The 144179-nt window shown below is 43.0% G+C and overlaps 1 protein-coding gene across 8 annotated transcripts; it reads left to right on the top strand.

The window, feature by feature from the left end:
* Window positions 1–32509: 32509 nt before the first annotated feature.
* Window positions 32510–126147, top strand: KTN1 (kinectin 1). 8 transcript variants are annotated; one of them, XM_073638782.1, is made up of 47 exons: window positions 32510–32666; window positions 56598–57152; window positions 58749–58892; window positions 59727–59900; window positions 60165–60295; window positions 61593–61706; window positions 62171–62311; window positions 64891–64997; window positions 65096–65228; window positions 68963–69050; window positions 69160–69311; window positions 71712–71780; window positions 72432–72469; window positions 73151–73241; window positions 74166–74234; window positions 74855–74892; window positions 75416–75506; window positions 76159–76227; window positions 77038–77075; window positions 78720–78810; window positions 80157–80225; window positions 80598–80632; window positions 81007–81097; window positions 82743–82811; window positions 83928–83965; window positions 84545–84635; window positions 85693–85761; window positions 86057–86097; window positions 86523–86613; window positions 91408–91473; window positions 93753–93793; window positions 93976–94066; window positions 100476–100553; window positions 101751–101788; window positions 103720–103810; window positions 108638–108724; window positions 116597–116680; window positions 117165–117245; window positions 118296–118385; window positions 118463–118555; window positions 121704–121775; window positions 121955–122038; window positions 122274–122357; window positions 123711–123794; window positions 123946–124038; window positions 124121–124244; window positions 125648–126147. In XM_073638782.1, the coding sequence occupies exons 2-47, from the start codon at window positions 56630–56632 to the stop codon at window positions 125650–125652; spliced, it is 4281 nt and encodes a 1426-aa protein (XP_073494883.1). In that variant the 5' UTR covers window positions 32510–32666; window positions 56598–56629; the 3' UTR covers window positions 125653–126147. The 8 variants fall into 8 exon arrangements, with proteins under 8 accessions (XP_073494883.1, XP_073494882.1, XP_073494889.1 ...); XM_073638781.1 differs by having other exon boundaries at window positions 59727–59912; XM_073638788.1 differs by lacking the exon at window positions 85693–85761.
* Window positions 126148–144179: the final 18032 nt, after the last annotated feature.

Here is a 144179-nt window from a genome sequence, read left to right as displayed (position 1 = left end):
TAGGTTCTTCAAAGTAGCCACCTTTTGCTTTGATGACTGCTTTGCACACTCTTGGCTTTCTCTTGATGAGCTTCAAGAGGTAGTCACCGGAAATGGTTTTCACTTCACAGGTGTGCCCTGTCAGGTTTAACAAGTGGGATTTCTTGCCTTATAAATGGGGTTGGGACCATCAGCTGTATTGTGCAGAAGTCAGGTGGATACACAGGTGATAGTCCCACTGAATAGACTGTTAGAATTTGTATTATGGCAAGAAAAAAGCAGCTAAGTAAAGAAAAATGAGTGGCCATCATTACTTTAAGAAATGAAGGTCAGTCAGCCCGAAAATTTGGGCAAACATTGAAAGTGTCCCCAAGAGCAGTTGCAAAAACCATCAAGCGCTACAAAGAAACTGGCTCACATGAGGAAAGGAAGACCAAGAGTCACCTCTGCTTCTGAGGATAAGTTTATCCGAGTCACCAGCCTCAGAAATCGCAGGTTAACAGCAGCTCAGATTAGAGACCAGGTCAATGCTACACAGAGTTCTAGCAGCAGACACATCTCTACAACAACTGTGAAGAGGAGACTTTGTGCAGCAGGCCTTCATGGTAAAATAGCTGCTAGAAAACCACTGCTAAGGACCGAAAACAAGCAGAAGAGACTTGTTTGGGCTAAAGAACACAAGGAATGGACATTAGACCAGTGGAAATCTGTTCTTTGGTCTGATGAGCCCAAATTTGAGATCTTTGGTTCCAACCACTGTGTCTTTGTGCGACGCAAAAAAGGTGAACGGATGGACTCTACATGCCTGGTTCCCACCGTGAAGCATGGAGGAGGAGGTGTGATGGTATGGGGGTGCTTTTCTGGTGACACTGTTGGGGATTTATTCAAAATTGAAGGCATACTGAACCAGCATGGCTACCACAGCATCTTGCAGCGGCATGCTATTCCATCCGGTTTGCGTTTAGTTGGACCATTATTTATTTTTCAACAGGACAATGACCCCAAACACACCTCCAGGCTGTGTAAGGGCTATTTGACCAAGAAGGAGAGTGATGGGGTGCTACGCCAGATGACCTGGCCTCCACAGTCACCAGACCTGAACCCAATCGAGATGGTTTGGGGTGAGCTGGACCTCAGAGTGAAGGCAAAAGGGCCAACAAGTGCTAAGCATCTCTAGGAACTCCTTCAAGATTGTTGGAAGACCATTTCCGGTTACTACCTCTTTAAACTCATCAAGAGAATGCCAAGAGTGTGCAAAGCAGTCATCAAAGCAAAAGGTGGCTACTTTGAAGAACTTAGAATATAAGACATATTTTCAGTTGTTTCACACTTTTTTGTTAAGTATATAATTCCACATGTGTTAATTCATAGTTTTGATGTCTTCAGTGTGAATGTACAATTTTCATAGTCATGAAAATACAGAAAAATCTTTAAATGAGAAGGTGTGTCCAAACTTTTGGTCTGTACTGCATATATGTCGGGTGTGTATAGTATATGTATATATGTCGGGTGTGTATAGGATATGTATATAGGTTGGGTGTGTATAGTATATGTATGTATGTCGGATGTGTATAGTATATGTATATATATATGGGGTGTGTATAGGATATGTATATATGTCGGGTGTGTATAGGATATATATATATGTAGGGTGTGTATAGGATATGTATATATGTCGGGTATGTATAGTATATGTATATATGTCGGGTGTGTATAGTATATGTGTATATATATGGGGTGCGTATAGTATATGTATATATGTCGGGTGTGTATAGGATATGTATATATGTAGGGTGTGTAAAGTATATGTATATATGTCGGGTGTGTATAGGATATGTATATATATTGGGTGTGTATAGGATATGTATATATATGGGGTGTGTATAGTATATGTATGTATATATGGGGTGTGTATAGTATATGTATATATATGGGGTGTGTATAGTATATATATATATATATATATATATATATATATATATATATAAAAATATATGTCGAGTGTGTATATTATATGTACAGTACAGACCAAAAGTTTGGACACACCTTCTCATTTAAAGATTTTTCTGTATTTTCATGACTATGAAAATTGTACATTCACACTGAAGGCATCAAAACTATGAATTAACACATGTGGAATTATATACTTAACAAAAAAGTGTGAAACTACTGAAAATATGTCTTATATTCTAGGTTCTTCAAAGTAGCCACCTTTTGCTTTGTTGACTGCTTTGCACACTCTTGGCATTCTCTTGATGAGCTTCAAGAGGTAGTCCCAGGTGAGCGGGTAAGAGTCTCTCGGCTGGCTGGCAGGTGGTCACGGCAAGTGACGGCAGAGCCTCCAGGTAGGCTAGCAGGCGGATAGCAGGTGAGCACTCCCAGGTGAGCGGGTAAGAGTCTCTCGGCTGGCTGGCAGGTGTTCACGGCAAGTGACGGCAGGTATCAGGCAGGTATCAGGTAGGTATCAGGCAGGTATCAGGCAGGTGCCTCCTGATCCACAGGCGGACTGGTCCATAGACAGACTGGCGGATGCTGGTAGACAGACTGTCGGACCGCAGGGAATGCAAGCAGGTAGACAGAGCTGGAAAACAGACTGGCAACGGGACCTGAGGGCTGAAGCAGAGGTGAAAGGCTTGCAACAACTTTGCTCGGGCACCTCCATTTTGGAGGAGGTGCCTTAAATGTGGGAAGTCCTCTGGCCATTGGCCGGGGACTCTTTAGGAAGACGCGCGCTGTCCCTTTAAGAGGGGGGGGGAGTTCACGCGCGCCCTAAGCACTCTGCTGGAGGAGGAACGCGCGCCGGCCACAGCAGGGAACGGAGCGCAGGGAGAAGCCGCGCCAGGACCCGGGGGGCGAGAGAGACGGTGTCCCTGTCTGACATGGGGCAGGGACGCCGCTGCGCCGACAGAGACAGGAGCGCTGGAGGGGCCCACGTGAGGAGCGCGAAGGTGAGAGGGACGGCGTCCCTGCCTAGCAGAGGGCATGGATGCCGATGCTACAGTACCCCCCCCTTACGCCCCCTCCTCTTTAGGCCAGAGAGAAATTTATCAAGGATGAGCGGGGCATGGATATTCTCCCCGGGCTCCCACGTTCTCTCCTCAGGACCAAACCCCTTCCAATCCACTAGAAAAAAGGTCTTTCCTCTTACCCTTTTGGTGGCCAGAATGCTCTCTACCTCAAACTCGTCCTCAGCGGAAACTGGAGCAGGAGGCGTACCTGTAGACTTGGAAAAAGAGTTAAGTACCACAGGCTTGAGGAGAGACACATGGAAGGAGTTGGGGATCCGCAAGTTGGCCGGGAGTTTCAATTTATAGGCCACCGGGTTGATTTGTTTGATAACTTCCAGTGGGCCGATGAACCGAGGCCCTAACTTGTAGGAAGGAATCTTGAGCCGGACATATTTGGACGAGAGCCAGACTTTATCTCCAGGACGGAATTGGGGCGGATCCAGACGTCTTTTGTCAGCCTGGTACTCTCCCAAATGGAGGAGAATTCGCTAACAAGAGATTCCGCGGACGGATTATCCACCGAGGCGGAGACGGGAAACGGGATCCGAGGATGTTGACAGTAGACAATAAAAAACGGGGATTTGGAGGAAGAATCGCTCTCGTGATTATTATAGGAAAATTCGGCCCACGGTAAAAGATCCACCCAGTCGGAATGGTGGGCATTAACAAAGTGCCAGAGGTATCTGGTTAAGATTTGGTTAATCCGCTCTACTTGAGCATTGGACTGTGGGTGATAAGCAGAGGAGAAGTCCAAGGTGACCCCCAGCAGTTTACACATGGCTCTCCAGAAGCGAGAGGTGAACTGAACTCCTCGGTCGGATACGATGTGGAGAGGGAGACCATGGAGACGGAAAATATGATGGATAAAGTCTTTAGCCAACTCAAATGCAGACGGAAGACCCGGCAGGGGAATGAAGTGAGCCATCTTAGAGAAGCGGTCAGCGACCACCCAAATGACCGTGCAACCAGCAGAAACAGGGAGATCCGTTATAAAGTCCATGGCTATATGCTGCCACGGGGCAGCAGGTATGGGAAGAGGCAAAAGGCGGCCGGCTGTCAGATGTCTAGGAACCTTGTTGCGAGCACAGGACGTACAGGCTGAGACAACGTTTATTACGTCCTTGTGCAGGGTAGGCCACAAGTAATGCCGGGTAATAATAAGCAGGGTCTTTTTCTGGCCACCATGGCCAGCTAGCTTAGACGAATGTCTCCAGTGTAGAACCTTCTCACGATCAGGTACTGCTACGAACGTCTTACCGGGTGGGAGACGATTTAGATCCACGGGAGCCACCTGCATCACCTTGGCGGGGTCGATGATGTGCTTTGGCTCCTCCTCTAGATCGGAGAACAAAAAGGATCGGGACAAGGCATCAGCTTTGATATTTTTGTCTGCCGGGCGAAAATGAAGAATGAAATCAAAGCGGGCGAAGAACAAGGACCACCGGGCTTGGCGCGGGTTAAGTCTTTGGGCACTCTGGAGATAAGCCAAGTTTTTGTGATCCGTGTAGATTATTACCGGGTGAAGAGACCCCTCGAGCAGGTAACGCCACTCCTCCAGTGCCAACTTAATGGCTAACAATTCTCGGTCTCCTATAGAATAATTGCGCTCAGATGAGGAGAAGAGTTTGGAGAAGAAGCCGCAGGTTACCATTCTTCCGGAAGACGACTTTTGGGTGATCACCGCTCCGGCTCCGGAGGAGGAAGCGTCTACTTCTAAGAAGTATTGTTTATTGCTGTCCGGACGGTGCAGCACAGGAGCGGAAGAGAAAGCTTGTTTCAAAGACAGGAAGGCCTCCTCTGCCTCGGGCGGCCATTCTTTGGGTTTAGCGCCCTTACAGGTGAGAGCAGAGATAGGGGCAGTCCGGGAAGAGAAGTGCGGAATGAAGAGGCGGTAGTAGTTGGCGAAGCCCAGGAACCGCTGGATAGCCTTTAACCCCTCTGGTCGGGGCCACTTCTGGATGGCAGAAAGTTTCTCAGGATCCATTCGTAGACCGGTCTGAGAGATGATGTAGCCCAGAAATGGAAGCGAGGTCTGTTCAAAGAGGCACTTCTCAAATTTTGCGTAGAGGTGGTTCTGCCTGAGCCTGAGCAGGACCTGAAGAACGTCCCTCCGGTGTGTCTGGAGGTCCGGAGAGAAGACCAAGATGTCGTCCAGGTATACCACCACGCAGGAGTAGAGAAGGTCACGGAAGATATCATTGACCAACTCTTGAAAGACGGTGGGAGCATTACAGAGACCGAAGGGCATTACGAGGTATTCATAGTGGCCGTCCCGGGTGTTGAATGCCGTCTTCCATTCATCCCCCTGACGGATACAAACCAGGTTATAGGCCCCACGGAGATCCAGCTTGGTGAAGATTCTAGCACCCCTCAAACGATCAAATAATTCAGGAATGAGCGGAAGGGGGTATTTATTCTTCACCGTGACCTGGTTAAGGCCTCTATAGTCTATGCAGGGACGGAGTGAGCCATCCTTCTTTTTAACGAAGAAGAAGCCTGCTCCCGCCGGGGAGGTAGACTTCCGGATAAATCCCCGGGCCAGGTTCTCCTCGATATATTCAGACATGGACCGGGTCTCAGCAGCGGACAAAGGGTAGATACGCCCACGGGGCGGAGTAGAGCCAGGTACCAAGTCGATAGGGCAATCGTATGGTCTATGAGGAGGTAATGTCTCTGCTTCCTTTTTATTAAAGACATCAACATAAGACCAATAGGGTACCGGCAGGCCGAGTAGATTGGCTGGGGGAGGAGAAGGACGGGCAGGACGAACGGGAACTAAACAAGTCTTATGGCAGCCCTGTCCCCAGCGAAGGACTTCTCCAGTCTGCCAATCAAGCACGGGTGCATGTCTCTGGAGTCAAGGTAGGCCAAGCAAAAGGGCATGAGAAAGTCCAGGTAGAACATGGAAGAAGATGCTCTCAGAGTGCAGCATTCCCACCTGCAGAGTTATGGGTTCGGTGATAAGTTGGATGGGATGCGGTAAGAGACCCCCATCCACGGAGGTGACAGATAAGGGTTCAGCCAGAGGTTTGGTGGGAATGCGGTATTTCTCTACCAGGGACTGAGAAATGAGATTTCCGGCAGCTCCAGAATCAAGTTGAGCTAGTTCGAAGTAACGGTTCTCCCTGCAGATGATAGAGACCGACAGCATCAGAGATGGAGAGAGTTTATTCTTGTCTAGGACGACCTCTCTGAGCGATCCTAGACACAGGCGTTTCCCGACCTCTCCGGGCAGGAACGGATCCGGTGCTCCTTACTGCCACAGTAGAAGCAGCTCCCCTCGGCACGGCGTGATTCTTGACGGGTTTTGACCATCTTGGTCTGGTCGACCTGCATAGGCTCGGGTGAGTGCGCCTGGGGAGTAACAGAGGAAGCGACGGGATTCTGGAAGGTAGGAGCAAGGCGAGGAAACCTCCTCTCACGGGTGACCTCTTTGGTACGCTCCTGGAACCGGATGTCAATCCGGGTGGCAAGTGTTATTAAGTCGTCGACAGTGGTAGGAATGTCCCGACTGGCAAGTTCATCTTTAATTCGACCGGATAGACCCTCCCAGAAGACGGACACCAGGGCGTCGTTATCCCAGGCAAGCTCAGAAGCAAGGGTACGGAACCGTATGGCATATTGGCCCACGGTGAGACTCCCTTGACGGAGGCGTAGCAGAGAAGAGGCGGATGAGGTCTTTCGTCCTGGGTCGTCGAAGACTTTCCGGAAGGCCGTGAGAAAGACTGGCAGGTTGGACACCAGGGGGTCTCCTCTCTCCCATAGAGGATTTAGCCAAGCCAGCGCCTCCCCAGTGAGATGGGACATGATGAAGGCCACTTTGGCTCGGTCGGTGGAAAACTGGCGTGCCAAAAGTTCGAAGTGCAGGGTGCACTGGTTAATGAAGCGCCGTGCCTGACCGGGATCTCCACTAAAACGAGGCGGGGCGGAAAGGCGGGGACCGGGAAGGGATGCCACGGTATTGATGGGCAGCGACGCTGCCGGGGTAGGAGTCGTGCGACTGGAAGCAGGTCCCGAAGAGGTAGTCAGTGTGTCCAGGCGGGAGTTAACACTACGCAGGTGGCTCAGGATGGACTCCTGTTGGGACCTCTGACGGGATAGTTCATGGCATAGGTCCGAGAGCGAGGGAGTTTGGGTGCCACCGGGTTCCATGGCCCGAGAAAACTGTAACGGGTCTGGGAGGTGGAACCTCTGAGCTACTATACAAAGGGACAGTCCTTGTAAGGAAGCGGGTGGCTCCCAGGGAAGGCGGGCAGGTAGACACCGCAAGTGACAGGAACAGTCTCTGGGTAGAAGGGCAGGTGGTCACGGCAAGTGACGGGGAAAGTCTCTAGACAGACAGGTGGTCACGGCAAGTGACGGCAAAGCCTCCAGGTAGGCTAGCAGGCGGGTAGCAGGTGAGCGCTGCCAGGTGAGCGGGTAAGAGTCTCTCGGCTGGCTGGTAGGTCGTCACGGCAAGTGACGGCAGAGCCTCCAGGTAGGCTAGCAAGCGGATAGCAGGTGAGCGCTCCCAGGTGAGAGGGTAAGAGTCTCTCGGCTGGCTGGCAGGTGGTCACGGCAAGTGACGGCAGAGCCTCCGGGTAGGCTAGCATGCAGATAGCAGGTGAGCGCTCCCAGGTGAGCGGGTAAGAGTCTCTCGGCTGGCTGGCAGGTGGTCACGGCAAGTGACGGCAGAGCCTCCAGGTAGGCTAGCAGGCGGATAGCAGGTGAGCGCTCCCAGGTGAGCGGGTAAGAGTCTCTCGGCTGGCTGGCAGGTGGTCACGGCAAGTGACGGCAGGTATCAGGCAGGTATCAGGTAGGTATCAGGCAGGTATCAGGCAGGTGCCTCCTGATCCACAGGCGGACTGGTCCATAGACAGACTGGCGGATGCTGGTAGACAGACTGTCGGACCGCAGGAAATGCAAGCAGGTAGACAGAGCTGGAAAACAGACTGGCAACGGGACCTGAGGGCTGAAGCAGAGGTGAAAGGCTTGCAACAACTTTGCTCGGGCACCTCCATTTTGGAGGAGGTGCCTTATATATGGGAGCTCCACCCGCAATTGGCCAGGGACTCCTTAGGATGGCGCGCGCGGCCCCTTTAAGAGAGAGGGAGCGCGCGCGCGCCCTAAGCACAGTGCCCGGGAAGCAGCGAGCGCTGCCAGCAGCGCGGGAGGAGGACGCCAAGGACGGAGCAGGGAGGTGAGGGGAACGGCGTCTCTGCCTAGCAGGAGGCAGGGACGCCGATGCTACAATATGTATATATGTCGGGTGTGTATAGGATATGTATATATGTAGGGTGTGTATAGGATATGTATATATGTCGGGTGTGTATATTATATGTATATATGTCGGGTGTGTATAGTATATGTATATATATATATGGGGTGTGTATAGTATATGTATATATGGGGTGTGTATAGTATATGTATATATATGGGGTGCGTATAGTATATATATACAGTGCCTACAAGTAGTATTCAACCCCCTGCAGATTTAGCTGGTTGACACATGCGGAATTAACTTGGCATTGTGACATTTGTACTGTAGATCAGCCTGGAAGTGGGAAATGCACTGCAGCAAATATTGTTTGCTTTTTTTTTTTAAAACGTTAAAAGTTAATTCAGAGTGTCATTTATTATTCAACCCCTCAAACCACAAGAATTCTGTTTGGTCCCCCTAAAGTTTTAAGTAGTAGTTCAGGCACCAAGAATAATGAGCTTCACATGTGTGGATTAAAGATCTCTTTTGCCAACCTTTTCTGACTATTTAAGACCCTCCCCAAACTTGTGAACAGCACTCAGACATGGTCAACATGGGAAAGACAAAGGAGCATTCCAAGGCCATCAGAGACAAGATCGTGGAGGGTCACAAGGCTGGCAATTGGTACAAAACCCTTTCCAAGGAGTTGGGCCTACCTGTCTCCACTGTTGGGAGCATCATCTGTAAGTGGAAGGCTTATGGAACTACTGTTAGCCTTCCACGGCCTGGACAGCCTTTGAAAGTGTCCTCCCGTGCCGAGGCCAGGCTTGTCCGAAGAGTCAAGGCTAACCCAAGGACAACAAGGAAGGAGCTCCGGGAAGATCTCATGGCAGTGGGGACATAGGTTTCAGACAATACCTTAAGTAACGTACTCCACCGCAATGGTCTCCGTTCCAGACAAGCCCGTAAGGTACCTTTACTTTCAAAGCGTCATGTCAAGGCTCGTCTACAGTTTTCTCATGATCACTTGGAGGACTCTGAGACAGACTGGTTCAAGGTTCTATGGTCTGATGAGACCAAGATCGAGATCTTTGGTGCCAACCACACACGTGACGTTTGGAGACTGGATGGCACTGCATACGACCCCAAGAATACCATCCCTACAGTCAAGCATGGTGGTGGCAGCATCATGCTGTGGGGCTGTTTCTCAGCCAAGGGGCCTGGCCATCTGGTCCGCATCCATGGGAAGATGGATAGCACGGCCTACCTGGAGATTTTGGCCAAGAACATCCGCTCCTCCATCAAGGATCTTAAGATGGGTCGTAATTTCATCTTCCAACAAGACAACGACCCAAAGCACACAGCCAAGAAAACCAAGGCCTGGTTCAAGAGGGAAAAAGTCAAGGTGTTTGAGTGGCCTAGTCAGTCTCCTGACCTTAACCCAATTGAAAACTTGTGGAAGGAGCTCAAGAATAAAGTCCACATGAGACACCCAAAGAACCTAGATAACTTGGAGAAGATCTGCATGGAGGAGTGGGCCAAGATAACTCCACAGACCTGTGCCGGCCTGATCAGGTCTTATAAAAGACGATTATTAGCTGTAATTGCAAACAAGGGTTATTCCACAAAATATTAAACATAGGGGTTGTATAATAATTGACCCACACTTTTATGTTTAAAATTTAATAAAATTCAACTGAACAACATAACTTTTTAGTTTGTAAGATTTATGCTTCTGTTCATAAATCCTACTCTTGTTTGCAGTTTGAAGGCTCTAACTTATTTGCATCTTATCAAACCAGCTAAATCTGCAGGGGGTTGAATACTACTTGTAGGCACTGTATATGTCGGGTGTGTATAGTATATATATATATATATATATATATATATATATGGGGTGTGTATAGGATATGCATATATATGGAGTGTGTATAGTATATATATATATATATATATTTATATATATATACACAGTACAGACCAAAAGTTTGGACACACCTTCTCATTTAAAGATTTCTCTGTATTTTCATGACTATGAAAATTGTACATTCACACTGAAGGCATCAAAACTATGAATTAACACATGTGGAATTATATACTTAACAAAAAAGTGTGAAGCAACTGAAAATATGTCTTATATTCTAGGTTCTTCAAAGTAGCCACCTTTTGCTTTGATGACTGCTTTGCACACTCTTGGCATTCTCTTGATGAGCTTCAAGAGGTAGTCACCGGAAATGGTTTTCACTTCACAGGTGTGCCCTGTCAGGTTTAATAAATGGGATTTCTTGCCTTATAAATGGGGTTGGGACCATCAGTTGTGTTGTGCAGAAGTCTGGTGGATACACAGCTGATAGTCCTACTGAATAGACTGTTAGAATTTGTATTATGGCAAGAAAAAAGCAGCTAAGTAAAGAAAAACGAGTGGCTATCATTACTTTAAGAAATGAAGGTCAGTCAGTGTGAAAAATTGGGAAAACTTTGAAAGTGTCCCCAAGTGCAGTTGCAAAAACCATCAAGCGCTACAAACAAACTGGCTCACATGAGGACCGCCCCAGGAAAGGAAGACCAAGAGTCACCTCTGCTTCTGAGGATAAGTTTATCCGAGTCACCAGCCTCAGAAATTGCAGGTTAACAGCAGCTCAGATTAGAGACCAGGTCAATGCTACACAGAGTTCTAGCAGCAGACACATCTCTACAACAACTGTGAAGAGGAGACTTTGTGCAGCAGGCGTTCATGGTAAAATAGCTGCTAGAAAACCACTGCTAAGGACCGAAAACAAGCAGAAGAGACTTGTTTGGGCTAAAGAACACAAGGAATGGACATTAGACCAGTGGAAATCGGTGCTTTGGTCTGATGAGTCCAAATTTGAGATCTTTGGTTCCAACCACCGTGTCTTTGTGCGACGCAGAAAAGGTGAACAGATGGACTCTACATGCCTGGTTCCCACCATGAAGCATGGAGGAGGAGGTGTGATGGTATGGGGGTGCTTTTCTGGTGACACTGTTGGGGATTTATTCAAAATTGGAGGCATACTGAACCAGCATGGCTACCACAGCATCTTGCAGCGGCATGCTATTCCATCCGGTTTGCGTTTAGTTCGACCATCATTTATTTTTCAACAGGACAATGACCCCAAACACACCTCCAGGCTGTGTAAGGGCTATTTGACCAAGAAGGAGAGTGATGGGGTGCTACGCCAGATGACCTGGCCTCCACAGTCACCAGACCTGAACCCAATCGAGATGGTTTGGGGTGAGCTGGACCTCAGAGTGAAGGCAAAATGGCCAACAAGTGCTAAGCATCTCTGGGAACTCCTTGAAGAATGTTGGAAGACCATTTCCGGTGACTACCTCTTGAAGCTCATCAAAAGAATGCCAAGAGTGTGCAAAGCAGTCATCAAAGCAAAAGGTGGCTACTTCGAAGAACCTAGAATATAAGACATATTTTCAGTAGTTTCACACTTTTTTTTGTTAAGTATATAATTTCACATGTGTTAATTCATAGTTTTGATGCCTTCAGTGTGAATGTACAATTTTCATGGTCATGAAAATACAGAAAAATCTTAAAATGAGAAGGTGTGTCCAAACTTTTGGTCTGTACTGTATATATATATATATATATATATGTCGGGTGTGTATAGTATATGTATATATGTCGGGTGTGTATTGTATATATACATATATATATGCCGGGTGTGTATAGTATATATACATATATATATGTCGGGTGTGTATAGGATATGTATATATGTATGGTGTGTATAGTATATGTATATATGTCGGGTGTGTATAGGATATGTATATATGTCTGGTGTGTATAGTATATATGTCGGATGCGTATAGTATATATATATATATATGTCGGGTGTGTATAGGATATGTATATATGTCTGGTGTGTATAGTATATGTAGATATGTCGGGTGTGTATAGTATATGTATATATGTCCGGTGTGTATAGTATATGTATATATGTCTGGTGTGTATAGTATATGTATATATGTCGGGTGTGTATAGGATATGTATATATGTCGGGTGTGTATAGTATATGTATATATGGGGTGTGTATAGTACATGTATATATGTGGGGTGTGTATAGTTTATATATATGTCGGGTGTATATAGTATATGTATATATGGGGTGTGTATAGTATATGTATATATGTGGGGTGTGTATACTTTATATATATGTCGGGTGTGTATAGGATATGTATATATGTCGGGTGTGTATAGTATATATATGTCGGGTGTGTATAGTATATGTATACATGTCGGGTGTGTATAGGATATGTATATATATATGGGGTGTGTATAGTATATGTATTATATGTATATATGGGGTGTGTATAGTATATGTATATATGGGGTGTGTATAGTATATGTATGGGGTGTGTATAGTTTATATATATGTCGGGTGTGTATAGTTTATATATATGTCGGGTGTGTATAGTATATGTATATATATATGGGGTGTGTATAGTATATGTATATATATGGGGTGTGTATAGTATATGTATATATATGGGGTGTGTATAGTATATGTATATATGGGGTGTGTATAGTATATGTATGGGGTGTGTATAGTTTATATATATGTCGGGTGTGTATAGTATATGTATATATATGGGGTGTGTATAGTATGTATATATATGGGGTGTGTAGAGGATATGTATATATATGGGGTGTGTAGAGGATATGTATATACGGGGTGTGTATAGTATGTGTATATATGGGGTGTGTATAGTATATGTATATATGTGGGGTGTGTATAGTTTATATATATGTCGGGTGTATATAGTATATGTATATATGTCGGGTGTGTATAGTATATATATGTCGGGTGTGTATAGTATATGTATATATGTCGGGTGTGTATAGGATATGTATATATATGGGGTGTGTACAGTAAATGTATGGGGTGTGTATAGTTTATATACAAGGAGGTATATAAGGTGGGCACCATCTTAGGAGTTCAGTTCAGTCCAGCCAGTTCAGTCAGGAGGAGAAGAGAGAAGGAGTTCAGCCAGAGAGGGCTGACAGGGAGCTGTGGCTCAGTCTGGGCCCAGCTCCAGAGGCAGGCCTGGAGTGGAGGCCAGAACCAGCAGAAAGAGAGAGGAGAAGGAGCGGAAAGGAAAGTAAGAAAGGAACTGGAACAGAGGAGAAAGGAAGCAAGGAACACAGAGAAAGGCCCAGAGACACGAGGACCGAAGGAACCCCATATGCCCAGAGGAGATACAGGGTGAAGGGTTGGCAGAACAGGGTACCGGAACCCAAATTGGTGGAGGCAACAGATTCCTCAGCCAAGGACCGGAGGTTGTTACCACATCTTGGTGCGACCCCTCACTACATCCACCAGAAAGGCATACCGTATAGGGTCAGGGAAACCGGGAGAGGTTTCGCCAACAGAAGGCCCGAGGAAGCTGGATAAAGGTGGGTCACTGGTGGGGACGGCCAGAGAAAGGTAGAGAAGGGAGCTCTGAACCACACTCTGGAATTACCTGGGAGTTGACCGAGTCCCTTGCCTGGTGGACGCAGCGCGGCTCGGGCAGTCATCGCCTGCAGCATTGACATGAACAACAACTGTGAGTAAAGCATTGAAAACTGCAACCGCACGTCTCTGTGGTTCCTCGCCGCACCAGCACCATTAGCACTGGGACGCTCACACCATCACTCCCATCATCTCTCACATTAGCTGCCCTGAGGCAATACTTCTCTCGTGGGGAGTTATTCCATACTCAGCTGCGCAAACAACATCAGCCTCAGCGGTCGGCAGCGCAGCGGCGGTCCCCACTGACCGCAATCCACGGGTGGCATAGTCTGACATTTGCTATACATTAAGACTGCCACTGGTTTGACCACCCTGGGCACGGACCGGGTCACCGCCACACGGAGACTACAACCCCCAGCATTCTGGGTTGTGTATACTATACGTATATATGTCGGGTGTGTAAAGGATATGTATATATATGGGGTGTGTATAGGATATGTATATAAGTCGGGTGTGTATAGTATATGTATATATGTCGGGTGTGTATAGGATATGTATATATGTCGGGTGTGTATAGTATATGTATATACGTCGGGTGTGTATAGGATATGTATATATATGGGGTGTGTGTAGGATATGTATATATGTCGGGTGTGTATAGTATATGTATATATGTCGGGTGTGTATAGGATATGTATATATATGGGGTGTGTGTAGGATAAGTATATATGTTGGGTGTGTATAGTATGTGTATATATATATGGGGTGTGTATAGGATATGTATATATGTCGGGTGTGTATAGTATATGTATATATATATGGGGTGCGTATAGTATATGTATATATATGGGGTGTGTATGTAGGATATGTATATATGTCGGGTGTGTATAGTATATGTATATATATGTCGGGTGTGTGTAGGATATGTATATATGTCGGGTGTGTATAATATATGTATATATGTCGGGTGTGTATAGTATATGTGTATATATGTTGGGTGTGTATAGGATATCTATATATGTCGGGTGTGTATAGTATATGTATATACATGGGGTGTGTATAGGATATGTATATATATGTCGGGTGTGTATAGGATATGTATATATATGGGGTGTGTATAGTATATGTATATATATGGGGTGTGTATAGTATATATATATGGGGTGTGTATAGTATATGTATATATATATGGGGTGTGTATAGAATATGTATATATATGGGGTGTGTATAGTATATATATATATGGGGTGTGTATAAGATATGTATATATATATGGGGTGTGTATAGTATATGTATATATATATGGGGTGTGTATAGTATATGTATATATATGGGGTTTGTATAGGATATGTATGTATGTCGGGTGTGTATAGGATATGTATATATATGGGGTGTGTATAGGATATGTATATATATGGGGTGTGTATAGTATATGTATATATATGGGGTTTGTATAGGATATGTATGTATGTCGGGTGTGTATAGTATATGTATATATATGGGGTGTGTATAGTATATGTATATATATGGGGTGTGTATAGTATATGTATATATATGGGGTTTGTATAGGATATGTATGTATGTCGGGTGTGTATAGTATATGTATGTATGTTGGGTGTGTATAGTATATGTATATATATATGGGGTGTGTATAGTATATGTATATATGGGGTGTGTATAGTATATGTATATATATGTCGGGTGTGTATAGTATATGTATATATGTCGGGTGTGTATAGTATATGTATATATATATGGGGTGCGTATAGTATATGTATATATATGGGGTGTGTATAGGATATGTATATATATGGGGTGTGTATAGTATATATATATATATATGGGGTGTGTATAGGATATGTATATATATATGGGGTGTGTATAGTATATGTATATATATGGGGTGTGTATAGTATATGTATATATGGGGTGTGTATAGTATATGTATATATATATGGGGTTTGTATAGGATATGTATGTATGTCGGGTGTGTATAGTATATGTATGTATGTTGGGTGTGTATAGTATATGTATATATATGGGGTGTGTATAGGATATGTATATATGTCGGGTGTGTATAGGATATGTATATATGTCGGGTGTGTATAGTATATGTATATATATATGGGGTGTGTATAGGATATGTATATATATGGGGTGTGTATAGGATATGTATATATATGGGGTGTGTATAGTATATGTATATATATGGGGTGTGTATAGTATATGTATATATGTCGGGTGTGTATAGTATATGTATATATATGGGGTGTGTATAGTATATGTATATATATATGGGGTGTGTATAGTATATGTATATATGTCGGGTGTGTATAGTATATGTATATATGTCGGGTGTGTATAGTATATGTATATATGTCGGGTGTGTATAGTATATGTATATATATTAGGTGTGTATAGTATATGTATATATGTCGGGTGTGTATAGTATATGTATATATATGGGGTGTGTATAGGATATGTATATATGTCGGGTGTGTATAGGATATGTATATATATGGGGTGTGTATAGTATATGTATATATGGGGTGTGTGTAGGATATGTATATATGTCGGGTGTGTATAGGATATGTATAGATATGGGGGGGTGTAGGATATGTATATATGTCGGGTGTGTATAGGATATGTATAGATATGGGGTGTGTGTAGGATATGTATATATGTCGGGTGTGTATAGGATATGTATATATATGGGGTGTGTGTAGGATATGTATATATGTCGGGTGTGTATAGGATATGTATATATATGGGGTGTGTGTAGGATATGTATATATGTCGGGTGTGTATAGGATATGTATATATATGGGGTGTGTATAGGATATGTATATATGTCGGGTATGTATAGGATATGTATATATATGGGGTGTGTATAGTATATGTATATACAGTACAGACCAAAAGTTTGGACACACCTTCTCACTTAAAGATTTTTCTGTATTTTCATGACTTTGAAAATTGTACATTCATACTGAAGGCATCAAAACTATGAATTAACACATGTGGAATTATATACTTAACAAAAAAGTGTGAAACAACTGAAAATATGTCTTATATTCTAGGTTCTTCAAAGTAGCCACCTTTTGCTTTGATGACTGCTTTACACACTCTTGGCATTCTCTTGATGAGCTTCAAGAGGTAGTCACTGGAAATGGTTTTCACTTCACAGGTGTGCCCTGTCAGGTTTAATAAGTGGGATTTCTTACCTTATAAATGGGGTTGGGACCATCAGTCTTGTGCAGAAGTCTGGTGGATACAAAGCTGATAGTCCTACTGAATAGACTGTTAGAATTTGTATTATGGCAAGAAAAAAGCAGCTAAGTAAAGAAAAAAGAGTGGCCATCATTACTTTAACAAATGAAGGTCAGTCAGTCCGAAAAATTGGGAAAACTTTGAAAGTGTCCCCAAGTGCAGTTGCAAAAACCATCAAGCTCTACAAAGAAACTGGCTCACATGAGGACCGCCCCAGGAAAGGAAGACCAAGAGTCACCTCTGCTTCTGAGGATAAGTTTATCCGAGTCACCAGCCTCAGAAATCGCAGGTTAACAGCAGCTCAGATTAGAGACCAGGTCAATACCACACAGAGTTCTAGCAGCAGACACATCTCTTCAACAACTGTTAAGAGGAGACTTTGTGCAGCAGGCCTTCATGGTAAAATAGCTGCTAGGAAACCACTGCTAAGGACAGGCAACAAGCAGAAGAGACTTGTTTGGGCTAAAGAACCCAAGGAATGGACATTAAACCAGTGGAAATCTGTGCTTTGGTTTGATGAGGCCAAATTTGAGATCTTTGGTTCCAACCACCGTGTCTTTGTTCGACGCAGAAAAGGTGAACGGATGGACTCTACATGCCTGGTTCCCACCGTGAAGCATGGAGGAGGAGGTGTGATGGTGTGGGGGTGCTTTTATGGTGACACTGTTGGGGATTTATTCAAAATTGAAGGCATACTGAACCAGCATGGCTACCACAGCATCTTACAGCGGCATGCTATTCAATGCGGTTTGCGTTTAGTTGGACCATCATTTATTTTTCAACAGGACAATGACCCCAAACACACCTCCAGGCTGTGTAAGGGCTATTTGACCAAGAGGGAGAGTGATGGGGTGCTACGACAGATGAACTGGCCTCCACAGTCACCAGACCTGAACCCAATCGAGATGGTTTGGGGTGAGCTGGACCGCTGAGTGAAGGCAAAAGGGCCAACAAGGGCCAACTCCTTCAAGATTGTTGGAAGACCATTTCCGGAGACTACCTCTTAAAGCTCATCAAGAGAATGCCAAGAGTGTGCAAAGCAGTCATCAAAGCAAAAGGTGGCTACTTTGAAGAACCTAGAATATAAGACATATTTTCAGTTGTTTCACACTTTTTTGTTAAGTATATAGTTCCACATGTGGTAATTCATAGTTTTGATGCCTTCAGTGTGAATGTACAATTTTCATAGTATTGATAATACAGAAAAGTCTTTAAATGAGAAGGTGTGTCCAAACTTTTGGTCTGTACTGTATGTCGGGTGTGTATAGTATATATATGTCGGGTGCGTATAGGATATGCATATATGTCGGGTGTGTATAGGATATGTATATATGTCGGGTGTGTGTAGGATATGTATATATATGTCGGGTGTGTATAGTATATGTATATATATGTCGGGTGTGTATAGGATATGTATATATATGTCGGGTGTGTATAGGATATGTATATATATGTCGGGTGCGTATAGGATATGTATATATGTCGGGTGTGTATAGTATATATATGTCGGGTGTGTATAGGATATGTATATATGTCGGGTGTGTATAGGATATGTATATATGTCGGGTGTGTATAGGATATGTATATATCTATATCTATGGGGTGTGTATAGGATATGTATATATGTCGGGTGTGTATAGTATATATATGTCGGGTGTGTATAGGATATGTATATATGTCGCGTGTGTATAGTATATATATGTCGGGTGTGTATAGGATATGTATATATGTCGGGTGTGTATTGTATATGTATATATGTCGGGTGTGTATAGGATATGTATATATGTCGGGTGTGTATAGTATATATATGTCGGGTGTGTATAGTATATATATATATATGGGGTGTGTGTAGGATATGTATATATGTCGGGTGTGTATAGGATATGTATATATGTCGGGTGTGTATAGTATATGTATATATGTCGGGTGTGTATTGTATATGTATATATATGGGGTGTGTATAGTATATGTATATATGTAGGGTGTGTATAGTATATATATATATATATGGGGTGTGTGTAGGATATGTATATATGTCGGGTGTGTATAGGATATGTATATATATGGGGTGTGTGTAGGATATGTATATATGTCGGGTGTGTATAGGATATGTATATATATGGGGTGTGTGTAGGATATGTATATATGTCGGGTGTGTATAGGATATGTATATATGTCGGGTGTGTATAGGATATGTATATATATGGGGTGTGTGTAGGATATGTATATATGTCGGGTGTGTATAGGATATGTATATATATGGGGTGTGTATAGGATATGTATATATGTCGGGTGTGTATAGGATATGTATATATATGGGGTGTGTATAGTATATGTATATATGTCGGGTGTGTATAGTATATATATGTCGGGTGTGTATAGGATATGTATATATGTCGGGTGTGTGTAGGATATGTATATATATGTCGGGTGTGTATAGGATATGTATATATATGTCGGGTGCATATAGGATATGTATATATGTCGGGTGTGTATAGTATATATATGTCGGGTGTGTATAGGATATGTATATATGTCGGGTGTGTATATTATATATATGTCGGGTGTGTATAGGATATGTATATATGTCGGGTGTGTATAGGATATGTATATATATATGGGGGGTGTGTAGGATATGTATATATGTCGGGTGTGTATAGGATATGTATATATATGGGGTGTGTGTAGGATATGTATATATGTCGGGTGTGTATAGGATATGTATATATATGGGGTGTGTATAGGATATGTATATATGTCGGGTGTGTATAGGATATGTATATATATGGGGTGTGTATAGGATATGTATATATATGGGGTGTGTATAGTATATGTATATATGCCGGGTGTGTATAGTATATATATGTCGGGTGTGTATAGGATATGTATATATATGTCGGGTGTGTATAGTATATGTAGATATATGTCGGGTGTGTATAGGATATGTATATATATGTCGGGTGTGTATAGGATATGTATATATATGTCGGGTGCGTATAGGATATGTATATATGTCGGGTGTGTATAGTATATATATGTCGGGTGTGTATAGGATATGTATATATGTCGGGTGTGTATAGGATATGTATATATGTCGGGTGTGTATAGGATATGTATATATCTATATCTATGGGGTGTGTATAGGATATGTATATATGTCGGGTGTGTATAGTATATATATGTCGGGTGTGTATAGGATATGTATATATGTCGCGTGTGTATAGTATATATATGTCGGGTGTGTATAGGATATGTATATATGTCGGGTGTGTATTGTATATGTATATATGTCGGGTGTGTATAGGATATGTATATATGTCGGGTGTGTATAGTATATATATGTCGGGTGTGTATAGTATATATATATATATGGGGTGTGTGTAGGATATGTATATATGTCGGGTGTGTATAGGATATGTATATATGTCGGGTGTGTATAGTATATGTATATATGTCGGGTGTGTATTGTATATGTATATATATGGGGTGTGTATAGTATATGTATATATGTAGGGTGTGTATAGTATATATATATATATATGGGGTGTGTGTAGGATATGTATATATGTCGGGTGTGTATAGGATATGTATATATATGGGGTGTGTGTAGGATATGTATATATGTCGGGTGTGTATAGGATATGTATATATATGGGGTGTGTGTAGGATATGTATATATGTCGGGTGTGTATAGGATATGTATATATGTCGGGTGTGTATAGGATATGTATATATATGGGGTGTGTGTAGGATATGTATATATGTCGGGTGTGTATAGGATATGTATATATATGGGGTGTGTATAGGATATGTATATATGTCGGGTGTGTATAGGATATGTATATATATGGGGTGTGTATAGTATATGTATATATGTCGGGTGTGTATAGTATATATATGTCGGGTGTGTATAGGATATGTATATATGTCGGGTGTGTGTAGGATATGTATATATATGTCGGGTGTGTATAGGATATGTATATATATGTCGGGTGCATATAGGATATGTATATATGTCGGGTGTGTATAGTATATATATGTCGGGTGTGTATAGGATATGTATATATGTCGGGTGTGTATATTATATATATGTCGGGTGTGTATAGGATATGTATATATGTCGGGTGTGTATAGGATATGTATATATATATGGGGGGTGTGTAGGATATGTATATATGTCGGGTGTGTATAGGATATGTATATATATGGGGTGTGTGTAGGATATGTATATATGTCGGGTGTGTATAGGATATGTATATATATGGGGTGTGTATAGGATATGTATATATGTCGGGTGTGTATAGGATATGTATATATATGGGGTGTGTATAGGATATGTATATATATGGGGTGTGTATAGTATATGTATATATGCCGGGTGTGTATAGTATATATATGTCGGGTGTGTATAGGATATGTATATATATGTCGGGTGTGTATAGTATATGTATATATATGTCGGGTGTGTAAAGTATATGTATATATATGTCGGGTGTGTATAGTATATGTATATATATGGGGTGTGTATAGTATATGTATATATATGGGGTGTGTATAGGATATGTATATATGTCGGGTGTGTGTAGGATATGTATATATATGTCGGGTGTGTATAGTATATGTATATATATGTCGGGTATGTATAGGATATGTATATATATGTCGGGTGCGTATAGGATATGCATATATGTCGGGTGTGTATAGGATATGTATATATGTCGGGTGTGTGTAGGATATGTATATATATGTCGGGTGTGTATAGTATATGTATATATATGTCGGGTGTGTATAGGATATGTATATATATGTCGGGTGTGTATAGGATATGTATATATATGTCGGGTGCGTATAGGATATGTATATATGTCGGGTGTGTATAGTATATATATGTCGGGTGTGTATAGGATATGTATATATGTCGGGTGTGTATAGGATATGTATATATGTCGGGTGTGTATAGGATATGTATATATCTATATCTATGGGGTGTGTATAGGATATGTATATATGTCGGGTTTGTATAGTATATATATGTCGGGTGTGTATAGGATATGTATATATGTCGCGTGTGTATAGTATATATATGTCGGGTGTGTATTGTATATGTATATATGTCGGGTGTGTATTGTATATGTATATATGTCGGGTGTGTATAGGATATGTATATATGTCGGGTGTGTATAGTATATATATGTCGGGTGTGTATAGTATATATATATATATATATGGGGTGTGTGTAGGATATGTATATATGTCGGGTGTGTATAGGATATGTATATATGTCGGGTGTGTATAGTATATATATATATATGGGGTGTGTGTAGGATATGTATATATGTCGGGTGTGTATAGGATATGTATATATGTCGGGTGTGTATAGGATATGTATATATGTCGGGTGTGTATAGTATATGTATATATATGGGGTGTGTATAGTATATGTATATATGTCTGGTGTGTATAGGATATGTATATATGTCTGGTGTGTATAGGATATGTATATATGTCGGGTGTGTATAGGATATGTATATATGTCGGGTGTGTATAGTATATGTATATATATGGGGTGTGTATAGTATATGTATATATGTCGGGTGTGTATAGGATATGTATATATGTCGGGTGTGTATAGGATATGTATATATATGGGGTGTGTATAGTATATGTATATATATGGGGTGTGTATAGTATATATATATATATGTCGGGTGTGTATAGGATATGTATATATGTCGGGTGTGTATAGTATATATATGTCGGGTGTGTATAGGATATGTATATATGTCGGGTGTGTATAGTATATGTATATATATGGGGTGTGTATAGTATATGTATATATATGGGGTGTGTGTAGGATATGTATATATATGTCGGGTGTGTATAGTATATATATATATGGGGTGTGTGTAGGATATGTATATATGTCGGGTGTGTATAGTATATATATGTCGGGTGTGTATAGGATATGTATATATGTCGGGTGTGTATAGTATATGTATATATATGGGGTGTGTATAGTATATGTATATATATGGGGTGTGTATAGTATATGTATATATGTCGGGTGTGTATAGTATATATATATATATATGGGGTGTGTGTAGGATATGTATATATGTCGGGTGTGTATAGTATATGTATATATATGGGGTGTGTATAGTATATGTATATATGTCGGGTGTGTATAGTATATATATGTCGGGTGTGTATAGGATATGTATATATATATGTCGGGTGTGTATAGTATATGTATATATATGGGGTGTGTATAGTATATGTATATATGTCGGGTGTGTATAGGATATGTATATATGTCGGGTGTGTATAGGATATGTATATATGTCGGGTGTGTATAGGATATGTATATATCTATATCTATGGGGTGTGTATAGGATATGTATATATGTCGGGTGTGTATAGTATATATATGTCGGGTGTGTATAGGATATGTATATATATGTCGGGTGTGTATAGGATATGTATATATGTCGCGTGTGTATAGTATATATATGTCGGGTGTGTATAGGATATGTATATATGTCGGGTGTGTATTGTATATGTATATATGTCGGGTGTGTATAGGATATGTATATATGTCGGGTGTGTATAGTATATATATGTCGGGTGTGTATAGTATATATATATATATATGGGGTGTGTGTAGGATATGTATATATGTCGGGTGTGTATAGGATATGTATATATGTCGGGTGTGTATAGGATATGTATATATGTCGGGTGTGTATTGTATATGTATATATATGGGGTGTGTATAGTATATGTATATATGTCGGGTGTGTATAGTATATATATATATATGGGGTGTGTGTAGGATATGTATATATGTCGGGTGTGTATAGGATATGTATATATGTCGGGTGTGTATAGGATATGTATATATGTCGGGTGTGTATAGTATATGTATATATATGGGGTGTGTATAGTATATGTATATATGTCTGGTGTGTATAGGATATGTATATATGTCTGGTGTGTATAGGATATGTATATATGTCGGGTGTGTATAGGATATGTATATATGTCGGGTGTGTATAGTATATGTATATATATGGGGTGTGTATAGTATATGTATATATGTCGGGTGTGTATAGGATATGTATATATATGGGGTGTGTATAGTATATGTATATATATGGGGTGTGTATAGTATATATATATATATGTCGGGTGTGTATAGGATATGTATATATGTCGGGTGTGTATAGTATATATATGTCGGGTGTGTATAGGATATGTATATATGTCGGGTGTGTATAGTATGTATATATGGGGTGTGTATAGGATATGTATATATGTCGGGTGTGTATAGTATATGTATATATATGGGGTGTGTGTAGGATATGTATATATATGTCGGGTGTGTATAGTATATATATATATGGGGTGTGTGTAGGATATGTATATATGTCGGGTGTGTATAGTATATATATGTCGGGTGTGTATAGGATATGTATATATGTCGGGTGTGTATAGTATATGTATATATATGGGGTGTGTATAGTATATGTATATATATGGGGTGTGTATAGTATATGTATATATGTCGGGTGTGTATAGTATATATATATATATATGGGGTGTGTGTAGGATATGTATATATGTGGGGTGTGTATAGTATATGTATATATATGGGGTGTGTATAGTATATGTATATATGTCGGGTGTGTATAGTATATATATGTCGGGTGTGTATAGGATATGTATATATATATGTCGGGTGTGTATAGTATATGTATATATATGGGGTGTGTATAGTATATGTATATATGTCGGGTGTGTATAGTATATATATGTCGGGTGCGTATAGGATATGTATATATGTCGGGTGTGTATAGTATATGTATATATATGGGGTGTGTGTAGGATATGTATATATGTCGGGTGTGTATAGGATATGTATATATATGGGGTGTGTATAGGATATGTATATATGTCGGGTGTGTATAGGATATGTATATATATGGGGTGTGTATAGTATATGTATATATATGTCGGGTGTGTATAGTATATGTATATATATGTCGGGTGTGTATAGTATATGTATATATATGGGGTGTGTGTAGGATATGTATATATGTCGGGTGTGTATAGGATATGTATATATATGGGGTGTGTGTAGGATATGTATATATGTCGGGTGTGTATAGGATATGTATATATATGGGGTGTGTGTAGGATATGTATATATATGGGGTGTGTATAGGATATGTATATATGTCGGGTGCGTATAGGATATGTATATATGTCGGGTGTGTATAGTATATGTATATATATGGGGTGTGTATAGTATATGTATATATGTCGGGTGTGTATAGTATATGTATATATATGGGGTGTGTATAGTATATGTATATATATGGGGTGTGTATAGTATATATATATATGTCGGGTGTGTATAGGATATGTATATATGTCGGGTGTGTATAGTATATGTATATATGTCGGGTGTGTATAGGATATGTATATATGTCGGGTGTGTATAGTATATGTATATATATGGGGTGTGTATAGTATATGTATATATATGGGGTGTGTATAGTATATATATATATATGTCAGCTGTGTATAGGATATGTATATATGTCGGGTGTGTATAGTGTATATATATGTCGGGTGTGTATAGTATATATATGTCGGGTGTGTATAGTATGTATATATGGGGTGTGTATAGGATATGTATATATGTCGGGTGTGTATAGTATATGTATATATATGGGGTGTGTGTAGGATATGTATATATATGTCGGGTGTGTATAGTATATATATATATATGGGGTGTGTGTAGGATATGTATATATGTCGGGTGTGTATAGTATATATATGTCGGGTGTGTATAGGATATGTATATATGTCGGGTGTGTATAGTATATGTATATATATGGGGTGTGTATAGTATATGTATATATATGGGGTGTGTATAGTATATGTATATATGTCGGGTGTGTATAGTATATATATATATATATATATATATATATATGGGGTGTGTATAGGATATGTATATATGTCGGGTGTGTATAGTATATGTATATATATGGGGTGTGTATAGTATATGTATATATGTCGGGTGTGTATAGTATATATATGTCGGGTGTGTATAGGATATGTATATATATTTCGGGTGCGTATAGGATATGTATATATGTCGGGTGTGTATAGTATATGTATATATATGGGGTGTGTGTAGGATATGTATATATGTCGGGTGTGTATAGGATATGTATATATATGGGGTGTGTATAGGATATGTATATATGTCGGGTGTGTATAGGATATGTATATATATGGGGTGTGTATAGGATATGTATATATATGGGGTGTGTGTAGGATATGTATATATGTCGGATGTGTATAGGATATGTATATATATGGGGTGTGTGTAGGATATGTATATATGTCGGGTGTGTATAGTATATGTATATATATGGGGTGTGTGTAGGATATGTATATATGTCAGATGTGTATAGGATATGTATATATATGGGGTGTGTGTAGGATATGTATATATATGGGGTGTGTATAGGATATGTATATATGTCGGGTGCGTATAGGATATGTATATATGTCGGGTGTGTATAGGATATGTATATATATGGGTTGTGTGTAGGATATGTATATATGTCGGGTGTGTATAGGATATGTATATATGTCGGGTGTGTATAGTATATATATATATATATATATGGGGTGTGTGTAGGATATGTATATATTTCGGGTGTGTATAGTATATGTATATATATGGGGTGTGTATAGTATATATATATATATATATATGGGGTGTGTGTAGGATACGTATATATGTCGGGTGTGTATAGTATATATATATATATATATATATGGGGTGTGTGTAGGATATGTATATATGTCGGGTGTGTATAGTATATGTATATATATGGGGTGTGTATAGTATATATATATATATATATATATATATATGGGGTGTGTGTAGGATATGTATATATGTCGGGTGTGTATAGTATATGTGTATATATATATATATATATGGGGTGTGTGTAGGATATATATATATGTAGGGTGTGTATAGGATATGTATATATGTCTGGTGTGTATAGGATATGTATATATATGTCGGGTGTGTATAGTATATGTATATATATGTCGGGTGTGTATAGTATATATATATATATATATATATGGGGTGTGTGTAGGATATGTATATATGTCGGGTGTGTATAGTATATGTATATATATGGGGTGTGTGTAGGATATGTCGGGTGTGTATAAGATATGTATATATATGGGGTGTGTGTAGGATATGTATATATGTCGGGTGTGTATAGGATATGTATATATATGGGGTGTGTATAGTATATGTATATATATGTCGGGTGCGTATAGGATATGTATATATGTCGGGTGTGTATAGTATGTATATATGGGGTGTGTGTAGGATATGTATATATGTCGGGTGTGTATAGTATATGTATATATATGGGGTGTGTGTAGGATATGTATATATATGTCGGGTGTGTATAGGATATGTAGATATGTCGGGTGTGTATAGGATATGTATATATATGGGGTGTGTATAGGATATGTATATATATGGGGTGTGTATAGTATATATATATATGTCGGGTTTGTATAGTATATGTATATATATTGGGTGTGTATAGTATATGTATATATGTCGGGTGTGTATAGGATATGTATATATATGGGGTGTGTATAGGATATGTATATATATGGGGTGTGTGTAGGATATGTATATATGTCGGGTGTGTATAGTATATGTATATATGTCGGGTGTGTATAGTATATGTATATATGTTGGGTGTGTATAGTATATGTATATATATTGGGTGTGTATAGTATATGTATATATGTCGGGTGTGTATAGTATATGTATATATATGGGGTGTGTATAGGATATGTATATATGTCGGGTGTGTATAGGATATGTATATATATGGGGTGTGTATAGTATATGTATATATGGGGTGTGTGTAGGATATGTATATATGTCGGGTGTGTATAGGATATGTATAGATATGGGGTGTGTGTAGGATATGTATATATGTCGGGTTTGTATAGGATATGTATAGATATGGGGTGTGTGTAGGATATGTATATATGTCGGGTGTGTATAGGATATGTATATATATGGTGTGTGTGTAGGATATATATATATGTCGGGTGTGTATAGGATATGTATATACATGGGGTGTGTGTAGGATATGTATATATGTCGGGTGTGTATAGGATATGTATATATATGGGGTGTGTATAGGATATGTATATATGTCGGGTGTGTATAGGATATGTATATATATGGGGTGTGTATAGTATATGTATATATGTCGGGTGTGTATAGTATATGTATATATATATGGGGTGTGTGTAGGATATGTATATATGTCGGGTGTGTATAGGATATGTATATATATATGGGGTGTGTGTAGGATATGTATATATGTCGGGTGTGTATAGGATATGTATATATGTCGGGTGTGTATAGGATATGTATATATATGGGGTGTGTATAGTATATGTATATATGTCGGGTGTGTATAGGATATGTATATATATATGGGGTGTGTGTAGGATATGTATATATGTCGGGTGTGTATAGGATATGTATATATATGGGGTGTGTGTAGGATATGTATATATGTCGGGTGTGTATAGGATATGTATATATATGGGGTGTGTGTAGGATATGTATATATGTCGGGTGTGTATAGGATATGTATATATGTCGGGTGTGTATAGGATATGTATATATATGGGGTGTGTGTAGGATATGTCGGGTGTGTATAGGATATGTATATATATGGGGTGTGTATAGGATATGTATATATGTCGGGTGTGTATAGGATATGTATATATATGGGGTGTGTATAGTATATGTATATATGTCGGGTGTGTATAGTATATATATGTCGGGTGTGTGTAGGATATGTATATATATGTCGGGTGTGTATAGGATATGTATATATATGTCGGGTGCGTATAGGATATGTATATATGTCGGGTGTGTATAGTATATATATGTCGGGTGTGTATAGGATATGTATATATGTCGGGTGTGTATAGTATATATATGTCGGGTGTGTATAGGATATGTATATATGTCGGGTGTGTATAGGATATGTATATATATGGGGTGTGTGTAGGATATGTATATATGTCGGGTGTGTATAGGATATGTATATATATGGGGTGTGTGTAGGATATGTATATATGTCGGGTGTGTATAGGATATGTATATATATGGGGTGTGTATAGGATATGTATATATGTCGGGTGTGTATAGGATATGTATATATATGGGGTGTGTATAGGATATGTATATATGTCGGGTGTGTATAGGATATGTATATATGTCGGGTGTGTATAGTATATATATGTCGGGTGTGTATAGGATATGTATATATATGTCGGGTGTGTATAGTATATGTATATATATGTCGGGTGTGTAAAGTATATGTATATATATGTCGGGTGTGTATAGTATATGTATATATATGGGGTGTGTATAGGATATGTATATATGTCGGGTGTGTGTAGGATATGTATATATATGTCGGGTGTGTATAGTATATGTATATATATGTCGGGTGTGTATAGGATATGTATATATATGTCGGGTGTGTATAGTATATGTATATATATGTCGGGTGCGTATAGGATATGTATATATATGTCGGGTGCGTATAGGATATGTATATATGTCGGGTGTGTATAGGATATGTATATATGTCGGGTGTGTGTAGGATATGTATATATATGTCGGGTGTGTATAGTATATGTATATATATGTCCGGTGTGTATAGGATATGTATATATATGTCGGGTGTGTATAGGATATGTATATATATGTCGGGTGCGTATAGGATATGTATATATGTCGGGTGTGTATAGTATATATATGTCGGGTGTGTATAGGACATGTATATATGTCGGGTGTGTATAGTATATATATATATATATATATATATGGGGTGTGTGTAGGATATGTATATATGTCGGGTGTGTATAGGATATGTATATATGTCGGGTGTGTATAGGATATGTATATATGTCGGGTGTGTATAGGATATGTATATATATATGGGGTGTGTGTAGGATATGTATATATATGGGGTGTGTATAGAATATGTATATCTATGGGGTGTGTATAGGATATGTATATATGTTGGGTGTGTATAGGATATGTATATATATGGGGTGTGTGTAGGATATGTATATATGTCGGGTGTGTATAGTATATATATGTCGGGTGTGTATACTATATATATGTCGGGTGTGTATAGGATATGTATATATATGGGGTGTGTATAGGATATGTATATATATGGGGTGTGTATAGGATATGTATATATATGGGGTGTGTGTAGGATATGTATAAATGTCGGGTGTGTATAGTATATATATGTCGGGTGTGTATAGTATATATATGTCGGGTGTGTATAGGATATGTATATATGTCGGGTGTGTATAGGATATGTATATATATGGGGTGTGTGTAGGATATGTATATATGTCGGGTGTGTATAGTATATATATGTCGGGTGTGTATAGGATATGTATATATGTCGGGTGTGTATAGTATATATATGTCGGGTGTGTATAGGATATGTATATATATGTCGGGTGTGTATAGTATATGTATATATATGTCGGGTGTGTAAAGTATATGTATATATATGTCGGGTGTGTATAGTATATGTATATATATGGGGTGTGTATAGTATATGTATATATATGGGGTGTGTATAGGATATGTATATATGTCGGGTGTGTGTAGGATATGTATATATATGTCGGGTGTGTATAGTATATGTATATATATGTCGGGTGTGTATAGGATATGTATATATATGGGGTGTGTGTAGGATATGTATATATGTCGGGTGTGTATAGTATATATATGTCGGGTGTGTATAGGATATGTATATATATGGGGTGTGTATAGTATATGTATATATGTCGGGTGTGTATAGTATATATATGTCGGGTGTGTATAGGACATGTATATATGTCGGGTGTGTATAGGATATATATATATATGGGGTGTGTATAGGATATGTATATATATGGGGTGTGTATAGGATATGTATATATATGGGGTGTGTATAGGATATGTATATATATGGGGTGTGTATAGGATATGTATATATATGGGGTGTGTATAGGATATGTATATATGTCGGGTGTGTATAGGATATGTATATATATATGGGGTGTGTGTAGGATATGTATATATGTCGGGTGTGTATAGTATATATATGTCGGGTGTGTATAGTATATATATGTCGGGTGTGTATAGGATATGTATATATGTCGGGTGTGTATAGGATATATATGTCGGGTGTGTATAGGACATGTATATATGTCGGGTGTGTATAGGATATGTATATATATGGGGTGTGTGTAGGATATGTATATATGTCGGGTGTGTATAGGATATGTATATATGTCGGGTGTGTATAGGATATGTATATATATGTCGGGTGTGTATAGGATATGTATATATATGTCGGGTGTGTATAGGATATGTATATATGTCGGGTGTGTATAGGATATGTATATATGTCGGGTGTGTATAGTATATGTATATATATGTCGGGTGTGTAAAGTATATGTATATATATGTCGGGTGTGTATAGGATATGTATATATATGTCGGGTGTGTAAAGTATATGTATATATATATGGGGTGTGTATAGGATATGTATATATATGGGGTTTGTATAGGATATGTATATATGTCGGGTGTGTATAGGATATGTATATATATGGGGTGTGTGTAGGATATGTATATATGTCGGGTGTGTATAGGATATGTATATATATGGGGTGTGTGTAGGATATGTATATATGTCGGGTGTGTATAGTATATATATGTCGGGTGTGTATAGTATATATATGTCGGGTGTGTATAGTATATATATGTCGGGTGTGTATAGTATATATATGTCGGGTGTGTATAGTATATATATGTCGGGTGTGTGTAGGATATGTATATATGTCGGGTGTGTATAGTATATATATGTCGGGTGTGTATAGGACATGTATATATGTCGGGTGTGTATAGTATATGTATATATGTCGGGTGTGTGTAGGATATGTATATATGTCGGGTGTGTATAGTATATGTATATATATGGGGTGTGTATAGTATATGTATATATGTCGGGTGTGTATAGTATATGTATATATGTCGGGTGTGTATAGTATATATATGTCGGGTGTGTATAGTATATGTATATATGTCGGGTGTGTATAGTATATATATGTCGGGTGTGTGTAGGATATGTATATATGTCGGGTGTGTATAGTATATATATGTCGGGTGTGTATAGGACATGTATATATGTCGGGTGTGTATAGTATATGTATATATGTCGGGTGTGTGTAGGATATGTATATATGTCGGGTGTGTATAGTATATGTATATATATGGGGTGTGTATAGTATATGTATATATGTCGGGTGTGTGTAGGATATGTATATATGTCGGGTGTGTATAGTATATATATGTCGGGTGTGTATAGGACATGTATATATGTCGGGTGTATCCCGCAGTAGCGGGCGGCGGTAGGACCGTGCGGCGGACGTGCTGCGCTCTCGGCTCCTCCCTCCGCCTCTCCCCGTCCTCCGCCTCCTCCCGTGTAGGACCTGGATGTGTTGGGGACCGGCCGCACACCCAGCTCTCAGCAGGCCGGAGGGAGTGTGAGCAGCGGCGGCCCGGGACAGGTGAGCTGGGGCCGTGCTGGGCCTCGGCTGTGAGGCGGCTCCTCTCCCCGGGGCAGTGTCCGGGTGGTTGCGGGCGGAGGCTGCTCCTCCTTCTCCGGGGGGAGGATGGCGGCTGCCGGGCTGAGATTTCACCATGTGCCGGGCCCGGGAGCCTCCCCGAGCACCAGCGGCCGCCCGGCTCTGCGGACACGTCTGCTGGGGGGCAGGGAGAGCCCCGGGGGGCTGGGAGGGACCGGGGACTGGCGCCAGGGCAGCTGCTGTTTCTGGCTGGTTTTAGCTCCTCCAGGACTGGGCATTAGTCAGGACCATGGTGATGTCTCCTAGTAGTCGGGTCGGCCTCCATTGCTTGGGAGGGCTGTGGACCCCCTAATGTCACCCGGTAATTTCCACGGGTCCCTTTTTTTTCTGTCACCGAATATAGCGCACACCTATATATTTTGTTGATGCTGGGGCTCTCGCTCCTTAATGGAGGGGTCTTCAATGGCTGCCCCTGGATAAATGCATGGACCTTGCACATCCCAACATTGTGCACTGTGTATTGTCCCTTTAAATGAGGTCATCAACATAATGAGGTTCCATGGCAACCAGCCACCTTAATTGATGCTTCCTATCTTTTACAGGGGTGGTCCTCTTCTTGTCTCTTCCTGGGCGTCTCTCCCTCCAGAGGACCCGTCCTCTCGCTCATTGATTAGAATGCTGTGTAATACTTTACTTCTCCTGTGGAGGCGCTGCAGGGATATTACACAGCCATTCCCAAGTGTTCTCATAGATCACTGCTGATCGGAAGGGTCTCAGAAGGAAAACGTTGTGAATGTGGACCCTTCTATGTAAAAGCGGGGGAGGAGGCTGGTTTATCTGTCTGTATGGGCTGCGCTTATAAGACTGTTGGTCTTTTTCCTGTATGGCCGAGGCGGGCATTGCCCTTCTGGCCCAGTCCAGCCACCAGATGATATTCTTGCAGCTGTAGTGATGCTCAGAGCAAACACAAAATATACAAGCCTATAAAGCAATGGTTAATAGACTGGAACAGATCGCTGCCCTTAGTTCCCCCTGTGTCCCCCAGGAACATCCTGATATTGGGGACTGTTCTGCAGTTCACGTATCCAGGAATGGCGCCATTGATACATTGTGGCATCATGTAACCAGCTCCTTGCATTTTGGGCAATTTGGTGGTGACCCCAGAGGATCACATAACCCTGATGCTGTGTATTATACAGACTGGTAGATCCGTTGTTGTATTAGTAGAAGTAATCGATGGAAGAAGTGAAATTCTTCACGAGTTTATAAAAATGTTGGTCAGTGTGACACAGCTGACGTCGTTCGAGACACATCTCGCTTCAGCGCTCTAATGTTTGTGAGTCAGGATAAAGTCGGCATGAGCAGTACAAGTTGTGCAGCTGCAACAGCTCCTCTTTGTAGCTTATCTGGATTACAAAATTGCTACAAAAGTCCTTATTGTTTTGGAAAATCATCTCCAGGTGACTTTAGTATAAGGAGGCCTCCCAACTCAACTCCTTTCTCCACTGCAAAGGTAGATGCTGGAAATAATGATTGGACATGTTGAATTTTAACATGTCCATCCTTTGTTATCCAGTAGATAAGCAGCTGCTTACTCCCCTTAGAAGACATATGCACATGTAGCCGGGTTCAAGAGAAATATCTGTTGGCTGAGCGGCTGTCTAGGGTCACGGCCCCACTATCAGTATTCGATCAGTATTTTTTCTCAGGAGTGGGAGCCAAAACCAGGAGTGGGTGATAAATGCAGAATTGGTGACTTGTTTCTATTATACCTTTTCTCTGATTGTTCCTCACTTGGTTTTGGCTCCCACTCCTGAGAAAAAATACTGACAGAATACTGATAGTGGGGCCTTAGCCTAAGATTTATGGCCGGCTTAAAGGGTTATTCCAGAGATAGGAGTATATCACCTGTCCATAATTTACTGACCGCTGTGGTCTGACCTCTGGTCCCTTAGAGTTTCAAAGAACAGGGCTCTATTCCCAAAGTACAGAAATAGAGCTGCGGCGCACATAATTGATCTGTGCTCCATTCATGCTCTGGATCGCTGGGTGTCCTGTTGGTCGGAGTCCCAGAGATCAGTAAGTTACCCCCTTTACCCTATGGGCAGGGTAGAGCCTACTATCTTGGGGAAAAACTGTTGAAATAACTTCCGTAAGTTTCCTCCAACTTTGCATTATGCAATGCAGAAGTGAAGAAGAACTTCGCTGCGGCTCCGCAGAGGGATCCTCAGATCTCCAAAATATTGGTTTGGACCATATGACGTTTTTTGTTTTATTACTCTATTGTTCTCTACAGCCAAGTGGCTAAACGAAGTATTACTGAAATATATCAGATCGCGCCCACCCCCTTTCCTCTTGCATATCTCCATCTCTCGGATCCTCAATGTACATTTCCATGCATCGGTGTGAATGACATCTGCAGGTCGTTCACCTTTTAGAAACTTCTGTACTTTAGATTAGTCGACGCTCCTTTAAATGGTGCTTCACCTTTGGACTGCATTCCTTTCTCAGAGCGTTCTTATCCCTCCGGTGGGGAAATGGTTAACATCGCGGCCTCTTTCCACACGGCGGCGTATTGTGACACAGTTACCTGTTCAGTCATGGAGACGTAATAAAGTAGAGCGGTTTTGGTACAGGCAGATATTATTTCGGGGCTATTTGTCACTGTTGGGCTCTTCATTTATTAATCGCGTCCTTCTGTGACTCAACGCTGGTTCTGAAAGAATTCGGACATTTTTTTTTCTTTTTTGCATTCTCCGTGCCTGTGACGGGTGAAGTCTTATCTGGTGATGTCCTTTAATGTCATATTATTTGCACAGAGGCCATGGAAATACTTTGTACGGTTGGCACCTAGACGCTTCGGTGGCCTAAATCTGGGGACTGGTTTCTAAGATAGGATTGCCTGAGTCAGGGGAGGGTATGGCTGCCAGCGTGTGAGGTCGATTGGGATGCAGAGGTATGATGTCCACCTAAAATCATAAATAAATAAAATCCTTTGCACCCTCCAAACATGTAGATCTGGAGTGCCATCATCAGAAGACAGAAATGATTCCCTTTGCATTAATGGGTTGTCCAGCTTGTGTACCCGCTTATTTAATAGGTTGGCACCCAATGGTTGCTGCAGGGGTGTAGCTGTAAGGGGGGTACAGAGGTAGCACTCGAACCCGAAGACCCCCGTGCCACAGTATAAATGGCACAGTAGGTGGGGGGCCCTGTTAAAACTTTGCTTTAGGGTCAGGTTGCTTCAATTTGCCCCCAAAGGGTGCAGATAAGCAAAGTGTTAATTTTCCCTTGCAGCAGATTTGGTATAATGCATGGGTGCCAGCTGTGTACCAGGGCAAAAAAGGCTTATGTAAGGGGCAGAAGGCTCCTTTCCTATCTAGTTTCTGTCTTATAAAATTATAATCTTTGCAAGAAGAAACCAAAATCTGTAAATGCCATTAGTTGGCTGTGATTTATATGCCATTGTGAAGCCATGATCTAATAGGGGGTGTTGGAGGCCTCGGGCATCTCCTTCCTTGGTGCTCACTCAGCCATCTGGAGCTTTGAAGGTTACTGAACCCAGATTTATGTGCTCGCACTGTAATCTGTGCCGGCGTCATGATTGCATCACAGGCCTCCCTTCCTCTAAGGTTTCTTCTATGGCCGCTTCCTGCGTGAGGTTAGGTTACTCTCTATAATACTTTGGAATCGAAACTGAAATCTTTGAATACAAAAGGGAAAGTAGGAAAACCACCAATCCGAGGTCGGGGGTCTTACTTTAGATTGTGGTTTAAGTACCCAGGCAAAGTGAACCATTCTGATTTTTTTTTTTTAAAGAAATTTTCCACTTTTACAAGTATCATGTAGTAGTATTGGTCTGTCAGTTTCATCTCCGATGAGATAATGTAGTATGTATGGATGCATCCTTTATGCTAATGCCCCATTGTCAATTTGTTCATACATTTCCAGGACGAATGATGGCAGGACATGGCAGAGTTTTTAATGATTTTCTAGCATTGTAAATTCACAAGAGCACAAGTTTTTACTGAAATAGCCTTTTTTTTGGACAGCTGACCGGTGTTTTTCGTGTTACCTCCCCCGCTCACTCCCCAAAATATAGTTTGGGTTCTCTGACTAGCCTTGGGGTTTGTGCACACAACAGATTATCTCTTATGAGTACGATCTGTGCTTTTCACGTATAGCCCTAATACCTATGATATTCTTTGGGGCAGTGCACATGTCCCATAATTTTTTTTTTTTCTTTTTTCCTTGGACCAAGGAGTCCGCGGGAAAAATTGGAGGCATGTCCGATTTGATCCATAAGAGCTGATCAAAATCAGTAATGTAAGTCTATGGGTCGGACTTCATTCAGATGTTAGTTATTTTCACTGACTGACGGAATGGAGAATATGGAGGATTTCATTTTTTTTGGTCTTTCCACGTACAAGAAAAATTAATCCTCTGATCGGAATAGCCAGTCCGTTTTTCTTCTATGTGGAGAAATCTGTTGTGTGAACCTACCCTTACAGACACCGCTTTATAGACCTCTACCCATTGCATTCGCACAGAGTCGGGGGACTTATCGCTCCATTACTGAGCAGATCTGTATTTGGTGGGAAAGCTGGGTGACTCCCTATGAAGGCTGTAATGATGACCCTAATGGCGGCACCCAGCATCGTTTTACCTGATCTGTTTCCCTTGGGGCGCTGGCATGTTCCCACAGCTTGATGTTTGTATCTTTTTATTTTCTCTTGTGTATTTGTAGGTAACAGATACAAACAGTAAATATTTATCTTTTTCATTGTCATCTTTATTATATTGTATCGTTCTTAGTAGAAGGGAATACAAGCTTCATTTTGAGGCTGCAGCACATGAACATACAGTGAGTACGGAAAGTATTCAGACCCCTTTTAAATTTTTCACTCTTTGTTCCATTGCAGCCATTTGGTAAATTCTAAAAAGTTAATTTTTTTTTCTCATTAAAGTACACTCTGCACCCCATCTTGACTGGAAAAAAACCGAAATGTAGAATTTTTTGCAAATTTATTAAAAAAGAAAAACTGAAATGTCACATGGTCATAAGTATTCAGACCCTTTGCTCAGTATTGAGTAGAAGCCCCCTTTTGAGCTAGTACAGCCATGAGTCTTCTTGTGAATGATGCAACAAGTTTTTCACACCAGGATTTGGGGATCCTCTGCCATTCTTCCTTGCAGATCCTCTCCAGTTCCATCAGGTTGGATGGTGAACGTTGGTGGACAGCCATTTTCAGGTCTCTCCAGAGATGCTCAATTGGGTTTAGGTCAGGGCTCTGGCTGGGTCAGTCAAGAATGGTCACAGAGTTGTTCTGAAGCCACTCCTTTGTTATTTTAGCTGTGTGCTTAGGGTCGTTGTCTTGTTGGAAGGTGAACCTTCGGCCAAGTCTGAGGTCCAGATCACTCTGGAAGAGTTTTTCATCCAGGATATCTCTGTACTTAGCCGCATTCATGTTTCCTTCAATTGCAACCAGTCGTCCTGTCCCTGCAGCTGAAAAACACCCCCATAGCATGATGCTGCCACCACCATGTTTCACTGTTGGGATTGTATTGGGCAGGTGATGAGCAGTGCCTGGTTTTCTCCACACATAGCGCTTAGAATTATCACCAAAAAGTTCTATCTTCGTCTCATCAGACCAGAGAATCTTATTTCTCATAGTCTGGGAGTCCATGTGTTTTTGAGCAAACTCTATGCGGACTTTCATGTGTCTTTCACTGAGGAGAGGCTTGCGTCGGGCCACTCTGCCATAAAGGCCCGACTGGTGGAGGGCTGCAGTGATAGTTGACTTTGTGGAACTTTCTCCCATCTCCCTACTGCATCTCTGGAGCTCAGCCACAGTGATCTTGGGGTTCTTCTTTACCTATCTCACCAAGGCTCTTCTCCCACGATTGCTCGGTTTGGCTGGACAGCCAAATCTAGGAAGACTGGTGGTCCCAAATTTCTTCCATTTAAGGATTATGGAGGCCACTGTGCTCTTAGGAACCTTGAGTAATGCAGAAATTCTTTTATAACCTTGGCCAGATCTGTGCCTTGCTACAATTCTGTCTCTGAGCTCCTTGGGCAGTTCATTTGAGCTCATGCTTCTCATTTGGTCTGACATGCACTATGAGCTGTGAGGTCTTATATAGACAGGTGTGTGTCTTTCCAAATCAAGTCCTATCAGTTTAATTAAACACAGCTGGACTCCAATGAAGGAGTAGAACCATCTCAAGGAGGATCACAAGGAAATGGACAGCATGTGACTTAAATATGAGTGACTGAGGAAAGGGTCTGAATACTTATGACCATGTGATATTTCAGTTTTTCTTTTTAATAAATTTGCAAAAATGTCTTTTTTTTTTTTTGTCAAGATGGGGTGCAGAGTGCACTTTAATGAGACAAAAATGAGGTTTTTAGAATTTACCAAATGGCTGCAATGAAACAAAGAGTGAAAAATGTAAATAGGTCTGAATACTTTCCGTACTCACTGTAACTGACAATTCCCTAATTTATTAATAATATATGATGAGAGCTGAGTGATAACGACTCTGGTGGGCTGTAGGGAGCATCTTAGGCACTACAGGTAACTGGACGCTTTGTGGTCCTTCACATCGGGACTCCGTATAAGTAGTCTCTGTTCCTTCCAGCCCTTCAGGGTTACTGAAATTTCGGAATACAATTAATAAGTTGTCCTGATCTGGAACTTCACGTTGTGGATGGTATTTTTGACACCATCACAGATCACATATAACTACCCATCAGTTGTCAGAGAATCCCATCTTGCCTCTAAGGCGCAGTCAGACGGCAGTATAAATCGGACCAATATCGGACTGGCCGGCAGCTCTCCTGACCCGAGCCAGACTGCTGCATAAAAATATATGAAGCTGTCACACTTGGGTCAGGAGAGCCACCGGCCAGTCCGATCTTGGTCCCATTTTTACGGCCATCTGACTGTGCCCTAATTCTGTTTCTGGTACTGATTAGCATGGCGTCCTGGGGTAATCTACATGCGTTACCTGTTCCTTTTATATTATCTAACAATCTTCCACGACTTTGACACTCCCAGGCGTGGCGCACCCAGAGGAGTGTCTCCTGCAAGCAATGTCTGCTGGGGGTAAAGTACAAAAAGTATTGGACCTGTTGTTCTAGTTCCTTTTTTCTGTAGTCATTCTCCGGCAGTCACCCAGCTCGCCCATAATTTTTAATGGTTTTACATGTCTTCCTCTACCTTGTGCACTGGGCAGAAATGCACAGAACAATCTTTAATATGATTGTTCTGTGCAGATAAAATGATTATTTTCCAAATCCACTGGATGACGTACTACCGAGAACAATGATTTTTAGTTTTTAAGCTTGTTTAAAATGTATTGCATCTGACAAACGAGTGATTTTGTTCGTTGAGCTGGTGTTAGCTGGCATTTTTTTCCTACACGGGCCGATTAGTCGTTTTCCGATTGGCCAGTCTTGTTGGTCACCGCATAATGTAGCTTTCGGGCATCTTTTTTTTTTTTTTTCTTAATATACTGCCCAAATATCCAATGGGAATGTAAAGGATCTGATCATATCTCAAAGAGTAGAGTTAGAGAGAATGATGATGAAGGGAATTAAAAAAAGCATATATACAGTATATTTTTTTTAACACATGGCTCTACATAGGAGCTGTATACACTAAACGGTTGCACAATCACGTATTTTGCACTTTTAATTCATGTTTTATTCACGATGCATTGACTTTATAATAACTGCTTGCAAAAGTATATACCTCCCTGCAGGATTGGATAAACCTGGCTGTGTGTGCCATTACAGATCTGTCCTTTTCAGCTGAACTGCAATACCAGACACAACCCCCAGGGCAGGGGTGGCGCTGTTCTTGGAAATATTTATATTTCTGTGTAATAGGGGAGCGTTCGATGAATTTGTGATTTCTAAACAATTTTTCTAACTTTTTTTTAATTTTATATATATATAATTCCATGATTTTAAAGGATCTGGTTGCTGGATAATCAGTTGGACCCCACTTATCTGCAAGTAATTCCCTATCCTGGGAGTTTTTTTTTAGTAGAGCGGTGGATAGGTTTTGGAGAGATCCTGTAATATCTGGGTGCGGGAAATGTCTTTTACAGAAGGGTTAAACTGACATAGGACTGAATGAGCCAACAGGAATAACAAGCACATGCCAAAACGATATGACTGTGACTCCTCGGGCAACGTCTATGTGCATATCAGCGACCATTCCAAGCGCCCTTCGCTTCTGTACGCTGTGCACACACCGGCTCACTTGTGTGTATATATTTGCTTACAACGTGTTTAATGCCTCATTGGGCCCTAAACTGTTTACGATGCCAGTTATCACCCTTCATTCCATGTATATTGAAGAGGAGCGACCTCCGTGCACCACGTATCTCCCACGGGGTCCTAAAGCTGCACCTGTGACGGCAGGCTCCTGATGGCGTCCCAGCCGGGGTCACCATTGATATTGCACTTGAGCCGGAAGCAGATTACCCTCTTTTCTGACTTGCAGACACCATCAATGTAAAATATGAAACCTACTTCGCTAACGCATCCTTAAAGGGGTTGTCCTGGCACAACATATTGATGATCTATCTGAAGGAATAAAACTTAGGAGCTGCTCTGTAGTACTCGGCAGCGACTGCTATACATTGAATAGAGCTGGAGCATATAGCAGCTGATCAGTGTGGGTGCCAGGTGTTAGACCCCCACTGATATGCACAACCTCTTTTAAAGGGTTATTCCAAAAATAGTAAGTTATGAGTAGAGGATTACTTCCCGATCACTGGGACCGTCATCAATTGATGGGAGCCTGACAGAGGAAAAAACGAAGGTAGTTTCCGGCCCAATCAACTGGGTGAAAAGGTGTTTAAGTGTTGAGGTTTTTAACTTTTATGGACTTTTAACTTGATTCAGTTTTTATCCGGCTGGTTGTGCCAGAAACTACCCTCGATTTTTCCCAAGTTATCTCTTACTCGTCCCATGCTTTTGGGAATAACCCTTTAAATGGTTGTCCCATAAGGATGTTCCCTTTTATTAGGGTATGACCTAGAGGAGAACCCCACTAGAGAGTGTTGGCCATAAGCTAGTGGGGGGGGCTATTCCACTAAAAGGCATTGCCTTTATGAGTAAAACCCCCATCAGCTCGATAGGCGGGGGGTGTCTACTTGGGTCATCTTTAAAGGGGTTGATGGCTTAACGCTAGACTGATCTTTGATCCCTCCACCAATAAGGAGAATTAAAGGGGTGCAGCGCTAATTTAAAGCTTTAAATTCTCCCTGTATAGGGTCACCCAGCCACCCACACTGCACACTTTCATGTCTATCTGGGTAGGCTGCAATTCCTTTCACAGCCAGGTAGCCATGAACACCGCTGTGCAAAAGGCTAATCTGAAGGACTGGTCCACATTGATAGTTATGGAATAGCCGAACTTTGAGTCTCTTTATAACATAGCAGTTCCTCTTGCGCCCTTAACTTCATTTTTTTCGTGGAATGACTGATATTGTTAGGGGATTGCAAGTTAGGCAATCGCCTCTTTATATTCTGCTACTGAAGGTATGAGTTCACAGCTCTGTGACTTTAATCCTTTTTTTTTTTTCCTTTTGCGCCACGTTTTTGGGAGGGAGAGGAAAATTACAGCTAATGTTTTCCTGCTTGGAAAAAAAAAGTTATCAGCCTGAGGAGTAGCAGGCGTTCCTCCCGGTGCCATTACTTCTGCTGTTTTGTCGCTCTCTTGCAGCTGGCGCTCTCTATGTGACATGTAGCATTGTCTTTACTAGGTTATTTTTTTTTGCATGCAGTGGAGTGTGGTAACCCTGAAACCACTAAATGCAACATGTAGACAGTGGGTGAAGGGACACTGACTCCTGCACTGATTGACGGCTCTTTACAGAGAGTTTCCACTTTGCAACAGAAGAACTAATGGTGGTAAATATTAGACCGTGCTGGGACAGTACTAAAGGGGCTGACCAGGATGCCCCTCTGCTAACCAAGGTCAGAGAGCTGCCAGAAAGCACCTCCAGAGTAAGAGGAGCTTTCCATCTGTCCGTGCTTGTTATGCACAGCCCAATGGTTAGGAAAGACACAAGTGGTCACTATAAAGCCCTAATGTGAAATTACTAAAGGTGCTCATACACATTCGGTAAAAGCTGCGTGCGTGTATGGCTGTCATTAAAGGGGTTTTCCACTTCTGGAAAACTCCTGTTCCTCATGAACAGCTTATTAAAGTAAAAAAGAAAAAAAGTGCTTAACTCATCCTCCCCAGGTCTGACAATGTTTCGGATGTCTGTTATTGTCTTCAGCATTGCCAGCGCAGTGGCCTGGGAGTGGGCTCGTCGGCGGCTCATGCCGACAATTTGGGCTGAGCTTTCGGACAGTGCTTTCTATACGTGATGTCAATAACAGACACCAGAAGCAGCGGCGGAGACTCAGCGCTAGACCCTGGGAGAGTGAGTAAAGCACAGTTCTTGTTTTTTTTTTATAAAGAAGTTGGAGACAGGTCTTCTGAGACTGTAAAACCCCTTTAAAATGTTGAACCATATGCATTTTTAGACCCTCATTCACAATCAATTCAGTGTGTATTGCCCGTTAGTCGTTCAGTGACAGACGAACAGCCATTCCTTCAGGAAGAGACAATGACGTTCTGCGATCAGTGGGCTAACACGATTGTGCCTTTAACTTTATATATGACAAATTATCATTTTAGTTGATTTGTTCTTTTTCATCAACTTAAAAGAGATTGTTCACCCCTGGGTAGTTTTTTTTTTTAAATACATTTATTTAGAGCTAAAATTAATTTTTGTAATTGGATTCCATTAGAAACTTTGCAACGTTTGCCTTCTGTATAGGGAGTGGTGAGTGGACCTGTGGAAGTTCGGGATCTGGTACCAGAACTTGAACGTTCACCCAAACCCCATTAAAATGTATGGGAATCTGAACTTCGGAGCTGTAAAATTCTCTCTCGTTCACCAGGTTTTTGCCACCTAATCAGAGAGCGGCATATTGTAGAGTCAGACCCTGATTCCGGAGATGTCACTTACTGGCCTGCTTGTTGTATTTTTGATAAAATCATAGTTTTATTAGCAGGAGATTATCATTAGAGGACTAGTAAACCTGCTGTAGGTAGTCTAGCCACACCCCCACCACTGATTGGCAGCTTTTTGTCTGCACTGTGCACAGGCAGAGAGCTGTCAATCAGTGGTGTGGATGGGGTTATGCAAGCTCAGCATTCAGAGAACTGCTAGATCTGCAGCAGATAAAAGAGGGATTTTCTCAAAATTGCATCAAGCAGCTCACTAAGTGACACATTGCTGGAATCGGGTCTCTGTCCAACCAGGTTCAGCCATAGTAAAGTGATGCCCGATCCTTTTTCCTTCAAGGAGGATAAGCTGTTTCCTCTCTCTGAGTGTTCATATGTATGTGGGTTTCGGGGGAGTTGGCTGTCGGCCGCACAAATGTGTCTGGGCTCCTTTTAGCATGCAAATTGCCTCTTCAGAGAAGAAGAGGACTTGAGCTCTAGCGCCACCTATTGGAAGTAGCAATCCTAAAAGTCAATATCGACCCTTTAATGAGCCTTGCCACATGAGTTAGGAAAAAAGCCAAACCAGAATGTCAATTTGCAGACTCGTGTTTCTGGGTATTGCCCCTCCTTAGTGCAAAGCAAGAGATCTGTTTTTTTGGCTGTTTGAGAGGCCTCTGACTAAGGTGTAAGGGGGTACTTGGAGGCAATTTGCTTATTTAATTTCCCAGAGGGGCTCTACATGGCCTATAAGTCTCCATACAGTGGCATGTCAGGCTTGTCTCTGCACAAGGAGAGGCGTTACCCCTTGGGCACCTTAATGTGCACATTGGCCTTCATAGTCATTTACCATAGTTGTACGTGCCACCTTTTACTGAGTTACAGTTCCATTTCCGGGGCAGGCCTATAGCATTTAGACTCTATCCTTTCACATGGGTGTAATTAAACACACCCTACAGCTTTCCACGTACCATAATCTGGTTGATTATTCTCTTTGATGCCCAGCGCAGAACACCTTCCGGTCCTATTAGCTGCTTTTTTCTGGTATCTGCACATTCAGTGAATATTCTCTTATTAAAAAAAAATAAATGAATACAAAATTATTTTTAAACTTTTTAAAAGGCCAATCTCGCCCCATTTATTTGCTCTCCTTCAATGCTGGGGTCACAGTCGTAGCCACTTGTGCCCTACTGGGGCTTATAACCAGGGCTTGTCTGACAGCCGGCCCTGCTGGGGTGGGGGGGTGGTGCTGCGGCTGGGGTGCCGGGGTGGGGCAGGGGGGTGCCGCTGCTGGGGCAGGGGGGGTGCTGGGTTCTGGGGCGGGGGGTGGCAGGGTGCCGCTGCTGGGGCAGGAGAGGGGGGGGGGTGCGCTGCTGCATCCCACCGTGTTTGATGGTCCTTATTGAGTCCCCGGTACTTGTCTTACATGAGACACACTTGGTGCGGAGAATTCGGGTGTGGGAAGGTGATTGGAAAAGGCATCGCTTGTCTGGAAGGTATTTCCAGGGAAGGGCCAGACAGGCAGTAACCTGCGGTACAGGTGGCCTCGTTCATCACATTTCTGCTTATTGCGGATGTAGTCGCCTTGTGATGCCATTTTTTTTTTTTTTTTTTTATAGCATGAACCTCGCGTACCTGTTGTGATTTTTCGTCCTGCCTTGTAGCGCCAGCCATGTCCTGACCCGCTCTGCTGTTATGTAGGCAGGAGCAATGGGGCTGGTTTATCCATATTGGTGTAATTCTTAGCTCAAATTTAGACTAGATGTATCATCCCAATTCAACCTGTTTGATAAATTTGGGCAAGATTACACATTTACAAGAAATTTGCTCCAAAATTTGCATTTTTTTGGGGGGATAGAATTCCCTCTTATCGGAGAAAGTCTACGGTGCATAAAGTGGTGGAAGTCTACGACAGACCAGAAGTGTTAGCCGGGCTATGCCGGACCTCGTCTTATGTCAGAGCTTCTGACTGATACTGTAGGGTTGGCCTGTTTTACGCGCCTGACATGTAGGCTGTGTTTCAACAGGGCGACCGCAACCATTAAATGATTGCCGATCGGCTACGTGCAAGTCGATCGTGGTGTGTTATACTGTTTAGTCACTCGTCCCGAACTTCGATGCACACAGAACGATTGGTAAAATAATCGTTGTGTGCACAAAGAACATTGTGATCTGCAGCACGTCTTGATTACACAGGACGATGTGCTGCCGAGAATGATGATTTAGACAGATCCAGATACTATGCTTCCTGGGAACGCTCCTTCCCGATTATCAGCCACAGTCCAGGCACGGACCAAGACGTCTACACCAGCCGTGGGCATATATGAAGGTGTTGAGTTTGATGTTAGGACCGTAAACATCAGACTGGTGGACCCCTAACCGATCTAACCTAAGAATAGGCCATCAATAATTAAATGAAAGCAAGTGGCTGTGAACATTTGATGTGCCGTGTATGTGTGTGACTCTTGTTTTCCATGTTGTAACCTGTTGGATGATGATGGAGCTGATAATCATACTGGACATTCGCCTGTTCTGACACCGCTAATTATAGAAAACCTTCCTGCCCTCCATAGCGGATGCTGTGCTCAGTGCCACGTCATACAGTATGCAGGGCTTTGGCCTCGTTCCCTTACGTAAGGTTGCCAGGTACTATGACTATTATCAAGCAATTATTTCTCCAAATATTGGGGCGTATTTGCTCTACTTTGTTGCTTGCTTTGAACTTGCATAGAATAGCCAACATTTATGAAAGATATGGCTGAGTGGTCTTCATGACTATTTCACCACTAGGTGGCGCTACTAGGGTAGGCACATTATTAGGTGCTACATGAGCTTGGTGCCCAATCAGCTGATTATTGCACTGGCTTCTTATATAGGGGTATAAAGACTTAAACAAGTCACCTATCCACTGGATGGATTGGGGGCGGTCCCATCACTAGGACACCCACTGATCACACAAGACTGCATCCAGGAGTTGAATGAAATGGCAAGTTGCCCATGCGCCCTGGCGCTCTATTAAAGTTTGACACTTAAGTTGCCCCAAGATAGCAGAGTTGAGCACAGCTACCTTCATCAGTATTACCAGATTTCACTTTACAAACTGCATTAAATCTCTTGGCCTTGATGAGGCTGGTATACTTGTCAGAATGACTGACTGTATAAATACTTTGATAAAGTTTACGCTCATTTTCCGTCCTCCTAGTGTGACAGCGCCTCAGGCTGGGTCGATGGAGACTGAATACACTTGGACTCTTGAGCTATTTTATTCTATAATCTGACTCCTGAAATGAAAAGTAAGTACATCTGGTCTAAGATGTACATAATAATGTATGCGCTATGTATTGCGAAATCCAGTGAATGTTCAGCTTGAAATGTAGCAGCGGTCATAATGTTGTTTTTTTTTTTTTTTTTTGGTTGACTAGACACATGGGAGCGTATACAAGCCCACCGACGAGGCACGGGTTTTCTATAGCTCTAGCATTTTGCATATTTTTTTTTTTCCGTGTAAGAAAGAATGTGAAATCTGGAATGTTATCTGCTCATGTGAAGGTTTTCTGCAGCCTCCAACCTTTTTGGTTTTGGCAATAGTCCAGTGTTTTCAGAAGGTGTTTCTCAATGAAGTAGCAAATTTCATGCAATAGCGACCGCCAAGAAAAACATTGATGAGTAAAACGCCAAGGAATCGGATGTGTTGGGTGCCGTGCACAAGGTCGGTGTTGCACAGATCCTGAATGTGGTGGTAATTAATTTCTCGGGCTCTTAAGGAGAAGATTTCTTACGTTTGTCCACTTATAGGCACACGTTAGACAATGGAGTAAGGCTGCAATCGCGGCCCGTGAGTCTCCTAACCCCAACGCACGTTTGTTCTCCCTGACAGCGGCTTTTGTCCCTCTGCCACCATCGAGAACACATGTACTCTACTGAACTGAGCGTGCATGTATATGGGGGTTGGAATTGAAAGAATATTTTTGCCGATTAGCCAGATGAGTTTTTGGTTTACAACTGTGTATAGAGGTAAAGGAATAGATTTCATGTCTGTGGACACCTTTTGACATGGAAAAATAACTTTTTAAAGTTTGACTGTAGTCTTCATTCCTTTATTAATTTTCAATCCACCTGATATGCTGTTTGCAGCCTGACCCAAGTTTCGGCTACTTTTTCTTAAGGGATTGTCTCTCCCAGGAAAATAGGTTTGTTGTAAGCTTTGTGTATCAAGATTGCTGCTTTCTTCATTAACTTTTATATCAGTACAGCTTCCTTTTTTTTTCTATCCGTTCATTTTTATTGAACAGTTTCAAGAAAATACAAACATGAAAAAGTTATAACCTAAAAGTCAACCCCAAGAACCCTCCCTTCCCCACAATCATCAGTACAGATTCTATCATGCACTTATTTCCTCTTCATCTGTTTTCCTCCTTATTTATAGCCTGTCTTCTCTGCCCTCCGTGAGCCTTTACATTCTTTCTCCCCTATCTGCACTGTGGAGGTCTGTAGACCACCCCATCTCTCTCCCTCCTGCTGTCTCTTAACACTGAGAGAAGGGAGACACATCAGGAGCTCTGACTGATTTTGTAACTTTTTTTTTTTCAGAAACTTTATCGAAAACTACTTGGAAAGTTGCTTAACTTTGCATTTAGGAAGCAAATGATCAATGCCAATAAAATTGCGTGAAGGTGTGCATGACCTTTAATTTTAGTAGGGGAGAATCTGATGTTTACTGTTACTGAAAACTGTAAATGGCACAAATAAAAGAGATTTAATTAAAGGAGAATTACCCTATAGGGAGTCATTTCTTTTGAAGTTAGTGGAGGTCTTTTGGCTTTTTTATTTTTCTATTAATTCCACTCCGTTGTGAATTCCTGGCTGGAGACTACTATTTGCTATCATGTGAAAATGTTAGCATCACTTGCTGTGTCATCTGTTTTTCTCGTACAAATATTGAATGGAGGTTTCCCAGGAGTCTCTTAGCTACTAGTCCATGAAAAGTGGAAAAACACACGGATGCCATCCGTTATACTGCTGCTTTTTCGCTGCCCCATTCACATGAATGGACGAGTTCTCGCTGCAAAACAGACCGGAATTGGACATTTTTCCACTTTTTCTTTTTAGCCAGTTGACAAAAAAAAAATTAACACAGAATATAATGGACCTGGCTTGATTATCAAACACTGATGTGAGTAAGGCCTTGACGTGCTTAAAGGGATATTCTCAGAATCCAAATTTATCTCTAGCCATTGGATAGATATAACTTGCTGACCCCTGGGGGTCTTACTGCTGGGACCCCAGTGTTCCTATGAATGAAGTGGGGATGTGGCTGTTCGGCCTCTGCTTTATCTATGGAATTACTGAAGAAAGCGGAGTACAGCGTTCCGCTATTTCTGGCAGTCTCTTAGTTTGCAAATCATAGAATCATAGAATGGTAGAGTTGGAAGGGACCTCCTGGGTCATCTGGTCCAACCCCCTGCTCAAAGCAGGATTCACTAGATCATCTCAGACAGATGTCTGTCCAGCCTCTGTTTGAAGACGTCCATTGAAGGGGAACTCACCACCTCTCGTGGCAGCCTGTTCCACTCATTAATCACCCTAACTGTCAAAAAGTTTTTTCTAATATCTAATCTGTGTCTCCTCCCATTTAGTTTCATCCCATTGCTTCTAGTCTTTCCTTGTGCAAATGAGAATAAAGCTGATCCTTCTACAATGTGACAGCCCTTGACATATTTGTAGACAGCTATTAAGTCTCCTCTCAGTCTTCTTTTTTGCAAGCTAAACATTCCCAAATCCTGCAACCGTTCCTCATAGGACATGGTTTGCAGACCAGTCACCATTCTGGTCGCTCTTCTCTGAACTTGCTCCAGTTTGTCGATGTCTTTTTTAAAATGTGGTGCCCAAAACTGTACACAGTATTCCAGATGAGGTCTGACCAAAGAGGAGTAAAGACCGATAATGACTTCACGTGATCTAGACTGTATGCTTCTGTTAATACATCCCAGAATTGTATTTGCCTTTTTTGCTGCTGCATCACACTGTTGACTCATGTTCAGTCTATGATCTATTAGTATACCTAAGTCTTTTTCACATGTACTGTTGCTTAGCTCTATTCCTCCCATTCTGTATATGCTTTTTTCATTTTTATTGCCCAGATGTAGTACTTTGCATTTTTCCCTGTTAAAAACCATTCTGTTGGTTGCTGCCCACTGCTCCAGTTTATTTAGGCGCGGTTGAGCTTGTGCACTTCCATACAAGACTGGATTGCAAAATCCCATTTTCGGGAGTGCTTGATGTCCCAACTCTCAGACCCCCTAGCAATTAATACTTTTTCCTTTTATCCTTTTGGTACCTGTTTAAAAGTTATTCCCAGTCCAAAGAGGCGGTATTGGTGAGCGGGGTCACATTTGATAAATGCACCATCCCAGTGAACATCCTATATACGCATGTCTATCCCTTTTTTATCATATATTTATAAATAAATACCTAGAAGTCTAGAGGAGTGGTAAAGGAAACTATTGTGTTTCTCATCCTGGGTTCCCAAGATAAAATCTCTTTTACCATTGGGGGAAGGCACACCGAATTCATCCAGCTCAAAAGCTGTATACAACTCTGAGCCAAAATCATGGCACAATTTTTGATAATAGGATTGAGTTAGGACCGCCAGGTTCTGGCCGCAGCGTGCAGAGATAGTAGGTTTATTCGGAATCTTACTCATCCTGATAGAATGGGGGAGAAAAAAAAAAAAAAAAGAACTGTGCGCCTTTCCCTTTATAGCCACCCATGTGTGGGATGTCGGGGAATAAACAGATCACGGCTAAGTTTATCCCCCTTGTCTAGTCCTGTGTAATTTTCTTGATGTCCGTAGCTCTTTGGCGCATTGTGCTAATTATGGGAAGAGCGCGGGTCGAGCGTTGACCTTGGGAGGCGGAGAGGAATTCTTATTTTAAAACCCAAGTTGTAGCCAAAACAGGCTGACTTCCCTGCTCACAGCTTGAAGATTATTTTAGGTTTTGATGAAGGAAGAATTGTGCTTTACTGTTCAATGACGCACACAGAAAGTGTAGCAGAGTTTAATTTGGTTTTGCATCATTCCCCGTTCATTGAGGCTCATGGTGCAACAGGAAATGGGGATTGCTTCCGATTTCAATGTGTGCCACAAATATTTAAAGGGAACATTAAAATGTGTTTTGGTTTTGCATGAAGATTGATTTTATAGTGTGGGGTTTTTTTTGGGGGGGGGGGGTAGAATTTATATATTTTTTTTTAAATCCAATTCCTTGCTACTTCTGAACTTAAGTCCAGTGGGCGGCCCCCGTGTTTGACATTGTTTACATACAGAGCTAACTGCTAATTACTGAGTGAAGCTATCCCAATAATTGTATTGAATTTTCAATGTGATAGGTGTCCTTTTAATAGGAGTTTGTCACCAGTTTTTTTTTTTTTTCCAACCCCCATCAGAAAACAGTATATGTAGGGGCTGAGACCCTGATTCCAGCTATGTCACTTACTGGGCTGCTTGCTGCAGTTTTGATTAAAATCACAGTATTATCAGCTGCAGATCTAACAGTTCTCTGAATGCTGAGCCTTGTATAACCCCGTCCCCACTACTGATTGGCAGCTTCCTGTGTTCACTGTGCATAGGCAGGAAGCTATCGATCAGTGGTGTGAGCGGCGTTATACAGAGCTCATGAATTTAAAGGACTACCGTGAATAGCAGCAGGTTTACTAGTCCTCTAGTGATGATCTCCTGCTGATAAAACAATGATTTTAGCAAAACTACAGTAAGCAGCCCAGTAAGTGACATATCACTGGAATCAAAGTCTCTGTCTCTACAACATGCCACTCTCAGATTACATAGCAAAAACCTGTTGACACATTTCATATTAAGTCTATGAAGAAACCTGTGCAAAACCAGGGCAGATGGAGCATTGCTTTAAAGTACGGGGGTTTGTCCTAATGGAAGATCTCCTTCTGTATTTGGGGTTGTTGCACTATCTTGTAGGTGTCCTACACAAAGATGCCCATTGATTGGCTAGCCTTTATGGTAACTTTGGCACATCACCACCATCTTGCTTGTAAAGGTAAGATTGTGTCTGTCCATGCCTTTAATTGTATAGAAGGGAGCGTCGGGTGTCCTGAGCTGTCGAGGGTGTCCTGAGCTAAGCTGTGTCGAGGGTGTCCTGAGCTGAGCTGTGTCGAGGGTGTCCTGAGCTGAGCTGTGTCGAGGGTGTCCTGAGCTGAGCTGTGTCGAGGGTGTCCTGAGCTGAGCTGTGTCGAGGGTGTCCTGAGCTGAGCTGTGTCGAGGGTGTCCTGAGCTGAGCTGTGTCGAGGGTGTCCTGAGCTGAGCTGTGTCGAGGGTGTCCTGAGCTGAGCTGTGTCGAGGGTGTCCTGAGCTGAGCTGTGTCGAGGGTGTCCTGAGCTGAGCTGTGTCGGCACCATAAAGCTGCATTGAGTCCGGCTTCTGTGATATCACTGTGACTAGCCCTTTTCCTGTGGGTTCTCTCGTACATTGGGGTTGAGGTCTTTTGAAGCCACGCAGTCTATTTATATGTTGAGGCCACTTCCCGAGGAAGGGAAATCTATATTTGAGAGAAGCGCGGTTTCTAAGAATGGTGGGACAGCCTGTGAAATACTTTCTAACACGGCTTCACACTTCTCCACCAAAGTCATCAGCTGCCTTGCAAGGAGGCGACGCGTTCCCGGTCATAATTCTCCTCCATTACTCAGCAGTATTTCATTGAACAACTTATTTCGGGAGGCTCAGAGGGAAATCTTATACTATAGCACAATGAAGAGATTCCTATGCTTATTATCATGTTTCCAATCCTGGGAAGCCCCAATTTAATTCCTGGCTTTGGTGTAGGGGCAGATTATTTTTTGGTCTGTGCCATAATTGTGGCTCAGTTGTATACAGCTTTGCACTGCACCTTCTTGAAATCGGCGTGCCTTCCCTATCGTAAAAGGTCCTTGTTCTTGAGAACCCAGGATGTGAAACAGAGTAATTTCCTGTGTCACTTATTAACTCTTTGCTTTATTATATAATTTTTTTTTCATATTTTAGCATACCATTGAAGGAACACTAAGTATAGAAAAAGTATAAAGAATCCACTTTGTGTCTCAGGAAACCATTCAAGTGCCCCCCTCCCCTTCTCTTCCTAATCCTTTGTCTGACAACTGGCTGTGGCAGGATTCTCCTTTTCTCAGGAGCTAAGCCTGCCTCCTAGATGGCAGATGCCAGCAGTTTTACATAGCCAGCATCTGCCTGTAACAGCAACATCTTGAGCTAGCTCCGTTTGCTGCTGTTAACCATTTACATGCTGCTCTCAATCACGGACAGTGGGATTTTAATGGTTTTGAGAGGCTGGGCTTCATAAAAGAACCGTAAGTATACATAAAAAAAAAGTTGGGGGTCTCAGAAAATGGAGATACAAACCATTTTTATTTATTGTGTATAGAAAATGTTCATGCCTTCATAGTGTCATTTGTTGAGATCTTGCTCATTATGAGTGGTCCAGCCACGGAGGGGAGACCACTCCAGGCTGGATGGAGCGTGAGGTCGGCTTCAGTGGATATTCTGGCAGGACCAGGTCTGTGCAGTTGTGACTTAATCTCGATATCTTCTGCTTTTAGTTTAATAAAAGCCTTCATACTGTCTGCCGTTCTGAGATCTTGTCCTCACTGGATCTGGCTGGATCGTGCTCAATTTAGCTGCCAACGACCAAATTAGACTCCAAGATGATTGCTTGCTGCCAGGATTGTGCGGCTTCCCCCGGTGTTAAAGTAATTTATAGAAATGTATATCTTTTACATTAGGAAAGGAAACTTTTTGCTGCTGGATCATTAAACGGGAATGTGTCATCAGAAAATTACCTATTGTTTAAGTTTGTTACATGTTTTTTATTATACATATTTGGCAATATCACAATCTTAAAACAAATGTAGTAATCTTGCAATTTACACACGGCCTCTGGGATTATTTTAGAGTCCTAACTGCCTGAAACGACAAAGTATCATCAGAGGCAGGATTACAATGACAGGACACAGGACCAGGATCCACCAATCACAATAGACGATGTCACGGCTCCTCCCTCCCTTCACGATGACATTTGCACACGCTCTTTAGATGCTTCAATACAAAAGATAGGGGCGGAGTCTGATAATTGCTGCTAATGTTTGTGTGAATTTCCTGAAAAAAAAACAGAAAATTTGTGTTTTTAAGAAAAAAAAAAAAAAAAGCCAGTGGGAAAATTGCAAGATTCTTATTTGTAATAAAGATTGATTATTGAAATTTTTTTTTAATACAAACACCTGATTTCAACAAGCTCTTAAATTATATTTCAGCTGCAACATTGGTGGAGAAAAAAATGAAAAGTATTTTATCTAGAGGGCATGCGAAGCGCTGAGATTATAGTGCTCAGCAAATAGTCTGATTGGATCAGGTTAATCAAGTGAAGAGCAAAAGGATTTCATGATGGCTGAGTTGTCCCTCATTGTGCTTCACAAGGGCTCTCTTTATTTAGCTCTGGTTTGCTTGTAGAAGGCAGTGAGAGCCTGGCAGTGCCCGGGCAGAAGGGGCGAGGACACAGTGACTGCAGACGAGTCGCAGGGATGGATCCTCCTAGCACAGAGTCAGCCGTGCTCGGAGGGGATGTGCAGCTGTGACGTCCGTCTTATGCCTTCTGTGACTATCTGTAGTGACAAGTGCCTTGGGTGGTACCCTAATGCAGGATTATTGATGGTCCGTCATCCACCGCACTGAGAGATGAGTATCCGCATATAGACGTGGCAGGCTGTGAACGATGCAAGTCACCATTTCTGCTGTCCTTACTTCAATGTTTCGAATCCCTTAGTTTTCGGAGTAAGACCATTGGCAATTTTTAAAAGCGCATTTTTCTCCAGATTTCACATTCCAAAATGCTTGCATTAATAAATACATTTCTTACAACGGATGAGGCTGGTGTACTTACTCTAAATACCAATGTATTTATGCATGATCTTGTTATTTATTAAAATTTAGTGTTTTATTTTGTCCAGCCATAGCAAGAGCGCTCCTGAGTACAAGTGTGTTGGCTCTGAGCCGTCGGGTCCATGGGGTGCAGGGCAGCATAAACTTGTTATCCTTTGTAAGAAGGGCTTAGGTAAATCGGCCTGCGCGCTTTCACGTCTCTGCTTATTCACTAGCTCGCATGTAAAAGTTAAAAGTACTTTTTTTGTCCTTCAAAAATTACCGTACTCGTCCTTCTCTGTGATGGGTTAAGAATTCCTTCATTTTTTTTCTATTATATAACTATTGCTCCAAGCTAGGAATAAGTGTATTACGGTAATTTTTGCCGTCTTTTATTTTGCTTTTCAATGTCTCTTAGGTATGTTTAGAAGCAGATGGCCAAATGATGTACGGTTATAGATCGCCATCCATTTGCTGGCAATCTATAACCGTACATCATTTGACCAACTGCTTCTTCTTCTATTGCATAAAAAATAAAATAAAATAAAAAATACAGCCTAGTATACAGTATGATTTTTTTTTTTTTTTAATATCTGTATTAGTGTGAATTAGTGCAGTCTGCTGAATAAAAAATAAAAATGTATAACCGACGTATATCGACCTGAAGAAGGCCATATGGGCACTCCGTTGACCTCTCTCTGGTAAAGGGGTACGTACGGGTGTATTTGGAGTGTAGGCTGGGAGTTTTCCTGGCACATATTCACTACTAAATGCTCTGTGAAAGTGGCCTCTGAATGGACAAACTGGCGTTTTTGGGGTCACATGCCATCTTCTCACTTTCCTTTCGTCATTCAGCTTGTTAACGGGTAACTCCTATTAATATTAATCCACGTCATTACTTCAGTTGATAATAGAAGCCATAACTTTGTGGTGTATTTAAAGGGTGATTGTTGGATCACATAAACTTATGGGTTCTGTTAAACTTTCCTTTTAAAGGGATTGTCTCGATTTCTTAAATGGGTAAAATTGGAAAGTGTTTGTAAAATCAAGCAACTTTGCAATTTGCCAGTTACTTAAAATCCTAACGTTAAAGTTTTCCGATTTCTGCTAAGGCTACCTCTGAGGTCTATCAGCAGAGACCGGTTTCTTATGCAAGGAGCGCGTACTTGCAAGCCTTTTTGGAATAGAGGTTGTAAGTGCTGCTCTAAAGCTGACCAGATCGCTGGATCTGGCTAGTGCCAGTCTCCCTGTGCTACTCTGCTTGCAGCATTGGAGAGTGCACAGATCGAGACAGCGACGCGACCATGTCACTGGTTTAAACTGCCAATTGGGAGCGCACTGCCATCAACAAACAGGAAGTCATGAGGCAGAGGAGCGGTGCGCTCTTGAAGAATGTTGATTCTGGCTAGCTTCAGTGCTCCTCTGATGGTGCCGAGATAAAGCTATCTCTGCTTGCATCATTGGACAGTGCACAGTTCGAGACAGCAGCGCAACCATGTCATTAGTTTTAAACTGCCAATCATCAGGATCGCACCGCCAAGCAGGAAGCTGTGAGGCAGAGGAGTGGTGCGCTCCTGAAGAAGGTTGATAAGGCAATATTAATATTGAAAGAAGAAAAGCTAATACATTTGTTACATGCGGGTCCCACCTAATGGGTCTTGCACCATTTTCCAGACTTAACCATGTTTTAACTTCCCAGATGTGTTTTCACAATTATTGCCCTTTTAAACCTGCCAAGCAGGAAGCTGTGAGGCAGAGGAGCGGTGCGCTCCTGAAGGTTGATAAGGCAACCCTTTTTAATATTGAAAGAAGAAAAGCTAATACATTTCTATTAGATACGTGTACCACCTTTGGGTCTTGCACCATCTTCCAGACTCAACCATGTTTCAACATCTCAAATTTTGTCTTCACAATTATTGCCCTTTAAAATCTTCCTTTTATTTTTCTCTCTATTTGTAGAAAGAAGACCTGCACAACCTTAAGAAAGCACAATGGAGTTTTACGAGCATTTCATTATCCTGGTCCCACTGGTGGTCATTTTGGTCAGTGTCCTCTTCTTCTGCCTCTTCATGAAAGAGACCTCTTACGATGAGGTTCTTGCAAAACAGAAGAAGGACCTGAAACTCCCTCCCGCGAAGATTGAAAAAAAGAAAGTGGAGAAAAAAAAGAACAAGAAGAAAGAAAGTCAAAACGGCAACCATCATGAGTCTGATTCCGAAGCGCCCTTACGTGACTTTGATCTGGGAGACGCTCTGTCCAGCGAAGAGGAACACGTTGTCCCGGCTCCTGTACTTCCGGCAGAGAGCACTACCAATGTCAGAGAACGGAAGAAGAAGGACAAGAAGCAGCCGAAGCCAGTGGTAGAGGAGCAAGTCCACAAGGAAGTCAACGGGACAAAGCACCCTGTGAAGAAACCCGAACCTGTTCCCGTGACAAAGCAGCCGACGCCACCACCACCTGATGCTACTGGATCCAAGAAAAAGCAGGGGCAGAAAAAGCAGAAGAACGGGCGCGGTATGTAGGGTGATAGATACACCCTCCACTTAACAGGTCCCTCACCGATGACTGTACTTCTTGCTCGGTCTGGATGGACATGGGACCAACACATCACTGTTATAGCCAGTGACCACATTTCCATCCAGAATGATCAGGAAGCACAGAGACTGGTGGGGAACCCATTTTTTTCCTCTGCCGTCTTCAGAAAATAGACCCCAATGCACATTAAGGAGGGCCAGTCAATTGCAGTAAATATGTAATTTTATTGTCATTTCATCTTGTGTAATTGCAGCTGTTCTCCTGTTATTTTTCTTTTGTTTCTGCTCCTCTCCGTTGCTGAGATATGGCCCCCTTTTCCCTGTAAATACATCTAGTCTTGTTGGCCAACTGGGTGTGAGCCTCAAGAAGACACCCACAGGAGAGTTGAGGACCACTCCCACTTGTAAAATAAGACTAGATTTGTATATAATGAAGAGAGGGCCATATCTCAGGAACAGAGAGGCGTAGGAACACAAGAAAAACAACGTCTGATTCAGGAGAACAGCGGAATTTATACCAGGTTAAAAAGCCATATATGGCAAGTGACAGATCCATTTGGTAATGAAGTTTAGCTCATATTTATCTAACTTATATGGCTCCATTAAAGACAACCTGTCGGCAGTCCTGACACATCTGTTATAGTAATTACTTGTACTCCCTATGAAATCGCAATTCTGGGGCATCTTTTGTTAGACCTCCTCCATTCTGCTGTTCCTCTGTTAATCCTCTTAGAAATTTACAGGTACATAGACAATTTGGCGTCACCATTCCTCTTGGCATAGGGGTGGTGCCAGTTCTATTTGGGCAGTGCGTGGGGACGCATCCCCAAACTGGTAACACTGAGCTGTCAATTTATTCATAAATTTCCAGGAGGAGTAAAAGAGGTACGGCACAATCTATAGTTTTAATATGCTCCAGGGTTTTTATTTCTTGGAGAATACAAATATTTATTGAATTCCCTTAATTGAGGAGTTGGATTAGGAAGTGTTTAACCAAGTGAATGTAATATTGCAGCACATATGGCGGTTACAATCTGTACGTTGAGGTTCTCTATTCTGTAAGCGCTTAGTAAAGCCGTCGTCACTTAAATTGTGTGGTCATTAGCAAAAGTCCTTTTCTTGGCGCTAAGACGACGAGAGGAAGTGGTGTGTCATGCGGCATTATGCAGGATAAGAAGTGGCGTCATAGATAATTATGGCAGGAAGATGTTACTAGCACCATAGGAGAGCATGAACCTGCACATGGACGCCTGGTTGTAAAAGGAACACTGCCAAAAAGTACAAAATCTGCAGCAACTTGTAATCCTCTTTTTTTTTCTTTTCTGTCCTTTTAAGCAGGAAGGAGAATGAAGGATTTTATTATGTTTCTGCTTGTGATCCAGGCCGCAACTATTTTATCTCCCTCATCTGCTAAATATTGTTTTTTGGGGAAGAAAGAAAAAAAAGTTATTTTCAATAAAGTCGAAATGCGATAGTTAATCTAGGTTTGGGAAATGTGTTCCTTTCTGTTCATTATTACTTGTAAAACTTTCTTGGTTGGAAGTGCAGAATAATATGTCGCTCATGTTTTGCTCAGATGACTCCCCGATCGCATCGGAGCCAAAAACCGAACAAGTTGTTCCTTCTAAGAAGCAGGAATCCATCATTCCGCTGGCCGAGGTGAAGCCACAGGAATCTGGGAAGAAGACTGCACCGAAAAAGAAGCAGAAAGTAGAAAGTGGTATGTAGTCTGGGAGAGTGGAGGTAGAATGGCACAGACTCTTTGGTGTGCAGAGTAGGCAAAATTACTTCTGTGTGATTGAAGGGTGGGGGGATCTGGCAGGTGGGACCCCCACAAATAATGAGAATGGGGGGGACCTCCAAGCCCTTTGTTGGACTGAAGCATGCGCCCTGCCACTTTTCTTAATCTATGAGACTGACTTAGATAGCGGAGTACACTGGCTTCACCGCCTCTCCACTTAGAGAACTTTAGGGTAACATGGGGAGCGATGAGGCTTCTCTCGTGCCGCCGCCGCCACCAGCCAGCCAGGCTTCTCTCGCGCCGCTGGCCAGCCAGGCTTCTCTCGCGCCGCCGGCCAGCCAGGCTTCTCTCGCGCCGCCGGCCAGCCAGGCTTCTCTCGTGCCGCTCCATGTAACTGACAGGTCTTTTCAATAAGTGAACATAGGAAGAGAGGTGCGGAGAGATGTGGGCTGGGGGCGGCAGCGAACCACACTTGTCTACCCTATGGTCTCCGGTTGTATCTTTAAACTATGTGTCTCTGAAAAGCTGGAGCTGACATGCAATCGTGCATCCAGTCTCTGATTCTTGCTAACTGGTTCCTATTAAATTGAGCACCTTGCACTTCTATTCTTGTGATCAATGGTGGTTCTAGCAGTGGGACCACCATCAATCAGACCATTGTCACCCATCATGTGGACCTTTTTGCTCCGTGAGAGCTACATCTGGTAAACTGTAATGTGGGTCAGCATAGTACTGGGAGGTCTGCAATTATTTCTGCTGGTTAGGTAACCAGGTCTGGTTTCTTCTGTTATATAGCAAAACTCTGTCTTTTAGTTCCACCCCTGGTAGATGAGCCGCTGATCCATCCAACAGTATACATCCCCCTGATGGACAACTCGGACCAAGCTGTGGTGGAGAAGAAAGAAATGGCCAGTTCTGAGAAAGCCATGATTACCGAGGTAGTACAAAAGAGCGGGGGCAAGAGAGGGAAGAATGCTACCGACAAAGGTGAGCGCAAAGGTAACTATGCATTTTTTAAATTTTTTTTTACCTAAATATTAACTCAGATCTTCCGGATTGTATATTGGAGCCGTCTGAGCTGTAATATTTGCACAGTGTCCATCCATGTAATGCATAAGGCCCTCTGCAAGAAAGATTCCCATTATGGCTCCTAGCGGGGGATCCTGATCAGGGAATCCCGTCTCCCATCACCTCTCTGTTAATCCAAAACTATTCAATAAATGTGTTTTTATAAAATGTTTTTTTTTTAAGAAAATGCAGAAGTGAAGTTTAAAGATTTCCTGTCAGCCATGAAAAACCTGATTGTCTCAGAAGATGAGGCCATGTCTGTGGTGGAGATGCTGAAAGCCAAGTCCACTTCTGTGCAGGAGATGGTGAACAAGGTAAGGATGAAAGTACCGATTGACGTTTTTAATGTAAATTGTACATGTACGTCACTGGCAGCGTCCCTGCTTTTGAAGCAGGCTCACACTCTGAGCCCGCATCTTTCCCTGCATTTGATGGCTGATTTAAAGGGGTATTCCCATCTCCAAGATATTATCCCAATATGTAGTAAGTATAATAATAATATTAGAAAATACCTCCAATTAAAAATGTAGTATAGTTATTCTGATTCACTTTGTCGCTTACCTTATGTGCAGGCATTGCAGTAACTTGGGTATCCATAGTTTTGGCCACTCATATGGCGAGTTAGTGGTTGTAACCATGGATACCTAAGTTACTGCAGTGCCCTGCACATGAGGTAAGTGACATAGTGAATCAGAAGAACTATACTACATTTCTAATTGGAGATATTTTCTATTATTATTATTATTATTATTATTTAATATTATTATTCCTACTACATGTTGGCATAGGATCTTGGAGATGGTAAATATCCCTTTTAATCGGCTATCAAATGCCTTTAACTTAGCCGCAGGTGGATCTCAGATCCATCCGCTGCTGTTAACCAGTTAAATGCCGCTGTCAATCACTGACAGCGGCATTTAATACTCGCAGACAGGAAGTACGTCATTGATCCCACCCATTGGCGCCCATCATGTGATGGTGGGGTGCCGATTGGTTGGGCAGCATTCTGTTTAAGAAATCCCCTTTAAATGGTATTTTCCATATCGTAGAAATAATGCAAATATCCAAACTTTGAAATCCCTTTTTTTTTTTTCTATGGTTGAGGATACAACTTCTTGGACCTCCCACCAGTCCTGAGAATGGAGGGAGGGCAGTGAATTATTTCTTGCATATTCTCATGATCGGAGGGCAGCCCTTAGGTCGTACCCTCACCCTCAGAATTCTGTGCATTATTGTTCTGCCCCTAAGCTTGATTGTAGCTGGTTTGCGCAATTTTTCCCAGACTCTGAGCAGTAAAGCAAATGCCTGGGATCTACGTTCAGCCCTTAGTCAGCAGTGACTACAACCCGGTGTTTGCAGATAGTATAACACTTGCGCTCAGTAGTGTGGGTGGGTTTCCCTTCTATTGGGGGAGCTCCAGCTTTGTATGTGGTCTTGTGCCAATGTATGTAGGAAGTAACCGCATTCATCACCTATTGTTCCATGTTATTATAGGCAAGTGTAATGGGAAGAACTGCAAACACTAGACTGCATGAATCATTACAAACCGTACTTAATCACCCTCTTGGTAAATTTACCAGTAATTTCTTAAATGTTTTTTTATTTTTTCAGGCGAACAAGGGCGACTCCGCCGCTTTGCATCAGTTACAAGAAAAGGAAAAGTTGCTTTCTGCTGCTAAAGATGAAGCTGTGTTAGTGAAGGACCAGTGCAGACAGCTCACGCAGGTAACTTGCTGCCCCTCTGGGGTGTAAAGTATCATTGTCAAGCTTAAAGAATCAATTGGAGCTGTGTAGTCATGAACTTTGAGTACCTAATAGGACCATCGGTCATTGTAACCCTTCAGAAAAATGGTGCTCAGACCGCTGATATTGTTTGCAGCGCTGACGTCACATTGACAGTGCTGCAACCAATATCAGCGGCTCTGCCCGAGTTGGTTGCTTTAGCCGCTAGCGCTGTTGATGTGACTTCTGCGCACAGGAGACTCTGCACTGGACCCAGGGAGGGTGAGTAAAGGACAGTTTGTTTTAACACAAACTGCAGCCAGCCAACGTTTTTTTTTTTTTTTTCAAAACCGGAAAACTCCTTTAACTTGCTGTCGAGGTTTCCCAGATTTATTAGGGTCTAGTGTTTTGGATTTTACACGATGGACTGGGACTTTTGATGTGATTTGTCTTTTTGTAAATTATAGGAACTGGTAGCGGAGAAGCAAAAATCAAACTTGGTGGAAGCAAAAGCGAGAGAACGCATCAGCCTGTTGGAGAAAGAACATGGCGTTTTCCAGACCAAGATCCATAGTGGTTATCAGGAAGCTCAGCAAATGCAGCATAAAGTAAGGATCAGAAAAAGTAATAAAGCCATGCAAATAGCTAAGACGTAGCCATGGGCGGCAGAGCATGCCTAGTAATGGCTGACCCTGAGCGTGCACGCTTATGTTCCTACAATGGATTTGCACATAATATATTGCTCGGTGCAATAATAATAATCTTTATATAGCACTAACATATTCTGCAGCGCTTTACATACATAATCATCACTGTCCCCATTGGGGCTCACAATCTAAATTCCCTATCCGTTTGTCTTTGGAGTGTGGGAGGAAACCGGAGAACCCGGAGGAAACCCACACAAACACGGGGAAAACATACAAATTCCTTACAGATGTTGTCCTTTTTGGGATTTGAACCCAGGACCCCAACTCTGCAAAGCAACAGTGCTAACCACTGAGCCACCATGCTGCCCAATAAAAAATAGATCCAAAGCATTTGCTATCATGACACTTCTGCCCCGGATTATAATAGAGGGGTCACAGAACTGGTCATTATTAGTAGTGTAATGGGGTGTACATGAAACCTAATGCAAACTCTAAGCGACTCTCGGCACAAGCCCTATTATATGTGCTGATGTACTCTGCCTTTAGCCCCTAGTTCATGACCCTTTATTCTTTAACATCCCAGGCTATAAATACGTCTGTTTACCATGCCTGACATTTTTCTGCTGTTTAAAAAAAAAAAAAAAAAAAAAAAAGTAAAATGTTGAGGCGTGCAGGAAATTGTGTCTCCTGTTACTTTCCATCCCCCATCCTGTGCATTCTCCATTCCTGACCTGGATATGCAGCGGGGGATTTTCTGGAATGAAAACCTGCTTCGTGTTACAGTGACAAGATTTTTCTATATCTCATTCACACAATAATAATCTGCAGCGTTAAAGGGGTTGTCCAGCCTTAGGCTCCAAGTCTGCAGTCACTCTGTATGACTGCAGACTTGTGAATCCTCACAGCACGCACACTTTGATGATTCTCCGTGGGCGGACGGTCATGTGACCACAAGTGTGCAATTTGCATAATTCCAACTAGACGTGTCCGGCCTTCCTCAATAGGCTTGCATTGAATAAAGCTGTTCATGTCTAGTTGGCATGTGGCCACGCTCCAGAGAATCCTTGCAGCGTTTACAGTGTGAGGATTCAAATAGGCTACAAGTCTGCAATCACTCTAAGGCCTGACAACCACTGCCGACATCCACAGCCTATCGATTTACACGCTTTGCAATGCAAAGGATGAAGTTTTCATTTTTGTTGAAAAATTTGCACAATTTTGTGCATTGGAAATAACCTCTATAAACAGCGCTCCCACAGCGCTTTAATTGCCCTTTAATTGCAGGGTGTTTGTCGTGGCACACTACTTCTTGTATGGTGGTAAGCAGAATGGACAGACGTCTGGTAGTGTTACTTGCAGTGAGGATCCCGCTCCGTCCATCACCTTCACCTCCTTTGTGAGCTCTGCCTTGATGCATCCTCGTTCCTACTCCTTAATGTCCGCCCTAACCCTGCTGCCACTTTAAATAACCCCACACGCAGATGTGACATTTATAGCTTCGGACTGAATCATGGCTCAGCTTCCTTTTTAATACCAAAGCAGAACGTAAGCCGAGAACAGATGGTGCCCCCGAGACATCCTTCAGCGTACCTGGCTGTGTAGATATGCACTTATAAATAACCCGTGACCTCCCATGGATACACGGGACCGCTCTGTTATTTCACAGGGGGGAGGGAGCAGATACAGGAAATCACACAAAGCTGAGGAGTGAGAGCAAGACTGCAGCGTTTTTTTTTTTATGATCCGGGTTCCTTTAAATATTTAAACTTTTTAAAAGTTTTTGGACTGCATATAGAAAACGATGAAACTTTATTATGATTATTTTAAAATCTGATACCATTCAAATAATAAATTAAAAAGTCAGTTTTTTGTTTTTTTTTTACATTTTTTTTGTCGTAGTAGAAGAATGCTCGCAAATACAAAAAAAAAACAACATTGCTATATAAATTATTAGAAAATTGGAAGCTTGTTCTTACCGTAAAAATCCCTTTCTCGTCGAGGACACAAAATTGTGCGTATACGCCCCTACAGATGAGACTAGGTAGAGACTCCTTACCCTCTCCTTAGGAGAGTAAGAAAACAACAAAAATGATTTAAGAAAGAGATCCGATGCTCAAAGGCATTCCTATCCCAGGAATGAATAAAAATGGAAGATACATGCTGCCCGTGGATCATGAAAGGAGCAATAAAGCGAAGCAATGCAGGATCCCTTACTAGGGGCGCCGCCTTAGGGAGGGCGTCAGCTTGCTTATCCAGTGGGTCTCACATTGGATAGAGGCAAGGTTGTGGCGAAAGTGGGCTACTGACTAATTAATTTCTCCGAAGATGGAAGGGGACCTCCAACCTTTTGGAGGAGAGGCGTGTTCTTGTTGGGATGCTCCCACTCCCAGGGGAGGCAGACGAGAGCACGTAGCTCCATAGACTCCAAATATATGCAGAGCTCTTGACTAATGTATAGTCTGCGAATCGTATTTTGTGTAGTCTTAAATGGTGATCTTAAGTCATCACGTACATATGACTCCCATGCACTTGTATTGTAGTTTCAGCAGGTCCGCGAGCAGCTGGAGAGCCAGATCAACCACCTGAAGCAGGAGAACGGCATTCTACGAGATGCTGTGAGCTCCGCCAGCAACCAGATGGAAAGCAAGTATGTTATTCTCCTGTGTAATCTTTTAATGCCACTAACGATCCTAATACTAATAATACTCGCTGCTTTCGTCGTCTTTTTTTTCGTTCTGTTTCTAGGCAATCCAGTGAGCTCACTAAGCTTCGGCAGGACTATGCCCGACTTGTCAAAGAGCTGAATGATAAAAACGGTAACCTGGCACAAGAGGAGATGCAGAAAAAGAACCACGAGCAGACGATAGCGGGACTGAAGGTGCGAAACGGCTCGATGTTCATCACCTGATAGGTCTGATCGTGCCGATACTAATCGGGTCTTGCAAAAAGTCTTTCATGCGGTTGTACTGAGAGTCGACTTTTCTGTTATAGGAGTCATGTTGGTAATGCAGGCGGTATGGAGTATTCTAAGAAGAACTTGAGTTGTCCCACTTAAACTAGTATCCCTTCCTTCCGCAAGACATAATCGTACGTCATGGGGAGGATGAGGATTTATAGAGCGGTCTCAGGCGCTGAGCCTGCTGTGCACAGGGCAGGTGCACACCGATCACTGCTGTTTCAACAATGTCCTACCATGGCAGCCAAGAGCCTGCTGAAAGCCCCCGCTGTCACCTTTATGGTCCTCCTGCCATAGGAGAACGTTTTATGTTATGTATAGCAATACCAAAGTATTGCAGTGTATACCTCAAACGATAGCAGATGAACTATAAAGAAAAAGGTAATCTTAAAGTTTTTAGTAATATGCAAAAAATAAGAATGCGTAAGTTTAAATCACCCCACCGTTCCCCATTAAAATTGTGTAAAAATAAATAAATAAATAAAAATAATAATAAAAAAAAATAACGTATGTTCAATTTTGACACGTTGATATTCCGATCTATTAAAATATACATTTATTTAACACAGCAAATGTTATAAAGAAAACCCAAAAACGAAATGCTAAAATCCCTGTTATATGGGCATTGCACTTCACCAAAAAAATAAATAAAAAGCAATAAACAAATTGAATGTAAACCAAAAGGGTAAAAATAATAAGTCAGCTTGGTGCACGAAACAAAAAAACCATCCCTCCCACTGGTCACTACACGGAAAAATTAAGCTGAAATTATCTTGCCACAAACCACTTTTTTTTTTCTCTTTCTTAGTGAAAGCCTAAAGAATCATCTAGTGGGGTCATTTTTATCGTACACTGAATGACTTAAAAATAAAACCATGGTGGAAATGAGAATTGGCTGTGTCTTTATGGGATTAACTGCTTCCAAAAAGCAGAATGGATGGAGCCGCGCGTTTAGACTTCCACTTTATTCTGCAGTGATAACTGTGCTAGTGACCTCTGTTCTCCTGATATGTAAGAGACTAAGGTCTCATTCAGACGTCCGTTTTTATTGTACGAGTGCTCCTTGCTGTTTTCCTGGATAACACTTATCCCTATAACAGTCTATGGGGCCACTCGGATGCCCGATTTTATTCCCCTTGGACCGAGCGGTCCGTGCAAAATCACGGAGACATGTCCGATTTTGATCTGAGTGTCAGATCAAGCTCTGCAATTCTATGGGTCTGTGAAAAAATCTGACAGCACTTCGATGTCATCTGAGTGCGGCCCGATTTTCGCGGACTGTTGGATAGAAATTGGAGAACATATTAGTCTTTCTCATTCCTGGAAAAAAAAAAAACAAGAAAAAAAACGCTCAGACCAAACCGTGATGAAACTTTCTCCATTTTTCTCGTATGTGAAAAAAAAAAACCTGATATGAATGAGGCCTTAGAGGGTGTTATTACTTTAGGTTCCATGAGCCACCCCTTTCCTTTCTGTCATGCAAACTACATGTTAGCTGCCACCCACAGATAATCACTTCTGTACCCAGATGGCTAGGGGCTGCACAGAATGGCATCACAGGCTGAATGTGGACCCAAGGAAGTAAGTTACGCCCCCCCATGATTTATAACAAGGCAAATAGAGGCACATTTCACCTAACCCAAGTGCCATGTTAAATGTGACATTCTGCTTTATCCATCTGCTGGATAACAACAGAATCAAAGAGGTCCTTCATTCCTACTACAAGAATTCCATCCTTGGTATTGGTGATTGTGTGGCTATATCATGAGCGGTACTGAGGGGGGCACTCGCTCTGCATTTCTGACTTACTTCTATATGGTACAAAACTTTACTATACAACCCCTGGCAAAAATTATGGAATCACCGGGCTCGGAGGATGTTCATTCAGTTGTTCAATGTTGTTGAAAAAAAGCAGATCACAGACATGGCACAAAACTAAAGTCATTTCAAATGGCAACTTTATGGCTTTAAGAAACGCTAAAAGAAATCAAGAAAAAAAATGTGGTACTCAGTAAGGGTAATTTTTTGCAGACCAAGCAGAGGGAAAAAATTATGGAATCATGAAAAACAAACACACAAAAGAACACTCCAATACATCACTAGTATTTTGTTGCACCACCTCTGGCTTTAATAACAGCTTGCAGTCTCTGACGCATGGACTTAATGAGTGACAAACAGTACTCTTCATCAATCTGGCTCCAACTTTCTCTGATTGCTGTTGCCAGATCAGCTTTGCAGGTTGGAGCCTTGTCATGGACCATTTTCTTCAACTTCCACCAAAGATTTTCAATTGGGTTGAGATCCAGACTATTTGCAGGCCATGACATTGACCTTATGTGTCTTCTTTCATGGAATGTTTTCACAGTTTTTGCTCTATGGCAGGATGCATTATCATCTTGAAAAATGATGTCATCATCCCCAAACATCCTTTCAATTGATGGGATAAGAAAACTGACCAAAATATCAATGTAAACTTGGGCATTTATTGAATATGTAATGACAGCCATCTCCTCAGTGCCTTTACCTGACATGCAGCCCCATATCATCAATGACTGTGGACATTTGCATGTTCTCTTCATGCAGTCATCTTTATAAATCTCATTGGAAAGGCACCAAACAAAAGTCCCAGCATCATCACCTTGCCCAATGCAGATTCGTGATTCATCACTGAATATGACTTTCATCCAGTCATCCACAGTCCACGATTGCTTTTCCTTAGCCCATTGTCACCTTTGTTTTTTTCTGTTTAGGTGTTAATGATGGCTTATGTTTAGCTTTTCTATATGTAAATCCCATTTTCTTTAGGCTTTTTCTTACAGTTCGGTCACAGACATTGACTCCAGTTTCCTCCCATTCGTTCCTCATTTGTTTTGTTGTGCATTTCCTGTTTTGGAGACATATTGCTTTAAGTTTCCAGTCTTGACGCTTTGATGTCTTCCTTGGTCTACCAGTATGTTTGCCTTTAACAACCTTCCCATGTTGTTTGTATTTGGTCCAGATTTTAGACACAGTTGACTGTGAACAACCAACATCTTTTGCAACATTGTGTGATGATTTACCTTCTTTTAAGAGTTTGATAATCCTCTCCTTTGTTTCAATTGACATCTCTCGTGTTGGAGCCATGATTCATGTCAGTCCACTTGGTGCAACAGCTCTGCAAGGTGTGATCACTCCTTTTTAAATGCAGACTAACGAGCAGATTTGATGCAGGTGTTAGTTTTGGAAATGAAAATTTACAGGGTGATTCCATAATTTTTTTCTCAGAATTGAATGATTCCATAATTTTTTCCCTCTGCTTGGTCTAAAAAAATTACCCTTACTGAGTACCACATTTTTAATCTTGATTTCTTTTAGTGTTTCTTAAAGCCCTAAAGTTGCCATTTGATATGACTTTAGTTTTGTGCCATGTCTGTGATCTGCTTTTTTTTCAACAACATTAAACAACTGAATGAACATCATCCGAGCCCGGTGATTCCATAATTTTTGCCAGGGGTTGTATATCAGGATATGAGGCATAAGGTGGTTTAGACTCTTTGGGTCCTAATTCCAACTTTTTATGTTTTATCTTTGTTCACAATCTGAAGATCTGTAGATCTTTGCTGCTTTTAGGTGGAGGTTGTAAGCCATTTTTATGATTTTTGTTCTTTGCTTTTTAGGCTCAGAAGCAAGAGGCAGAACGGAGATGGGAAGAAGTTGAAGGCTACCTAAGGAAAAGGATGTCTGATTTAGAAATAAGCCAGCAAGGTCATTAGTTTTTTTGCGAATTTTTTTTTTTTTTTAATGTTTTTGGTATACAGTATGTTGTGTATATACAATACACATTATGGTTTTTTTGTGTTTGTTTTTTTAACAGACTTCCAGGGAAAGCTGATGTCCAAGGAGGCTGAAGTCCAGAGCTTGCACAGCAAACTTACAGACACAATGGTGACCAACCAGCAGTTGGATCAGAGAGTCAGGCAGCTCATGAATGAAGGACAGAACGAGGGCCTTCAGATGCAGGTCCAGGTACTGTCTTATGGAGGTCTGACAAACCCTCATATTCTCTTTTGCATGTGGTGGTCTTACGGGCCCCGATTTCCCTTGTGATGGTTATTCTACCTCAAACATTAATCTTAGTTCACACGCGAATTATATGGATCTTGTTCTTTTTTTTTTTTCTTCACTCAAAATTGGTGTGGTAAAGGAAAACCTTCTCTGAGAAAAAGCTTAAAGGGCTTGTCAGGGTTTCACGAAAGTCTGCAGTCTTGTGATCTCTCGCATTGAGCACAGCATGCATTTCCAGTGCCGACATGGAGAACAAGCGATTACGTGACCACAAGTATGTGATATGAATACTCCTGGCCACATTCCGACTAGACTTGTATGGCATCACTCAGTTCACTTGCATTGAGCGAGGCCGCGCACGTCTAGTTGTAATGTGGCCAGACGTATGCAGGTCTCAAACTAGAGCTCACATGATGGCTTGGTCTTGACATCGGCATTGGACAGACCTCACAGCGCTCGTTGTGCACAATGTGAGCATTGACAAGTCTGCAGACTTTTGTGAAAGCTCTGGACAACCCCTTTGGCAGTGACACAGGTCTAGCAGCCTTAAAGTCACCATGCAGCCCCAGCCTAAATCAAGAGTGGTGGCGGAAAACAGATCTCTTGATCTAGTGTGAGCTGCCTGGAGTGGCTGCCATGTGTCACATCATGCTTAAATGTCCTGTTTTATTTTCCTTACGTGAAATCGTCTAGTAGTTTGTTGCTTTTTTTTTACCATGTAGTTATTTCTTCCCCTTTTATACATTTTAGGTGTTAAATTAAAAGCATGCCCATTATATCATCCCTGGAGAAACCATGGATCTGTTTAGATTGCACAGGAAAATTTTGACTAGTTACAAGATGCTGGTGTGATGTTTGTGATTCCCCCTCCCCACCACCACCAAAAAATAGTTTTTAAAGAGTTTTCTGGCATTACAATTAAAGGGGTTCTCCAGGACAATTTTATTTTATTATATTATGGGCCTAAGGGCTTACGGTCAGATAGCTGCTAACTACCTGCCTGATGACCAGCGCAGCGACTTATCTTCCGCTCTGCTCTGTTGACGGATTGTGACTGATGATGTCCGGCTGGTTGACAGCCGCTGAGTAACTGCATGGAACCGGCTGTCAATCATCATGGTGCCAGCACTCTCGACCCGTCGACAGAAGAGCCCGGAAGAAGGAGCGCTGCTCAGAATTTCCGATGTATTAGTGGAATTACCCACCTGGAAAACACCTTTCTAAAATGATCATTAACCAGTTTTCTGTGTTGCCTTTTTATAGCCTTTGTTTTTCACTGTCTGACTGGCTGCAGAATGAGTTGGCTAAGAATGGTCAGTGAGCTCATTATGATTGAGCAGTTTGTAACTTTTATCTGTCTCTTATCTTCTGAGCTGATTTATGACCCCATCAAAGTTCAGCACAACTTTTAATCTGGTCTGCGGTCATAAATCAAAAAAAAAAAAGGTTAATAAAAGACAGACGGATAAGAGTTACAAACTCTCCATTAGATCGAGCCCACTGATCGGTTCTTTAAAGAGGTTGTCCACTGATAGATCAGTGGGGGTCCGACCGCTGGGACATGCACCGATCGGCATAACAGGGAACTTTTATTTGCATTAGAATGGAGCTCACTCTCGACCGCCACTGCATTCATTCCCTACAGGGGCCATTAAACGCTGCGCTCTATTTCTGGCGGCCCCATAGAGAATGAATGGAGCGATGGTCAGGCATGTGGAGTTCTGCAATGTAACGGGGATAAAAGTTCTCTCTTCTGCTGACTGGTGCAGGTCCCAGCGGTCGGACCCCCACCATATTGTAACATGGATAGTAGTTCCCCCATCTGATTGGTGCAGGTCCCAGCGGTCGGACCCCCACCATATTGTAACATGGATAATAGTTCCCCCATCTGATCGGTGCAGGTCCCAGCGGTCGGACCCCCACCATATTGTAACATGGATAATAGTTCCCCCATTTGATCGGTGTAGGTCCCAGCGGTCGGACCCCCACCATATTGTAATATGGATAATCGTTCCCCCATCTGATCGGTGCAGGTCCCAGTTGTCGGAACCCCGCCATATTGTAACATGGATAATAGTTCCCCCATCTGATCGGTGCAGGTCCCAGCGGTCGGACCCCCACCATATTGTAATATGGATAATAGTTCCCCCATCTGATCGGTGCAGGTCCCAGTTGTCGGAACCCCGCCATATTGTAACATGGATAATATTTCCCCCATCTGATCTGTGCAGGTTCCAGCGGTCGGACCCCCACCATATTGTAACATGGATAATAGTTTCCCCATCTGATCGGTGCAGGTCCCAGCGGTCGGACTTGTAGTTATAGCACGATTCATTTGTATATTTTCTCATTCATTTTAAGGATTTACGAAATCAAAACGATGCCCTCACCATGCAGGCGCAGAAATATCTTTCTCAGATGCAAGCTCAGGTACCAATTGTGTCCTAGTATTATATCTGCAGCACTGATGATATATATTTGTTTCGGATGAGACCACTATAAAGTCCTCCCCTAGGGAGCCTGATGAAAGATTCTCGTACATATTTGAAGGTCGGATGGCATGTGGTTGTCTTAAAGTACCAGTGTCCCGAATCTGTATATTGCACCTGCATCCAACTGGAAAGGACAGCCGGGAGGGGCCTATGGGGAGAGTCCTGTCATTCTGATGCACTTATCCGACTTTGCTTTCCTTCCAGTCTTCTATATAATTTTTTTTAATTGGTTGTAGGCAGGAAATACAGATTTAAAAGAATAATTAACGTAGAAATGAACAATAACATCGGATAGAAACTATTTTTGTCCATTTGTTATAATTTTTGCCTACGCTTGAAACAGTCTTGTAGAAATCCCACAGACCTGCTGATATATTCTGTTTATTTGACTGTCTTGGAGGCGGAGCTTAGAAAAAGGGGGGAGGCTTCTGCTGCAGTCAGTTGCCTTACAGCAAGACACAGGGCAGAAAAAGGGGCACGTGGCGGAAGCAAATGGGAAAACTATCAGACCCATTGATCACATTTTTGGGGGATTATTTCATTATGTAAGAATGTCATTCTTTGCTGATTTTATTTTTTTTTTACTTAGTCTTCTGCTTCAGTTATCGTGGATGAGTTAAAGAAAAAGTAAGTGCTACCAAAATTTTTCTTAATGGGGTTATCTGGTGGGTGTCATATTAAAAAAAAACAACAAAAAAAAAAAACGTACAGCATCTAAAAGAAAAGTCCCTTTCCGATAGATTGTAATCTTCTAATAAACAATCACCAGGGGTGTAATTATTGTGGGTGCAAGGGTTGCAGGCGCATCTGGGTCCTGGAGAATAAAGGGGCAATACTTTTTAAAGACCTGTGGTAATGGGGGGCCCTGTTGGAGATTTTGCATTGGGGCCGGTAGTGTCACGTTATGTCACTGACGAGGACTGTACTAACCTCATATCCAGCGATCATGTTTGACTCGTTGGTGACTATGAGAACAACCATGAAAATGAAGTAAGAATGACCCCTGTGACGTGCACGTGGGGTCACTCTAGGGGGAGTCCCATTTTTCTTTTTTCTTTTGAGCAAGTTTGACCTATTTTTCTATATCTTGAGTCCTTGACAGCACCTCTACTAATTAAAGAATAATACTAAAAGGCAAATTACCTTTTGCTTACGGTCCAATAGCTTCTTCAAGGTTCTCTGTAAATGCTCCTCCATCTGCACACAATCTGTCATTAGTCAAGGGTGGGGGAGGAGGGAGAGGCAGCTGCAGGTTTTCTTTTAGTAAAACACCATGTTTTTTTTGGTTCTAACCTGTTATCGTCTTAGGGTTGTAGAGAAGGAAATGGAATTAAAACAAAAGGAGGAATCCTTGGCTCTTGAGCGCGCTAATTCTGCAAATAACGGCGAAGAACTCAAGGTAAGGAAAGTGCTGTGCATGCATATATTGTGGGAGAATTTTCTAGGCATGCTCTGTGATCTGTTCAGAGGTCATTGTGCATGGAGGGGGAGGAGGTGATCTGTGATCCTCGCTTAGAATGAATGGTGGATCCTGTAGTCTGTTTTTAGAAACATTTCATTGTAACCTGTCTGACTGCAAAAAAGTCATCTCGGCAGGATAGGAAGTGTCAGGGTCAGAATGAAATCTATTGGATTTCAGGATTTACGTATATATTTTCAAAAATCCAGCAGATTGTTTGGTATATTTTTTTTATGTATTTTTATTTTCCTGAAAGCAAACCCAGGTTATGTGATGTATATATAAAATATAGCATATGCGACATGGGGATAATTAAGAAAAATATTCTTTAAATATATGTGCCATAAAAACTTAATTGGGGTTTAAGGGCAAACGTCTTTGGGGAGAGTGACATGCCAGTGCAAGGAGACTTATAGGCCGTGCAATGCTCCTCTGGGAAATTACATATGCAAATTGTCTCTTCAAAGAGGAAGAGGACTTGAACTCTAGTGCCACCTATTGGAAGTAGCAATCTTAAAAGTTCATATCGATCCTTAAATGAGCCTTGCCATGTGACTTGGTATTAAAGCGCAAACCAGAATCTCAATTTTCAGACACATGTTTTGGGGTGTTGCCCCTCGTCAGTGCAAAGTATGACATCTGGTGTTTGGCTGTATGAGAGGCCTCTGACTGGTATTTAAGGTGTAATGGCTCTCCTTGCGTAGAGTGACATACCTGTCATGCCATTGTAAGGAGACTTATAGGCCATACAACCATGCAATGCTCCTCTGTATGGCCTATAAGCAATTGAAACAATAGGTTGTGTTTTTTTTATAGGTTTGGATATCCATAGAATGGTATGTAATCACTTGTTTTTTATTGCAGGATCTTAGGAAGCAGAATGAATCACTGACTGTTCAAATTCAGAAGTACATTGCACAAATACAAGCCCAGGTAAGAGCAGTAAGCTGCTGGTCTGTAGACTCTTCTGCATGATGTGTCTTGCTGAAGCCTTAGGTTTGTGAGACCTCTTCCACCCTTAGACTAGCCCTCTCCTCTTCAGAGTTTTGGGTTTCTACCGCTTTCCATTTTTTTGTGACCGAAACCAGAAGTACACAGGATGCTCTGATGGTTTTCCTACTTGTTAAAAAAAAATCACTTTTGATCTTCTAAAGGACTTGATGGTTGTAAGGCGATCCACGAGGATGACTCGAGTCCATCCATTTGCCCGCAACGTCTTTCCAATCTGCTCCTTAGACGGGGGTCCTGAACGGCATCCCTTTTTCTATTACATCCATATACCCTAACTGGGCTTATAAACAGGCATCGTCGTAATGAGACCACTTCTATAAGAAAGTCTCGTGGTTTTTTTCCTGGGGATTTTTTTGGGGTATACACAGCTTTCTAAATAATTGATCCCGTGATCCTGAAAACTTCCAGGATGCATATTGGTGAACCTGAGGAGTAGTTGACCACCTTGTGAGCGAGCTGAGGGGTGCAATGCCCAAAATTGTATTGTTCATTATTGGAAGTTTTAGCTGGGTTGATTTACACCAGAATTCTTCATTTTTCAGGCTTCAGCATCGGTTATTGCGGAGCAGCTGCAGAAAACGTAAGTGGATTTGATGCAGTTGGTTCAGCCTTGTCCCAGCATTTACTGTGACAAAGGAGCTCTTACAGAAACTTCAGAAGATTGACAGACCATTTTTTTTTGTTTAAGAAAAGCAGAATTTTATGAATTTAGCTTTTCTTTGCTCGCCGTAAAGGTTCTCAAATGGGAATGAGGGAACAGACGAGAACCTACAAGATGCATCTTGCTGGAAGGAGTGATCATCACATCACTGATACCACTATTATATATGTCGCCAACTTTGGTGATGTACTCAATACTATTCGCATTTCTGCTCATTCCCACCTGTGTCACTTTCCGAGGGACTTTCTGGAGAGCCATATATACGAGGTGGTCTGTGGCAAGCATAATGGGACCCAGGCACTTTTCTTGGACTCATTCCTTCAGTTGGAATCCATTTCTGGAAGACCATGAATGTTACTTATATTTATAGCTTATATATATATATATATGTGTTTCTTGTGCCGTCTCGGCCAGTAAGAAGTATTTTATATTGTCTTTGCAGCATTGAAGATAAAGACAAGGAGATCCGGCAGGTGAAAGATGCTGTAGCTCTTGAACAAGCCAATTTTGCAAACAGTGGAGAAGAACTAAAGGTAATGTACAAGTCTTGGGAATAATCTAGGAAAGCATTTTAAACCTTAAAGGAGTTGTCCAGTGAAAACTTACTGATCGATGGTTGTCCAAGCGCTGACCGCTGTCTGGCAGAACAGAGAATTGTAATCCCAGTTACAAAATCAGGTCAGACCCCCGACAACCACTCCATTCATTCTCTATGCCGGAAAAAGACAGGCGCAGCACTCGACAGCCCCATAGAGAATGCATTGAGCAGCAGTGCCACTCCATTCGAATGTGTATAAAAGTGACCCGTTCTGATGTTCGGATCCCCACCGATCAACACGTTATCACCAGACAACCCCCTTAAATCTTAGTTTAGGCTGCAAATAAAGTTGTCTGCACATCCATGTATCCAAAAAACATTTCCACTTTACAAAAGAATGAAATAAGCCTATACTTTTAAAAGCCTTCAAACTTTGTGCTAGAACTTGAATGACTCCATACTGTAAATTCTGTGGTAATCTAACGAAAAATCAGTTAAATGTATAGAATGTACAGAGTTGCGTCTCCTTGGAGTTCTCTCCATATAGTATGCTGTTAGAGTGTTTCTGTAGTATTTGCCCACCTCTGTTTTCAGTCCTTTTATGACTGATGGTCTCGTTATGACATTGCCGTCTCAATCTCTTCCAGACACTACAGAGAGAAAACATATCACTAAAGACTGAGCTGCAGGGCATTCATGCTGCAAAGAGTGAACAGGTAAGGAGGGTCCCAATGTTTACCCCAATTTCTTTTTTTGAGACGGACGTCATGTGAACACATTTTAGCATCCAGATTATGACTGCATGTGTTGGCCTCAGGCCAGATTCACACATCCATGTGTCGCTGACTGTGCTCGGACCACCTGTTACTCTCCTGATCCGCACTTGACCGCCTCCTATATACCTATGAAGCTGTTGTGGACGACCTGTCTGTGACACATGGATGTGCGAATGCAGCGTTACCCGGTTTTATGACCTGCGCTAATAGTATCATCAGATTTATGATATTGGTCCTTAAAATCAGTAGACTTTCCATAAAGCCAGAACTTTTGGGCCATGTCGTGGATGCTATAATGACAGTCACTAGATAGTAGAAGTTTGTTCATACAGGACGTGTCCACTGTGGTAAAAAAATCCTCCTCAAAAGACATCCTCAGTTCTTTTATTTTAGTTACTTTTTATTTAAAGAGGTTGTCATTTTTCAGCTAAAACAAATTGTGTTTTTATTCACAGACCCCAGGTTCAGTGCTGAGTCTCTGCCGCTGCTCATAATTGGCTGCAGCGCTGACGCTACACTGCAGCTTATGACTGAGCTCAGCGACTCACTGATTGGCTGCAGTGTTCATGTCACATTGGGGACCCTGGGAGCAGCGATGGAGACTCTACACACCCCAGAACTGGGATTTTTTTTTTATCTGATCCTCTCGGATTGCTTTACTTTAGTTTTCACTGCCCATTTCCTTGCCTTTTATATAAGCTGTGTGTTACCAGCAGACTATAATAAAGTCTTTCTATTTTCTGTTTTCAGTCCGCTGCTGCCCAGTCACTGGAGAAATTGGAGAAGAGGTATGTGTATAACAGGCTGCAATAGTAACCCCAATACTGATTCTGTTCTATGTGGGTAATCTGCAAATAAATGAATGTGGATGGCTGACGTCGTCACGTTTCTGCTCATAATGAGTTACTTGTAGAGATGGATGATGATTGGGATCACTGCACACACTTCTCCATGATAGGTTGTCACCCAGATTTTCTGGTACCTGAACAGCATATCTATTTAGACTGAGCCACAAAGATCCCATCTGGTGTCCTGGAGTCTAGGAAAAGCTGGGCTGTCATCTAACTTTAAAGGGAATGCGTCATCTAAAATAACCTAGCTTTTAAATTCATGTTTTACTTTAAATGGTTGCTGGAGTTGGTTGCTGGAGTGGGTTGCTGGAGTTGGTTGCTGGAGTTGGTTGCTAAAGTGGAAACACATTAATAAGAAATCATGCAATTTTCTGTCTTGCTCCTAGGCCCTATTCTAGCTCTTTCTCTAAAGATTTTTCAGCAGTCTCATTATCTATTTTAAATTGATAGAAAATATCTATGTACAATTGATGACACAGGATCCACCGTTCACAATAGATTGTCACAGCTCACCTCCTCCCCCTCAAGTACAATGACTGATAACCTCTATATACAGTAGATAACACTGGATCCACCATTCACAGGAGATGATATGTCATTGTACAGGAGGAGCCAGTGTGCTGTGATAACACCTCTATATACAGCAGATAATACAGGATATACCATTCACAGTATGTGATGTCACAGCTCACCTCCTCCCACTCACTTTGCCCTAATAAGTGCATGCTGATTGCATCAGTACTGTTCTGTACAGTCGGCGTCGGCCTTTTTATTTCTTTAATACACATATTGCGATATGTGACTATCACATTTCACGTCTGCTGCGCTGCTGTCATTCTGCAGACTTCTATAAACACTAAACTATGGAGGGCACCATCCAAATCAAAAAGGGGATCAACATGCTGCACACCACATAAATACATGTGAAAAAAGGGGAAAAGAGGTGTGCTATGAAGCAGTGATCACCCAGCAATACTTCAATAAATTATCAAACGTTATAACAAGTGACAATAAATTTTATTCATTACAAATATAAATACATACAAACAACGTCAAAAAACCCAAATTGCTAAAACACAAGTAAAATCAATATAGTGGGGTTACCCACTAATTTGAAGCCCACCACGTGTAGTGGCGACACGCGTTGGGCACTGAATGCCCGCCTGCTTCATCCCAGCATAGGATTTTGTGCTCAGGGAGGTGATTGATCGTAGCGTTATTATGTGCAGGAGGGATACTTACAGCATGAAAGGGTTTTGTATTTATATTTGTAATGAATAAAATTTATTGTCACTTATTATAACGTTTGATAATTTATTGAAGTATTGCTGGGTGATCACTGCTTCATAGCACACCTCTTTTCCCCTTTTTTCATTCTGCAGACTTCTATTCTTCCCCATTGTCTATTCTGTTCCCTAAGCAAAATGGAAGGAGACAATTCTGTTGTGCTCCTAAATTTGTTAGTTCGTCATTTAGCCCCGGGGTCATGAATGCTGTGTGTGCGGAGATTATACAGCATCTATAATACTTTCAGACGGTTACAATTGTACTAAATGTGTCTTTGTTCTTGACTTCCCTTAGTGTTGGGGAAAAGGATGGTAAGATCAAAGCTCTGGAAGAGAGACTGGAGGCCGAGCTTGTGAAAGTGACCAGTACCATGGAGGAGCACAAGGTATATGCCGCTTCCCCTATAATTCACAGCATTATTAAGTGAAAGTGGTACTCTGTCCTACATACAAGCACTTTGGGGGAAAAATAGCTTTTACATGTCAGGAACTGGGAGCTGCTGATACTTAGCGACTTTCTGCCCTAGTTCTTCCCTGCGCCGGGGGGCTCTGGCCCTCTGGTACCCCTCCCCTGCGCCGGGGGGCTCTGGCCCTCTGGTACCCCTCCCCTGCGCCGGGGAGCTCTGGCCCTCTGGTACCCCCCTTTTCTCCCTCCCCTGCGCCGGGGAGCTCTGGCCCTCTGGTACCCCGCCCCATCCTCGCGCTGGGGGGCTCTGGCCCTCTGGTACCCCTCCCCTGCGCCGGGGAGCTCTGGCCCTCTGGTACCCCCCTTTTCTCCCTCCCCTGCGCCGGGGAGCTCTGGCCCTCTGGTACCCCACCCCATCCTCGCGCTGGGGGGCTCTGGCCCTCTGGTACCCCTCCCCTGCGCCGGGGAGCTCTGGCCCTCTGGTACCCCACCCCATCCTCGCGCTGGGGGGCTCTGGCCCTCTGGTACCCCTCCCCTGTGCCGGGGAGCTCTGGCCCTCTGGTACCCCACCCCATCCTCGCGCTGGGGGGCTCTGGCCCTCTGGTACCCCTCCCCTGCGCCGGGGAGCTCTGGCCCTCTGGTACCCCCCTTTTCTCCCTCCCCTGCGCCGGGGAGCTCTGGCCCTCTGGTACCCCACCCCATCCTCGCGCTGGGGGGCTCTGGCCCTCTGGTACCCCTCCCCTGCGCCGGGGAGCTCTGGCCCTCTGGTACCCCCCTTTTCTCCCTCCCCTGCGCCGGGGAGCTCTGGCCCTCTGGTACCCCACCCCATCCTCGCGCTGGGGGGCTCTGGCCCTCTGGTACCCCTCCCCTGCGCCGGGGAGCTCTGGCCCTCTGGTACCCCACCCCATCCTTGCGCTGGGGGGCTCTGGCCCTCTGGTACCCCTCCCCTGTGCTGGGGAGCTCTGGCCCTCTGGTACCCCACCCCATCCTCGCGCTGGGGGGCTCTGGCCCTCTGGTACCCCTCCCCTGCGCCGGGGAGCTCTGGCCCTCTGGTACCCCCCTTTTCTCCCTCCCCTGCGCCGGGGAGCTCTGGCCCTCTGGTACCCCACCCCATCCTCGCGCTGGGGGGTTCTGGCCCTTTGGCTCCCCCTTGGCTCTCTTGGTGGTTTTCATTTTTCATAGTCTGCTGTCATAAGTCTTACTAATAAAGGGAACGGTTTTGATGCATCAGGGAGTTGCCATGTAGGCCGTTATCTTGCTATTTATCATATACGTGTGCTGTACACATGTGCCACATTATTAAACGCAATTTCCTTGTGATTTCAGACTCTACAATATCTCAATAATGAGTTGCGGGCCCAGGTGCAGAAGCTGCAGGAACAGTCTCAGGCCCAGGTAAAGCTGGGCTTAATGACACAGATTTCTGACTAGTCGGGCAATCTTGCAGATGATGAAATTGGTCACTTACACAGATTTCTCCTTAGGTGACAACCAATTCTCTTCCTTACCTGTTAAAATAAATCTTTTCTGTTCTTCATAATGGAGCTGGCTGTCACATATCCTCTACACAGTGATTGCACGCTACAGATTAATTGTTTTAGCAGATTTTAGCAATCAATTGGTTATTTACACTCACCAATTTAGATTGCCCAATCAGACTAATATCACAGATTGGTCAGATATCCTTACATGTATAAGCGCCAGAGATGATTTTGTACTTGGTATGATTGTATGGCGGCTAATTATTTGCTTTGTCACCCTCTTTAGACAAATAAAGAAGTTCTTGTCCAGATGGAGAAGAGGTAACTGTCTGTTCCCCCCCCCCGGGCTATTATTCACTTTCTTTTAATGTTTTTAATTTTCTTTACAATTTTCATTGTATATATTGGATGGGGAGATATTAGATACATTTCAGTTATATTAGCTGATGTGGGTTTGTTCATTATTAAATACAGACTTATATTTTAGGAAATTGCTTAAGTGGCAATTTCCTAATATATCACAAGCCATTTTATCATCTCCAGACTGCAATTCCATTTTCTACAAATTATGATTGCCCAGCTGACGTTACATTCGGATGGCTAGTAGTGACTGCTTTGTCTGTAGTCTGAATATTCACTTTCCTTACGGCACAATGTAACATCTGGACACTTCATTTCATTTTATTTTTTTTAAGCATTCAAGAAAAGGATGAAAAACTCAAAACCGTTGAAGAGTTGCTGGAGACGGGTCTCATAGAAGTTGCAAACAAAGAAGAGGCTTTACGGGTATCCGAGAGCATGCATAAAGTAGAATTCCATTAGTCCAGTATCTAGACAGTCTGATAATCCAGCACTGGCACAGAAAAACTACAAATCATTAGAAGCCATAAATATCCACTTCTGAAAAATTATAGCAGAGTTTGTTTGCATACATTATGGTCTTTCTAAACAGTTTGTGATCAGTTGTACATATTTTTCGATGGCGGTCTGATAATCCAGAATATCTAGAAACTTGCTGACCCTTACAATTAACCCCTTTATGACATGATGCGTAATAGTACGCACCACGTCATAATCCCCAGCTGACATATGCCCGCAACAGCCGCGGGTGGAATCGCGATCCACCCGCTGCTGTTAACCAGTTAAATGTCGCTGTCAAACTCTGACAGCGGCATTTAACAGTGCAGCAAGTGCGTCACTGACTCCGCCCATCGGTGACCCCGTGACATGATCGCGGGTCACCAGTGGTTGGCATCACAACCCGGGGTCTGCATTAGACCCCTGTGGTTGTCATGTCCAGATTGCTATGAGCGCTGCCTAGTGGTCGGCGCTCATAGCAAGTGAGCTAATCTGCCTCATACAGGCAATCTGCTCATCGCCTGTATGTCGCAGAGCTGATCAGGCAAGTGCTGCTTCTAATCTCTCATGTAGACTATTGAAGCAAGCAAAAGGTAAAAAAAAATAAATAAATAAAAAATAAATAAATTAAAAACATATAAAAGTTGAAATCACCCCCCTTTCGCCCCATTCAAAATAAAACAATATAAAAAAAACCCACTTAAACATATCTGGTATCGCCGCGTTCAGAATCGCCCGATCTATCAATATAAAATAAGAATTAATCCGATTGGTAAACGGCGTAACAAGAAAAAAATTCTAAACGCCAGAATTACTTTTTTTTGGTCTCCGCAACATTGCAATAAAAATCAATAACGGGCGATCAAAACATTGGATCTACACCAAAATGGTATCAATAAAAACATCAGCTCGCGTGCAAAAAAATAAGCCCTTACCCAGCCCCAGATCCCAAAAATTGACGCTACGGGTCTCGGAAAATGGCGCTTTTTTTTTTTTTTTTAAAAAGGAAACTTTGGAATTTTTTTTCACCACTTAAATAAAAAAGAGCCAGAACCTATACATGTTTGGTGTCTATGAACTCCTAATGACCTGGAGAATAATTATGGCAGGTCAGTTTTAGCATTCAGTGAATGTGGTAAAAAAAAAAAACTGTGGAATTGCACTTTTTTAGCAATTGCACCGCACTTCAAATTTTTTTCCCGTTTTCCCGTACATTATATGGTAAAATCAATGGTGTCGTTCAAAAGTACAACTCGTCCCGCAAAAAAATAGGCCCTCACACGGCTATATTGACTGAAAAATAAAAAAGTTATGGCTCTGGGAACAAGGGGAGCAAAAAAAAACAAAAGCGCAAAAACAAAGTGCTCTGGTCATGAAGGGGTTAATAATCTATTAGTAAAACATTCAGCGAGCTTCTCTGTGCTAAATTTGCATTGTACGTCTGCCTTCTGATTACATGTAGTGATCAAGACTTCGGCCGCTTTGTATGTGCACGGTCGACTTCTGTGGACCCTTGTGAAGTGTATGGTGGTGATTGATTATTCATTCATTCATTTGTTTATTTTTTTTTTAGTCGCTGAGGGATGAAAATTCATCCTTGAGAATGGATTTGCAGAATATCAAAGCGCTGCACAACGACCAGGTAATTCTGCTAATACATTGGGGTTTTTTTTCTTAAGAAAAAAGTGTAGTAAAGTGATAAAGAATGTTGCGTTTCCCTGATATCAGACTTGCTGACAGTGTAAACCTGCGCTGAAGTATACGCCATAAACCTTACAGGGGCCTCATCCGATGAAAAGAAGTGATCACCTTTCTAGGGGATGGTTGTCTGATGGCTGGGACTGGCACCGATCAGAAGAGCAGGGAACTTTTATCCCCTTTATGATGGAGCTGCAATGCACATGGCGGACCGCCACTTCAACCCTCATGGGGCTGCTGAGCGTTTCGCTCTGATTTTACCCCCAAAGCCCCATAGAGAATGAATGAAAATCTGACCTGCCACTCCGTTTTGTATCGGGAATAAAAATTCCTTAATCTGCCAATCGGTGCAGGTCCCCCACCGATCAGTAAATCACTTGTTTACACCGGACCACCCTTTTTAAACAATGCATTTGAAATTTATAGAGATTTTCCGATCCCCTGGCTACAGTGCGTTTTAAAATGCAAACAAAAGGCTTTACTCACCCTTCCCTGGTCCAGTGCTGAGTCCACTGCTTCCATTGTCTTTTATTGTCTACAACACTGTTGTAACATTGACAGCGCTGCAGCCAATTAGTGAGCTCAGCGGCTCATCCCGTCTACTCTGGCAGAGTTGCTGAGCTCACTAACTGGCTGCAGACATAGGGAGCAGTGTCAGAGACTCAGCGCTGAGCCAGGGGAGGGTGAGTAAAAAAAAAAAATAATTTCTATACAAACTGCAACCAGCAGAAATCCAGAAAACCCCTTTAATTATTCATTGAAGACTCTTTGCCGCTGTACACAGAACAGCAGCCTGGCCCCATTTTAAGTAAATTTGCGCTGACTTCAGCTCCTTATATAGTCGGGGGGGGTAGATAGTTCTGCTTTGCCAGGATGCAGCTGTAGGTGTCCTAGAAGTTCAGCTACTACCATAATGCTACATTTTAGCAATATACCGTCACTTTATATGATGGGAATATCCCTTTAAACAATGAGCGTTAAAGCTCTTACGGAAAGATGACACTTTGCCTATCTTTGTTACCAAACCCTGACGTAATTAATTCCTCATGTGTTATTTCAGGTAGCCCTCACATCTGTGGTCGAAGATCTAAAAATGGCGTAAGTTAATGTTGTTTTTTTGGGGGGGGGGCGGAGAGGGGCGAGATTGTGTGACAAATTGGAAATTATTGCTGAAAGTCTGCTTAATCTGTCCATTTCGGTGGGACTGGGAGACCATTTGATGTGAATGGGGGGGGCTCCTGACAGATGAGAGAAGGATTGGCAGCTGGAATTTTGGCGGTGAGCGCTCCTGTATAGTGGAGTCGGGAGAGATGGCTGTCTGCAATGAACTTCAGCCGACAGCTGTTTCGCGTCTATGGCCGGCTTCAGCAGGGAGTCGGCTGGTAGCTCTTGCACAAGTCATTTTTTGACCTTTATCAGAAACCTAGTTTTTGAGCCTAAAGGTCCATGGTAGAGCCGCTGCATTTCTACTCTTCCACTGATGGCTTGTGGGGTGCGACCACTTATCTGCTGAGTCGTTGGGTTGTAGTTGCCCTAAAGGGGGTAATCCGCAGCCCTATAAGCCCTCCTTCTCCAAGAGTGGCTGACGAAACTTGAGCCATCCACGTACTCCCTTTTAAGTGTCCATTTGACAGCCAATTCTGCTGGGACTGACTGGAATTATTTTATTATTTTTAGGATTCATGAGAAGGATGGAAAGCTCAAGTCGGTAGAAGATCTCCTACAGGCTGAGCAGCTGAGGGCCGACAAGGAGGGGAGAACTGTGCAGGTATTTCCCAGAACCATCCACTCTCTAATAGCACACAGGGATTGTCTTACATTAATAGTAATAAATAAGAATAAAGAGCAAAATATAAGCAATAAAATAAAAAGCAATCTAAACGTCTGGTGTACCTTTAAATGCTACCTATAAAAATAACGGACGGTTTGCAAATAAACAAGCCCCACATGGCAGAAACATAAAAAAAAAGTTTTGGATCTCAGAAAATTGTAACACAAACTTTTTTTTTTTATTTTTTTTTTTTTTATACAAAGTTCAGAATTTTTTTTTTATTACTACAAGAAATAAAAATAAGTGAATACAGTCTAAATAAAAAAAAATGAAGGAATAGCATTTTTTTCCACCATTTCACCCCACTTAGAATTTTTTTGCCCCCCTATGTAAAATGGATAATGTCATTCAAATCTAGGTCTCGTTCCGCTAAAATTCAAGCACCCAACAGGCTACAGTATATCAATGGGGGGGGGGGGATCGTCATGGCTCTTGGAAAAAAAGAGTTTAATAAGTAAAGGACAAAATTGAAACTTGGCCCCATGAGGAAGAAGTTAATGTTATCATCCAAGTTGTCAGTTGTCATTACATTGTTGTTTATGCCCCATTGCCATCACGTGTGTTGTATCGTAGCCCATTCACAGTGTTTTGTTTTTTAAGATCTGATTGGTCTTAATTTCCAATAAATAAACTTATTTCTTTGCAATTAATGAGTTTTTTTTTTAAATTTAAAAGAAAATGTTTGGTGTTGTAAGAAAGATATAGTTGGAACATTAGTAAATGGGCTAAACGCATTTCAGGTAAATCTGTCAGTGCAAAATGACTGTTCAAACCAAGCACAGACACTTGGTGCACACTGGAGGCCAAACTGTTCAGTTCACCTTCACTGGACTTCTCGGCCACACCACGGGTGCACCGAGCGTCATGAGCTTGGTTTGAACAGTCATTTTGTGTTGACAGACTCCCTTTCAGTTTTCTTTTCTTTTTTTTTTTCTTCATGCCATTGTGTTGTGGTCCTGTCTCCCATTGTTGTCTCATTTCCATTCTTGTAAAGGAATTGACTAAAGAAATAGAAGCACTGAAGGAAACGTTAGCAAGTAGCCAGCTTGAGAAAGCTGAACAGGTAACGCCCAAAATAAGATGCTGTTCTTTATGTAAAAGGATCAAGGTCAAATGTATACATTCCCAGATATCTAGATTCATGTCTCTAGGCGATATGAGACGAGGGTAGTCTCCATGCTGGTATACGGCCGTGTTTTACTTTAAACTACTACAAAGTTTAGAAACTAGGGATGGCTCCCCATTAACTACTCACTGCCTTCTTTTCGGTTTGAGTCTTTCCAAATAGTCAAGTAATTTACAGCAAATGCATTTTCTTTGCTTTTCTTCTGACTATTGTTATTTTTTTTAATATATAGGTCTCTACTACTAGGAGTCAAGTCCAGGATCTTCAGAATCAGTATGTGTTTTTTTTTCTTCCATATAAATGACTTAAATGGATTGTCCACGATTTGGATATTGATGACGTATCCATCGATATGAGATTGGAGGTATCTGACACTCTATATGCACCGGCTGGAAACAATTTACGGAGCCAGACTCCACCCCTCCGTAGTGGTCACTGCCGAGTACTGCTGGCAAGTGAATGGGAGATAAAGCGCAGTACCTCCCAGTGGCTACTAACCAATGTAGGGGGCTACTATGTTCCACCACTTTCATTGCTTACAATGTCCCGGGTGTTTGACACCTCAGTTCTTATATTGACTTTTAGGATAGGTCCTGGACATCTTATGGTGATAGTGTTCCCCTTTAATTGTCAGTAGATTGTGTGAAATATGTAGATGTTTGCTGTCAAGGCTGAAGTTGTCTTTGATATTTTCACAGATTGAAGGGTCGGGAGGAGAACTTAAAGGTGATAGAAGAACGGTTTAATGAGCGCGAGAAGGTGATTCGAGAGAAGGAAAGACAAATGGAGGTAATTGGGATTAGAACGATAATGTACTATTCATTGTGGTAGAGAGTTTCCTATCAATTGTTCTATTGGGGCACACAAGGCATAACCTTTTTTTTAACGAAATTCTCTTGTCCTGGACATTAACTTTACATTCATTTATGGCGCCTCCTGGTGCTTCGTCCCTTTCAGGATGTCCACCTAGTATGTCCAGTAGCGGTGGTCGCACATGCTCAGTAGATTAGACACTTAGCTCCATGTCCCTCCTCATTTTGTACTCAAGCAGCAGAGTCTTTCCAGGCTGGTAATATGGATCCTCTCTCCACCATTAGACACCATGGGTAAGGCTGGTAATAAGGATCCTCTCTCCACCATTAGACACCATGGGTAAGGCAGGTAATAAGGATCCTCTCTCCACCATTAGACACAATGGGTAAGGCTGGTAATAAGGATCCTCGCTCCACCATTTAGACACCATGGGTAAGGCTGGTAATAAGGATCCTCTCTCCACTATTTAGACACCATGGGTAAGGCTATTAATAAGGATCCGCTCTCCACCATTAGACACCATGGGTAAGGCAGGTAATAAGGATCCTCTCTCCACCATTAGACACCATGGGTAAGGCAGGTAATAAGGATCCTCGCTCCACCATTTAGACACCATGGGTAAGGCTGGTAATAAGGATCCTCTCTCCACTATTTAGACACCATGGGTAAGGCTATTAATAAGGATCCTCTCTCCACCATTTAGACACCATGGGTAAGGCTGGTAATAAGGATCCTCTCTCCACCATTTAGACACCATGGGTAAGGCTATTAATAAGGATCCTCTCTCCACCATTTAGACACCATGGGTAAGACTGGTAATAAGGATCCTCTCTCCACCATTTAGACACAATGGGTAAGACTGGTAATAAGGATCCTCTCTTCACCATTAGACACAATGGGTAAGGCTGGTAATAAGGATCCTCGCTCCACCATTAGACACAATGGGTAAGACTGGTAATAAGGATCCTCTCTCCACCATTTAGACACCATGGGTAAGGCTGGTAATAAGGATCCTCTCTCCACCATTTAGACACCATGGGTAAGGCTGGTAATAAGGATCCTCTCTCCATCATTTAGACACAATGGGTAAGGCTGGTAATAAGGATCCTCTCTCCACCATTTAGACACAATGGGTAAGGCTGGTAATAAGGATCCTCTCTCCACCATTAGACACAATGGGTAAGGCTGGTAATAAGGATCCTCTCTCCACCATTTAGACACAATGGGTAAGGCTGGTAATAAGGATCCTCTCTCCACCATTAGACACAGTGGGTAAGGCTGGTAATAAGGATCCTCTCTCCATCATTTAGACACCATGGGTAAGGCTATTAATAAGGATCCGCTCTCCACCATTAGACACCATGGGTAAGGCAGGTAATAAGGATCCTCTCTCCACCATTAGACACCATGGGTAAGGCAGGTAATAAGGATCCTCGCTCCACCATTTAGACACCATGGGTAAGGCTGGTAATAAGGATCCTCGCTCCACTATTTAGACACCATGGGTAAGGCTATTAATAAGGATCCTCTCTCCACCATTTAGACACCATGGGTAAGGCTGGTAATAAGGATCCTCTCTCCACCATTTAGACACCATGGGTAAGGCTATTAATAAGGATCCTCTCTCCACCATTTAGACACCATGGGTAAGACTGGTAATAAGGATCCTCTCTCCACCATTTAGACACAATGGGTAAGACTGGTAATAAGGATCCTCTCTTCACCATTAGACACAATGGGTAAGGCTGGTAATAAGGATCCTCTCTTCACCATTAGACACAATGGGTAAGGCTGGTAATAAGGATCCTCGCTCCACCATTAGACACAATGGGTAAGACTGGTAATAAGGATCCTCTCTCCACCATTTAGACACCATGGGTAAGGCTGGTAATAAGGATCCTCTCTCCACCATTTAGACACCATGGGTAAGGCTGGTAATAAGGATCCTCTCTCCACCATTTAGACACCATGGGTAAGGCTGGTAATAAGGATCCTCTCTCCACCATTAGACACAATGGGTAAGGCTGGTAATAAGGATCCTCTCTCCACCATTTAGACACAATGGGTAAGGCTGGTAATAAGGATCCTCTCTCCACCATTAGACACAATGGGTAAGGCTGGTAATAAGGATCCTCTCTCCACCATTTAGACACAATGGGTAAGGCTGGTAATAAGGATCCTCTCTCCACCATTAGACACAATGGGTAAGACTGGTAATAAGGATCCTCTCTCCACCATTTAGACACCATGGGTAAGGCTGGTAATAAGGATCCTCTCTCCACCATTAGACACAATGGGTAAGGCTGGTAATAAGGATCCTCTCTCCACCATTTAGACACCATGGGTAAGGCTGGTAATAAGGATCCTCTCTCCACCATTAGACACAATGGGTAAGGCTGGTAATAAGGATCCTCTCTCCACCATTAGACACAATGGGTAAGGCTGGTAATAAGGATCCTCTCTCCACCATTTAGACACCATGGGTAAGGCTGGTAATAAGGATCCTCTCTCCACCATTAGACACAATGGGTAAGGCTGGTAATAAGGATCCTCTCTCCACCATTTAGACACCATGGGTAAGGCTGGTAATAAGAATCCTCTCTCCACCATTTAGACACCATGGGTAAGGCTGGTAATAAGGATCCTCTCTCCACCATTAGACACAATGGGTAAGGCTGGTAATAAGGATCCTCTCTCCACCATTAGACACAATGGGTAAGGCTGGTAATACGGATCCTCTCTCCACCATTTAGACACAATGGGTAAGACTGGTAATAAGGATCCTCTCTCCACCATTTAGACACCATGGGTAAGGCTGGTAATAAGGATCCTCTCTCCACCATTAGACACAATGGGTAAGGCTGGTAATAAGGATCCTCTCTCCACCATTAGACACAATGGGTAAGGCTGGTAATACGGATCCTCTCTCCACCATTTAGACACAATGGGTAAGGCTGGTAATAAGGATCCTCTCTCCACCATTAGACACAGTGGGTAAGGCTGGTAATAAGGATCCTCTCTCCATCATTTAGACACAATGGGTAAGGCTGGTAATAAGGATCCTCTCTCCACCATTTAGACACAATGGGTAAGGCTGGTAATAAGGATCCTCTCTCCACCATTAGACACCATGGGTAAGGCTGGTAATAAGGATCCTCTCTCCACCATTTAGACACCATGGGTAAGACTGGTAATAAGGATCCTCTCTCCACCATTAGACACAATGGGTAAGGTTGGTAATAAGGATCCTCTCTCCACCATTAGACACCATGGGTAAGGCTGGTAATAAGGATCCTTTCTCCACCATTTAGACACAATGGGTAAGGCTGGTAATAAGGATCCTCTCTCCACCATTAGACACAGTGGGTAAGGCTGGTAATAAGGATCCTCTCTCCATCATTTAGACACAATGGGTAAGGCTGGTAATAAGGATCCTCTCTCCACCATTTAGACACAATGGGTAAGGCTGGTAATAAGGATCCTCTCTCCACCATTAGACACCATGGGTAAGGCTGGTAATAAGGATCCTCTCTCCACCATTTAGACACCATGGGTAAGACTGGTAATAAGGATCCTCTCTCCACCATTAGACACAATTGGTAAGGCTGGTAATAAGGATCCTCTCTCCACCATTAGACACCATGGGTAAGGCTGGTAATAAGGATCCTCTCTCCACCATTTAGACACCATGGGTAAGACTGGTAATAAGGATCCTCTCTCCACCATTAGACACAATGGGTAAGGTTGGTAATAAGGATCCTCTCTCCACCATTTAGACACAATGGGTAAGGCTGGTAATAAGGATCCTCTCTCCACCATTTAGACACAATGGGTAAGGCTGGTAATAAGGATCCTCTCTCCACCATTTAGACACAATGGGTAAGGCTGGTAATAAGGATCCTCTCTCCACCATTTAGTCACAATGGGTAAGGCTGGTAATAAGGATCCTCTCTCCACCATTTAGACACAATGGGTAAGGCTGGTAATAAGGATCCTCTCTCCACCATTTAGACACAATGGGTAAGGCTGGTAATAAGGATCCTCTCTCCACCATTTAGACACAATGGGTAAGGCTGGTAATAAGGATCCTCTCTCCACCATTTAGACACAATGGGTAAGGCTGGTAATAAGGATCCTCTCTCCACCATTTAGACACAATGGGTAAGGCTGGTAATAAGGATCCTCTCTCCACCATTTAGACACAATGGGTAAGCCTTCTGAAAAAGAGAAATTTAGTGGATGCCATAACGAGTATTTAACAGGGATATCAAGACACAAGAATTTATTTGTATTTAATGACTCCAGTTGGAATATTGTTTTGTATAGTCTGATGGTGTAATCGTGGGCAACCCCCTTTTAAAATGATTCACTGTTATGGGTGAGATACAATTCAATAAAATGAATATCATTTCAAAACCCCACCCATGAAGAGCCATATAAAACTGTTCCTCATGGTCTGAAAACTTTCTGAAATAAAACTGCTCCTTATGATAAGCATTCTGAAATGAAAGCCAATATACATTAGGGGGCACTATAACCAGTATTTAATTGTATTATCAAGACAGTTTTTTTTTTCTCTAAATTGGTTTAATTTAAAAATTTAGTTTTGTGTGACGGCAAGGCGAATGGGAAATCATGGGCAACCCCCATTTAAAATTATTTACATTTATGAATGAGAGAAAATCCAATAAAATGGATATCCTTTCCAAACCCCGCCCATGAGGAGCCGTTTAAAAAACTGAACTAACTTTTTTTTTTTTTAATATATAGAATTTACAGAAGGAAAATCAGCAGCTGAAAATCCACATTGAAGAAGCGAAGCAGAAAGTGCAGCAGGTACCCAGTATGGGTTTTATTGTCACTTACCTCAACGAGCTCTTTATGTTGACTAGAAGCACACTGACTTTTCTGTTGGACCCGGTACCAATTATCTGCAGGACATCTACAGGGTTGTAGCAGAGCCATATGAGCTCTGCCAGTGACTTGCATAGTATGACATAAGGTGGCGATATCGAAGCAAGAAAGCTTTTTGCTTGTTGGAATTTTCTAGAACAGGGTCTGTTTTGATAGAAAATATAAAAAGGGAGCAATCAGCTCACCTGTCCGGGTGCACGGCAAAATATTCCAGTAATAGCAAAATTCCAAATGATAGTCAGCACTGACATCTTCTGAAAAAAAAATTGCTTTATTGATCCAGTATTTTAAAAGGCACAAAAAATGGTTGAACACAAAAGCACGAAAATTAAAAGGCTGCGCTCCCAGGCAACCTGTTTCAGACCTTCATGATCTTTTGGCTTGACAAAGGACCATGCAGGTCTGAAACATGTTGCCTGGGAGCGCAGCAAATATTTCTTTTTTAATTTTTGCTAATTTTTTTAAGAGGACGTGAGTGCTGGCTATCGTTTGGACTGTCTGTTTTTGATGGTACAGGCAAATTTTCAGAATAAATTTGGTAGATGTGCTCCATATAATAACTCAGTTTCACATTGGGTCAAGCTGTTCAAAACTACCGGTTTGTGTCATAAGAAAAGACTGGGCCGCCCGAAGACTTTGGAAGAGACTGATACCAGGATTCGAGTCGTAAAAAGTCAACCAAACTGACTAGTTTGCAACAAGAAACTACGTCTGCGTTGTAGGCCGTACATTTTCTTCAGGAGCTGCAACCATACGACAAACCCAAACGCCATAACTTTTTCACTGACTTGCTGAACAGATAGAAGGCAAGTTTGCAGACATGCTGGTGGTCAGTGTGAGGCTCCTGTTCATCTTCGTTGGAAGGTTAGTTGCCACAATGTTAGAATTTTGGGGCTCAGAAAAACTGTCTTTATCGAGTCCATTGTAAATATGTTCTGTACAGTGAACAGGCTAGATGTCTGCGGTGCCTTCTTTTTTGCCGAGGATATGGTTACTGGCCACACATACCTGGATATCTCAAAGGAAGGGCTTATGCCACAGAGACTACATTCAGCAGGATGGAGCACCTCCACTTTTCCATGTGGATGTTAGCCGATATCTGAACGAATCTCTTAACGCAATTCTGGATTGGCCAATCCGAAAACAGTCACCAATGTTGTGCTGACCTCCATGATTGTCTAATCTAACACCCTGCAACCTCTGTCTGTGGGGTCACGTCAAGGTCTCAATGTATCTGCCAAAGCCACAGGTTCTGAACCACCTAAGACAACATATCCCTGAAACAGTGGAGTCCATATCCGACAATGTGCCGGCTGGCGTCTGGACGGAATTGGACGACCACCTAGATATCTGAGGTGTCACCAATGGGAATCCCTTTGATCATTTATAGTGTATAGATAAAACTTGGATAATGTGTTCTTTTATGTCAATACATTTTTGCTTTGTTCTTGGTTATGAATAACAAGGTTATAGTTTTGCTCCATCCTCTTTGAATCTGTCTGTACAGTTATTGGGTATGCACAAGAATATTGTAAAACTGTCAACTGGGCAGTATAAAATATAACCAAAAACAAGTCCTCATCTCATAAAGCCATGTCAGTTTAAAAAAAAAATGTGTATGTAGAATTGCCTGGTTAATATAGGGAATCTATCACCAGGTTTTTGTTTGTTATTTAGCCTGAGAACAGCATGATGTAGAGACGGAGAGGCTGATTTCAGTGATGTGCAACTTACTGGGCTTCTTTCTGTAGTTTCAATACTATCAGTGTTTTATCATCAGGAGATTATCACTGCAGGACTAGGTCTCATCTGCATAGCAGTCCAGCTAATCTGTGTAACCCCGCCCCCCACCACTGATTGGCAGCTTGCGCCGTGTACACAGGAAACTGCCAATCAGTGGTGTGGGCGGGGTTATACACAGCTCAGTATTCTGACCAGTGTTACAGCAGAGAAAACAGGGATTCTATCAAAACTGCACCAAGCAGCCCAGTAAGTGACACATCACTGGGATTGGGGTCTCTGCCCCTACATCATGCTGCTATTTTCCATAGCAAAAACCCTCCTTTTCTGAATGAATAGTTTTAACCCTTAACAATTGGACCTGCCGTGTGTGTTCATATGTAGTAATGTCCTACTATCTACAGTGAACATTGTCACAAGGTTTTAATGAGATTAATTATATTTGCCACTTTCCTTTATAGCAAGACTCCTCATCAACAGGCGTGCAGGAGCTTCAGAGGATGTAAGTATTTTGTTATTAACCCCTTGCCGCAAATGGACGTAACTGTAGGTCCAGATCGCAGGTCATTTCCCTCAATCGGGCGTACAGTTAAGTCTGATGGGTGGCCAGTATGTCATTGGCATTTAAAGTGTTATGGAATTATACACCTATAAGCCAATAAATCAGTTTTTCTTTCTATATAGAGTGGAAGAACAGAATGAGAAAATTAGGAACATGGAGGCTACGGTTTCAGAGAGAGAAGGACATATAAGTGTCACAACTCAGGAACTAACGGTAAATTCAGAAACTTGGAGCGTCTGCATTGAAGAAATCATGCTATTGTTTCAATCAGGTTTTTGTTTTAATTGTAATTTTTTTGGACTATTTGTTTTCATTTTTTCATATCACAATCTGTATTTAAAATTGAAACTATTGAAATCATGCAGTTTTCACATTGACCCTTGGGACTTTTTTTAGACTTCACTTTCTGCTTCCTGAAACAACACATGTAGATGGCCATAATGGTCAGAATCTTTTGTATTGAAGCATCTAATGAGCGTGTGCAAAAGTCATTGTGAGGCTATGTGCCCACAATGCAGAAATGCTCCGGATTTTTTCCTGAGCGTTTCTGCATCTCCCTGGCAGAAAAAACGCATGCGGATTGTACATGCGGATTGTACATGCGGATTGTACATGCGTTTTTCCTGCCAGGGACATGCGGAAGTGAAGCGTTTTGCACATGCGATTTCGCATGCGGGTTGTCAAGCGCTTTCCAAGCGATTTTAGCATCACTTGGAAAGTGCTTGACAACTTGGTTACACTATATAAATCCACACAACCGGCATGGATTTATATAGTGTGACCGAAAGAATGGTAAAAAATTAAATATTATACTTGCCCTCTGATGGCCCCCGGAGTCCTGGTCTCTGCTTGCCGGCAGCGCGCGGTAGCTTAAAGGACCAGCCGACGTCAGTGGTCGCGTGACCCCTCACATGACTATGACGTCAGCGCAGGTCCTTTAGTCTACCGCAAGCTGCCGGCAAGCAGAAACAAGGAGACCGCGGGCCATCAGAAGGTAAGTATAATATTTATTTTTTTATTTTATTCTTTTTTTTTTACAGGTACTATGGTACCCGGGTCCGGAGGAGAATCTCCTGTCCTCCACACCCGGGAACCATCCGCACACTGAAACGCTTGGATTCCGCATGTACAGATGCAGTGATGCGGATTCCATGCGTTCCAATGCAAGTCAATGGCGGCGAAAACGCAGCACTTCCGCAAAATAATTGGTAATGCTGCGGATTTTTCCGCAATGATAATCCGCAGTGGAAATTTCCGCATCATGTGCACAGCACATGCGGATTATCATTGGGGAACATGGCAGGCCTTCTACCAAGCGTTTTTTAAGCGTTTCTGCAGAGGAATTGCCGCTGTGGAAACGCCTATTGTGATTGGTGGATCCTGTGTTATCCGCTGTGTATATAGATGTTACCTCTCATTGTAATCCTTCCTCTGATAAGGAGTCTGCTGACAACTTTTTCAGAAAGGACAGGAAGCAGGGGTTTAAACAAACCTCAAGGGCCTCTGTGAAAATTGAAGATTATTATTTTTTTATCTTTTAAGTAAAGATAAAAATATAAGAGAAAATTTTCCTAAATTGTTTTTTTCTCAGTACATGTAACAGGAAAATCTGATTTTAATTAAAAGGTCATTTCTTTATCGCTTCATTGGGGGACACAGGTAACCATTGTGTATGCTGCTGTCGCTAGGAGGCTGACACTAGGCAAAAAAAGTTGGTGCCTCCTCAGCAGGGTACACCCACCAACAGGCACGAAGTTACTCAGTTTTAGCTTGGTTTCAGTAGGAGGCAGACACAACTCTGCTCCCTGACCCGACTCTACCTTAGGTTCCCTTTTAGTGTTTTTATTAATCTTTTTCCTCAATCAGCACGGGGTGCACCTTTCCTCCAGCGCAGCGCTTTTCCTCGGACTTCCTCCTAGGCCTCTCCCTAAGTCATCACTGTGAAGGATCCCCACCTCGCCACCTGCCTGACGTCACTATTACGTCAGACGGATCACATGATACGGGTCAGCACGGTTCAGGAAGGTATCGAGTGTGAGAAGAGGTGGCCCAAGTAGTCACTGATGTGGCACCACACTTGCTTACACCCCTGACAGGCTGAGAGGCCCCTTTCACTAGTCCCAGTGAAACAGAACCTTATCAGTCCGGTAGAGCCACCACCAGTTCCTATTCAATGTAATTTCTTTTAACGGACTGGGGCTTGTATCGGGCCTGAAACCAACCCCGGTAGCATGGGAATTAAATCGACAACAGACGTGTGGATTCGTGGATCGAGATAAGGGCATCCTAAGGTTAAATTATATATTTGATCACCTTAAGGGCACACAAGACAATACACTATATACACAAGGGTTATACATACATAATGGTCAGAGATGCAAATAAGGCAGTAGTGGTACAAAAGTATGCAGATATTAAGAGTCAGTTACCAGTAAAATGAAAGGCCTGACTTGCGGGGGGAGGAGGGGGCTGCCACATAGGAGGCTTGTGGTTCCCTCTGTTGTGTAACGTCTCCCCACGCGATATGTTGTTGCGACCTCCCAGAGAAAAAGCACTAGGCCAAAATCTGCAGGATCATTTAACCCATCTGGGTCACTCCCCTCCTGCCCCCTGGGCTCAACCCGAGTCCCCTCCCCATGTCTCTGGCAAATAAGAAGTCCAAAACTTCAGATGGGTCATAACTCCTTAATGGACGGTCCTGGGGATGTGGTTCTGGTGTAATCGGATTCAGCCAGGCCCCTGCCACACGTGGAGACTATACACAGCTGTGTTATCCTTTTAATAATAGCCATTGTATGCATCTCCCTATCCCTATTTGCTAGAATGGGTCAAGACCCAGGCGGACATTCACCATATCCTGGGGATCTTGAAAACATATGTGATGTATGGCTAGGATGTATAGTATTTCCATAACTCTATATGGAATTATAGTTGTCTGAAACAAAGGAGACCGCATGGCTTGGATCCACAGGGACTCTTCCTGTAGTAGCTTACCAGCTAGCTGGTGGAGATGTAACTCCTTTGTTGGAAGCTGGCCAGGTGTCTCGTTACAACTACACATGCTTTCAGGATCGTTGTAAGCTGCCATTACATCCCACCATCCTTCACAATCACCCTCTCTAATTTAGTCCCTGGCTTTCCCAAAGTAGCTGGCTGGGCACGCCCTCCCTCTCATGCGCCTCAGCGTGCTTTTCCACCTATCGCAGCGCCTCTTGTTGTTTTTCCAGCACAAGCTCTCTCGGGCCTGCCCCCTTCTCCGGTGCCATTTCCCCGTTGACCTCACGGGCGCCGCAGCACTGAATCTCCTGCACAGACCGGGGACGTCCTCTCGGGACAAGGGTAGGCTTTGTCCAGGCTGTTTAATTTACTTCAGGCTCAGCACTCTTCAGCAGCCCAACTCTGGCACAGACTATCTCCCTATGCCTAGTTCCAGGGAGTCTTGCTCCCGCCATATACCCATTAATCTTCACTACGCCTGTTCTTGCAAGAAGAAACTGCCCACAGGTTAGGTCTCTGCCCTGACTGCAGCACCCCCACCATGCAGACCTCACAGGAGTCCCCTGCCACCCGGTAGGTGAGTGCACCCCCTCCCCGAGTGGGCTGCTGCTCTCACAATCAGTAGCGGACTTAACGAAGGTGTTCCAGTCCTTGGTACAGGTCCCAGAGCTTCTGCCTAACCATCCAGCTGCCACTGGTGCTCCGATCGTTCCCCGGGACAAATCACATGTACCTAGTTACTTGCCCCAGCATGGCAGATCGCGTACAAGGTCTAAGAAACAAGCACATTCCAGCTCCTCGTCTGGATCCCTCTCACCATCCACATCCTCAAGGATTGCCTCTGTATCTGGCTCCTTTTCCCCTGACCCTCAGGTATCTCCAGGGTCCAATCTACATTCCGAGTCAGACTCCAATCTAGACACTAATCAGACCTCCAAACTTCAGGACATGGTTGACAGCCTGATCTCTGCAGTTAATCAAACTCTGTCAAGGAAGAGTCTAGTGTTTTCCAATTACAAGGAGTTTGAATATTTTCTAAGGAATGGGAGTATCCTGAAAAGCGTTTCCAGGGTAGGAAACGTTTGGATATTTTATATCCTTTCAGGCCCGACTTCCTCAACAAATGGGCCGAAACCCCAGGTTTGAAACCGCACACGCCATGGTCTATCTTCCCGAAGAGACGATCTCTGCTCTCCTCCTTTGGATTCACTTACTCTGTCGTCCCTCGCCCTGCTCCCTTCAACTCTGCATGAGTGTGCTAGGCAAGATAGTTGCCTCAATGGAAGCTGTTCCCTTTGCACAGTTCCCCACACTACCCCTCCAGCTTGCCCTCCTGTCAGTTTGGGACAAGAGTACCTCCTCCCTGGACTGTCCCATTCTTCTTCCTCTTTGAGTGAGACAGTCTGTGGTCTGGTGGAGTCTCTCCCCTTCCATTCGGCTTGGAAGATCATTCATCCCTCTGCATTGACAGATTATCACGACGGATGCCGGCCTCCTTGACTGTGGGGCTATTTTAAACCGTCGCACAGTCCAAGGCCATTGGAACTCAGGGGAAACCTCTTTCCTCATCAACATTCTGGAGCTCAGAGCCAGCTACCTCTCTCTCCTTCACTGGCTGGACCTGTTAGCTAGTCACCCAGTATGCATTCAATCCGACAAGGCCACGGCTGTGGGATACATCAACCATCAGGGCGGAACACGGAGTAAGTCAGTCATGTCAGAAGTCTCTTCAATTCTGTCTTGGGCCAAACAACGTGTCCTGGCAATCTCAGCAGTGCATATTCCTGGCACGGACAACTGGGCCGCTGACTTCCTAAGTCGCCAAAGCCTCTCCTCGGGCGGGTCGTCTCAACACATCTGGGTTCAGCCAAATCTGTCGGCGGATCAACCTCAAAGTTCTACGTTTCATGTCCAGAACTCGCGACCCTCTGGCAGTTGAATCCGACGGCTTGGTCCTTTCCTGGTGTCAGTTCTACCTTCCATTTCTGTTCCCATCGTTCCCTCTCATTCCCAGATTCATCAAGAAAATCAAAGCAGAAGAGGTACCATGTTATCCTCGTGGCCCCAGACTGGTTCAGAAGAGCCTGGTTTGCAGAGTTAGTCTACCTGCTCGCAGATGTTCCCTGGAAACTCTCAGATCGCCCAGACCTACTCTCTCAGGGTCCTCTCTTTCACCAGAATGATCAATCTCTCTATTTAAAGGCATGGCTGTTGAAGCCACAGTCCTGAGGGGCAGGTTTCTCTTCTCAGGTCATCAAGATCAAGGCTAGAAAGCCCTCGTCCTCAACCATTTATCATCGAACATGGAAAGTTTTTCTTTCGCTGCTGTGAGGGCAATCAGAGAAACCCCCATGACCTTTCCTCTCCCTTTTCTCCAGGACTTCCTACAGTGGGACCTAGAGTCTGGATTTTGTCTTCGTACCTTCAAGGGTCAGGTCTCCGTGCTCTCAATCCTGTTCCAACTGAACTTTTTTCTCATTTCGGCAGGGAGTTGCTCACTTGGTTCCTCCATGTATTCCCTAGTCCTGAGTGTCCTTCAGGGGGCCTCCCTTCAAACCCATTTGAGACATCGCCCTTTCTCTTCATTCCTGGAATATTTTGTTCTTGGTTGAGATCACCTCGATCAGGCAAGTCTCAGAGCTAGCAGCTCTCTCGTGCTGCTCCCTCCTTTCTCGTCCTCCACCAGGACAAAGTGGTCTTATGACTGGTCCCTGGTTTCTCCTTTCCATCTCAACGAGGACATCATCCTTCCGTCCTTCTGCCCATCCCCATCCCATAATCTGAAACTGTCCCTCCACAACCTAGATCTTATCAGGGCCTTACATTTGTACTTCTCAAGAACCGCATCCTTCAGACGCTCCGACTCCTTGTTTGCGATCCCTGAGGGTCGTCGCAATGGACTCAATACAGGGCGAGTATTGCTTGATGGTACTGCTCTACCGTACTGAAGGCATATAGAGTCAAGAATAGACTCACCCCCCCTTCCCCCTCCACCTGGAGTGAGGGTTCACTCCACCCGCACGTTGAGTGCTTCCTGGGCCGTTCTCCACCAGGCTTTGACGACTGAGGGCTGCCAGGCCGCTACCTGGTCTTCCCTTCATACCTTTTCCAAATTCTAGAATGCATGCCTACGTCTTGGCTGATGCTAGCATAGACAGGAAGGTTCTGTAGTTGGCGGTTGTCACCTGACCTGATCTAGGCATGTTATTCTGTTCCCTCCCTTGGAACTGATTTTGGACATCCCATGGTTACCTGTGTCCCCTAATGAAGCGATAGAGAGAAGAGGATTTTGGGTACTCACTCTAAAATCTTTCTTAGAGCCTTCATTGGGGGACACAGCACCCTCCCTTGTTGGGCCAGTGTTGTGATTATTCTATGTTGCTTCTCCTACTATTTCTCAGTAACGGCTTAGCTTTGTGCCATTTGGTGGGTGTACCCTACTGAGGAGGAGTGGCAGCCTCCTAGTGGCAGCAGCATACACCTATGGTTACCTTTGTCCCCCAATGAAGGCTCGGAGAAAGCTTTCAGGCGAGTACTCAAAATCCTCTTTTTTCTGATGATTGCTTCCCTTTAATGGCAGGAACCACATTGACTGAATCTCCTTTTTTGCTTTCTCATCTCATAGGGTCTGAAAAAAGAAAATGAAATTTTGAAAATTCAGGCCTGTGAACTACAAAAGAAGCATGATGAACAACTACGACAGGTGTGAATTGTGTTCAGACCTTACTTCCCAATATATACATATTGTTGTCTTCTTTCTTTTTATGCCCTTTCTGTGCTGTGGAGGAACCAATGACGTAATTAGGCGCAATAATAGACATAATGACATAATTAGGAGGTTATTATTTAAATAATTGTTTTAATTTTTATTTCATTAATCCGTAACACATGAAAATAAGCAACGTTGTAATGCATAAATATTTTATTAGAGAAATTTGCTTTCCCATTGATTAATCTTCCAATCACAAATCAGGGGTAAAATTAGTAAAATCTGTTTTCAATGAAGACAGATTTTCCCGTTACTGAGATTGGAGATGGCAGTTGGTGTTTTTTAAAATTCTATGGAGGAGCTATAGACAGACACAGACATTCTGCTGCAAGTTCTCCTGAAACCGTTCTCCATAGAACTTTATGAGCACCAACTGTCATCTATCTTAGTGAATATAGACTTTCCCATTACTAAGGACATATTCTACCCGTCAATTGAGAATGAATGATCACTCCAGGAGGAGAAAGAAGCAGATTTCTCTGAAAGTTTCTTATTTTCACACGTACTATTTATGAAAACCGTAAATAAATAAAATGACGGTTACTCTTTAAAAACTATCTCAACCTTCACAACCAATTTTTGCACTGTGCTAATGCATGTAAACAAAGAAAAAAAAAGTTGAGCACTTTACAAAACTTGTTTAAAAATCTCCTTTGATGTGTCTACAGCTCCTGTGTAGATCTATGCGTCTCTATGGTAACAGACTACAAACAAACGTTGTGTAGTCTGGTCTCTAATCCTGCAAGTGATCTTGTCTGTCCCCTATTTCTTGCTTACCTTGCAAGTGATGATAAAGATCTCCGTATCCAGATTTGCCAACTTTACTTTCATTACTAAATTTTATGTTCAGTTGCTGCAATCCTTGTAATAAATCAGGGCAAACATTTTTGTTAGATGTTTACAATCTTTTTGTAGATTACTGTTGTTTTTTTATGGCGCACTTTGAACTGTGCCCTATATTTTACGGTCCGTCTCGTTGCTTCCTGCTCTATTACTGGATAGGGAATAATACCGTATTTGTAGCAGGACAATGCCCCAAGTAGCTAATTTCTTATTTATGTGAGCGCTGTTATATCTGTGTTGTAAATCTGATACGTTAACACTTTTTTTTTTTTTTTTTTCACACTTTAGGTATCCTCAGTTGCTAGAAGTGAAGAATTAATAGAAGCGTAAGTAAAGTGTCCCACCCCTAACGATTTTTATTGTTAACACTTGGGTTATTTCTTTTCAGTTCGGTTTCTATTGGCCACAACTGAGCTATTTTTTTATTTTATTTTTTTTTAATATAACTTGAGTTGTGTTTTTTTTAATTTTTTCAAATATAAAGTTACAGAAAAACAACAAAGAATATTCAAAGTATCCGTAAACGTTACATCTTGGGGTCACTGGGTAATTTATCAGTGACAAGAAGTGAACTCAACACTGAAGAACCCATATCTTGTGTCAGACATTATACCTGGACAATGACAAGACACTGACACATGGGGGTAAATCTATTTCAGCCTCTAATATCAGGACTACTTTTCATAACCCTGTTCATTAGCAATTCCTTTGTACTCTGTATGTATTCCATAAAGTCCAGACCGCTTCGAAACGTTCAGTTGTGTTGTTCAATAGAGCCGTGAGATATTCGATACTTCGCACGTCTTGACGCGCGTGCAACTTGTTATTGGAAAGGGGTTGAGTCGACTTCCATTGACGCTCCATCAAACATATAGCCGTGTAGTCATGTGAAGTTTGTTGAGTTTTGGGATTTAAACTGAAATAGCGGGATATTAAGTAAAATTTAGGATTAAGTGGCATCTGAAGACCCAAAACATTAAAAATAAGAACTTTAAAAGCTTTTCAGAAGCCTTGAAAGCCTGTACAACTCCAGAATAGATGTTGCCACATCTCCAACAGCAGCTTGGAATATTAGGGTTAAGTTTATGTAATAGAGAGGGGGTTTGATACCAAAACATGAGTAGTTTATATTGCTTTTCCCTATAGATGTGGAGGTCTTAGCTGCACTCCTCCAGACTCCCTGCCAGGTGGCAAGGATTCTCCCAGAAATCTCTCCCATTTACTCATATATGGGTGAGCTTCTACATGTGGATTATGTAATCGATAGATATCAGATATAAGCCCTTTAGAGGAGACGCCCGCTCTACTTAACTCTTCTAAATATGTAGGTTGGGAGACCTTAAGCGATGAGAATAGAACTGAGCTATTCTTTAGAAGAAAAATAATAAAAGGGGACCTGTCACTTTAGAGAACGCTGTTTACCTGCAGACATATGGTTAATTTGCAGGTAAATTGTGGTACAATGTTGCCCGGCTGCCTTACTGAAAGTGTGGCTACAGGGAGAAAATGAATGTGTATCTTCCTGGGAGCCGCTGGCTTTCAGTCGTGAAGGCAAGCGCGGACTGTATTTATTCCTCGGCACTTTGACAGCCCGCTCTGCACAGATGTGCTCCACCGCAAGCTGCATATCAAAGTTTTGGGGCTGCTTACAGTATAGTAAGCGATGACTGTTGCTGCTCCATGACTGAAAGCCGGCGGCTCTCTGGCAGATATGTTAATTTTCTCCCACTAGCTGCACTTTCAGTAAGGCAAACCGGGCAGCATTGGAACGCTATTAACTGCAGATTAACCCTATGTCTACTGTGTTTTCCAAGGTGACGGGTTCCCTTTTAAAAGACCAAGTAGGTGTCAATGAGATATTTTACTAAACAGAATCCTTTAGGTCAGTGTGAAAAGGACCGAACATATATATTTTATAAAATTATTCAAAACTAAATGCATCGCAATGAAAAATGACTGTAGAGCAGTATCACCAGTGATAGGCCAGGACACCGTGATCTGCTGTGACTGATAGGGGGGGAGTTCACATCATCACACACAAAGCCCTTAGACAAAAAGTATGGACTTTCCTTCAGAGAGACGCTCGTTTTATCGTGGAAATTCTCCTTTGACTGTCAGGAAGACCTTTGCACGTCTCCTAGGGGTGAGCTGGAAAAGTTACTGCGAATATAAGAACTTTTTTCCTTTTTGTTGTTCCGACCTAAGGATATCCAATAAAGTGTAATCGGGTGTCCTGATGTATCATATATGTTCTTAGTATTGCAGCGAAAGACAAGTATATAACCGAGCTGCTGTCAGAGCTGGAAGTACAAAAATCTGCAGTAGAGCAACAAAGGAAGAAGAACAATGTAAGTTACATGGACAAAAAAAAATTGTTTGTAGCTTTTTACGGGTACACTGGCCATACACATGTAAGATCTCCGACTTCTGCCTACGATTATGTACGGAGTCTACGATCTATCCCTTGACGTCCGGTGTTGGGGGGTCAGCGCGTTGGATTTTAGCATTTTTTTTTCTCCCCATTTTCTGTGGTCTGACAGTGGCTTATTCTTTTTACCATGGGGTTAAGCAAAATGATTCGCAGGAACCTGGTCCAACGGCCATGTCAGAACTCCTTAACCGCCGGACCAAAGTTCTGCGAATATACGACCTTCCGCCATCTCCGGCACCGCTTCTGGTTAGTAGGTTCTGCGATATTATGTTGCATGGGGACACGGGGGACCTATTAATTAGAAGAAGCGCCAGCGATGCCTGCAGGTAGGAGGAGGTTTGCAGGGCTCTTGTCTGGTGGCCACGTGAGAAAAATAGATATTGGCTGAGCAAGAGTTTATCCAACCGCGACCACGTGTAGGTGGCCGGCTTTGCTAGTGCTTGAGTGCTGTATATGCATAAATGATTAAACAGTGATCTAACCAGATAGCTATATGGTTTTTTTTCCTGGTTGCCTCCATACTTTACATTTCCGTACCACTTGTCTCTCCCTGAATGTGCTTCTTGGAGTGATGTTCATTGTGACCAGCTATTATAATCTGGGGTCTATGGGGACTTATGCCCCTATAAATCAAGAAGTTCTTTAGGCAAACGTATTTTTTAGGAAAATCCTAACACCAAAGATGTAATGAAGAGAAGGCACAGGGTCGAGCTGCTTTTCTCCTCTGCCTTCAGCACAGCGCCAGTCCTGCATAGGGTTTACCGTCAGCACTTTGTTGTCAGACTGGTGCCTAAACTGTCGACAGGTAGGGCATCAGTGCCCATGTGCTCCGTTCACATTGTTATAGGGGGCTGCACGGTATCCTCTACTATATATCTATTAGATGGATCCTGTGGTCCCAAAGTCATGAAAACATACCGCCAAAACTAGCGCTAGGACCTCAGTAGCGACCAGAGGGACTCAACACTTTAATATCCTATTTGTAGAGATACATTTAGAAGGAGATCCTCTGTACGGGCACTGTTATGTTGTGTGGATTACGAGTGCTTATACCTAGGGATGGTGCAAATCGATTAGCAGGACCATGGCCCAGCAGCCACGTCAGTAACCTGCGGCCGTCGGACAGGAACGCTGCGAACCTCTTACCTGCTGGCATGCCCAGATGTGCTTACCAGGTTTGGCGCGATGCCATCTATTGAGAGTAATGCATATGTGACGGCGGTCTGGGCCGGCTAATCAAAAGAGCCACCGATGTGGGCAAGTAGGAGGTAGTTTGTGGCGCTCCCGTGGCCACTGCACCAAGTTCTGCAAATCAATTTGCCCCATCTGTAGTTAGGACTCATTGCCAAAATTATGCAGCCATGTTTTTCTTATGGTGGACAACCCCTTTAAGCATCGTATAAGTGAAGTTCTACAGCTTTCGGATTCACCTTTTCTTCTAATTTCTTACCATTTTCAGGATGTTTGCTGACCGTGAATGGGCATTTCTAGTTTGTGTTTGCAGGCTGCAAGTGCACGTGGGTGTGATTGTATGCAATCTTGGCAATGCTCTGTGGGTCAGCAGTTGCGGTCTCCAATGCCGGCACTCACAGGGCATTGAATAGACTGGATACAATTGTCCCCACTTCTCAGAATACAACCTGCTGAAGATTTTGTTCTTTGTTGTGAATGTTAACCTTTTTTTTCCTGTTTGGTGGATCGGAATCTGCTCTTTCTTTCTGAAAACTTTCCTTTTTTTTTTTTTTTTTTCAACAAAAGCCATTAGGCCAATGTTATCACACAAATTCACCCAAAAGTAGCGTTTCAACACCATATGATCTGGCTTCCAGTATACACAATAATGCAATGTATACAAGAGCTGTCTGTGGCCGATTCCACACGCCGGTGTCTGCAGTCCGCATTACATTTTACTCCTGTTTGTGAGACAAAAGCTTAAAGAGAAGTTAAAGAACATTTCCTCCTTTTAAAGGCCATATACACCTCAACACAGAATTGTTTTATTGTTCAGTAGCTTCCTGAATACTAAACTAAACCATGTCTGCAAGTCCTTTATTAAGCTGAATGCTCTGCAGAAAGGTTTCAAGTTCTTTAGATCTTCTGCTCTATTCTTCCTCAATGTCCTTCCCTTAGTGTTAGAAATGGCAACCCGCAGAGACAGAGAGGAGTACAGACATTTCCACAATGTGGAGAGAGGAGAAAGCATCTCAGGGAGGGCAGACAAAACAGACTGTAGAATAGGAGGAAAGTGCTGTGGCTCAGTGGTTATCACTGTAACTTTGCAGCATTGTAGTCATGGGTTCAAATCCAACCAAGGACATCTGCAAGGATTCTGCATGTTCTCTCCTTTTTTGTGGGTTTCCCCTGGGCCCAATATTTTTCTCCCACACTTCAATGACTTACTAATAGGGAATTTAAATAGTAAGCCCCAATGATGACCGTCTTTGAAAGCACGGTGGAATTAATGGCGCTATATAAGCTAGAAAAATAAATGGTGTATGAAGAGGAAATAAGTGCAGGATAGAAACTGTGTTGATTTGAGCAGCACCCTGGATAAACACAGACCTCACAATCCAGCCTTTATTCCTGAGAGACTACCAGAAGCTTATAAAACTGCACTAGCAAATGTCAAAGGACTCAATGACCTTTATTCAAAAATAAATAAAAACATCCAGTTGGGCTGGTGCGCTTTTTGCTATTAGTGCTACACTTTTAGGGTTTCCCACTTATAGACAAATCACACTCAGGTGCGCTGTGCAAAAGTATCCTGCATTTAAATGTAAAGCCGAAGCGTCTTCTCTAGGAAGGTGCCACCAAACCTACTCGGGAAGTGCAGACTAAGGTAATTTGGGTGCAGCAGTGAGGACAGAACATACAGTACAGACCAAAAGTTTGGACACACCTTCTCATTTAAAGATTTTTCTGTATTTTCATGACTATGAAAATTGTACATTCAAAACTATGAATTAACACATGTGGAATTATATGCTTAACAAAAACGTGTGAAACAACTGAAAATATGTCTTATAATCTAGGTTCTTCAAAGTAGCCACCTTTTGCTTTGATGACTGCTTTGCACACTCTTGGCATTCTCTTGATGAGCTTCAAGAGGTAGTCACCGGAAATGGTTTTCACTTCACAGGTGTGTCCTGTCAGGTTTAATAAGTGGGATTTCTTGCCTTATAAATGGGGTTGGGACCATCAGTTGTGTTGTGCAGAAGTCTGGTGGATACACAGCTGATAGTCCTACTGAATAGACTGTTAGAATTTGTATTATGGCAAGAAAAAAGCAGCTAAGTAAAGAAAAACGAGTGGCCATCATTACTTTAAGAAATGAAGGTCAGTCAGTGCGAAAAATTGGGAAAACTTTGAATGTGTCCCCAAGTGCAGTTGCAAAAACCATCAAGCGCTACAAAGAAACTGGCTCACATGAGGACCGCCCCAGGAAAGGAAGACCAAGAGTCACCTCTGCTTCTGAGGATAAGTTTATCCGAGTCACCAGCCTCAGAAATCGCAGGTTAACAGCAGCTCAGATTAGAGACCAGGTCAATGCCACACAGAGTTCTAGCAGCAGACACATCTCTTCAACAACTGTTAAGAGGAGACTTTGTGCAGCAGGTCTTCATGGTAAAATAGCTGCTAGGAAACCACTGCTAAGGACAGGCAACAAGCAGAAGAGACTTGTAAAGAACACAAGGAATGGACATTAGACCAGTGGAAATCTGTGCTTTGGTCTGATGAGTCCAAATTTGAGATCTTTGGTTCCAACCACCGTGTCTTTGTGTGACGCAGAAAAGGTGACCGGATGGACTCTACATGCCTGGTTCCCACCGTGAAGCATGGAGGAGGAGGTGTGATGGTGTGGGGGGGCTTTGCTGGTGACACTGTTGGGGATTTATTGAAAATTGAAGGCATACTGAACCAGCATGGCTACCACAGCATCTTGCAGCGGCATGCTATTCCATCCGGTTTGCGTTTAGTTGGACCATCATTTATTTTTCAACAGGACAATGACCCCAAACACACCTCCAGGCTGTGTAAGGGCTATTTGACCAAGAGGGAGAGTGATGGGGGGCTACGCCAGATGACCTGGCCTCCACAGTCACCAGACCTGAACCCAATCGAGATGGTTTGGGGTGAGCTGGACCTCAGAGTGAAGGCAAAAGGGCCAACAAGTGCTAAGCATCTCTAGGAACTCCTTCAAGATTGTTGGAAGACCATTTCCGGTGACTACCTCCTGAAGCTCATCAAGAGAATGCCAAGAGTGTGCAAAGCAGTCATCAAAGCAAAAGGTGGCTACTTTGAAGAACCTAGAATATAAGACATATTTTCAGTTGTTTCACACTTTTTTGCTAAGTATATAATTCCACATGTGTTAATTCATAGTTTTGATGCCTTCAGTGTGAATGTACAATTTTCATAGTCATGAAAATACAGAAAAATCTTTAAATGAGAAGGTGTGTCCAAACTTTTAGTCTGTACTGTATATCTGGATACATATGGCCCCTATGACTGATATCAGTAAGGCCTTTTGCTCACAGATAGGAGTTGCTTCATCTTCTCAGGGCTACCCGTGTGGGATCTTCCATATTTCCGGCCTTCGTGTGTGAAACGCTGGTAACGTCTAATGAATTTTGGGCAAGCGAAAAAGTGAACCAGCCCCTTCTACTGCCAGTTACTGAATGAACTAATGAGGACATTTTTAGTATTTGGGTCAACTGAAATAACTCTTTCTAAAAACAATTAGGACCTTCGGGAGAAAAACTGGAAAGCAATGGAGGCATTGGCATCAACTGAAAAAATGCTACAAGAGAGAGTCAACAAGACTGCCAAGGTTGTAATGCTACTGGTGGGGAACTAGCGCAGATGGTACCGGGGCGCGGCTGCTCTGTCTGCTGACTCTTAGCTCGGTTTCTAGGATGGCGGGAGGGATTTTTATAAAACTGCTTGCTGATACCTCCATCATGCTCCAAGCACTAGATCTCTTCCTAAAGTGAATATCCAGTTTTATTTTTAGCTAAAAACTGTAATTTAAAAGAAAAAAATGAAATATGTATCTACTGGTCAGAGGTTTGCTTTTCTGATCTAGAGCTCCGAATCCATTGCACTCTAGAGCTCGTGCAGATGTGTGTGGGTCTCTGTGAGATCACGGGCTGGCGCTCTCCCGATCAGCCTCAAAGAGATGTATGAAGCTGTCACGCTCTGGTTGGGAGACCTGCGACCAGTCCGTACATTGCTGTCCGTGATCGGACCTAGATCCACGGACTTGTGCATGAGTCCTTAGAGATGTGAGAAGTGGAGTTCGGGTGCTGGAACCTTTTTACAGAAGTGCTCAGGTGAGTCTGAATATGCATTTATCAGAAATCCATCGGAGAATTGGCACTTGGTAAAGCACTTCTGTCCCTCCATTTAAAGGGTTATTCCCATGATCTTCAGCAGGAGCCCAACTCCTGCTTGCCAGAAGTGGTACGCTAATGCTTGATTGACAGTCCGGACCAGCAGCGGCGTTCTGCCATTATCCTGGACTGTGCACTCCTGATGTTGCTGTATGAGGCACCTTTGTTTCTGCTACATCGGAAGCATAGTGGCACTGAAGTTGGTCAGGACCAGGAGAGAACAGTGCCCTCCAGCGATCCTGCCAGCTTTGAAGCAGTACTTACAAGCTCTGCTGGAAAGAGCTTGTAAACACTTAATATGTTCAGTCACAGATACTGGATTGCAGCAGTGGCTGGTCTCTGGACATTGAGCTACAATAAAATAAAATAAAAAAATTGCAAAGTCTCTTGATTTTATAAGAGTTTTGCAATTTGTACCCACAAAAGAACATGAAAATAGCAATTAATGTGATCTTTGAGGGTCTAAGCACTTGAAGCACCCACTGATCGAAGCTTCTGAAATGGTGTGAAAGTGCACTTACTCTTTCTAGAGGCCGGTATTGCAGCTTTGAGCCTGCCCCTTTTTAATCAGCTGAATGACAAAGGTGCAAAAGTTGATTCCACCCCCCACCCCCAGCAATATGATATTGATGGTCCATAAAGGTCATTCCTGAAAAACCCTTGATAATGAAGCTGCATGTAGTACATTCCTAAGCCTTGCCCGTGTTTTAGACCTGTTTTGTGACCACTGGATCAGAAAACTGGAGCTCAGACTACAATAAATGTGAAGTTTTGGACCTAAAAACGAAGTGATGGTAAAGATGGACATTCCCTTCAAGCCTCAGTAAATGGGCGACAGAGACTTTGCTCATCGTTTGGCGCACAGATTTAATGCAGATATTGACCGGGTCCATCCCATAGCTCCAGTACTACAAAATTTTGGCATTTGCAATTTTTCTCGTCAGAGTTTTGGTACAACACAAAATATATATGATGGTCACTTAGTCCTGCAATCCGCATTCATACGGGGGGTACTGATGGTGGGATCAGCGTGGCGTTCTTCCCCATGAATACCCAGCTAGGGGTACAGGCAGAGCAGCTGCGCACTTAGTCACTACTATGTTGAGGTAGCAGAGGTGCCCCACATCCTCGTCTCTGTACTACCTCATCACTAGTGGGGGCGCCAAAGCGAAGCCTTGATTGGCTATGGTCAAAATTTAAATCTTTCAATCATATCTGTATGTACTGCTCCTCCTCTTCTTCCTCCTCCTCTTCCTTTACATTTTGTTCATTTGTGGTGTTTTGTGTCTTTTCTTCATGGGCATGCAGTATGTTCCTATGTGTTGTGCGATTACAGAGGATGAGTTTTATAATTAACACCTATGTGTATGTGGGAAAACATGCAGCCGGGTACATGTATATCAGCTATGTACTGGGGACATGATATAACTGGTTCCCCAATGTAGAAGGTAAATTCTGCTGCAATGGGACTGATGAGACTCCAGATACAAGGTGTCCAAAGTTTGATGGGAATACACTTTTTTTTAAGACTTTTAGAGGATTTTCATATCTCATCTCTAAGCTATGCAAACACTGAAAAGGAAGCCATCACCAGAAAATTATCGGTTTATACAAACATGTGCACTGTCAGGATTCACATATATTTCCAGTTTGAGTGGGCAGTTTGTGATTTGCTTACTTATGGTCACATGCCAACTAGCAATGTTAAGAGAATTCAGTGAGCAGCTTGCCTGCCCGAATTGCAAACTTGTGATCACGTGATTGCCCCTTTGAGGTGGAAATAGAGGGGAATCCTTACAGTGCGCATGTTGCACACAATCACAATTCGGCAATCTGAAATCACAGAGGTACTGCAGAGATTTATGTTGAGCACTTAAAAACCTTTTAACTATGATTGTGGGCTCCTTTTTGATATGCAAATTGCCTCTTCAGAGAGGAAGAGGACTTGAACTCGATGGCGCCACCTGTTGGAAGCAGCAATCCTACAAGTCACTATCAACCCTTTAACGAGCCTTGCAATATGACTTGGGATAAAAGCCAAATTAGAGCCTCAATTTGCAGACACGGGGTTTTGGGGTATTGCCCCTCGTCAATGTAAAATATGAGATCTGATTTGGTTGGGTGAAAGGCTCTGGACTGAGGTCTAAGGGGTAACTATTTTCCTTGTGAAGAGTGACATACCTGCTATGGCATGCCAATGTAAGGAGGCTTACATAAGCCTCCTTACTATGGCATGCCAGGGCTCCTTTTTGGAAAACTTTTAATTATGTATACTTGTTATATTAGTATAAGTGTTCCTGAAAAATATAAATGTCTGTTAGACTGTGTGCCCACGATGCGTTTTTTGCGCACTTTTGCAGTGGCAATTCCGCTGCAGAAATGCTTAAACGCTTGGTAGAAGGTCTGCCATGTTCCCCAATGATAATCCGCATGTGCTGTGCACATGCTGCGGAAATTTCCACTGCGGATTATCATTGCGGAAACAAAAAAACCGCAGCACTATCAATTATTTTGCGTAATCGCTGCGTTTTCACCGCCATTGACTTGCATTGGAACGCATGGAATCCGCGTCACTGCAACTGTAGATGCGGAATCCATGCATTTCAATGTGTGGATGGTACCTGGGTGTGGAGGACAGGAGACTCTCCTCCAGACCTGGGTACCATAGAACCTGTAAAAAAAAGAATAAAATAAAAAATTAAATGTTATTTACCTTTTGATGGCCCCCGGTGCACTTGTCCTGCCATGCCGGCAGATCGCGGTGGACTGAAGGACCTGCGCTGACGTCCTAGTCATGTGACGGCAGGTCCTTCAGTGCAGTGTACCGCGAGCTGCCGGCAAGCGAGGACGGAGCGAAGCAAGACTGCGGGGGCCATCAGAAAGTATAGATAAAAGTATAGATTTATTTTTTTACCGTTCTTTTACGGTCACACTATATAAATCCATGCCGGTTGCATGGATTTATATAGTGTGAACAAGTTGTCAAGCACTTTCCAAGTGATGCTAAAAATCGCTTGGAAAGCGCTTGACAACCCGCATGCGGAAATGCACATGAAGAACGCTTCACATCCGCATGTCCCTGGCAGGAAAAACGCATGTACAATCCGCATGTACAATCCGCATGCGTTTTTTTTTCTGCCAGGGAGATGCAGAAACGCTCAGGAAAAAATCCGGAGCATTTCTGCATCGTACCTTACATGACGGCGATAATAACACGTGTGCGATTAGGGCTGCTTTCATGCTGCTGCATGCGGTTTCTGCCGATGATAAACATCTCTGAATTTACAGGAGTTAGAGATGGTTGGGAAGATGCACTGAACTGCTCCTCCACGCCACGGTGCACTAAGCACCCATGCTTGGTTTGAACAGTCATTTTGTTCTGACAGGCTCACTTTATTCAGGATCATCAGTATTTAATTGTCTTTACACACAGTGGATATAAAAAGTCTACACTCCACTGTCAGAATACCCTCTTACAATTGGGAGATGTTTGTGTTCAGAATCAGCTAATTACATTAAAACTCATGTTGCATAGTATTCAGTACATAGCTGCCATCATTTACATTTATTCTGATTAACTCCATATACACTGCTCAAAAAAATAAAGGGAACACTTAAACAACAGTATATAACTCCAAGTAAATCAAACTTCTGTGAAATCAAACTGTCCACTTAGGAAGCAACACTGATTGACAATCAATTTCACATGCTGTTGTGCAAATGGAATAGACAATAGATGGATATTATTGGCAATTATCAAGACACACTCAATAAAGGAGTGGTTCTGCAGGTGGGGACCACACACCACATCTCAGTACCAATGCTTTCTGGCTGATGTTTTGGTCACTTTTGAATGCTGGTTGTGCTTTCACACTTGTGGTAGCATGAGATGGACTCTACAACCCACAGAAGTTGCTCAGGTAGTGCAGCTCATCCAGGATGGCACATCAATGTGAGCTGTGGCAAGAAGGTTTGCTGTGTCTGTCAGCGTAGTGTCCAGAGGCTGGAGGCGCTAACAGGAGACAGGCCAGTACACCGGGAGACGTGGAGGGGGCCGTAGGAGGGCAACAACCCAGCAGCAGGACCGCTACCTCCGCCTTTGTGCAAGGAGGAACAGGAGGAGCACTGCCAGAGCCCTGCAAAATGACCTCCAGCAGGCCACAAATGTGCATGTGTCTGTACAAACTGTTAGAAACTGACTCCATGAGGGTGGTATGAGGGCCCGACGCCCACAGATGGGGGTTGTGCTCACAGCCCAACACCGTGCAGGATGCTTGGCATTGGCCACAGAACACCAGGATTGGCAAGGTCTCCACTGGCGCCCTGTGCTCTTTACAGATGAAAGCAGGTTCACACTGAGCACATGTGACAAACGTGACAGAGTCTGGAGAGCGATCGGCTGCCTGCAACATCCTTCAGCATGATCGGTTTGGCAGTGGGTCAATAATGGTGTGGGGTGGCATTTCTTTGGAGGGCCGCACAGCCCTCCATGTGCTCGCCAGAGGTAGCCTGACTGCCATTAGGTACAGAGATGAGATCCTCGGACCCCTTGTGAGACCATATGCTGGTGCGGTTGGCCCTGGGTTCCTCCTATTGCAGGACAATGCCAGACCTCATGTGGCTGGAATGTGTCAGCAGTTCCTGCAAGATGAAGGCATTGAAGCTATGGACTGGCCGCCCGTTCCCCAAACCTGAATCCGATTGAGCACATCTGGGACATCATGTCTTTCTCCATCCACCAACGTCACGTTGCACCACAGACTGTCCAGGAGTTGGCGGATGCTTTAGTCCAGGTCTGGGAGGAGATCCCACAGACCATCCGCAACCTCATCAGGAGCATGCCCAGGCGTTGTAGAGAGGTCCTACAGGCACGTGGAGGCCACACACAATACTGAGCCTCATCAGGAGCATGCCCAGGCGTTGTAGGGAGGTCATAGAGGCACGTGGAGGCCACACACAATACTGAGCCTCATTTTGACTTGTTTTAAGGACATTACATCAAAGTTGGATCAGCCTGTAGTGTGTTTTTTCCACTTTAATTTTGGGGGTGACTCCAAATCCAGGTCTCCATTGGTTAATAAATTTGACTTCCATTGATGATTTTTGTGTGATTTTGTTGTCAGCACATTCAACTTTGTACAGAACAAAGTATTCAATGAGAATATTTCATTCATTCAGATCTACGATGTGGTATTTGAGTGTTCCCTTTATTTTTTTGAACAGTGTAGTTTAACTGTTCTAGTAGGCTTTTCCTGACCTTTTCTTAGGTACATGTTACAGCAAAAGCCATGATCTGTAAACCGCTTACAACACAGCAAAGGGATCTCATTGTTGAAAGTTATCAGTCAGGGAAGGGTACAAAAATGTTTCCAATGTATTAGATGCATCATAGAACACTGTGAAGACCGTGATGAAGTGGCTTAAATTGGGCACAACAGTCACATTACCTAGAACTGGATGTCCTTTAAAAATTGATGAAAGACCAGAATAAATTGGTCCGGGAGGCTGCCAAGAGACCTAACGAAACATTAAAAGAGCTGCAGGAATTTGTAGCAAGCTCTGGTTGTGACAACAATCTACCGTATTCTTCATATATCTGGCCTTTGGGGTACGATGGCAAGATGGAAACCTTTTCTTACAAAAAAAAAATCTAAGTCTGCTATGTTTTGCCAAAACACACATCAAATCTGCCAAAAGTGAGTGGGAAAATGTGTTCTGATCTGATGAGATAAAGGTTGAACTTTTTGACCATGATTCCTAAAGGTATGTTTGGTGCAAAGCCAATACTGCGTGTCACCAAAAGAAAGCCGTACCCACAGTGAGGCATAGTGGAGGCAGTATTATTTTTTGAGGCTGGTTTTTGGTAGCTGCAACTAGGGCTATAGTCGAGGTGGAGGGAATTATGAATCGTTTCAAATATTTGTCAAATTAACAACAAAAACTTTAGGTCTCCGCTAAAAAAGCTGAAGAGGAATTTTACCTTTCAGCACGACAACGACCCTAAGCGTGCTCCAAATCAATAATAAAATTGCTTTGCCAGAAGAAGATGAATGCTTTGGAATGGCCCAGCCAGAGCCAAGCTGTAAATTTATGGGTGACCTGAAGAGGCCGCTGTACAAAGGAGATGCCTTCGCGATCTGACATGCTTATAGACGCCAACCCCAAAAGCCTGAATACTGTCATAAATCCAAAGAAAATTTCAACAAAGTATTTAATGGTGTGCATCTTTTTGCAACTACATTATTTTAGTTTTTCATTTTTTCTTTTTCTGTCTGAAAAGATCTCCGCTTATTTTTTAATGGATTTGTACAGATTATGGGTGACATTAAAAGTGGAGAAAGATATGAAATAATTTTTCTTGGTATGATTTTTTATTTTTTAAATGTTGAAAATCTGCCATTTTAACAGAGGGGTGTAGACTTTTTATATCCCTTGAATATTTAATTAGGTTATTATGTAGCTGTCAATACCTTGGGGTTAATCTGTGATATCCTTCTCCTGCGTGGGGTGTTGCATGCAGGGTTTGTTCATTTTGTGTCCGTGCTTTAGGATTTGAATACAGGTCACCTATTTTATCTGGTATCGTCGACAGGATAAAATATAGGGCAGGTCTACCCAGATCTTTGTGTTATTCTGCTTTAATATTTGACCAGATAAGCTCTTTCATTACCTACCCATATGGTCAATTACAGATAGATATATATCTATCTATCAGGGTGGTTATACAGGTCCTTGAAAAGCAGAAAAATTGATACCCATCTTGTAGTATTCCGATGAGCCCTTGCTTAGAAATTGAGCTTTGAAGTCACATGAAAATGAGCTTGGAAGTACATTTTGGGCGTGTCAGTGAGAGGAGTTCAGCACACCCCCAATGCATTTCCTGGCTAATTTGCATGGGGCTTCAAAGCTCGATTTCTCAGTGATGGCACGTCGGATTTCTACAATATGGGTATCGTTTTTACTGTTATACAAGGGACCTTGTAGCCATACCACTAGTTTCCCTGTAACCCATGAGCTGCTTTCTCTTGTACCTGTATGTAGTTCTGCTCGTGTAACCTCTCCAGTAAGGGGGGGATGCCTGCGATTGCTTGCTCTTCTTTCTGCCATGCAGGAGTGAATGTACTGACGTCTGGGACAATTATAGGATGTTTCATGTGCATGCTAAAGCATAATAGTTTCTTCTTAGCTAATGCATACGTTTGCCTCTCATATCCTCTACGACATAACATCTGTGTGTCTCACCCATGTTTGTCTTATGATGTCTTCTTGTTACACTTGGATGCTGATTGCGACATTTTGCTTCGTTATAGGAGAGAACGCAGAACACAGGGGAGAATGAGATCCGGGAAATCCTGCAGAAGATCTTCCCAAATGTGTCCGTCTCTGCTAGTTTGGTAAGAATTAGATGAAATAATAAGATATTAATCCCCTTAAGATCTTGAAATTATGAGATCAATGGCTAAGGAATAGACTAGAAGACCAGTAATTCTCTGTACTGGTTGCATGTGTTATTTCATACTTTGACCGCGGCCTCGCCGACAAAAGGAGGTCCACACGCCTTTGCCACAATTACTCCCTCCTATGCCACAACTGGGGTGAACCTTTATGATAAAGAGCTAAATTTTTCACCACCATTAGGTTCTATTATTCCATGTACTACTAAGCAAACCTCAATCCAAGTGTGTATGTGTATAAATGTATACATATATACTTGGATTGATATATATATATATATATATATATATATATATATATATATATATATATATATATATATATATATATATATATATATATATATATATATATATATATATATATATAATAAATAAATTATTAGAAATTTTGTGCTAAAATATTTTGTTTCTACCTCCTCAGCGGCATCATGAATGGATCCAGGAGTTTGAAAAGGCAGCAAAAGTGTGTTTGAATGAAAGTGGAGACATGGAAACTGTGAAGGTGAGTGTGGGATTGTCCGCCAGAATTCCCAGTTGTATGGACATTACAATGGTCTGAACCCTTATGTGCCGTGTCCTAGTCAGACATCTCATAGTCAGCTTGTCTGTCCGGCAGCTTTTTCTCTTAAAGGTTTTTTTCTCCCAAACTATGTTCATCACCACTCCATCGGATAGGTGGTAAACAGGCTTGGACTGGCCCACAGGAGCACAGGAGAATCCTCCGGTGGGCCACCACCCTCTTATATGAGCAGTACTTGGCACAATACACTTGATTCACCATATACAGACAAAGGCGGCATCTTATTAATTTAATAATCGGCCCAATTTATTGCTATAGAATTTTGTGAATGAGGATAAAGTCATATTTGCATGGAGCTGAAAAGTGGGGCCCTGGAGTTGATGATACTGGTGGGCCCTTGGCAACCCAGTCTGACACTGGTAGTAAATATGTAATCACTGAGCGATCCACCTGTGGGATCCTGAAGATCGCGAGAACAAAGGGTTTGTCAGACCCTTACCATTCAATTTCTCTGTGACAGGTGGAAATGGCTGATGCTCCGTTTGTGGTGCATTGTTTGTTATCTGTTGCATTGTTGTAATCTGTTGCATTGTTGTAATCTGCTGCATTGTTGTAATCTGCCTGCCCGATCCTCCAGCGATCATACATTTTACCTTTTCTTGTATGTATTCTATGGGAAAACATTTTAAAGGGAGCCTGACCACACTGACTGTTCAAACCAACTCTCGGCGAGACCGAGCATTTCAGTGCACCTTCCCACCTAAATGTTTTTTCATTTATTTCTGCTATGCAAAGTCCATGCTGTCAATCAAAATAGAGAAGGGCGAAGATGGATGGAAAACAAGTAGGTGGGAAGATGCACTGAAATGCTCGTTCACAGTGCTTGGTTTGAACAGTCATTCTGTGTTGATGCTTTCTTTAAGGGCAATATTTATCTGACTTGGGAAATTGTTTCTATGCACGAAGGCAATCTGCAGGTCTAATCCCTGTATATCTATTCTAATAATCCAGAAATAATTTCTTATTTAATAGGCACTGGAGAAGAAGTTGAAGGAAGGGGAGGAAATCCATACGTTGTTGCAGCAGGAGTGTGAAAAGTACAAATCGGTGCTAGCGGAGACGGTATATATTACTTCTTCACTTATAGCTGTTCTTGCTGTATATCACACAGAGCTAATTTCTATAGTATGTGTTTACAGGAAGGAATTTTACAAAGGTTGCAGCGTAGCGTGGAAGAGGAGGAAGGACGGTGGAAGGTGAAGGTAGAGGAATCCGAAAATGACCTGAAGGAGGTTAGTAGTATGGTAGCATCATTAACGATGCAATGCATTTATATACCCAACGCTCAAGAGTTCGAACATACAGATTGAGAAGCTCTGGCAAGGGACAGAAGCGCACACAAAATAGGGCAATACCGTCTGGTAAGGGATAGGTATAATCGATGGTAGCACTCACCTAAAGGTGTTGTGTGCAGGCACCTATAAAGACATGGAAAGCCGCTGCCCCATGGCTGGAGGAAAAGGCTCTTCCCGAGATATATGGCGAAAAAATGGAAGCCGACATGTTCAGGCAGGCCGGCGGGCTGCGCTGCGGAAATGAAGAGCCTTGGGGTTCCAAAACTGTTCTCATTAAAACAAATGTGTTTCTGCGCCAGACCGGCGTTTTTCTCAAGATATAAAAACCAAGCTTGAGAAAGGCGCCAGTCCAACGCAGAAACACATTTGTTTTAATAAAAACACTTTTGGAACCCCAAGGCTCTTCATTCCCGCAGCGCAGCCCTCCTGAACATGTCAGCTTTCATTTTTTCGAGCATACAGATTGTAACATGCGTCGATTGAAAGTCACTTTCTCTGCCCAAACCTATAAAAACTTTTAATGTGCATGTCGTAAACTTGTGAAAAGAAATGGAGTTCTGATCCACACCAAAGATGATGTGTTATCCGGGTAATCCGAGTGCAGATAAGGACCAGAATGGATGGATCCAGTGACCGGTGGGACAGAGAAAAGTCTGTAGAAATTGGATTTCCCAAGTTCTTGTTTTTTTTCCTTTTACGTAAATTTCTGATTTTCTCCGGTTGGACTGTAAATCATTTATGTACAGTACATTGTAGTGAATGGGAGATTTACAACCGCAGTCTATGGATCTCCGAGTATGAGAGCGAAGAGATGTGAGAATCCTGCTCCAGACAGATGGATTTTTCTGGATAGTATCCCTAAGGCCATGTGCATACGGTCAGTATTTTACATCAGTATTTGTAAGGCAAAACCAGGAGTGGGTGATAAACAACTCACCATTTCTGCATTTCTATTATACTTTTCCTCTGATTGTTCCACTCCTGATTTTGGTTTACAAATACTGATCAAATACTGAACGTGGCCTAAGACTGAATTCACATGACTGTACAGACTGTGATTTCCTGACCCCAAACTCTGCCAGTCTGCAAATCGCAGTCTGTACTCAGACATGTGAATGCAGCCTAAGAAACTATATCATGTAATACAATTATCTATTTTCCTGTTCCAGACTCTGATCATTATTTTTTTTTTCTTTCTTTTTTACTATGAATCGGAATCGGAAAAGTCAAAAGCAGGGCGCCCAAGATTTTATCATGACTTCCTTCAGTACTTAGTAATATTACCAATTGGGTGGTACAGTATGGGCCCACAGCAGACATTATACAGTGTGAACGAGCCCTATGGCTTTTTGGGCTATGACTTTTGCACTGAGCAGTCGTGTACCAGAATGATTGTACCGCGGCCAGTGGTAAATGAGAACCATGTGAGCCTTCACTAGTATTTAATTTCTCTTAATTTGTTGGTCTGATGTAATGCCCGAGGCTCGCTGTCTGCTTTGTATTAGGTGTCCATGTTGCAGATTTATAATTAAATCCATATTTCCTTTTAGCGTACACAGGTGCGTCTTAAATGTCTGACTCGCATAATCCAATTTCTAATGAGGCAATATTAAGAAATGAATGTAAGGATACCATACCTTACATGAAACGAGAAGTCTGCTTTATATTTAGATCTTTTCACATTTCTTTTCTGTCTTGTGTTTATGCCCTTGGTCCATATGCCAAACGTAGATGTAGGCCACCCGATGGAGGCCAAAAGTATCCCTGTGCCAGCATATCCATTTTTTTCCCCACTGTATGGAAAGTGTCCACAAAGATGTGTACTTTTTTTTTTTTTTTTTGATTGTGGCCGATGGCCATGTATATTATTGTACTGCCATACAATGGCATATGTTGTGGATACTCCCATGTAATGCTAATTATGAAATGTGAACAGGGCTTTAGAGAACATGCAGCAGTAAAGCCTAAATAATTACTTTTAGTGGAGAATTTTAGGGCAGTGATACCTAGTAAAAGTCTGCTAAATTAGTCCCCTTCAGGAGGAAGTGAACTCTGTTTAGCAAGGGTCAACAATAGTGCGTGCAATTCCTTCTTTCCCTGACAACATCTTGTGTGAAGAGGTCCCCAATAAACATCGGATCCTCGGCCCATTCCACTGACTTTCATCTGTGTATGGGGACTTTGGCAGTGTATGGGAATGGGCGGTACAGCAGAGCCGACAGAGCGCTGAGAGGAGGAGAGATAATAGAAGGGTTTGTAATGTGACACAGTTAAACTCCGGTGTCCTGCTCCTTCCATCACAGGGACCTAATCTAAAAGGTGTGAATTATCTGTGCTCCCAGCACTTCCTAATCATGCAGGAGGTTAAACCAGAAGATCAGAGCTGTGTATCCTTACATCTCACACACTGAGAAGCCTGTACTAAGCTATGGTGGGGGCATGTTGTTTTTCTGCTGTATTGCTGCCTGTTTATGATTGGTCAGCATCAAAGAGTGAGAAGAAGTGCACGCCCCCAGAGAAAACCGTCAGTTAACACCCATTGGGACTTAACAAAAGTTAGCTCATTAGTTGCCAAATACCTTAATTGCTAATATCTCTGCAACGGAGAGACAAATTTAAAAAAATAAAAAATAGTTTTATTCCACTCTGCAGCCACTATTGTGTCCAGTTCATCTTGAAAAATTTGGTAAAAGAGCTTCTTGAAGGGGTCTTCTAATCCTTTAATGAAGTGATGACCGATTTGTGAGATGGGGATCCTGAGACTGTTTTGCCTGTAAAGCTGATTTTTGCCCTTTTTTTGTCACTTGCTTGGCAGGGAACTTCAGGGTAGTTCATTTTAAAGTTGCACTTTTGAGGGTTCGGTCATTTGGACCACCGTTATTCAAAAATGTTGGCATATTTTAGCAATATACCATCACTTAATTTGATGGGAATATGCCTTTATGTGATAAATTCTACAAAGGTGGATCAGATTCCCTTGTATTGGCTGTATGTTATTGATCACTACTTACTCCTCATAGAATATTTATATCCTCTTTAGCTTCTTGTTTTTCAGGATTTTTACTTATTTATGTCTTGCATTTAGGCAAAGTCATCCGTTCAGTCATTGGAGCAGGAGCTGGATAAACTGAAAAGCGGGAGTCAGGAGTCCGAAAATGTACGTTTCCAGGCATTTGTTATAGAGAATATAACGGGATTCTCATGTTTTCTCCTAGTGATTTCTGTGGATACACACACATTGTGCCTACATAAGAGAGATACATATTGCAGGACAGTCTACAGAATAAAAAAAGCAGGAGTTTTAGGAGACTTGTTTTATTTTTTTAATTTTTTTAGCTGTTAAAAGAGAAGGAACATTTGGAAACTGAGCTGGAAAAGGCCGAAAACGAAAGAGCAACTTATGTGTCTGAAGTACGAGAGGTAATTATTGACTAACAATATATAAATGTCCTGTGTGCACTTTAGCTATTTCAGTCTCCTTCTAGAATCAGTCTAACAATATGAGATGCTAGGGCAGCCACTATTCAGCCTGTGCTCTGCAGATGCTGCCATGTTGTTGTAATCTTAGTCAACCCCTTTAAATCCGCACCCCCCCCCACCCCACGTGACACTTCGGTTACCCGGCTGCTTTTAAAAATTCTGAACTTCGTTTCAGCTGAAAGATCTGTTGACTGAGTTGCAGAGAAAGCTTGACGATTCATACTCAGAGGCAGTAAGGCAGAATGAAGAGCTGACCTTGGTAAGACGCAGTCTCTCTTCTGTATCCGAGCCCCCCGCTCCTACCTGTCTGCTAACCTATCCTGTCGAGTGTACTGCAGAGCTCTCCCTCTGCCAAGCTTTCAGGCTCTGCTTGTTTTACCTTTATGCATTATTAAACAACCACATACTCCATAAAAAGTCTGAAGCGGGTAACACGCTGCATGCATTTTGCTGGTTTCACTCTACAAGGTGGCGGCTGAGCACTACGAGGGCATCATCCCGCTGCTACAGCTAATTTATAGGAGCCGTGTCCTGGTTTACTTCAATCATTTTTAGAAACCTGCCAGGCAAAAAACAAGTTTTCTACACTGCTATAACTTTACATTTTCTGGTCGCGGTGCTCTGGCTCTTCAATGCCGTACCCAGTGCTCTTGGTAAAGTATGGAGCAGGGCACTTTTAGTACAGGGTCTTTGTTAAACAAATCCAAAACCATGAAGATGTTTTTGACTGTGAAATTAAAAAGATATTCTGGTCTGAAATCACATGGGTGGTGAACGTTAACCCCACTTATAGCTGGAACAGGTGTACATCCCCCCAGTATTCCCTGTCCCTCCCATCTGCACCATCTGCAAGGCCCATGGTTAGAGGATGATGTAAATAGCGGGAGGTCAATGCTGCTGCTCCATGTGAAGATTTTGGCTCTGATAAAAACAGCAAGGTGCATTCCAGGCGATGAACGCTTCTGGAGTTTTCCTTTAATGTTTGCGTTAGGCTACACACAGATAAACACATTTTCGATCAGTGCAATTTTGCAGACGTGACTGGTCTGAAAATGGCAGCATTGATCTGACCATGTCTTTAGAGAGGGTTATTCCCATCTTTTATTTATATATAGATATATATGTTATGTCGACAGCGCTGAGGGCCATGTCCCACCTGGGGGGGCCTCCATTTATCTGGAGAACAGGGCACTGTTGTGTTCTGCTGTCTGCGGATAGGTGGTTGGAAATTTCATATACGTGACTCCCGACCACCTCTGCACTGATGGTAGCGGGCATCAGGGCACCGTTCTCGACATAAATGCAGGTCCCATTTGTGCAACCCGAATCGACTCCATATTTATGGCATATGCTGTGGATAAGACACAAATGTAGAAGATGGGAGTACCCCCTTTTAAATTATGAAGTAAATACCTTGGCTTATTGTGTGCTGATTGTTTGGGGGTCCCTCTCCGTTTGCAGCTTTGCTTTCAGTCTGCCAGCGACTACTCAGTGTCACTGTCTGGACTGTATGACATGAATCCTGCTCCGTTGTACTTTTTATCCTCCTGGTTCTTGTTAATTTTGCATTATCTGATATTTAACGTTCTTCTCTCTTTTCCACCATTAATAGCTGAAGAGTCAACTGAATGAAACCTTGCAGAAATTGGAAGGGGAACAGAGCGAAAGGCAGAAAGTGGCAAGTGACTTACACGAGGTAGGCACCATCATTGTAGGGTATTGGCGGTATATTGGGCTGGGAAGCCCCCACTTTTTTTTTTACACATTTTTATTTTTTTGTATGTTTCAATGTGGATAGAGATTTTTTTTTTTGTGGACTTAGTTTTTTTTTTTCTTTAATTCTCCAGGCTCAGAAGTCTCTAGATTTCATTCAGCTAGAAATACTAAAAGGCACGAGTGACTCTAATGTCATAGAGAATAGCGATATCCCTCCAGAAATGGTAAGTGGGTATCAGAGCGGGCTGGGGGAGAAATATTCTATACTTGTCCTTGTGAGCCTTGTATACCTCTGCTTTCCTCCAGGATGAACAGCAGAAGAAAGAGAAAATCTCCTCCAGTTTAAGTCAGACAGTGACGCAACTACAGCAGTGTCTTCAGGCCGTAAACCAGCAGCTCACAAAGGGACGAGAGAACGTTCAGATAATAGGTAACGCCAGCTCTCAAAAGTGAATGGGGGCAAGAACGAAAAAAATATTTAACAAAATAAGAGTCTCTGGGAAAGCTGAATTGAGGGAAAACCTAGTATGGCATGAGTGCATTGGTCGATGATGTAGTCCATGGTCAGATTGGATCCGTTCTAGTTCCCAAAGTTCATGATGTGATATTGGACCTATAGACTGGGAATGTGGAGCCTTTTCTGGTCCCTGGACCACACTGGAGGAGTGAACCAGTCCCAAGGGCCACAATAAAACTTAAAGGGGTCAACATTTATAGTGTATTAAAAGTGTATCCTGTAAATGATTAATTGCACTTGGATTCGCATCCATTACAAGATTTGGGGTTTCCTCCTTCTTCGTCGTCGATATTTCAGATTTTTTGATCTCCATATGAATTGCTAAAACAGCAGACTACTCCCATAAACTACAATACGTGTCCATCTCGGCACCTTAGTTGCTCCTTTCTGAAGTAGCACAAAGGAGTCTGGATAAACCCCCCCTTTTTGTTGATATTTGGATTTCACAGAGATGCCCATAAAGTGCACCATTCATAGATTCCCTTCCCTGCTACATGGAAAATATACATGAGCAATTACTAGACGCAGACAAGCATATATGTAGCCAAATGGTTCGGGGCTGCACAGAAAGGCATTATACGAATACCAATAGACCAGACTGATGTATTTTTAACGTACTCATTGTTTGCCAATGGCAGAACCTTTGTATAAGACCTAGCCCCCGATTCATCAATTGTGCTTGTGACTTTTTTCTTTTTGTTTTGTGGTGTTCTTTGCCTTTTTTTTACTCCAAATTCTTTGAAATGGTGCACGCAGGTTTGTGCAAAATCAAAGCTGTTTCTTTGGTGGTTTTTTTTTTTACCCCTTTAACCTTTTTTTTTTTTTTTTTTTGCTGCTGCTGCTTTTTAGAGCAAACATTGACACGATATTTAAAATGTCACACGTTAATCATGAACGGTCTAATTTAATTTTGCACAATTCTTATACTCTACTAGGGGGAGCGGGATATTAAAGCACAATTGTGCCCTTTCGAAGTCGCAAATGATTTATAGGTTAAAACATCTGCAAAGGAAAAACCACTACCATAATGCAAAAAAAAACCTGAAACCAAGTAAAATGAATAGAAAAAAGTGAAAATTAAAGAATAAGAAGCAAACATATACGTCATTATTGTAACTAATTTTACTCCAGAAAAAAAAAGATATGATGAGTTCGGGCTGTAGAGTTTTCTGGTTTAAGTGGATAATAAATAGCAGCTACAAAAACCCATTTAAGTCGCTTATGAATGCTATATTTTTTATGTATTTTATATATGTATTATTTATAATATTTGTGTGTGATTTAATACTGACAAATTGTTTTTCTTTTCTTCCCAGGATGAAGCCAACCAGGGATTTCTCCATTGAGAAAGTAGTAGAAGGCATTGTAATTAAAATTTGCCAAAATTTAAAGCCTTATTTATGTCTTCACCCTTTCTACTTTGTCAGAAACACTGAACAGAGGCTACATCTTTTCTAATTCTTGTTAAACTACTGATTTAAAACAGGACAATAATAATAATAAATTAAAAGAAAAAAAAAGACTCCACAGACAGTTTAGTTTTATAGCAAAATAAAACGGAATAAAAAAAATATTTAGCTCTTTACATTCCTGAAGCTGCAGTAAAGACGTGTACGTACCTTTTATCCTTTTTTTTTTTTTTTTTTTTCTTTGCTCAATACAGATTTATTCAGAAGATACAACTATGATAAAGATGATGTATCAAATATATATCCTTTTATTACAGACGTTGTACACTGTTTTACTTAAAAATCCACTTTGGGAGTAGAGATGCATCTTGATTTCAACCTCAAATAAAACACTCCTTTTTTTTGTTGCTAATGTTTTTCTTTTAATGGTCTTAAGGAGGGGGGAGTAGGGGCCTAAATTAAATTGCTGAATGGGCTATGGGGTTTATTAAATAATGAAGCATCATAAAACAAGCCGTCCATGTGTGGTTAGAAAGTGGGTCTCCAGGTACCAGGCAATTTGTGGCTAAATTGGTCAGGTATGTATGGACACTTATGTACCCATCCTTATTGATGGGCCCGGGTAGGAGCAAATATTGGGTAAGAAGTTGGATCCAGGCAACTACCGTCCGGTACGTCTGGCATCTGTGGTGTGCATTATAAGAGATGACCTGCATAAATATATTGCAGAAAATGAATATAATAACTGACAACCAACATGGATTCACGAAAGAGAAGTAGTGTCTAACCAACATGCTGAATTTCTATTAAGGAGATGAGTGGAAAAATCTGGATGTGGACTTTGCAAAGGTTTTTGATATTGGACCACACAACAGACTTATACTGAAGTCCCAGAAGTGTATGGACTAGGGGACACTATAAGCACATGGGTAAAAAACTGGTTATGATCTATGAAACAAAGCTTTGTTGTAAATGGTACATTCTCTAAATGAGATAAAGTCCTCGGTGGGCACCCCAGGGGTCTGCGCCTGGTGCGGTGGGCACCCCAGGGGTCTGCGCCTTGTGCGGTGGGCACCCCAGGGGTCTGCGCCTGGTGCGGTGGGCACCCCAGGGGTCTGCGCCTGGTGCGGTGGGCACCCCAGGGGTCTGCGCCTGGTGCGGTGGGCACCCCAGGGGTCTGCGCCTGGTGCGGTGGGCACCCCAGGGGTCTGCGCCTGGTGCGGTGGGCACCCCAGGGGTCTGCGCCCGGTGCGGTGGGCACCCCAGGGGTCTGCGCCTGGTGCGGTGGGCACCCCAGGGGTCTGCATATACATTAGGTGGAAATATACTCTGGACTACAGAACAGAAGGATTGGAGTATTCCTGTTACAAGTAAGAAAAGCTGCAGTACTCAATGTCAGGCAGCAGCTGCAAAAGCAAACAAGATTTTAGGGTGTATAAAAGGAAAGAGAAAATCCTGTGATCCCAATGTATTACTACCCCTCTATAAATAAGTACATGTCATTTATGTTATGCTGCCCCTGATTGAATTGGTTCCAAACTAGGCATAGTGCAAGCAAAAGGCTGCAAAAAAGCTTAAAAACTTCAAGAAATGAAAAATTTCCTAATGTAGGAGTGGTTTCACAAAACTGTTTCCATTAGAAATCTCATTCTTTGTGTCTTACTTAAATAAATAAAAAAAATAAAAACCTCAGCGTGGACATTAACGTGATAATTGGTGCGGATCTGATGGATATTCCAGGTTGCCGCCTCAAATTCACACCAGCGGGAGAAAAAGGGGAAATTATAAAATGTTTTTCCCCTCTTTTGGTCTGAAATTAGATATCTGAGAAAAACTGTCCAGACTGGTGTCCGGTCTCTCAATCTGGATTCAACAACTTCATCGGATATATACGAGGTTGTGGAGTGTGGGTCAGGAGACCTGAGACCTTATTTCCCCCCGGATATCTGACACTGGCTCTGATGCTGAAATTCAATATAAAATTGTGCAAGTGATTAGTGATTCCTAATGGCTAGTGAATTGGCCAAGCTCCGATTTGGTATTTTTTTTAAAAACCCTCTGATCTGAAAGGTGGTCGTACCGTAGTGTTATCTGCTAGGGTTCAGCTTTACCTTGGAGTCCTTTGGACATAGCAAGGAATTCCAGAAATCAGCAGAACCAAATGATTTCTGCATCAAATTGGATATTGTCTGTTTCCATCTCCAAAGCGTTTTGAGACGCTGATGGACTGCAAAGGGCCCATTTCCTGTTCTTGCACAGGGGCCCTTTTCTGTCTGTCCGCCAGTGACCTGACATATTCTTCACTGCAGTTTTCTTATCCTGCTCTACAACGGCACAGCTTTGATCAGTAATTTCTTAGTTGAAGTTTTTCTAAATCAATCGCCTTTCTCACCTATGCTACTGCATTCTTCCCCCATACTTTACACTGCAGCTCTAGGCTCAGTTTGGCTGCTTTATGTAGACGGCTCAATTTCTACTAATAGGAAAGATTGAGTAATTATGAACTAAACCTACGTGAGAAAAACAAGAGCATCAGGTAATTACTTTGCTTGCATCGAATCACAGTATGGGGGATGCCTGGAGTTCTTCTTTAATTCTATTTACCAGGCACACAATCCATACTTTCAGCCTGTGATCTGGTTATAAACGGCCTGAGGTCTTCACAAAGTTATTATAGTTCTCTTGGTGCACGTGTCCTGGAATGTGAATAGGGCTGCGCAAGTAATGAACCTAATAATTAACTAAACCTTTATAGCCGGCGCTAATAACGTCTCTCTTTTTGATATACTTGTCCTTACATGACCCCATTAATTCGGCCCCATGCAGGTCAGTGCTGCTCATTGGCGCTGGCCTATCCCCTTTTAACAATCTGTTTGCCAACAATGCAATACATTCTGCAACAAATCCTCTGCCATTAATACTGCCCTATTGTTTCCTACCTAACATCTTTTCATGTATATCTGATCGTGGCACTTTCCTCCCCCCCCCTCCTAATCACTGTTCTTATAACATACTAAAAAAAACAACTTTTTTTGTTTGTTTTGCACACTATTATGGGAGGCTGTCACCTAGGTAACCGTCCACTCTGAGAAGGTTGGCTGGTGACTAAGCAACCAGCAATACATCACAATTTTAAAAATCCTTCCGTTCTTGAGATTTTTATTTAATAAGCGGTAAATTTCAAAGTTTGTTTTTACCAATACTTTGCAATTTTAACCATTTGAGAACACCCCTTTAAGGATTTTTTTTAAAATACAAATGACCTGGAAAGTCACTTAACCTACATTTCAATGATTTTTTTTTTTTTTTTTTGCTGCTGCATTAAGAAATGTATTATTTTTTATTATAAAGTGCTGTGGAATTAATGGCGCTATATAAGCAAATAAAATAATAAAATGAAAGGAATGCAAAAAAAAAAAAAACATTTGGAAAAGAACACATGGATTTCTAGAAAATGGTTACTGTTTTCTAGTGTTAATAAACTGTGCAAGCTGCAAACCATGTAATTTTTTTGTGTTTGTTTTTTTACTGTGATTTTGGCGGCGCTGCAAGAACTGCACCCTAATCTGCTGCATGTGAATGCAGTCAGAGTGGACAGCTGCTGCATCAATGTAGGGCCCCAGTCTGAATTTACTACTCCTGATTGCTTTCATTGTCAAGGTAATTGCAATTAGCCGGACGTGCTAAACATGTGTGAAGGCCTATGGCAGTGTTATCATCCATGTGGAATCCTAGTTTATACCATGGTGCTGGTGGAAATAAATCCAGTAATAATGGAAGGTGAGCGACTATGATAAAGGCGCTACCGCCCTAGGTCCATATTTCGGCTCGGTTGCTGCACATTACATACACGTCAGTCTGTTTAGAGCTTTGTTGGTGCAGTGACCGCAATACTCCTTTGTCAGGAAACGCTGATCCTCACCGATCAATACAAGGAGCTTTATAAATTGCATCGCCTGCTCATTTCTGTTATTTATGTGCCATAGTTGGTACTAAACACTCCTCTAAAGCACTTAGATATTCTTTGATCTGAAGAGTAGGCATTCTCTATAGTGTACTTATTATGTACTTACATAGGTTTTAGCCCCGATTTATCATTGCGCCTTTTTTGTGACGCAAAAAAAAGACTTTTATGTCGGTGCCTTATTCATTTTCTTATTTTAATTTACTTCGATTCGGCTTCTTTTTTTTTCTGTCTGACAATGTGGCCAGGAACTTTCTTATCCAAATGTAGCCTGAGGGTGCTTTCACATTGCATTCAAGCACCTGTTTGATGGCCCTGTCGGACTTAAGTCCGAACCCCCCACAAAATGGGATTCAGACGTATGCGCCGACGGGGCTATAGACTATAATGGTGGCAATAGAGCGAACGTGCGCTTCGCCTTACACCGTTTTCGGGCGTATACGCCTGCTGAAGACGGACACTCAGACGCCGTCTACTCTAACTGCCTCCAGCCCGAAAATTATGGATGACAGCGCCCACGTTTTCTCTGTCGGTACATACCTCCGAATCCCATTTTGTGGGGGGAGTTCAGGTGTACGCCCCAACTAAGCCACCAAATGGGTGCCTAAAAGCAACGTGAAAGCACCCTAATATATCATTTGAGACTTTTAAAAATGGTGCAAATTTTTTTTCTGCAAATTTACTCCAGTAGCCTAGCTGAGAAAAAAAAATCTGCCTTAATTTTATTTATTGCAATATTTTAAAAGATAATAAATTTACTTTTTTTTTTTTTTTTTTTTACACTCAAATGGCACAAAAAAAGGTAAAAGGATAAAAAATATTTTTTTCTGCAAAATTCATCAACCTATGTGCGCTATTTTGAAGAATTTGGCACAAAAAGTAGCAACAAAGACCACAAGACAAAAAAGTCACTTTAAAAAAAAATGATTAATTGGTGGGCCCATTATAGGACCACCCCTTCCCACACGTTTGGAAAAGCAACCAAAGAAAAGGGTTGGGTGAAGGGTCTACGATTCAAATAGGACTCCTTAGTCTATTCAGTCACTTTGACTTGGTGCTGTTGTACGGTAAAGGCTCATACACATTAAATTAAGATGGACCTATCCTAGGAATGTAGTCTTTTTAGCCAACTTTACGCCCACTTGGCTATAAGAGACTAGATTTACATGTAGGGAGGAGGAAGCCATATCTTGGGAACACATGGCGGATTGAGGAGAACGGCATTTACACCTGGTAAAAAAAAAAAATACATATTTATTGCAAGAGACTGGTCCTTTTTTATTATCAACTGAACCCATCAATTTTTGGCGAGATGATCCGTCTGATGTGTATGTCATGGGAGATCAGCATTAAACAGATATGTTTTGGTTGGTTACTGCAACTTTTAAGAAAAACTAAATATAAATGTATTTCTTTCTGGTGTTCTTGCGACGGCGCACGACATTTTGAGAGCTTCATTTAAGAGGCAGAATTCTGCTCATCTTATTTGTGTCTCCTTCATTAAGACTGAGGTACAAAATTCAAGTCTCAATGAATCGGGGGTCATTATTTTTGGGATGGGGCTCTAGACATCAAAACTATCTACAAGAAAAATAGTGTTGCCCATAGCAACCAATCAGAGTTCTGCTTTCATTTTTGAAATAGCTCTGGTAAAATGGTGTGTGCGTGCTTAATTAGAAGGTTCGGCTTGGCACTAAGGCCAATGTGTATTCTTTGTACAGCTCTGCAGAATTATAGATAAGGTAGTAATAATGATAACTATTAATACTACCACTACTGCAAATGACTGATTCATTTAAACATGCTATACATTTTCTCACCAGTGGGTGGCACTGTTACCACTGTATAGATGTAGTCATTGGCTAAAAATACCGCACTACTGGCACAATAATAAAGCTATACAGATGTTATAATAATATATTTAGTTATACAACTGTTTATGGGACTTTTTTTTTTCAATTCACACAAGCTCAATGTATTAAATATTTTTTTTCCTCCCTATCATGGGCCGTATTAGATGCTTGCAGCTGTTTACCTTCTTGCAGCGCGCTCATGCACTGACTGATCCTGGCAGCTCGTATCACCTTCCACATTTCCTCATTGATCGGCATTCGTGGTCAGCTGAATCGCAGCATTTAGTAAACCCACCAAAACGTAACATAACATTTGTCTTGAATCCTCAGCAGATTTGTCCGCTCTCCTGTCCTGTATTATAAGCATTGTTTGCAGGTCATATATTCTGGCGATGGAGTTATATGCCTTGGGTCTTTACCACCCCCCCTGTAGAGACCCACAAAGAAGGACGGATCTTTTTTAATAGGCAATCAGCGAGAGTCAGGCGTCTGCAGAGGGACTGCCATCTGCCCTGTAAGCCTCAATCAGGCGTCCATTTTTCACATATATGCCCTACACGTCCAACACGCACCCATTATAGTCTATGGAGCTGTTCACATGTCGGTGGATTTTATTTGCCAAGTGCTGCAAAAAAAGAACCAAAACACGGAGACGTCCATTTTTTTAATTTTTTATTGCTGTTCATTGGGTAGAAGCAGTTTGGAAAATACTTTTTTTTTTTTTTTTTTGTATGCAAGAAAAACAGATGCCACACTGATGGTAATAATGTACACGTGGACTGAAAATCGGATCCATCACACTAATGAAAAATGGACAAAAAAAACGAAAATCTGAATGAGGTCTTACCGACTTACCAAGGACTGTATACAGCCTGCGTCTTGCAAACTGTCTTTAATACCACCCATTAATGGCATTACAGAGACAGTTCTCTTCCTTCTTGGAGTTTCATGGTCATCCGCTCCCGACACTGGAGAATACTGACATATAGAGTGACTGTGGACTTGAGCCCCAAGACTGGACAACCACTTCAAAGTCTATGGGTGCACAAAAATAAATCAGATCCCATACAGATCAACCGTATAGCATCTGATTTGTATGAATACATTGCAATTCTTTAACATATGAAACCGTATTTGGTAAATTTTATGAACAGGAGCCAACTAAAGAAATTAGGTTATGTTCACACACGTGTGTTTTTTTTTTCTCCAGCTAACTTTTCTCTGGCAGGAAAACAGCTGCGTTAAAAATGCAGATTTTGCTGCATTTTTTAGACCACCTATTAGTGAAAAAATACTGCAAATACGGCGCAAAAACGTCAAAATTAATCTGTAATATTAATATAAACAATTACAGTAAATGGAAGGTATTTAGCTCATAAATTAGCCAATATATGTGTGTGCCCAACAGTCAAGGCGTCCCAACAGGGCAGGGACCCATCAATGAAGGACGCCTTGACGCTGGCTGTTGGGCACACACATATATTGGCCAATTTATGAGCTAAATACCTTCCATTTAATGTAATTTAATGTAATTTTTTATATTAATATTGCAGATTATGTTTTTATATTTCCAATATATATTATGCAGCACTTTCCTCTTTTTCCATGACAGCAATGCAGTTCCAATGTTTTAGAGAAATCATTCTTCGCAATTTACGGTGTAACTTTATCCAAAACAGATACTATACGGATGACAATGGGGATGAAAGTTGCCCGTTTTTTCTAGATGAAAGATAAACGCCCTTTTTATTCGCTGGTGTGAATCTCGCCTAAGGCAGGATACATTCGGCACCGCGCAGATATGAATGTGATGGTATTACCCACACGGAGCAGCCGGAACAGCTGCACTCGGCTGTATTTTATATGCCACCAGAATAATGAAGCTGTTTCAGCTGTCAGAGGATGAATGAGGAGGTTGTGAAGGTGACTCGTAACTTAGGAGCTTTGTGAAACTTGCTGGGATTATGGCCATAATATCGGATAAACCGCAAGCATTTGCTACTGTTTCCAACTATAAAATGTAGCGGAGCATATATACAGCGTATTATGCCCCAAATTGCCTACTGCAGGCCATTGAATTACTACTGACTGCCAGGGGCCAGTGCCAGGCTGCCAGCTCATCAGAGTGAATCAGCTTTACGGTGGTTTCCTGAAGGCGGAGAGGTCTCAGATTTACAGTGAATGATAATATTTCATTTTAATCTAAAATATGTTAATTGTATTTGTTTTACTGACACAGAGCTCCAAATCCCCCATATAGAGTCAAATTCTGAACTCATGGAAGAAAAAGCCCAGGTTGCCACATTCGTGGACTGTTTTTTTTTTTCTTCCCTAAATGCATGTATTGCTGGCTAAAAAGAATTGTTACAATTGGGTTTCATTAAACATTTTACTCCATTCTCAGCTCAGGAAATATAAGAGTTACAAACTCTTTCGGCCGACAATCTGAACAAGTTTACTGACAGATTCACAGTTAAAGGGGTTGTCCAGGCTTGGGGTTCAAGTCAAACTTGTGAATCTTCACAGCGTGTAGTGCGTTTGTGCTGTCAGGATTCTCTGGTGCCAGTTGCATGACCGCAAGTGTGCGATTTGCATGCATGTGGTTGTAGCACCCCGAAGGTTCGGCCGCTACAGGGGTATTGCACCTCTGCCAGAGGTGTGATATTCCACTCCCAGGTAAGGATGGAGTGTGGACCAGGGCTCAGTTAGCTGCATACAGCACACACACCCCATTTCCGAGGGACAGCTCAACGGTGCTCCCACTAGACAGAAGTGCAGGCACGACCGACTATGTCCCTGCCTGGAGTGGGGAGGGGGGAGGAAAACCCAGTGATGTAGGAGCAGGAGGGGACGGTTCCTGAGCGTAGGTAGGAGCCCATTGGTTGCTGGTCACCTGGGCTCATACACAGAGAGGGAGGTATAAGAGGTGGACACCATCTTAGAACAGTGTTCAGTCTGAGAGAGGAAGTGACAGAGCAGGGCCTCTGTGGAGCTCAGCTCCGGAGGTGGGCCTAGCCTGTGAGGCCAGAGCCAGCAGAAAATACAGGAACAGAAAGGAAAGGAAGAAAGGAACAGAACACCAAGAGAGGCCCAGAGACACGAAGGCAGAAGGAACCCTAAGGACCTAGGAGATTGCGGGTGACGGGTTGGCAGAACAGGGTACCGGATGCCAAGTTGGTGGAGGCGACTAATCCTCAGCAAAGGACCAGCGGTCGCGATCATATCTTGGTGCGACCCCTCACTACACCTACTAGAAAGGCACACCACATAGGGTCAGGGAGGTCAGCACGAAGCCCTCCCAAGAGAAGGCCCGCGGGAGCTGGACAGACGTAGTGTCACTGATGGGGCACGGCCAGAGAAAGGAGTAGAAGGGAGTCCTGTGACACACTCTGGAATTGCCTGGGGGTTGACCGAGCCCCCTGCCTGGTGGACGCAGCACGGCTCGGGCAGTCATTGCCCGCGGAATGACTTGGGACATAAAGAACTGTGAGTAAAGAGCTTGAACTGCAACCCCACGTTTCTGTGCTTCATCGCCGCACCAGCACTACTAGTGCTGGGACGCCCGCGCACCATCACTCCCATCATCTACATTCTCTGCCCTGGGGCTGCAGTCTTCCCGTGGGGAGTCACACTACCTCAGCTGCATACACCATCAGCCCCAGCGGTCTGCCTTGCAGCGGCGGTCTGCACTGACCGCAATCCACGGGTGGCTTAGTCGGACAATTAACCTAAAACCCACAAAATACCGCCATTGGCCTGACCACCCTGAGCCACGGGACCAGGTCACCGCCATGGATCCTACAACCCCCAGAGACCCGGCTCCGGGTATCCCACACACGTCCACACTAGGCCCAGGGGGCGAGTCACGGTCATGTATCGACTAGACGTGTGCAGCTTTGTCTAGTCGGAATGTGTCTGGAAGTATACACATCTCATACTTGCAGTCAGATGACCGGCCGCTCCCAGTACCAGAGAATCCTGACAGCCCGTACGTTGTGAGGATTCTCAAGTCTGCAGTCACAAAGAGTAACTGCAGACTTGAGCCCCAAGGCTGGACAACCCCTTAAACTTATTCTGCAGCCAGTAATAGGCAGTGTATCACCATCCAGTATACTGATACAGTTGAAAGTGCCAGTGTCCAGGGCCAAATATAGTCACCCAGCAGGCCAGATTTGGCCTGCGGGCCAGAGTTTGGCATATGCAAACTTGATGGAACTTAAGGAACTGCTAGAGATGGCTGAGTACAAGTGTTTGGCCTTCCCTTCAGTCCCATTGACTATATCTTATAGGACCAGTAGCGGCGAATAACCCCTGATCTAATGGTCACGGTGCAAGAAATATGTAAGTGGTGATGGGTATGGGTATACATTTTTGCAACAATGGAATATAATTCATACATTTGCAAGTACTTTTTATTGCATGCCACTTTTGAAGGGCAATCTACAGTATATGCCATAAACTTTGCAATTTAATTGGTACTATAAATCCACTCTGCTCTCAAAAACAAAGGGATTTTTAATGTTATAGTTTACTGCTGGTTGCCTAGGTCACCAGCCATCTCTGCAGTTTATCAGTGGTGGCCAGTCTCCTAGGCAAAGAGTGCAGCGTTTACAAGCTCTTTCTATCACAGTTTGTAGGTACTGCGCAGGCTGGATCGGGACAGCTTCAGTGCCCCTGCACTCCTCCGATGCTGCAAATGCAAAGCTGTCTCAGCTAGTGGTACAGGAGAGCACAGAGTTTGCTTCAGAGGCACAACCATGCTGCTGGTTTGAACTTTTAATTAGGAGCGCACTGTTGTCAGCAAACCGGGAGGCTAGGAAGCGATGCGCTCCTGAACAATGATGTTTGAACGGCCCCTTTAAGTCTTCCTGACTGTACAGCCCAGAGCTAGATTAGCACTATATTTGTCTAACATCCCTATAATGCAGACAGTCCATTTTTATGTAAATGTTAAGTGACTGAGTAATTCAGGCAAAATTTGCCTTTCTACCCAGCTAATTCTTCTCTTTTCTCTGCTCTATGTAGAAACAGGAAGTCTCTTGTCCCTGCATTTATCATTCCCCTGTTCAACTCATGACCCAGCTGCTTCTTCCTCCCCCGTCATAGACTTTTGCAGTGATGACTTGTGCAGAGAAAAGTGACCTCTTGTTTCTACAAAGATTTTAGAAAGATTCAGCTGGTCAGTTTTTGATCACGTGATGTCATTGACCTTATGGAAAAGAGAAGAATTATCTGGGTAGAAAGGCAAAATGATCAATTGTAAGTACACAGTGCTATATACTATGATGACTAAAATATATTAAGAGGATAAAAACTTTGATGGGAGGAGGCGTGCTTCTTTAATGTCATTGAACAAATTAATGTGGAAGAGCTATTTGACATTTAAGATATAAAGTTTTGGATCTTCTTCTCAATCACTATAATCAGTGATCTTAACTGTAAAACTACTGACTATAGTGATCTGAAATTGGTGATATTTATTTAAAGGGAATCTGTCAGCAGGTTTAGCTATGTAATCTGAGAATGCTAATCTGATTCCAGCAATGTGTCACTTACTAGACTGTGTTTTTTAGTTTCAATAAAATCAGTGTTTTATGAGCAGGAGATTATCACTACAGGACTAGGTGTCTCATGCCTTCTGGTCCAACCCCTCCCCCATCACTGATTGGCAGCTTTCTGTCAATATACAGTGTACACATCTGCCAATCAGAGGTGTGGGCGGGGTTATACAGAGCTCAGCATTCAGAGCACTGCTAGATCTGCAGCAGAGAAAACTGCGCTTGTCTCAAAACTGCTGCTCCCAGTAAACGAAGTGTCACATCGCTGGAATCGGGGTCTCTGTTCCTACATCTTACTGCTGTCGGATTACATGGAAAAAAAACTTCTGACGGATTCATTTAAAGGGGGTTTCTGGGCTCTAGATAAGTTTTTGCAGTCACATAGATTGACAGTGTGCAATCCATACACTTAAGATAAAAGAGAAAGGGGCGCTTCAAGTGTAGCACCCTGAGGATTCGGCTGCTACAGGGGTATTACACCTCAAGCCAGAGGTGTGGTATTCCACTCCCGGGTAAGGATGGAGTGTGGAACTGAGCTAGAAGGCTGCATGCACTACATACATCCCATTTCCGGGGGACAGAACGACGGTACTCCCACCAGTATATGTGCAGGTACGACAGCGTCTGTCCCTGGCTGGAGTGGGAGGGGGGTGGAACATCCCAGTAGTGTAGGGGCAGATAGGGGGAGTAGTCTGGGTAAAGCTAGGAGCTCATTGGGTGCTGGTCACCTGAGCTCACACATAGAGGGAGTATATAAGGTGGGCACCATCTTAGATCAGGGTTCAGTTCAGTTCAGTTCAGGCAGGAGGAGAAGAGGAGAGGAGCTCAGCCAGGAGGGCTGACAGGGAGCTGTGGCTCCGGCTGGGCCCAGCTCCAGAACAGAGCCTGCTGAGAGAGAGAGAGAGGAGTCAGAAGGACCCAGAGAGGAAATAAGAAGGAACCCCAAGATCCCAGAATAAGGACAGAAGGGTGAAGGGTTGGCGAACAAGGGTACCGGATCCCAAGCTGGCAGAGGCCAAAACGAACCTTAGCCAGGAACCGGAGGTCGTGGTCAGGATCTGCCACGACCCTCACCAAATCCACTAGAAAGGCACACCAAGTATAGGGTCAGGGAGCCCAGAGGAGGCTTGACCACCAAGAGACCCGAGGGAGCCGGCCAAAAGTGGATCACTGGTGGGAACGGCCAGAGGAAGGGAGAGTCAGAAAGGAGCTCAGGACCACGCTCCGGAATTGCCTGGGGGTTGGCCGAGTCCAGGACCTGGTGAACGCAGCACGGCTCGGGTGGTCACTCAAGGCCAGAGTGACTAAAAGGACACCAGTAAGTAAAAACCCTGAACTGCATCTCCCGACTCTGAGTCTCCTTCCTGCATCATCACAACCCCCATCATCTACACCTGCTGCCCTGAGGCCATACCCCTCCCGTTGGGGGTTATACCATCACTGCTGCACATATACCACCGGCCTCAGCGGATTGCTCTGCAGCGGCGGCTTCAAAGCCGCACTCAACGGGTGGCGTAGTCGACACTTAACAACATCTACTGCTTAGACTGCCACTTAGTTTGACACCCTGGGCACGGACCGGGTCACCGCCACAAGGACTACTACCCCCTTCGAGATCCGGCTCCGGGTATCCCCTACAGCACTGGCCCAGGGGGCGCGTCAACTTTTAGCGTAGTCGGCAGGATTTCGTGCCCGCAACCACCGGGTACTGCGTGCCTGAAGAAAAGTTCACATTTACCTCAAAAAGAAGTCTTCCGCCGGTTCCGGAGGGTCCCCGCCATCGGACGCCATCTCGGATCGTTTCCCGCCGTTTGCCCGCCATCTGCAGTCTTTTCCCGCCATCCACGGAGTTTCCCGCCACTGGGAGAAGATTCCCGCCATTTCAGAAGATTTCCCGCCTTGGCAGAGCGGACGCCATTATGGGCGTGCCAGAGGGTGGCAAGAGGCCACCTCCCATCGTGGGCCAGGACCAAAAATGGCGCCAAAAATGAAGACCGCCCCCACCAGCAGAGACTGTGATGAGTGAGATGTCCATCAGCGTGGGGGGTCTGCCCCTGGAACTGACAATCACCGAGTTACCCCAGGACCGCCCTCAGTATGGGCGGAGACAGAACAAAAGAGAGAAGATGGGAGCAGCTTGGAGGAGTCTGGAGGAGCCGTACCCGGAGATGGAGGGAGAGGCAGGCAGCACCGACCCAGTGGTCAGGAGCCTGTTGCAAGCGACAACCCCAGAAGGCCTGGTGGAGATCCTGGCGCAGCTCCCCAGAGATCGGGAGCATGCACGGACCGCACTGGAGGGCTTGGCTCAGAGGATGGCCCGAGTGCAGCGGGACGTACTGGCCGCATGGAGCAGAGAGATGGCCCAGCAGGCTGGAACCCGCCAGCGAAGCACACCACCCGCAACGAGGAGCACGCCTGCCCCTGAAGAGGATGCAGAAGGGACGGAGGCCGGAGACGCCGCCGCAGAGGGAGCTGAAGATACGGAGGCAAGTAAAGGGGACGTCACTACCCCAAGCCCGGCCACCGTAAACCTACCCCCGCTCCCCGTCGCAGAGCCCGAAGTCCCACCGATCGTGCCCGTTGCCGCTCCGCTACCGCTCCAGACTAGGCCTCAAGCAGGAGCCGCGGCCACGCCTCTTGTGACGTCACGCGCCTCAATCCTGAGCGCGGCCAAGCAGGAGACGCCACCGGCCTGGTCGCAAGGCCGAGTGCCCCCGGGCGCCGCAGTGCCAACAGCGCCCTCTACCTCCACTGAGCCACCGGCCTGGTCGCTGGGCCAAGTAACCCCGGGCGCCGCCGTCTTCACGGTGCCCTTTACATTCAGGGTGCCCCAAGCCTGGTCGCAAGGCCTGGTGAACCCGGGCGCCGCCACCACAACAGCGCCCTCAACGTCCACAGCGCCACACCTGGGTGAAGACCTATTTGCCCAGCACACATGCCCGGATGGGCAGCCCTTTGTGTGGCCACCGGAGTTCCACCATCCCCGACTCCGGAAAGAAAGACCCCTGGATGAGCCCCTAATCCCGGTTCCGGCGCCCGTCAAGATGACCCCGCTCTCGTTAGAGGAGGCGCAGTTTGAGTGGGACCCCGCAGGAGGAGACCTCATCGGGTTCACTCAAGAGACCCGGGCGGCTGCAGCGGAGCGTGCAGAGTGCTGCCGCCAGCAGTTGGAAGCCTTTGACCGAGAAAGAAGAGAGAGACGGGTCCGCGAGCAGCGGCTGCAAATAAAAAGTGCAGAACAGAAGAGCCGGACCAGGAGGAACCCCCGTGCAGCCCACGGTCCCCGTGCCACCGTGACTGTAATTAAATTCCAGTTGCAGCACGGTTGGGGCTTCATTCGAGATCATCACACCCCCGGCGACGTCTTCGTGACCAGAAGAGATGTCGAGTCCCACCTACCGGAGGGACACAGAGGTCGTGACCTTTACCTGGGTGATGAGGTCACCTTTACCCGGCACCAGTGTGCCAAAGGACCCTATGCACTTCATGTACATCGCCTGACGGAAGAGGAGTTGCGGTGTGAGGAAGGTCAAGAGGACTCGGACGGGTCTGAAGCCTACCCTCAGGAAGGAGCAGGAGGGCATCGTCACCATTAAGAGGTGAACTGAAACTGTAAAATAGTTACCCGTAGGGTATATGCCATGCTGCTAATTTAAATATGTTCCCCGTTCGGACAAGTGTGAACTGTTCCAGTGTGTCCCATCTCCCCACAGGCTGAGGACTGTGAACAGCCATTCCTTTTCCCCACTGGCCGAGGACTGAGAGCGGCCACCTCCCCTTGTAAATAGTTGCGCTTCTTAAAGCGCCCCCTACCGGTTTTATAGGAAACTGTTGTTTTTACTACAAGAGACTGTTGCACTTTACCCGGTCACAAGTTGCATCGTGGCCGGAGGAACAAGAATGTTTTCTATGAAAAGTTTTATATGAAAAGTTTTATGCTGATGATATATATAATGTTTTATATGTTTATGATGTTTAAAAAAATTTGTATGTTTGTGGATGTTTTTATTCTTTTACAGCCCGAGGACGTGCTGTGGTTTACCAGGGGGGAATGTAGCACCCTGAGGATTCGGCTGCTACAGGGGTATTACACCTCAAGCCAGAGGTGTGGTATTCCACTCCCGGGTAAGGATGGAGTGTGGAACTGAGCTAGAAGGCTGCATGCACTACATACATCCCATTTCCGGGGGACAGAACGACGGTACTCCCACCAGTATATGTGCAGGTACGACAGCGTCTGTCCCTGGCTGGAGTGGGAGGGGGGTCGAACATCCCAGTAGTGTAGGGGCAGATAGGGGGAGTAGTCTGGGTAAAGCTAGGAGCTCATTGGGTGCTGGTCACCTGAGCTCACACATAGAGGGAGTATATAAGGTGGGCACCATCTTAGATCAGGGTTCAGTTCAGTTCAGTTCAGGCAGGAGGAGAAGAGGAGAGGAGCTCAGCCAGGAGGGCTGACAGGGAGCTGTGGCTCCGGCTGGGCCCAGCTCCAGAACAGAGCCTGCTGAGAGAGAGAGAGAGGAGTCAGAAGGACCCAGAGAGGAAACAAGAAGGAACCCCAAGATCCCAGAATAAGGACAGAAGGGTGAAGGGTTGGCGAACAAGGGTACCGGATCCCAAGCTGGCAGAGGCCAAAACGAACCTTAGCCAGGAACCGGAGGTCGTGGTCAGGATCTGCCACGACCCTCACCAAATCCACTAGAAAGGCACACCAAGTATAGGGTCAGGGAGCCCAGAGGAGGCTTGACCACCAAGAGACCCGAGGGAGCCGGCCAAAAGTGGATCCCTGGTGGGAACGGCCAGAGGAAGGGAGAGTCAGAAAGGAGCTCAGGACCACGCTCCGGAATTGCCTGGGGGTTGGCCGAGTCCAGGACCTGGTGAACGCAGCACGGCTCGGGTGGTCACTCAAGGCCAGAGTGACTAAAAGGACACCAGTAAGTAAAAACCCTGAACTGCATCTCCCGACTCTGAGTCTCCTTCCTGCATCATCACAACCCCCATCATCTACACCTGCTGCCCTGAGGCCATACCCCTCCCGTTGGGGGTTATACCATCACTGCTGCACATATACCACCGGCCTCAGCGGATTGCTCTGCAGCGGCGGCTTCAAAGCCGCACTCAACGGGTGGCGTAGTCGACACTTAACAACATCTACTGCTTAGACTGCCACTTAGTTTGACACCCTGGGCACGGACCGGGTCACCGCCACAAGGACTACTACCCCCTTCGAGATCCGGCTCCGGGTATCCCCTATAGCACTGGCCCAGGGGGCGCGTCACAAGCGTGTTACCATAAGACACAAGTAAAAAAGGCATATGGAGGTGTTCGCTCTCCTGTATGACTTGTGACCAGACACAACTCAGTTTGTCGTGTGGTAAATGAATGGGGTGCTGACCCATACTCTGCTGGGGGAGACGTGAAGAAACTGAGGGCAAACAGGAGCGGCGATTCTCGGGTGCTGCCAAGAAATGCTGAGACTGGATGTGCGCTAATGGGATCTTTAATCATACAACGCGTTTCGGAATTGATTCAACTCCATATTTAGATACAAAATTGTACCTGAAGAAGAAGTCAACCAGATTCCGAAACGCGTTGTATGAATAAAGATCCCATTAATGCTTACTCAGTCTCAGGACTTCTTGGCAGCACCTGGGAATCGCCGTTCCTGTTTGCCCTCAGTTTCTTCACGCAATCCATACACCGTCACGATTCCCCTGTATTCGTAGTGCGAGCGGGCACACTGTCACTGGCAATCTACAGTCACGTACAATGAACGCAGAATATTGTCAAGAGCCCGGAAAATCTCCTTTTTTTCATAGACAATCTAGATCAGTGTAACCAATAGCATAAACTCCATTCATGTAGAAGAGTGCTTGACCTCTCGCCTTGTGACGGTCACAATTTCACTCATTCTTGAAACGAAGCCTCACAACTTATACAAGGCCTGAGGGTGCAGAGAGTGCGAACAAGAGACACAGTATGAATGATGTCAGACGTATCATGGTAGTAAACAGCTCTGTGATATAACCCTTGCCTGCAGAAAGTTTTTGAAGATCTTATGAACTTTAGCCAATCGCTACTGCTAATAGTCTGATCACAAGATATCATCCTAGTGGTCAACTGTGATCTATGGGAAAACCTGGCAGTAAGTGTTCAATTTCCCTGAAGCGCCACCACAGGAGAAATGAAGCATTACACATTGTCAATTCACATCAATGGGTTGCCTGTGTAATACAGGACAGGTCATCCAGAGCGAGAGACGCTCTTTGTAACTTTGCATACACCCATCTATCAGTACCCAAAAATTGTGGCCTAAACTAGACAATCCTTTTAAAGTACCAGACGAAGATAAAAAAAAAAAGAAAAGAAAAACTTTTTTCTAATCCCAAATAACCCCTTTTCCATAGACTAGAGTGACACAGATCAACTTGACATGAAGGTCTGTTGTACACGTCTTTCCTCTTTAGCACGCTTGCTATACACGGTGTCCCCACATGGCAGACTATGAAGGAAGCCTGCAGCTTGATTATATGTCCGCTGGGTAAGTGCATGAATGAAATCTGAAGTTCCTTGTAGCCCTAAATATCATGAATGCATCATCTTTCTATTTCGGGATTGCTATTAACAAAACAAAACATCTTTACACACTAATTAAAGGGAAACCAAAGAAATGAGCCGGAGCATAAGTTGGTATACATTCAAAGTATAAGAGCATGTTAATGACTCGCCCAGGGGAATGGGGATGACTCGGAACCCGGGCCTTTGGCCTGGCCTTCAGGGATGTCGCGGTGGTCGGCTCCTGGGCCCGTATCCTGGGGTCACTCCTTAAAAAGGGTAGATAATTGGTATTTTATAAAAGAAAGAGTTCGTGACGCCACCTGTGGCTTCTGGTGAGGATCACCAGCGCTGCGCAGTCCACTGAGGCCGGTGATAAGGCAGCTTGATGGTATAGCTCCCCACAGGTGGAGCTGGGCCTCAGGGCAGTGTATGACGGGGGATGCAGGACAGGCGAGACCGAGCCGGATCAGAGCAAGAACAGGGATGGACACGATAGTCACTTCAGTACC

This window comes from Phyllobates terribilis, unplaced genomic scaffold, assembly GCF_046119375.1.
Source record: "Phyllobates terribilis strain yellow unplaced genomic scaffold, ASM4611937v1 Scaffold_7__3_contigs__length_470593459, whole genome shotgun sequence".
NCBI lineage: Eukaryota > Metazoa > Chordata > Amphibia > Anura > Dendrobatidae > Phyllobates > Phyllobates terribilis.
The sequence above is the reverse complement of the archived record's forward strand: the minus strand, read 5'-3'. Positions and strand labels throughout refer to the sequence as shown.

Excerpts from the sequence above, each read along its gene's own strand:
- KTN1 (XM_073638781.1), top strand. The coding sequence starts at position 56,630 with ATGGAGTTTTACGAGCATTTCATTATCCTGGTCCCACTGGTGGTCATT. Across the intron at positions 69,312-71,711 it reads GCCTTCAGATGCAGGTCCAG|GATTTACGAAATCAAAACGA; the intron begins GTACTGTCTTAT and ends ATTCATTTTAAG. Across the intron at positions 124,039-124,120 it reads GCGATATCCCTCCAGAAATG|GATGAACAGCAGAAGAAAGA; the intron begins GTAAGTGGGTAT and ends GCTTTCCTCCAG.